The sequence below is a fragment of the Rhopalosiphum padi genome, chromosome 2 (assembly GCF_020882245.1).
Source record: "Rhopalosiphum padi isolate XX-2018 chromosome 2, ASM2088224v1, whole genome shotgun sequence".
In the NCBI taxonomy this organism is placed as follows: domain Eukaryota; kingdom Metazoa; phylum Arthropoda; class Insecta; order Hemiptera; family Aphididae; genus Rhopalosiphum; species Rhopalosiphum padi.
Window position 1 is genome coordinate 11,672,760 of NC_083598.1, and position 126,411 is coordinate 11,799,170.

General features: G+C 27.4%; 7 protein-coding genes across 10 annotated transcripts; 4 read left to right on the top strand and 3 right to left on the bottom strand.

Annotated features, from left to right (window-relative positions):
- The first annotated feature begins 5,756 nt into the window (after nucleotides 1–5,756).
- Nucleotides 5,757–14,282, top strand: LOC132922496 (nose resistant to fluoxetine protein 6-like). Its single transcript, XM_060986056.1, has 12 exons — nucleotides 5,757–6,031; nucleotides 7,165–7,391; nucleotides 8,060–8,280; nucleotides 8,658–8,743; nucleotides 8,857–9,041; nucleotides 9,165–9,325; nucleotides 9,759–9,927; nucleotides 9,986–10,179; nucleotides 11,489–11,820; nucleotides 12,007–12,134; nucleotides 12,306–12,423; nucleotides 13,943–14,282. Exons 1-12 carry the CDS (start codon nucleotides 5,821–5,823, stop codon nucleotides 14,020–14,022), a joined length of 2,112 nt encoding a protein of 703 aa, XP_060842039.1. The 5' UTR covers nucleotides 5,757–5,820; the 3' UTR covers nucleotides 14,023–14,282.
- Nucleotides 14,283–17,820: 3,538 nt separating this feature from the next.
- Nucleotides 17,821–27,448, top strand: LOC132922498 (nose resistant to fluoxetine protein 6-like). Its single transcript, XM_060986057.1, has 12 exons — nucleotides 17,821–18,225; nucleotides 19,913–20,142; nucleotides 20,559–20,776; nucleotides 20,927–21,012; nucleotides 21,099–21,283; nucleotides 21,355–21,515; nucleotides 22,756–22,924; nucleotides 23,012–23,205; nucleotides 23,683–24,014; nucleotides 24,132–24,259; nucleotides 25,601–25,718; nucleotides 26,857–27,448. Exons 1-12 carry the CDS (start codon nucleotides 18,024–18,026, stop codon nucleotides 26,928–26,930), a joined length of 2,097 nt encoding a protein of 698 aa, XP_060842040.1. The 5' UTR covers nucleotides 17,821–18,023; the 3' UTR covers nucleotides 26,931–27,448.
- Nucleotides 27,449–27,490: 42 nt separating this feature from the next.
- Nucleotides 27,491–28,850, bottom strand: LOC132922499 (small integral membrane protein 20). The gene is made up of 3 exons (XM_060986058.1): nucleotides 28,605–28,850; nucleotides 27,759–27,824; nucleotides 27,491–27,693 (listed from the first exon to the last, which is right to left on the bottom strand). The coding sequence occupies exons 1-3, from the start codon at nucleotides 28,717–28,719 to the stop codon at nucleotides 27,647–27,649; spliced, it is 228 nt and encodes a 75-aa protein (XP_060842041.1). The 5' UTR covers nucleotides 28,720–28,850; the 3' UTR covers nucleotides 27,491–27,646.
- Nucleotides 28,851–41,787: 12,937 nt separating this feature from the next.
- Nucleotides 41,788–47,581, top strand: LOC132923120 (tubulin glycylase 3A-like). The gene is made up of 7 exons (XM_060986951.1): nucleotides 41,788–42,015; nucleotides 42,097–42,291; nucleotides 44,710–44,904; nucleotides 44,984–45,197; nucleotides 45,775–45,865; nucleotides 46,571–46,995; nucleotides 47,314–47,581. Exons 1-7 carry the CDS (start codon nucleotides 41,788–41,790, stop codon nucleotides 47,514–47,516), a joined length of 1,551 nt encoding a protein of 516 aa, XP_060842934.1. The 3' UTR covers nucleotides 47,517–47,581.
- A 4,982-nt stretch (nucleotides 47,582–52,563) lies between these two features.
- On the bottom strand, nucleotides 52,564–58,675 carry LOC132919350 (snRNA-activating protein complex subunit 3). 4 transcript variants are annotated; one of them, XM_060980910.1, is made up of 4 exons: nucleotides 55,077–55,211; nucleotides 54,002–54,644; nucleotides 53,270–53,398; nucleotides 52,564–53,179 (listed from the first exon to the last, which is right to left on the bottom strand). In XM_060980910.1, the coding sequence occupies exons 2-4, from the start codon at nucleotides 54,609–54,611 to the stop codon at nucleotides 52,890–52,892; spliced, it is 1,029 nt and encodes a 342-aa protein (XP_060836893.1). In that variant the 5' UTR covers nucleotides 54,612–54,644; nucleotides 55,077–55,211; the 3' UTR covers nucleotides 52,564–52,889. The 4 variants fall into 4 exon arrangements, with proteins under 4 accessions (XP_060836893.1, XP_060836892.1, XP_060836891.1 ...); XM_060980909.1 differs by lacking the exon at nucleotides 55,077–55,211 and adding an exon at nucleotides 58,542–58,675 and having other exon boundaries at nucleotides 52,564–53,398; XM_060980908.1 differs by having other exon boundaries at nucleotides 52,564–53,398; nucleotides 55,088–55,214.
- LOC132919351 (mpv17-like protein) lies at nucleotides 58,603–62,281 on the top strand. Its single transcript, XM_060980912.1, has 3 exons — nucleotides 58,603–58,854; nucleotides 60,739–60,870; nucleotides 61,150–62,281. Exons 1-3 carry the CDS (start codon nucleotides 58,603–58,605, stop codon nucleotides 61,318–61,320), a joined length of 555 nt encoding a protein of 184 aa, XP_060836895.1. The 3' UTR covers nucleotides 61,321–62,281.
- A 543-nt stretch (nucleotides 62,282–62,824) lies between these two features.
- Nucleotides 62,825–119,691, bottom strand: LOC132919348 (uncharacterized). Its single transcript, XM_060980906.1, has 12 exons — nucleotides 118,997–119,691; nucleotides 102,722–102,858; nucleotides 96,879–97,176; nucleotides 84,602–84,879; nucleotides 82,846–83,061; nucleotides 76,741–77,057; nucleotides 76,180–76,383; nucleotides 75,764–75,949; nucleotides 74,462–74,891; nucleotides 74,064–74,279; nucleotides 73,401–73,522; nucleotides 62,825–70,811 (listed from the first exon to the last, which is right to left on the bottom strand). The coding sequence occupies exons 1-12, from the start codon at nucleotides 119,331–119,333 to the stop codon at nucleotides 70,484–70,486; spliced, it is 3,069 nt and encodes a 1,022-aa protein (XP_060836889.1). The 5' UTR covers nucleotides 119,334–119,691; the 3' UTR covers nucleotides 62,825–70,483.
- Between the last annotated feature and the right edge of the window lie 6,720 nt (nucleotides 119,692–126,411).

A 126,411-nucleotide genomic window follows, 5' to 3' on the forward strand; every position in this document is an offset into this window, starting at 1 on the left:
TATACATTCAGCAGTTTCAATTTCGTGTATTTAGCTTAAATATCTGAGTGAAATGATCTATTGTCAATCTTAAAGGTAAGAACATTATCTGTGTTCTCTCGTCGGTTTTTTTTAAATACATAATATTTGACTAATAATAACAGTAATAAATCATTATTTATGATATATCGTATTTTTATGTATGCTCCTATAAGTTTATAATTGCATAGTTTATTTATTATGATATATTATATGATTATTATCATATTTACCTGTACATGGTATGGATACCCTGTCATGCTCACAAAGTCAAAATAAATATATTCTGAATCCTTTTCATGACTATCATAATATAATGTAAATAGTCAGTTAAATTTAATGTATGTACTTACCAAAAATATTTTGTTTAATGACTGCAGCACCATTTGCTATCGGCTATCAGAGATTGATTTTTCGCTTATAGATAATGATATAATTATACATACCTATTTTAAACAAGTTTAAAATGTACCTACTAGAGTAACTAGACTATATTATAATAATAAATACATTGATTTGTTAATGCAAGTTCATTATGCGGTCTTATTATTAAAGATACTGATCGAATTGAAATTACCTTGACCAATGAATGAATTCTCGTCATACCGTCAAATAGTTAATAAATAAATATTTTTTAAGGTCATAACTAATTTTTTTTTAAATTTACATAATTTTTAAAGCTGTTATTGATTAAAATAGACGTTATAAATGAAGATCTAAAATGAAACTAATAAAAATGAATATTCATCGGACTATTTAAAAATAGATTAATCGAGTTATTATTTTTATTTACAATTAATAATCAAGACGTGACGTATGTTTATTAACTCTACGTGTATAATGCTTGATTAAAAAATGTTGAATATACAACTAACATTATTTTTTTTTACATTAAAACAACACAAAACCTATATCGTATTTACGTTTTTATTTTCTTAAATTCTACCTAATAATATTGCTGTGTGTTATTCTATTCCATTTAAAACATTCGTGTAAAACAAAATCAATAAGTTTTAGTGCTCATTTTTATAAATTGATTATTACATACAGCTGGTATGATGTATAAATACATAATACAGATGGTATTAATGTATTATGTATAAATACATTTTTTGAACTTTTCTTTATTTTTCGAAATAATATTGTGTAAATGAGCATAAATGGAGTAAATTTTTTAATTTAAAATTAATTGTTGATGAGCTTGGATTCGTTTTTCTAATTTGTTTCCAAAAATGAATACACCGGTCCTATGTATGATTTCAACCACATACGTGTCCGTGAATCACTATATCTCATCTATGAAATCTTCAGGATTTTTAAATAGTATCTATTTATCTATAAATATTTATTTTGAAATTCACTTAAATATTTTCTAAAAGTTAAATTATTTTGTAAAGAGATTAAAAAAAAAACTTATTGATTTTTTTGTTAGTTTATTACCTATCTTTTATTATTAATATGAACTATAATTTAAATCATGCGTTGTCCTTTTATGTACCTTCTATTATGTTTGGTAAAAGTACATTCGAATTATAAAATAAACCATTGTCATAATCGAAAAAAACATATATTTATTTTTTTATTATTATTTAACTTTTAAACTATTTGTCGTTAACGTGTGCAACTGGATCACGATTCCACTCTTCAGCGTCATTATTAATTGCGAACGTGCCACAACATTTTGTTCACAATAGTTAACGACCAGAATAAGCTTGTCTGAATAAAAAAACGTTTTTGTAATAAATTGTTGTTGATATTTTTAGTTTAATTAAGAGTTTTTTAAATACAAGTAATATTTTATTGTAATGCACACGCGACAATAAAGGTATAGTTTGTCTGGTTTGTCATATTTCTCCTTCCAACTGATGAAATGTTCCACATTAAAATATTATGTAAGTAACAAACTGTAAAGTAGGAAATGATAATATTAGGAAATATTTTTATCTTAGTTATAGTGTTATGTTATTATATATTTATATCTTTACATACATCATGGCTTGTATATCTATATTACTGGTTTGCATTTTAATATTTTATGACTGTGGGTATGACTTCAAGTAAAACTGGTGCGATTGACGTTGATTTAATATTATTTGATTACCTGATATTATGTACAATATCTTTCGGTTCATGGCACAAAGGTAATAATATGCATATTATTATTATGAATACATAATATGTATAACTTTAATATCAATAGTGCAACGTAGTCTTTCAATAGTTATGACCTTTCAGAAGTAAACGTATGAAGGATAGCGTAAACAATAAAAATATCTTTAACTATAACCATGTCAAGTACACGATAGGGATACTTGATACAGTTTGCCTGGTTGGGGCTCCCAAGGAGACTATAATATTATATGGTACGCGCCCGTTCATCATCTCGATCGGAATGTTTATGCATTTAATTTTTACAAGGCGCTCTGAATATCTTATTTGCATCGGTTTAAATTACCATTTAACTTGGGCAGCATTAATTATTGGTTACCTCAGTACCTATATACCTATATAATCTTAAAATACATTAGCTATATGATTAATTACTCAACTATTAGTCCACGACGTAGTATACTGTCGAAATAAATTTGCGGTATCGTAATGATGTACGTCATGTTCTCCGTCTTAGGTTGTATACAGAGTGATTAACTAAGTATGCTCACCCCCCTTATAATGTATTTTTTTTTAATTCCTAGTTTTGGATTATAAAAAAATACTAAGTTTATGTTTTTAAATAATACGATTTTTTACCGTTTAAGAAAGGTTATGAGATGGTTCAAATTTTTTTTTAATCGATAAACGCCCCTTTTATGTTGTAAATTATACATGGATAAATATAAAAACCAATACATAAAAATATCAATATTTTAAATTTTTATTAAATGTAAAAATGGAGGGGGTAAGGGAGTAGGTATACTTGGTGAATTCGTTCTGCATATAGAGATAAAAACAGAATTTGACAAATGCATAGATTACCTATTAAGATTTTCACCATTTGTCCTCAAAATTTTGGAATGAGCTGAGTCATTGGAACAATTTAATTTAACTAATATATCACTATTAACATTAAAAAGCTTGTCAATAATTATAGTAATAAACTTAATCTATTAAGTATTAGTTAAATTTATAAAAACTAATTTTTTACGTCGTTCTGGTATTGTATTATTACGTGATGTACAAAAGCATTTGGATTCCAGTTATTTTAGGTAAATAATTTTAAGACGAATTCAAATAATTCAATACAAAAATGTCAGTTATGTGATGAGGTTTTTAATTTTCAAGTAAATATTATTAAAAAACAATAATTATCACTAGTTAGTATAAATTATCGCTTACTATTTATCCTTCATTGCACATGGTCAGTTTTTATTAAGTACTGAATAGGTACCTACATAACATGAGTAAATGTACATGTATAAATTCATTCAAATATATTTTGCAATGACTCGTTTTTTGAATGCAATCGTCTTCCTACGACTTATGAGCAAATGAAATATTAAATATTACACATCTGTCTTCAGTAAACTATAATTAAATAATAAAATAATTTTAAATGAATAATAATATAAATTTTGGTTTAATTTATTCGTTGTTAGTTATAACTTATGTAGCTAAAACGTTACAATTACAGTATAGTCCTTCACTCAATTTTACTATTTTAGAGTACTTATATGTGTCTGTTATTATGTTTATTTTATAATTTAATACTTATTATGAAGTTTGATGAGTGAATATTATTTTATTTGTAATAAAATATTAAATCATTTATATTATAACATATATTTTACAATTTAAATAACATTCTAATATTATAAGAAAAATGTGTATTTAAAATATTTGATTAGTATAATTTTCTTATAATTAGAAATTACATAATATATAATATTATGATACGTCATACCTATATGTTATGATACAAAATGTACTATGTATATTATATCCTTTTGATTTGTTTAATATTCGTGAAAAATAAATCGCACATACTTTAATAAAGTTTATACGAAGATAGGTAGGTAGGTATTATTCATTAAATGTAATAATGCTAAACAATATTATTTTATTAACCATAAGTTTATGTAAGTTTTAATTTATGAAAAAAAACTCAACCTAAAGTAATGTATTTGAGTTATATTTGGTTGTATCCTTAAGACTATTTGTAAATATTAGAGTACATTTTAGTATGTTAGAGGGCCTATATTATAAACTGGTTTTGTTGCATCCATATTGATTATAATAATGATTAAAACAATCACCGCTGGCTATTTGTTATTTATTAGCCCAATAATTTATATAATTTCGTATTAAGTTCATTGACTTATTGTTAATTACTTATACGTGCCTATAGTTAAATTATTAATTTATATATTTCAGAATTCTTCTATGTTAAAAAAATTATTTGAGTTTAAACTTTTTTATTTCATCATCGTTTACAGATATTTCAGAACCAGTTCTTGAATTAGAAAAAAATTAAAAGGGATGCAAAAGTGTCAAAAAACAAGCATACTTAAATATTTCAATGTCTTGTTGATTAAGATATAACTATTATTATACTAAAATATATTTTTTTAACAGGGATTTTGTGCCTCCGCGTTCCCCTCAATGTAAGCACTGATTAGAGCAACAAGTGAATGTGATGTATAATGAAGAAAATAATAAAAATAAGTGTTTCCCAGAGCAAAAATCTTTCATTGGAGGAACTTTGCTGGGTGTTTACTTTGATGTGATTTATTCTGGTGTAATTTTAATGAATATGTTATGTAGTAGTTTATAATAATAACAATATTTAAAAATATATTTCAATAATACACCAATTTAGTTAATGATAATAATATTGTTCTATTAGTAACCATAATGCAATATTTACTACAGGTCTACATTTGTATTAGTAATTTTATTGTGTATATTATAAATTCATAATCGTCTATGGAGTAACGTGAATTTATTTGTTTACATGATTTAAGAACTAAAAGATTATATTTTTTAATTTTGAATGCTTGCTTTTATCAATTACGTGCACTGAATTTATTCTGTTCATTGCCATATAACCATTATAACCGGAACTTTATCTTGTACTCTCTAGTTATGACTTATGACTGCAAAAAAAACTGGTTAGAATGTGCAACATTATGTCTTATAAGATATTTATTTTTAGATTTATTATAATATTTTTGTTTTGTTTAGTTAAGAAAACTTAAACAAGAATAAAATAAATAATGACGTTGGAATTAGTTACCTGACTTATAAATAAAAATCAAAAGTACAAAAATTAAATGATGTATTTAGTAGTTATATAACCTGAACCATTTACAATAAAAAAATACGTACCTATCATACCCGATATCTTTAAAAATAGTAATGTTATTATCTACAAGTCTGTACGTATTAATCGTATACACTTACTTCGATACAATTATTTTAAATTTAAATTAACAAAGTTATAACTAAGTTATAGAGTACTCGTATAGATAAAAGCTATTTTCTCAATGTGTCTTCCGGAATCCATTTGTCTTTTTAAATATAAATTATAATACAAAGAACAATATTCAACAATGTGTATAAAAATTAAAAGTCGATTGAAACGTTATGTCAAGATACATAATAATAGTAAACCGTTAAGCTTTGACTGTAAAAAACATCATGAAATAGTGAGGGCATTTTTATTGGAAAATTCCGTTAAACTCGATTGTGTGCAATGCCGTTTTCCTTGACTATATTATGCAATTGTATTGTTTTGTACTAAATGCACAGTTATTGATGAGTCCAGTATGAGTACTCACCGTATGGACATCGTGTGTGCGATACAAAATGACGGTCAATAATATTATATTCCTAATGTTTTTTATGGTGTCTATGTTGACCGTTTCCAGTCAATCGAATTTTCAGTCACAGCTATGGGTTACAAAAATTTTGTCCGATACTTTGGATGAATACACGCCTGATGGAGGGATAGTTTGTAAACGTCATGGACTGAAGTATCGAGATGGATTGAGAGACCTTAAACTGTGGGCCACTCAAAGTAAGTTTATACAAATTCGATTATAATTGTATACATTCTGCGCTATACGAATAATATACATTTTATAAATAAAAATTAATTTTAAAATTGTCAAAATACTTGTAATAACACCCAGTGTGTTGAAACATTTTAGGTTATAATAAACGAAAAAAAAGAAATAAATAAATAAAAATAAAATATCAAGAAACTAAAAATAATAATTAAATTATTTTTTTTAAATATATATTTTATAAGCACCTATTCTTTTTTCTACACGACTACATATATTATACGTCGTTTGAAGTATGATTATTAATACTGTTCAATAATGAGTTAGTGCGTTCATTATTCATTACACTATGTAGATAGTTCTGAGTCTAAGCACGCAGAGTCTCACCTATATAAAATATATTATATGTTATATATTAATGCAAAATTAAAATATTATAATTCTAGCAAATTAAGTCTGGCTCAATAATATGTATGTTGTCCTAATCACTAGGTACTTGAATAAAGCGTTTGAATAAATTATATTTTACTTGGGTAATATATTAAATGGAGGGAGAAAAGATAATTTAAATATTGAAATGAAATGTGACATAGTATATTCAATATTATACTATTTTCATTGATCGAGACGGTGAAAATAATATTATAAATTCTATATATTCACTATATTATGATGGCAAAATATCATTTAGTATTCACAGTATTACGAATCAGAAGTTGTTTACAAAGTTGCAAAGGTTATACGATAATTTTTAATTTTTATTGCAACATATTTGTAATCAAGTAATGAGTTATTGTTATTCAAATGAATGTATTGACTTGTATAAAATTATGTTGAGGTATAACTGGTATAAGACATACATTCAACAAAAAATGAAAATATTATGTATCTATGCTAATTGTTTTTTTATATAGTATCTACGTTATAATAAAGACTTTGCGCCTAAAGTATGATTCGGTTGCCTGTTTGACAAAATATTTATTTAAGCAACCCCTTTAGGATTCTGCGATAATTAATAAGAACAAGGTATATATTCTAATTTCACCATTGTGAAATCGTTTTTTATTCATTCAAACTTATTTATAGTTTTGTTTTGTTTTATATATTATTCAAAACTAAATTTAAAAATAAGTATTTTTTTCAGTGTATGACGCATCATCTAAATTTCCTACGGGGATCTTAGCTGGGAGATCTTATGACTTTGGAAATTTTGATGAATGCTTAAAAACCGATACTACTGGTTTGGATTTAAGTCCTCAATATTGTATTATAAGCATTAGTTTTTTACCTACTACGAAATTATATACACATTATTTCAACATAACACCATCTAATCTAAATCCAACAGACTCTGTGTGGGAATCTACAATGGTTAGTTATTTATGTATCGATTCTAATTTTAATATTTTATTCAATCAACAATATTCTTGAAGTCTAAAATGAATGATATTATATAATATCTAATCAAATTCAATATATTATAGTAAAATATAATTTTTGGTATATAATATCTACTGAATAACAAACAATTTTTATATTATTTATAATTTCTTACGTAATTTGTTTATTGGTGGATTGATATTCAATTAATATGTGCTAATTATATTTATTATGAATACCTAGATGGCTATAACAATATTACTGTTATTATTTCTCATTAAAATATCACTGTATCTACTCTAAAAGTTGTATTAAAAATTTAAAAATTTAAAATTGTTTTTGAATATACGTAATTGGTACGATTATAATTATAATAATTATATAACATTGTACACATATATTTTCAATTACTACATATATAACTTTACAATTAAAATATGATGAAAATGATTTTACAAATCGAAATTATTCTACTTAAAACTATAACAATGACTTTTTTATGAATTAATATGCATGATATCTTTAATTTAATCATAAAGTTTGTTATTGACTATTTTTTAATAAGGTAAGATAACTTTTAACAATTAATAGGATTAATTTTTCATTACCCAGTTAAATTATTAGTTATTAGTTTATTACGTTACTAATATTTTATTTAGAATGATTCCGGTTTGATGAAAATACAACGCAACGAAATCAATACAGCATTATGTATACCTTCTTCGTGTTCACATTCAGATATACAGACAACATTATCACCTAAAATAATTTCTGCATTTCATAAGCACCAACTTATGACCACAGTTACTGTGAATTCAATTCATTGTACTACTCAACAAGAACTTCAACCACCAAAGCTTTTGGGATATCGAATATTTTGGTAAAACATAAAAAATTGTAAATTCAAAATTTAATTTATGTTTCAAAATACCGAACTGTAAGAATTTTAATTTAATTTTCTCATTGAATGCTATTTTTATAATTACATATACAAAAATAAAAAATATCAGTACCTATTCAAAATTTACTTAATATCCTTTAACAGTATAAAGTTAATTTAAATAAATTATTTTACGAATATATAAATAATAATAAAATGAATCAAAATATTATATTGATATTGAATTCAGTTTTGAACTCTTCGAAATAATAATACACAATTCAAATAATTCATATATGATGAAGTTATAAAATAACTTATAGTTCATAATAATATTTTTATAGTGAATCTGTTTAATATTTTTATTTATTTGATAGGGGAATTCTATTAATTATTATATTATTGACAATCGTCGGATCATTATGTGATATATACAAAGAGGAAGAAAATCAATATGATTACAGTGAGTAACATAATTTAAAATTAAAAAAAAATAATGATTAATGTGTATAGATCTATACTTATGATGTATGTAATACAATATTTTAGCATAGATGATTTAAATAATATTTTTAGAATCATTTTTCATGGTATTCTCATTTCCGGCTAATATAAAGCGTTTATTTTTGGCCAGCAATAAAACCGAAAATCTATCTTGTATTGACATTTTAAAGACTCATGCGTGCATTTTGATTATAATTGGACAAAGAATGCTGTACAGTACTGGGCAGCCTGTACAAAATCCTAAAACACTTGACGAGGTATGCATTTATAATAGTATATAATATACATAAGTACCAATATATTCATAAAACTGTTAAATACAAATACAATCAACTTACGTTTAACTGTTTGTTGAATTATTGAAACTCAGATTTTTCTAGATAGCCTTACATTTAATGTATGCCATGATTCGCAATGGATCGTTGGTTGTCGATTTCTTTTTCGTTATCAGCGGTTTCCTTACTTTTCATTTTCTTTATGATGAGCTAGTCAACACAAAAATCATAAATGTTCCATTACTCTTGTTATGGAGATGGTTAAGGTAAGACTAAGATGCTTTATATGACTATTACAATAATTTTTATTACTTATTAAACATTTTTATTATTTGAACTTTGATTGGGTATCTGATATTTACGTTCAAATAGTTTTAAAAACTTTTATGAATGAAATTTGTTGGCTTTTCAACGAGACAAAGAATTATTTGGATTAACATTTGTTTAATTATAGTATTATTATAAGAAATATTTTTATTGAATTGGCTTGTACGTGAGTAGATTTCGTAATCCATATAATATTTTAATTTTAAACTATAGTTTTCCTATACATTTTTATGTAGGTACCTACTCGTAAACACGCCGTGTAATCATTTTATTTAAAATAATACTCCCTTAAATTCGTATTATTCACAGTTGATACTTCTTTACAAATTTAGGATATTTGTAAATTATAATTCGATTGCACACATATTTCAGATTAATGCCTGTATATGGTTTAATGATCGCGTTTCATACATTTGTTTTATTACACTTGGCTGATGGTCCATTATGGAAAAAAATAGCTATTCAAGAATCAAATTACTGTCAAAATAATTGGTGGAGCAATCTTCTATTCATAAATAACTATGTAGACGCCGATCGCCCAGTAAGTTTTTTTTTTATTTATCAAACAAGAGTTTATTTGAAGATCTAAAAATTTCTAGTGTATTATTCAATCGTGGTATTTGGCGTGTGACATGCAATTCTTCATCGCCGGTATCATACTTGTTTATTTTGTGTGGAAGTACCAAAGGTATGGAGTCTACTTAATGTGGGCTACGATATTTTTCTCGTGTTTAATCCCAGCTTGTGTCGTATATACTCATCAGTTTTATCCGACATTTTTGAGTTATATTTCGTAAGTAATCTCGTATCGTTGACTATATTATCTATATTAGAAAATAAAATAAATATTTTTAAAATTATTAATTGATTTGTTTGCCATACATGTACCCGTTCCACAACAAATAATCTTACTTTTTTAGACAGCAAAATGAAAATTGTTATCGCGTTTCCTAATTTAAGGTCTCTTAAACGTTTTTAGAACAGCTTAGTTTACATCTTTTATAATTTATAAGTACAATTGTATAATAATGAATTTTTATTTTTACTATTTCTATGCTTTATTTATTATTATTTCCTGTAATTGGATGTATGCAAGGTTAATGTACAGGATCCGGCAAAAAAACCTCCAATATTTCAAGAAGTAGTTGCAAATAAATAAATAATTAGAAAAAATTCTTTTATTTTTAACTTTAATAAATATTATGCCATTTTTAATTATTTAGTTTAAACACTATGTCGATTAAGTGGTGTCTTCTGTTGTTAATACATTCACGAAGCCTTTCCCGATAGTTGTCCATAACTCTTCTTGTCATTTTTGGTGTACCTAATGGCTGCCAATGTCTGGTGATTGGTTCGTTAAATGCTTGCAGGGATGATGTGGAGCGATAATCGTACACTGTGCATTTAAATATCCCCAAAGAACGTAATCATAGGGCGATCACGTTAAAACATTTAAATTAAAATTTTTTTTTAAATCACGTTTTATTTTATTTATTTTTTTGTTGTTTTTTATTTCGTATTTTTTTTGTTTTTTTTTTTTTGTTCCTTACCATTACATTTACATATAAGTACTAAAAATGGAACGTATACCATCACTATCCATCGATACCTTCTCCACTGTTGTACCACCACCACACCTCACACAGCGCTATCTCTAAATACGGGAGGTTTTTTTGCCGGACCCTGTATTTTTTCTAAAATGTAAAATGCCTAGTTTGTTTCATCACCATCAAAATTTGTTTAACTGATTGAAAAAATTGCAAGTACCGTGTTGAATGGTGTTACTATAATTTTACTACTGATTAATGCATTATCGCGATTCAATTTTTATGGTTACACTGTTTATTTATCCAATTGTTGGCTTAAAATCATTGAATTCCTATTAGATAGTAATATACGGGCGCATTATTGAAAAAACAAAAGACTATCATTATTTTAATACCTATTATTCTGTACAAAAATTCATATATTTTTTTTTTTAATTAGTTATGAAAATATTAACATTATACTGAAACGCTGACTTATAACTTAGATAATGCATTTTCATTTTTTATTTAAATAATTTGTATTTTACATTATCTTGTATTTTTGTTATTTTACAGGATCTTAAACTATCTACCCGCACATAAAAGTTATACTATGTTGTATGTGCCTAGTCACACCAGATCGACGCCGTATTTCGTGGGTATATTTGCAGCGTATGTTTATCGGTATTTGAAGCTCGATAAGCCGAAATTTCGTTTTCCGTATTCGAAAACTTTGATAACCATACTCATTATAATTTATCCGTTATTTATAATGACCATCCAAGTGTTTTATTTCCAAGAATACAATTTATGGCTAAGCGTTATATATACGTTCATGTACCGAATGGTGTTTGCTATTATTGTTTCCATATTTATAATAATATGTGCTATAAATGGATTTTTTAAAGGTAAATCTTTTAAAATTAATTTAAAAAGTCCTATTTCCCAGTGTCTTTACTTAAATACTTTTTTAAATATGCTTTTTACATTTTTATTAACTAAACAACAAAATATATATTGCTCATAGTTATAGGAATAAATATAATACATATTGGAAACGTTAAAAAATATATGTTTAATTTTAAATATTATAGGTTTGTGGTTACGAATATTTATACCATTAAGTAAATTAACATATGGAGCGTATTTGGGAGGGCTATCAATGCAATTACTTCAAGTAGCATCAATGAAATCACCGACATATTTCAATGATAGCCTTTTGGTAAGCAATGTAATAAGTAATAACTAAATACAATGTTCTGTTTTTAAATATTTAATATTATTTGTGCTTAATATCTTAATTACAATTTACAAGTACAATTTTAGTAACAACTGTATGCATAGAAAATGAATGATTCTTAAACTCACCAATTTATAATTGTATTTTCTATAGTTATGGTTAGCAATTGGAGATACCGTATTTGGATTCATATTTGCGTTTTTGTTGTATACTTTAATTGAATCACCATTCGATATATTATTAAAAAAATTGATCATCATCATTAGTCCAAGTAAAATAATACATTTTAAAACTATTATTTAAGTTATTTAATTAATTAACACATATTATAGTACACACATTATTTTTTATTTCATTTCTTATAGTATAACATAATACAAAGTATAGATACTTACCTACTTATATGAACCAAATCTTTACATATAAAAATGACAATACTCTGAATCACTCTAAAAAAAAACGTTGTTGGGTCAGCTGGTATAAATGTATATATCCGTTGTAATCATTATTTATTATTATTTATCCATTATGCATCGTATTTAATTTTTTAAGACTAGAATCGTCTTTCTGTAGTAATTTTTCGTTAATATACTGATGTATTACATGAACAAGTACAATTGGCTACATACGACATTCATTTCGACTCATACAATTTTGACGCCACTATATTTAGACATAAGACGTGAGTTAATTTCGACGCAAAACAAAAAAATAAAAGTCAGTGTCATCGTTTTCAATACAAAATAAAAAAAAAACCCAATATCTAAATATTACAGTTATATGTTATAACTTATAAGTAATTTCACAATCGATGAAGTGCTTCAATATACTGTTCACAATTTAAAATTTTATTAATAATATATATGGTATACCTAGCTGCCGTAGCTATATATAAATATGTCAAATGTTGTTTTATATTATACATTTTGTGCCTATTTTTTTAAATTTTTTTATATTAATAATTATACGTCCATTAGTTGAAGATCGCAACAGTTTTTTTATACAATTATACAAATAAAATACGTTATAAACTTATAACGCATATAATATGCTTATCTTAATATTAAATAGGAGCCGCTTACAATATTTAATCAGTGATTTTAAATTGGTTAAGTTACCTAAAATTAACGGTCTATTGATCGATATGAATAGACAGTAATTTTAATGATTAGTTGGTGTGTAAAACGTTTGTGATACACGTGTAGTAGTTAGAGCCTTAGAGGGACTTTTAAGGGTATAAGGCTAAATAATTTAGGACATTTAATTAAAGATTTTATATTAATTATTGTTTTTTTGTTTTGCCTTGAAATTAACTCGCACCTAAATGTAGTGGCGTCAAAAATGCAAGAGTTGAATTGTCAAACGTGCCAAATTGTCGTTTGTCTAAATGACCACATTGATTTGACGCGTGTCGAAATAACGGGATACCAGCATAAAATTAACGTTATTAAAGACTAAAGTAGTGTTGTTATGTTTAATATTATTTCTTACTTTTACATTGGAAACAAATTGATAGTGTAGGTTACCTAGTTAATAGATAGGTAACTGTCATGTTGTTTTTCCTATTTAGGTAAAATGGTTACACTAATCTAAATATTATATTATACACAATGAATAATTAACTATCTGCCGATATACTAATAACTAATTATAAATATTTCAATTTATACCTAACTTTACTTTTAATTATTAGATTAATACGCATATAACATTTTTGGTAAATAGTTTTACTATAGCTACATAATACCCATGATTCAATTATAATGAAGTTTTTTGTGTTTTTTTTTCAGAAATAATTTTTAATAGTAAAAAAATAACGGATTCAACAGTTCCCAGGAAGATAACTCTTAGAACACTTCGTTCTAGATAATATGATAAACTTTAAATGATATTATTAAAGTTTAAAATGAAGACTCTTCCTATATTTATGTTTTGATTATTATTTTATCAAAACAAATATTATATTTATTAATGTATATTAAGTAACCTACTTAAAATCATAAGAAATACTTTTAAAATAACTATAATTTTAAGTTTTTAACATTTATAATAATATATTGTAGTCAAATATAAATATTTATTATTATTATAATACAATTTGTAATTTTATAATAAATAATCTTGTTTAAGCATTGCCACCTATTTTCCAAGAATATATTGACACTAATTATAACTTATAAGCATAAGGTTATTCAAATTAAAATCGAATTCCTTTAGAACTAATAATTTATATAAAATACATAATTGATTGTTCAATTTATATAACAACTTAAAATATAAATTATGTATATATACATTATGAATGTAGGTTAAACAAATTTTTAATTTGTTCAACATTTTTTAAATTATAAAATTCCTGAAATGCAGGTAAGTTTAAACACACATTATTTTAATGATAATTAATAGTAATTATTTTGTCAAAATAGAAAATAATGTACATTTTAAAAGATCAGCAAACTTCAACCTCTCGAATAAGTTCTCATCATTTCAAAATTTAAAATAAATAGGATGTAATACTATTTTGTATCGAGGTGGACGAAGCGAGATGATTAGACAAGTTATGCAACTCTCGATATATTTATCTCTAAAGTCCTAAGTCATAATGGTTATTGGCTTTTTATTCGTGACAGTAAAATATTGAATTTATGTTCCAAGTTTTAAATTACAATATAATATGATTATTCATTATAAAAATAAAACATAATAGGTAAAACATGTTTAAAGAGCTTTTAGAACTTCAAATGTTTATAAAAAAAAAATAGTTATACCTATATATTTTTGGTAACAGTATGAAATATTTACAAGAAACCTTATACTACATTTTCAATTCTTAGTTATAAAAAATAAACAATTTATAAATGTTTAACTACAAAATTGTATGCAAACTTCCATAATTTTGATTAATTTTTCAACATTTAAGCTTTAAATACTTTTAAAAAAATAATAATAATTATGTATCTTTAATATTTTTAAATAGCAATAAAATGATAACACTAATTTTGCATTTTAATTTGCATTAAATTTTTATGCTTTTTGATCCGCCAAAAAAAAATTATATTGACAACTGAAAAAAAATGAAAAATAAAATTTAATAATATACTAATACTAATAATACTAATTATCCTCATCTTCCAATTAAAATCGATTAAGGAATTCGCGCGTACTTCACACTTGGCAGAATTTTTAATAGACATATTTCACAGAAACTTTCACTGCAAAATCAATTTTCATACTTTTCGAGTTTTGTCAGTACTTGTTGTGTTTAGGAGAACTTCCACTACTGTTTAGTGTGGTGAACTTTGAAAAATAATTCTCATAGACCTATAGGGCAACAGTACTCTTATTTTCTGGACATGCCGTGTACTTCGATGATTAAAAATACAAATAAAAATACACTACAAAGAACTGATTCTACAAAATATCTATAAATCAGTGCATCACATGTATTCATTATTTTATTTTATTAAAATTGTAAATCTATTAGTAAGTATCACAGTTATTTGGGCGTGTTTTATTCATTAACTCGTAAGGAATAATATTGGTTATATAATGTAATAATTAATGAGGCTATTGAAAACAGGTTACAATTTGAAATTATATGGAGATTTGATTTAAACAAGTTTTATAATATATTACTATTATGTTATCAATGAAAGTAAATTTTAAATTTTTAAATTTTATTTTATACGTTGATCAAAATGTATGAAAATTTAATTATTAATTGATGAACTAATTTTACACTCATGCGTTTAATAATAGCTTATAAATCAACTCAATCACGTATCGTTACTATAATATATATTCTATGACACAACAATCAAGTGTTAAATAGGTAATAATAGTAGAATAACTTACGGTAAAAAAACAATAAAGACAATATCATTTATTAAGATTGAGTGACCGACATTTTATTACTAAATTTTAATCATAATATATCGCAAATATACATTTATATTACAAAAATATAACAGATGTTTATATACCTGATATCTAATTTAAAATCAATAATTACAACACATTTATGAATCGTGCCTGATTGGGTAAACTTATATAATATAAGTTAATCGCTAATTATTGCACTTACACAGTTACACGTGTATTCTATATTTATTTACAAACATTTAAAAACCTTATTTTATTTTATTCTTAATATAAATTCATATTTACGTTGTAAATTTATCTATAGAGCATACAGTGAAGATAGGACAAGAATGTAAAATATTTATTTTTCGTGATAACATTAATTTAAATTGTAATATTACTATAAGACACTCTTGCCGAAGTTCCGCCAGAGGGAGGATTCTTTATTTTATGAAATGTATCTATCTTTCTTCTAGGGATTTACCCCGAATCATTTATTCGGATTTGGAGCTTAAAATTATTATTTAAAGTTTAAACACCCGAATAATAAATCTAAACAAACGTTTGGGTCTTGGATGTTATTAACCGTTATTATTCGAGTTAATATTGGTTAATACGGGTGTTTAGTAGTCTAGACTCTAGAAAAACCACAAATTCTTATTGAAGGCTGACCCCTCCCCCCTCACAAAAAATATATATATATTGAGCTGAATATAAAATGTTTAAAAATTATGTTATTTATAATAAAATATAACACGAATGTAAAACATTTGTTCTAAACCAAACTCGGTTCATTGAATTTACCTATAATTGATTGTAAAATTTTTCTTAGTAATAGTATTTTTATTAAGAGGATGTCAACACACTGTTTGTTTTCTCTCTCTAGCCCACGCGCAACATAGACAAAACGCATTTACGCAGCCTGAGTAGAACTCGCTCAATTTTGGTTCTAGAGTAAATATACCTATTATAAAATTTAATTTTGATAATATTCATGAGTACAAGACGATGAGTTTTTTCCATTAATTCAATACAACGTTAATTATATCGTTTAGAAAAAGCTATAAATTACAACATTTTTAAATAACCTTTAACTTTTCAAAATTTTAATGTTTTAAAAAAAATATATTGTCTTATACTCAAAAATATTATCAACATTTAATTTTATAATAGGTATATTTACTTTAGAAAATTAGAACCAAAATTGAGCGAATTCTACTCCGACTGCGTAAATGCGTTTTGTCTATGTTGCGCGTGGACTAGAGAGAGAAAACAAACGCACTGTTTGTTAGCGCACTGCTAACATCGACTTAATGTTAAACTCAAACTAACCATAAGAAATTATGTATCATATGAATATGGTAAAAATCAAAATTATTTGGGTTTCGGATTAACCAAAATGTTTTATTCAGGTTTTGGTTAATTCAGGTGTTTTGAAAAAAAATCATTAGAGTTATATAGGTTTCGGGTGTTTTTAAGGGTTCTTAGGAGTGTTACGGTTTCGGATTAATTCGGGTGCAAAACCTTGCCGTTTCTTCATTATATTATGTATAGGTATCACATTAATTTTTTATTCTTACTATACATTATTATTGTTAATAAAAAAATGATAAAAAAAAAAAAACCAAAAAAATGATATTTTAATAAAGATTATTATTATTTGATTCAATGTTTAGGGAACTGGAAATGATTAGATTAGGTTGGATTAGGTTAATCGTACAAATGGTAGAAGTATGGACATTTACGATTTCAACAGCTCCACTTGTCTTGCAAACTTCCAATACAATACCTATCTATAACAGACAATAGTTTCGATATACGCTTATGTTGTAATTCGAACGGAAAACTTCCGATAATTAACTCGCGCCTGCACAACGGACGTTTACTTTGTGTTCATTCGTATATTAGTTTATCGTCAACAGCCAACACGATCAATGTCAAGTACGCAGACTTTTGTTCGGGATTGATATTTATCACAGTGCGTTTCGTACGAATCGCGAGTGTTTAAACATGCAGTCGATGACAATTCTAGTGTCTGTTATTATAGCAATCGTGTCCGGCGAAACAGAATTATACCAGTCACAACGATGGGTTACAAAAATATTATACGATACGCTTGAAAGTTATGTCCCGGACGGTGGACCGGCGTGTAAGCGGGATGGACAGGCATATCGCGAAGGATTGAAGGATCTCAGGCTATGGGCAACCCAAAGTGAGTTTTCACCATTGTACCAATACAATATTATAATCATATCATGAATCATGATATATGCATGCATATATTTACGATACATACATATGGATATATAAAATAATGTTTAAGAAGGCGTCATCGTACCTTTTTAATCTTCGATTGAAATCACCCATTACAAAAATGTGAAGAATAATATTTTTAAAGGTACTACGTCATATAAATTTGTCTAATTGTTATTGTCTCTAACAATTAAAATTAATTTAAATTTACACAAAAAAAAAAATATATTACTCAAGTCCAATACAAAGTCAAAAATGTTTTAAATTATTTTTCTTTTTTTCTTAAACGACCCAAATTTGATTTTCTTTTCATTCTGGACCACAAATGACTCATAAAGTTTAAATAGTGTGAACAAAACAAAAAAGTATTAGATTGTTAAGCTACATCCAATATTCATTAAAATACTAATTTCTAATAATAACTTATAATTGGCAAAAAAATATCTTTATGTGCGAATTTTCCGATTATTTAAGAAAGCTAGATTTTTCATTAACTTATAGAATCAGAAATAGGCCTTAAACCTGAAATTAGTTTCAGAGAATATGAGTGACAAAAAGGATTCCATTTGTACATTTATATATAAATAGATAATTACCTCTTTTTTAGAACTAGTTTCTAGGTTCTATTTTACTTAAGTATATTCTCATGATTACAATTTACACTCACTAATTATTTTTGTATAATATAAGTCATCAAATAGAATAATATTTATAATAATATCAGTTAAAATATAATTTAATCCTAAAAATATTTAAATACAAATATAAATGAATAATAATTACAAATTTTTGAAATGTATTATTATAATTATTTAGACTGTGTATTAACTTAATAAAATAACTAAAATAAAATTTATTCAAATTTGACTCTGCTGAAATTTTTTCTGTTGATCTAACTAATTGTTTACAAGACTTTAAATAAATACACTATGCACAGGTATAATATTATATTAAAACAAAATAAATTATTTTAATAATCATTATAGTATTATTAACCAAAATCCTATAAGTAATATTTCTGGAAAATTTAATTTTCAGACTACTATTAGTAGAAATTAATTACTTATATTTTCTTTCTATAACAGAAAATTATACGAATACCTAATCAAAAAATAATACGATTAGTATTATACTCGTTTTCTATACACGGTATAAAATAATATCTAGGTACCTATGCATTAATATTTGTTTAATATTTTGATGAATAATTTCATAATATGCATAATATTAACAGTTAAATGTTAATGTTTTATACGAATGATTTTTAAGTTCCTCAGGGTGAATTATGTTTTATTATTAATATAGATCAATAAAAATCCTGTACAATATTTTCAATAATTTATCTATTTGATTATGGCTACTGTAGTAATTATTGATATTAGTATGATCCAGTTTTATGTATCTCATCTCATAGTTCAATTATAGTAAAACACTGGCACACTGCCAAATAAAATTATACATAACCCAGAAAACGGAATATCAATGATTAAATAAATGTACGAGTATAAATTATAATATAAATTTACCATAAAAGGGTATTTATATGTTGTAAAAAATAAATTAGTGAAAATAAAATAACGTAATTGACATTCAAGGAACATTTACATTTAAAGAGTAATATTTTTCTTTTTTTTAATTTATTTTAGTGTATGATGCTTCAGCAAAGTTTCCAACAGGTATATTATCTGGGAAATCAGTGGATTTTGGTGATTATGATGAATGTTTGGAAACCAACACAACTAATTTAGACTTTAAACCGCAGTATTGTATTGTTAATATACGTTTTTCACCATCTGTTAAGCTATATCCAAATTACTACAAAACCACATCACTTAATATTAAAAATTCGTCAATTTCTGCGTGGGAAGCAGTAAAGGTAATATTACGTACCTACTTATATTAATAATATTGGTACCTATAGTCTATAAGTTCTGATATTCTGTAGCTAAATGGTCTCCTCTTCGTATGTTTCATGTCAATGTTAATAGGTATTCTGTTGTCAGTGTTTCTTATTGTTTATAAATAACAATTTGTAATATATACCTATTTAATAAATATCTAAAAGTAGGTAGGTATCTAATAATTCTAATATGGGTATTATAAATATTATGGTTATATCGCGATAATCATAATCGATAGGTACAATTCGTCATAATATTACATTTATATTTTCTTTTTAAAAAATAATCAATTTTATTTTGATGAAATTATTATTAATATAAGATATCTAAAAAATATAGAATTGTTTGAATGATAATTATAATATTAATGTATTTATACATACATACACAGCTAAATCCTAATCCGGCAAAGGTTCAGCGTAATGAAATCAGTACTGCGATTTGTATTCCATCCTCGTGCACTCATTCAGATCTACAGTCTACATTGTCTCCAAAAATTGTGTTTGCGTTTAACAGGCAGGAAATAAACACCACTGTTACTGTGGACTCGCTATACTGCACCTCACAACACGATAAGCCGACCAAAACATTAGGATTTGCAATTTTCTGGTAATCAAAATAAATACATATAATAGTGTACAAAAAATAATTTATTAATTAGTATGTACTTATCTATATTGTATTTTATTATTTTAATACAAATCATATGTACTTAGATTTTGTTTAAAAATAACTAATTTTGATAATTAATTTGTTCAGGTGTTTCATATTAATTATTTTCATATTAACAATTGTTGGATCACTACACGATTTATATCCGAAGGAAGATAGTGAATCTAAATACAGTAAGAATTTGGACGATATAAATTATTAATACAAATTGTACAATTATTTTTTATTTAGGTATTATTATTTTAAATATGATTTTCAGAACCTATCATTGCTGCGTTTTCAATTCAATCAAACCTAAAAAAGTTGTTTTACAATAATACTAAAGCTGTAGAATTTGCTAGCTGTAACTTTCTTAAAATAATAGCTTGTTTAATCGTTTTATTAGGACACCGGTTGATGTACATTAGTGCACAGCCAGTTTATAATACTAACAAAATCGAAGAGGTAAATTGTATAGATGCCCCTTCATTTAAATTAAATTAATTTTTTTAATTTTTTTTTTTTGATTTTTTTAGACTTTTGAAATTATGATTTATGGAATAGTACATAACGGACCATTGGTAGTAGATATTTTTTTTACCATCTGTGGATTTCTAACTTTTATTAATATGTACACTGAACTAGTGAAAACCAAACGATTTAACATGCCATTTATATTATTTTGGAGATGGTGCAGGTAACAATATATTTGCATACTAATTTTTTTTTACTTTATCTTGTATAGTTAGGTACATATATTTCTATAAAATATTTATTTTATTGTGTACTTGTTCATTTTGACTAAAAGGTTAAGAACCAAACATTTATTACAACATCAAGTCACTGATGAATACACAGTAAATATGACTTAATCGATCTTTTAATTAATTCCTGTCAGTTAATTATATCTAGATGATATCATGATTTGACGATTCTCGTATTATTTCTTTTATAATATAACTCAATATAAGTAATATTTTTGGGCAGTAATAAAAATAAATTGTTTTATTCGAAAGTGATGGGATTCTAATCCGAAATCCAAATAACAATAATAATAAATTGTCCTTTTAGATGGTGAGAAGATCGATGAATGTATGGTTTTACAATTCTGTGTGTTATTGCTGTTATTACATTATATATATATATATATTTCTTTACTTATATTTGTATATGTATACAGTATACACGATAACTATTGTTGAATAATGCTTTTCGAATTTGAGGGTCGTTTCTGGTGGAAAATTGAACTTAAATTATACTTTAAAAAAGTTAAAATAAATTGTCAAAATAACTACAAAAAAAAATTTTTAAAAAAAGGGGAAAAGAAAAACGGACATTTTTACGAAAAAACTGTATTTGACTTAAGAGCACGTCGCACCCGCATGTGTTGTCTCCATATCTTACACATGTACGATATACACAAAATTCGTTTACGCGATCTAAGTAGAACTCGTTCAATTTTGGTTCTAGAACAAATATAATTATTATAAAATTAAAGGATGACAATATTTTGGAGGGCAATCAGTTTTTAAAAAAAAATTAAAATTTTGAAAAATTAAAGGTTATTTAAAAATGTTGTAATTTATAGCTTTTTCTAAACGATATAATAAACATTATATTGGGAGTAATTGAAAAAACTCATCGTATTTCACTTATTACAATTTTTTGTGTAGCATTGAATTCAAATTTAACACATCTATTGAAGTGACCCACTCAACGTCCACTGTACAACAGCGCCAGAGCGGTGTCTAACTACTTGCTAATATTTTTTTACATTTCTATTGATTTTGTAATATTTAATTTTAAATTATGTATAACTCAATTTAATAACTTTATGCCTACTATAATTATATTTTATATCCGATTATTTTCTTAAATAAATCGAAACATACATTTTAAAATACAATTTAATAAAATACCTAATTTTACCGTTACAGACTGATCCCTCTATATGGTGTAATGATCGCATTTTATTCATTCGTGTTGGTACACCTCTCGGATGGTCCTTTATGGAAGCATATGGCTGTTAAAGAGTCGGAAAACTGTCAAAAAAATTGGTGGACCAACTTACTGTTTGTAAATAATTACGTGAATTCCGATCAACCAGTAAGTGTATAAATATTATATTATTTCATAGTATTACTTTCGACACCACACAATTATTTTATGATTAAAACGATTTTATGTCAACAGTGTATGATTCAATCCTGGTACATGGCGTGCGACTTGCATCTGTGCGCACTAGGCATACTAATTGTCTACTTTGTTTGGAAATATCCAAAGTGCGAAAGAATTGTATTGACGAGTGTTATAATCATATCATGTTTCATTTCAGCGTATGTTGTGTATGATCATAAATTTTACCCGACATTTTTTGGTTTCATTTCGTAAGTGCATATAAGTATTATTACTACATACAGTATAAGAGTAGGATACATAATAATGATATACGAAATCACACACTTATACACGATACCTATGATATATTCTCTGTAGTCGTACGAATCATAAAATAAACATAGTATAGTTTAATAGTTTATATTGGCTGATTTGAAGTGCATATTTTAGAAAATCAAATTTTATATGAGAGATACAAAACATTTTTATATACCTATAATAGAGACTAGAGATATATAAAATAAAATTCATTAAATACGTTTTAATATTAAAAATTAACTTTTATAAAAGTTAAGGGCATAGGGGATGCAAAAATTCTAAGTACTAGGCATTTCAATTTTTGTACTCAGATTTTTCTAGCGCAAAGACAATAATAATTTATAATGCGTTAACTTTTGAACCATGATTATGAGTATTCTATTTTTTTCTTCCCAAAACCCTGTAACAAGTTCATTGTTGATTTGCAGGAATTTGAAATACCCGCCGAGCAATGAAGTCTTCACGCTGCTGTACATACCCACGCACACGAGAGCAACGCCTTACTTCGTAGGAATGTTCGCCGGTCATGTTTACCGGATCACAAAAATCCGGAAGCCCGACTTTCGGTTCCCGTATCCGGCTCTGTGTCTGTGGACGATCATCTGCGGCGGCTTATTATGGATGATGTCCATATTCTACTTTTTCGTACACGAGTACAGCGTATGGGCAAGCGTCTTGTACGCTCTTGTGTTTCGTCTGATTTACTCGGCAGTGATTTCGGCATTTATTGTCGTTTCCGCTGTAAACACTTGTTTCACGGGTAAGTACTGGATATTGATATCGATGGTTTAAAAATTAAAATTCACCAAACTATCTAAAATCAATTTATACGTATCGCTATTATCATTCGATAATAAATTTTCATAAATACCTATAGGATCTTGGTCATTGATACTCGCGCCATTGGGTAGACTCACATACGGAGTGTATTTGGGAGGGTTGTCAATGCAATTGTATCATGTGGCTTCCGCGCGCACTCAGATATATTTCAATCAATTAATACTTGTAAGTAATATTACTCTACTATAATATATAATAATTAATAAAAATATAATTAGAGTAATTCACCAAACATATTCACCTAGAAGTTAGCAGTTAGTACTACTACTACTGTAGATTTGCTATATATACCTACCAGAAAACATTACATCAAAATTGAAATAGTTAGGTACAGTAATTTTTAATTGGAAAAAGTGAACATTAAATGAATCTGAAGTAACCGTTTTGAATTTTACTGTATTGGAAGCGTCGACTCCGATTAGTATTTCCAATGATTTTTTTATCTTACGATATTAGTTTGGTTATTATCGTAGTTCACTAGTTCAAGGTATTTGTATTGTATTTGCTCGAAAAATCGATCTCATTTACTTCTCATACGGTAACAGCCCAAATTCCAAATGCACCTACATGTCATTTGAAATGCCTAAATATTACTCCTTTTAACATGCTGTGCTCCAAATTAGGTACCTATAAGTATACTTTATTATATATGTATTATAATACATTAAAAAAAATTCTGATATTGGAAATTTTTAAGTATACTTAAGGACCGTGCTTTGGAATTTGTATACCTTGTATTAAGAAGTTGAATGGTTCACTGTAATTGACGTGTTAAATTTGAATAATTTGATGACATTGTATTGTTTATATACGAAAAACGATTCTGAGTGAAGACTATCTGTCAATCTATATCACCAAGTATATTTCATACATTTCCGATATTGCTATTCAAGTAATTTATTTTACTATTAGTATTACGGACATTGTGGTAGGTTTAATGTTTATATAAATTTAATTTTTGTATTCATTATATTATTCATATTTAATAATTATAATAGCATATATTTTCTTGTTATTAACTTTTGAGTCAATACCACTTTATATAGTTAAAACAGTGAAAATTCAGAATAGGTTCATGATATAAATAGGTAATAATTTAAAATTAATAGAAGAATTCATAATATAAGTACCTATGTAAAAGTTTTAAATCCTCATAAATTATACTTTTAAATTAAATTAAATAACTAACATAGTTATTCATCATTTAAATGTAATTTCATCTAAATTTGAACTTATGTATATCCTATATTATATTATTTTAGATTTCTTAATTTTTGTATAAACTACTTATAAGCAACATTGTATTAAATTTTCAAATCTTATCTATAAAAATGGAATATTTTATAATTATTTAATTACAAAATTCACGGATGAGCATGCTTGTTGAATGAGACCCTGTACTTATATAGTTAAATCTCAAAAATCCAGTTTCAAGATATAGCCTTGAATCCTTGATTTTTTTAAACTGCTTGAATACTAATGGAAGATATACATTTATATTAATAGTCATGGATTGTAATTGGTGATTCAATATATGGATTTGTCATTGCGTTCATCTTGTACTTGTTGATTGAAAGTCCATTTGAAAATCTACTGAAACTATTGGTCAACAAAATAAAAGGAGGTAAAAATAAAAAGTTTATCTATCAATTATTATTATTAGTTGTTTAGAATTATTGTAGAAATTATTAAAAGTTTTTGAAAATTGATTAGTCAATTACCTACCTTTATATTATATTGTTCTGCGATATTATGTAGGTCATATTGTACCTTTGTATCTGATACCATTTTAAATTCAAGGTTAGACAAAGATATTTTTTAATTGCTTTAAAAGAACATTATATTTATTGTTTGCGATATTCTGTTAGCAGAATACATCAAAATTATAATTTTAATTAATATTTATTATTTGCTTACAAGTTACAAAGTATTAAACGTTTTTGTATAGGTATGTAAGTACGTTACTTATTAGATAGTATTATTTTCCCCGTATATGATACTTATGTGCCTGATATACTAAAATATGTGCATATTTTTGTACAAATTGATACTAAACCACTAAGGTACACCTAAAAACCTGTAAATATAGTATATACATAGGCTATAATTAACACATTTTCTACATTAAAAGGATTCTAAACCCGCATTCTCGTCTTACAAACATACAAGATAACAAATTTACAATCAATAGAACTGACTTTATATTATTAGCTTTATACTAGAGAGAATCAACTTATTATAAAACTTAAAAATTATTATTTATTTCTAGTTGATTTTTAATGATAAATTCGATTTCAAACAAATTATGTGTATATAAAATACTAAATTATAAAAATGCTCATAACTCGCATAAAAATGAATATATCGTAAAAATAAACAATAATTTGAATAATTAACAGATTATGTTCTCACTTTTAAGTTTGATAATAGGTCAATTCACTATGATACTAAAACTAAAATCGGTTATTACCATTGATTATACAATAATCTGTATAATCAATGGTTATATTATATGAAAATTTGCTATCTTGTATGTTAGAGAGGCGAAAACAATGCATGTAGTATCTAGAATGGCTGTATTGTTAATTGTTATATACATGATAAATTTATTATTAGTTATTATCATTTCTAATTATCAAACTATTCAAATATCTGTTTGACTATGTATATAAATATTTGAACTGAATAATATGTATGATGAATGATTACAATTGAAAAAATGAATACAATTTTAATGAAATTAAACTAAATTTTTAATCTAGGAAAACCTAAGACTGAAGAAAGAATATCGAAGGCTGTTGAAATGTTACCACATACAATGGAAAGACATAGTTAATATCAACTTTTAATAGATATACTAGGTTACCAGAATATAAAGTAAAAAATACTTAAAATTAAGAAACAAAATGTTCCTTTATAGATTGTAATACATATTGTATTTTTATTTTAATTTCTAAAATTTTCTACTTTTAGAGTGTATAATATATATTATAGTATATTATAATAAATAACTTAAGAACCTGAATGTAAAAATAAAATTTTATAATAAAAATAGGTTGTTTATTAATTTGTAATGTGCATTGTTTATTATTTGACAGCATTGTACAATCTAAAATACATATCTACATCAAAAATTGAGTAAGTTGTGATATAGAAGCACCAAACTTTGTAATTTAATAATGTACTCTTGGTTTACAATATAATTAAGATGATGATCAGTTAATATATGACAAAACCAAATTATTATGTTAATATGGTCATCATTTTAATTTGGTTGCACTACAGAGAGTATAGACGGTATAATAAAACTTTATTATAAAATGTTGTTAAACATTTTATTTTTATAGAAACATCAGCAAGTATGCTATTTAGGTACAATATACAATTAATACAATGTACAAATTTATTATATTAATATATTATTTATATTATCTACAGTTAAACATAAAACATCTATTCACCAACATATGACCATTTTTTTTTTATCAGTCTCAGATAAAAATACATCCACATGATTGTAAAAAAAAATTGTTGTTCTGGTCTACAATAATGTCAGTCATTATTCTTTCGTTCAAATGGATCAGTCCATTTATTCATATCTAAAATAAAACATATTATGATAAAAAGGTAACCATTTTATAAATTAATAGACAAAATAGCATACTCCCAGGAACTTGAGGCTGTATTCTAGATTGATCTAATTGTGCACGATTCAGCTCTTGTGACTTTTCTAAAAAAATTTTAAAATAAGACAAGTTATATGGGAAAAAACCAAATAAGATTCTTAGCTATTCTTTTTCTATAGGACATTCTCCTTAATATTGTACACTTTACCATATAATAATTTGTTTAAATTTAAATGCAATAATAATTAAAAAAATTTAAAAAAAAAATAATAGGGAAAATTTATTTATTATAAAAATTAAATATTATGAAAATTTAAAGCAATGAATATCTAGAGATGCAATCACAAAAATTATATTCACTTGAAATTTATTAGCGTTTAGAAAATATTTAGAAATTGCAAAATATTGTGTAATTTTTTAACTCATTTTATATTAAGTTTAATGTTTAGAAATAGCAATAATCAATATGTTGACACTGTGATTTTATAATAATTTTAAATCTAAGACTATACATTTATTCTACTTATACATTATATTATTATTTAAATATTCAGTATGCTAGTACTTACTAACATCAGAGGATTTATTAACATTGATATGTGTATAATAATATTATTTTTTAGTTTTTAATTTTAATTTTGTTTTTATAATTTTTTTGTATATAATTGTGTATCATACATTCATACGTTAAGTTGAAAAATATATGGTTGACAAATAAATCACTAAACTTAGTATATTATATTAATTTACTAATAATACTGGTAAAATAAAATTACATAATAAAAAATAATAATAATAACAATATAAAATATATATATATGTATATATAATTATAATATATTAAATTATTAATTTAATAATATATTATTACAAATTCAACTTACTATAATCTTCAATGTGCGTCATTGGATAAATAATGATTGGGTAAGTTGCTAATCCTATGCCACCAACAAAAGCTGATAGGAATGCAACATACTTCCATCCTTTTAGACGAGACATTAAAATTTAAAGTAGGTGAATTAAGTTAAATTATGGAACTTTTTGGTAAAGAAGAAACTAAAAGAATTAATAAAATAATAACATACCTGTTATTTTAACAGCATATTTAATACTATCACTTAATCTAATTTGTAATACTATCACCACAGAATATTCTGTGCTATCACATACTTGCAATATTATCATTTTAGTTTTAATTCTAGATAAAGAATAGTAAATATTCTTGATACCGAGGTGGATAAATATATAAATATCACAATCATAGAGATCACAATCCACTAACTTAATAAAAATAAAAATTATATATTTTAATTGAAATTTTCACTATATTACATTACATAGACAATAGACATAATACATTATGTTTATGCTGTATTATATCCACCTTGCTTAATACATTTATTATCAAATTTTACATTATTAACTATTAACATAATTTCAATTAGTTGCTATTTTATAAATATTGAAGTATTAAAGTTTTCTGTTTTTATCATTTTATTAAATTTATATAAAGTATGCAAAATTAATTTTTATTTGGTTATAATATAATTTATTTTAAATTTATATAGTAAAAGTATTATTCAACAGTAGAAATATAAAATTATATTAAAACAAAAAAAAAATTCTTAGCTTTCAGTTCTCTAAATTTCTCAATCCATTTCATTTTTAATTCTTGCCTATTTCTTAGTCCCCTTAAGAGGCCGTCCCAGTAGAAAAAAATCGACCGAAAAACATGCTTTCGTACTTCCAATAGTACTCAGGCCTCGTTGATCGTAGAAACATGATTTTGGTATCAAAATAATCACGAGAAGTTGTACTAAATATTCTTGGAACAGATTTTCGATATCTAAATTTGCCGATTTTATATGATTTTTTAAAAAAAAGAAAAATTTTACAAATTTCAAACACATATAAAATTGAAACGAAAAAAAATTTTAAAATTCTGTTCCAAGAATATTTATTACAACTTCTCGTGATTATTTTGATACCAAAATCATGTTTCTACGATCAACGAGGCCTGAGTACTATTAGAAGTACGAAAGCATGTTTTTGGCAAAAAAATTACGAATTTGCCGTCGTCATGTGCTGCTAAAGCGATTACAGCGGCAGCGTTCTGAAATAGTACTTCTTCCACCACCCCGCTTGCATATGCAGCCGTACCGCACCATAGGTCAAAACTGGTTATTTATCGCAGCCGCGCACTGGTTATAAATAGCCAAGTACGTCAATACGAAAATAATAATTTTGTCAATAAATAATATTATTTTATTTTTCGATGTTATAATTCGTAATTTTATTTACTATCGTATTTTACGCAAAATGGAACTACGACATAATACTATATCGTAAAATTTCCAAAATATTTTGACTTGTTTCTAGTTGATTACGAACATTTTAAATTTTTAGATTCTGAGCGAAGCAAGAATTAATGTATTGGTTTTACAATGATGTGTTTTTTTTATATACCTATATTTTTTTTTTTGGGGAGGTCAAAATTTTAATTTCCCAATAGTTTTTAAAAGCGCCCAAAAAAACAAAATAAAAATTAAGAAAAACGAGAATTTCTACGCAAAATCGGTTTTTGACAAAATCGATTTTGGTTTTTGGTGTAACTCTAAAACAAATGATCGTAAACATATGAAATTTTCACTAAATGTTTATGTTTATACTAGCCTTTTCTATACATGAAAAAATTTTCAAAATATTTTGATTTGTTATAGTATAAAAATCCCGTCACTTTTTTTTTTATAAGCATTTAAAGTTAAAAATTAAAATATTAACAAAATACGTAAAAATGAAAACAATTTACAAATTATTTTGAGTTATAAATTCATAAAAATATTTCTTTTTAAATCGGAGATTTAAAAATGTAATACAAGATTCCTTATCAGTTTGTCTACCTTTATCAAAAAAAAAAAAAATGTTTACAAAAAAGTCACATTAAGTTTTTATTCGGCCTCTCATGTAGCGATTTTCTTATTTTGTTGCAATTCAAAAACGAATAACTGTAAATACAAGACATTTTCACTGAATGTTTATATTAGAATTTTCTATACATGAAAAAAATTTCAAAAAATTTTGATTTGTTTTGAGTTGTGTACGGATATACTCAGTTACAAACTTTTTATGTTATTTTCTATAAATGTCAATAAAATTTTTGAAATTAATTTTTTTAAGATTTTTAAAACAATAAATTCACAGCCCTGATTATAACATTTTTTATACTTATTTTATGTAGGTATTATATGTTTAAAATTAAAATAAGTAAATACACCAATATTTATTAATCAAAACTATTTAAAATTTTGTTAATATTTATTTAGGAGATTAAATTATCGTACAAAAATTGCTTCATGTCACTTATAAGTTACAACGTAAAATACGCAATACTTTTACCAAAAAATCTATTTAATCGTAATGAAATTATTATTTTACATGTATTTTAAAAAGTAATTGGGTTAGAAATATAAATCGAGTTCTGGTGTATAATAATTTGTATGCTTAATTTATTGGTTAATGTTTTTAAGCAAACAGGAGCTTTAATTAAAAAATAGGTTTGCGAATTGCGAGCTAGTAGCGAGCCAGCGCACTGTATAGAATTCACGGGCGACAATTTACGTAACGGCCTGTAATGACGTTTGATGCGAAACGTTCAGCACGACCGTCCGTGAAATAATAATGTACCTCTCCCGCGATTACAACACGCGGACCCCGTCGCGTACACGATGGGCGTGGTTACGGCCTACCGCGACGGCGGCGAGATGGAATTCAACGCCATCTCTTGAGCGTTGTATACGTAACACTTTTACCACGACGGCCTCTTAAGCCGAAAAGTTCACGCATCAGTATAAATAGCATAATATATATATTATTCATAATTCGTATGAATATACGTATAGTATCGTACCGATGGCGTGGGGTTGAAGAGTTAATCGTTTTTGTTTATCACCATGATATATTATATTTGTTTACTCTCGGCAATTATGAATGATTATGAATTATTGAAGAATATTGAGGGATGATGACATACAAACATATGACGCACGCGTTGTAGATTCATTTGGATACCACGAAAAAGCGTGCTTTTATATAATGTTTTTCACTACGTCTAAACAATGTGTAAAGTTTTGGAAGTCAAAATGTATTCCTTCAACCAGATAATGCGTGAAACAAAGTTATTTTTTAAACGGGTTTTCGATGAATTTCGTAGCAAAATCTTAGATTATTGAAACTTGTATTGTTTTAAAAAAGATTAAGAAATAGAAAAAACCAAAATTCTGTAAGTTAAATTAGTTAATCATGTTAACAATAAATAAACATATTATTGGCAATATTACTTGTAGCTTAATTTAAATATTGCGAGTGTTATAAACAATTAGTACCTATATTGATATAACTTTTTAAAGACTAGCACTTATATTTTATAATGTTATTTACACAGAAGCAACTATCTTTAACTAATTAATTCATATGAATACTTGAACATAATATTTAAAAATTGGTTATTATCACATTTAATAGTGTAATAAATAAAGCAAACTAGTAAATTTAGTTTACCATACATAATAGTATGATGCATATCTCAATGGGTCGCAGGGTCGCTTATTTTATACTAAATTGTACCTACCTACCTACTAAATGACGAGAATAATTTTTCTTGATAACAAAATTATACACATTTCAAAAATGTTCACATACATTGCTTTTAAATTTAGTTTACCATACATATCTTAGTCTTAGTGGCTAGATTATTTTAATATACTAAAATCAACTAAATGACAACAATAATTCTCCACTCAGAATATATTATGAACATTTTTTTACTGATGCAATAAGACATACTTAAAATACTTATTTTGTTTGAAGTCATGATTTGGACTTGGATGTTGTTATAATTAAATTAAAAACTCATATTATTATATTTATAATTATATAAAACTATACATAAAAAATTTATATGTATAAATATGGTATGCAACTATGTATTTTGTATATTAAACAGTTTACTTATTAGAGAAAAAAAATGTCATGTCAATTTAGTTTAAAAATTAAAGTTCTTATTGGTCTTATTATGAAATGTATTTTACCAATGTAATGTAAATATTGTAAATATTGTTTGAATTTTATGTCATTGGCTTTGCTCTCCATGCCACAGATGAATATACTTCATATTAACCTATCAGTTATTTTATTCAAAAATATTGATATTGGATCAATAGGTAGGTACAATTATTCAAAAAAAGGAAAAATTGATAATACAAATAATAGACACATTTTCAAATAAATTCAGTCAAAATTACCTTGTTCTAGTGTATGCTTGTATTTTCTCATATTTTTATGTGCATTTGTCTGATTTTAAAACTTTTAAATTCCCAAGTCTAGCTATTACCTTAAGTCTTTAATAACTTTTAATCATTGTAACAACATCCAAGCCCTAATTATTATTATTTAATATTGGATAAATCATATCTTTATGTTGTGAAAAGGTAATGTTCTTTCAAAAACTGTTTGATTTTTATGCATCATTTAGCTATATGTTGAACGTGAAATTTAATCATACAAGTTTTCGAAATCAATGTTGTCATTTTGCAGCGTTTAGAAATGGTATATCTAATATTAAGTTTATTCAAACAAAATATGAAAGTAGGTATGATAATAGTATTAATAGGGCCTGATTGCCTGAAAGTTCATGCATTAAAAACTATCAAAATATAATACGCTTAAAATCACTAAAATATGAGCTAAATGTGTATTTTGTTTTTTTTTACATTACGTTTTTTTTCGTTTTTTGGTAAAAATAATAATTAAAAGATGGGAAAAAAATATCCACAATTTTAATATGATTTAATGTGTTATATTTACTTCAAGAATTAAAATTTACAACTATGGATTTTGAATATTTTGTTAGGGTTTCGAATACAAATGAATGACAATTATCAGCCCGATCAAGCAATGACGCTAGTTTTGATCAGGTTTTTATTTTATATTGGCAACGTTAAAAGGACATATTTTTCAACAAATACATTTGGAAATATACTCAAAGTCCCAAATTATCATGAAATATTAATAAAAAAAAAATAATTAATAATAACACTAAAGTGCAGTAAAATGCAATTTTATTTTAAAGTATGCACATTAAAATTTCATTTTTGAACTCGTTAGATTGTGATTCAAATTTTTATCTCAACAAGCAACGTTTTGATGCACTCAGTAAAAACATGCAAATGCATGAACTTCCGGGCCCCAGTTATTACCTATTATTAAATTAAAAAATATATTTAGGTAATTAGTCAAAAATACAGGTACCTATTTGTATAGATTTTAAATAATTGTATGCTGTATAATATAATTTATACAACAATTTTATATAAATAGCTATTGCCTATTTATTTACTGTATGATCTTTGTTTATAATTTTATATTATAAATAATAAATATTATGTTATGATTATAAATAGAACAATATACAATATATTACGTATTGTAATATTATGTAGGTATATTATATTGTTATCTAATGTGTTGTTTTTTTTTTATTTTCAATACAATGATACGATTTTACCTATGTAATATATTAAGCTTAAATTATGATATCAAACATACGTTTTATGACTATAATAAATTGATAGTAAGATAACAAAAAGATTATTAAGGTTGTATAAGAATGCATCGGCGTATAACAGAAGCACAAATGTCTATTGTTATTATTCATTGATGGCATTTTATAAATTAAAATACAAAATTCAAATGTTAATAACTTCTTTAATTATTTATGCATAATTATGAATAATACGTCAAAATTCATTAAAAAAAAAATCATATATGAAAAATAAAAATAAATAAAATAAAACATATGTTCCCATTTGAACTTTAAAAGTTACCCCTAGTTTCCCCTTTTTAATTAATAAAAAAAATAATTAATATCAAATTACTTTAGATTATATATTTATATGATTCAAAAAGGTTTTCACATAGGTCATTTTTCTCTGTTCTCTGGAATGTTGATAATTACACAAGATTGTTGCGTGTCAACTTCAAAATAGAATGCCAAGCAAATATACTACAGGACAGTTTTCCGAATGATACTGTAATACGCTGGCCTACAACATTTGAGGCGCCAGTACTTGGTGAGGATGTGCTCGCGGCGTTGACAAAACGGGCGACGGACGCGATAAAGGTATCTACCTAATAATCGATATAATATTATATGTCTACGTCGTTATATACGAATAATATACAGCTGGCTCAGTCCAGTGATGTAAAAATACCGTATTTTATTTTTCATTTGAATCATGATGCATCCTAGCTACGGCACTGGCGGCGGGTTCAAGAGCAAAAGAACCGTGTCCGTTGCGGGGATCGCCAGCGTGTCGACGGACAAGAAGAACAAAAATGATATAAGAAAATTATCGCCACCCAAAGAATCCAAATTAATGTGGAATTTGGATAACTACACAAGGTTGTTGCGTGTCAGCTTCAAAAAGAATGCCAAGCAAATATACTACACCACAGTTTTCCGAATGATACTGTAATACGCTGGTCTACGACATTTGAGGCGCCAGTACTTGGTGAGGATGTGCTCGCGGCGTTGACAAAACGGGCGACGGACGCGATAAAGGTATCTACCTAATAATCGATATAATATTATATGTCTACGTCGTTATATACGAATAATATACAGCTGGCTCAGTCCAGTGATGTAAAAATACCGTATTTTATTCTTCATTTGAATCATGATGCATCCTAGCTACGGCACTGGCGGCGGGTCCAAGAGCAAAAGAACCGTGTCCGTTGCTGGGATCGCCGGCAACAAAATTACAAAGAAGGTAAAAGTTGCGGCCTTAGAAAAACCCGTAGGAAAATCATCGTCACTTTAAAAAAAGAATGCCAAGCACATATTCTGAACGACAGTTTTTGTAATGATGCTGTAGTACGCCGGTTTACGACATTTGCGGCGCCAGTACTTGGCAAGGATGTACTCGCGGCGTTGACAAAACGGGCGACGGACGCGATACAGGTATCTAATATATATAATAATCGATATAATATTATATGTCTACGTCGTTATATACGAATAATATACAGCTGGCTCAGTCCAGTGATGTAAAAATACCGTATTTTATTTTTCATTTGTATAATACAGTATTTTTTTAAATTATTATGGTGCTTATATAATTAATAAATATAGTTACCCGAGTGTGGTAAGATCAATACTATTGCAGTTTATCGATGAACAATGATGCGATTTTTAATTTTTCCGTTGAAAATGTTGCATCAGTTTTTTTACATACTAATAAATGCTTTGCCAAACGAAATGCATTATAGGCATAAGACTCTTTACAAAATAAACATTTTCGTTTTTCAATATTTCCAACATAATACTTGGTAAAAAAATTGTCAACATAAACTTTTTGCTTTGAAGGTCGATCCATATTAAAAAGAAACCGTAACTAACGTTTCAAAACTAAAATTAATAGTAACTTGTAGGTAGTTTTATAAAAAAGAACTATAAGAATATTAATACACACTACGCCACTGCCGTCTACGAGTTTATGATTTATAAACATTAACGATTAGAAACAGTTGCCTATACATTGTTTACCAATAACAACAAATGCAATAACCAATAGTTACTCGTGCGGCCATGCCATAGAGTAATATTAATATTATATTTATAATTATAATTTATAATTCTATGGGTCATGCTACGCCGTTATCTCACTGTTAACAATTGAAACATTATGCATTCGTAGATATTACTTGTATTAGAATCTTATAAAATATCTATGTATGCATTGCGTATATTTTATCTTTATTATTAGCCTATAATTTATCAAAAAAAAATTTTTTTTTATACAGTTCGTATATTATCATGATGCATCCTAGCTACGGCACTGGCGGCGGGTCCAAGAGCAAAAGAACCGTGTCCGTTGCGGGGATCGCCAGCGACAAGACGGACAAGAAGAAAAAAGTTGCTATAAGAAAATTATCGCCACCCAAAGAATACAAATTAATGTGGAATGTGGATAACTACACTAGGTTGATGCGCATCAGTTTACAAAAAGAATGCCAAGCAAATATATACTACACCACAGTTTTCAAAATGATACTGTAATACGCTGGCCTACAACATTTGAGGCGCCGGTACTTGGCAAGGATGTACTCGCGGCGTTGACCAAACGGACGACGGACGCGATAAAGGTATCTACCAAATAATCGATATAATATTATATGTCTACGTCGTTATATACGAATAATATACAGCTGGCTCAGTGGCTGGCTGTAAACGGAGTGCATCTGGAATACGTATTATGCGAAGTGTTTAAATGCGATTCCAGCGAAACCTGTCGAATTCTCTAAAAATATATCATCACGACATTATTATACTCGACTTATGTCGTGGCGGTGACGGAATATTCCGATTGGCAAAAGTGGCCCTCAGCCAAGGGCGAATCCAGGAGGGGGGCACTGGAGGCAAGTGGCAAGTGCTACCCCAGTTGGAAAAAATAATACATATTAACAAACATAAATTTGTATCATATTGTTTTTTTTGTGGGGGGCTATATCTATATTATATAATTTTTCTAGTTTTAATTTTCTATTGAAAAATAATTTTTGCATTAATGATGAATTTATTAAAGTTAAGGTTATTAATTTAATAATAAATTTAAAATATGATATAGGCCAAAAGAATATTTTCAATACACGGATATTAATTATCCAATAATATCAGAGGAGCTCAAGAAGAGTGGTTGGGTAGTAAAAAGAAATCCAGACATCATCAAACCACTGAACTATGAGTATTTGCTTACTACATTGGCTTTAGCAAGTAAAATATACTTTAATTGAAAGAAAAAGCATGTCCCAAATAGGCTGCAAATAAAGACTACAAATATTGTGTTTTAAATTAACTATTATCTTTTCAGTATTTAAATGTAATAGGTAGTGTGCAAATTTAAATTGAAACTTTTTAGCCAGTGTTGATGTTATATTCTTCCTTGAAGATGTTGATCGAGCATACATTTTTAGTTCCTTATGTTTACCTTCAAATCTAATGCACCAGTAATGCCTAGGTGAACCAGAATGTTCAATTACAGTAGGATAATGAATCAAATTATGATGCTTGGGCTTCAGTGTATCATTAAAAAGAGTAACATATAAATAATTATGTTGTGTTATTAATATTAATTGTTTGAGATTTATAATTGAATTATTAGTAAATTCATATGATAATAAGCAATCAACAATTTTGAGAAGCATTAAATAAAAATTCCATACTTCATCACCTTCAGGAACCAAGTCTCCAATCATAAGAGAAAAAAAATGAATGAATGTCATCATTTCTCTAGCAGACATTTTTAAATGTAATTTACTTAAATTCAAATCTGTTATTTCAGGTGAAATGTTACCAACTTCAATTGGACCATAGTTGAAATTTTATTGCGATTATTTAAAGTTGTCAAGGAAAATATTTTAATAGTGTTCACATAATATTTTATAATGTAGCACATGTCATAATGACATACACCTTCAAAAATATTGTGCATGACATCTACACAAAAGTTTTTAGTCACATGAAAACTATATATAGAGTTCAAACTGATTCTTTATATATTCCTGTTTCACTAAAATTCATTTTTCCTACATCTTCCAAATAATTTTCAATCGTACGTAAACAAGAATTATCTTCTTCGTAAAGACTATGTGAGATTTACAAAATTGACAAAAATAATTTGCTGAAAAAGACTTACTGAATTCTAATATACTGTTCAGACCCAAATTATCACCTAAAACTAAACCAAGTAAAAAATAGACATGAACATTTCCTTGATCTGTTGAAATAGTTAATCCTTCTCTTTCAAGTGTATTTAATTCATTTATTAATATTTTTAAACTAGAATTGTTTCCAAATTCTTTAAGGTCAACTGGTTTTATTAAAGCTGCTAAAAAAATATTTGAAAGTTCGGCATTGTTTTTCATAAGAGGAAAATTATAATAAATAGCTACTATTGACTAAAAATTTGCATGGGATCCCAATGGATTGTTAATTTCAAAGTCATTGATGTATAAAAAATAGGGAAACACTATTTTTCCTTCATACTGAGTTACTTTCTCTTTCCACAACTTTCCTTGGACAAAAGTTGTAATTGAACCAAGATTTAGCTTATATTTCATAATTTGATCATAAAATGTTTTGAAATTATTTTTGTGTTCAAAGAATTGTTTAAATAGGGTGCCTTTTGTTACTTTTTCATCATATGATACCTACACTACCACTATGATCTACAGCAACAATTTAATTATTTATAGTGAATTGACTAATGTTTGATAATAAATTATTTTTTACCAGCCAATTAACCAAACGATATTCCGAACCACAGTAATAAAAAGGATCTAAGACAATAGATTTAAATTTTTTAAATGTTGAAAGAATTGAGAGTTCTTTGATATCTTTTTGAACTATATTGTTCAAAATGGATGCCATTGGCTTTAAAATATAGTCTTTAATTCCAGATTGAATATTAATAACATCACTATTATTGAAATTATTATTATTGTAGACTTAAAATAAATTTTACACTTGACTCATACAATAAAGGAGTAGGCAGTAGCATCATCAAAATTGAACGAAATTGTAGTAGTATCATATAAATTATCATCTTTTTGTTGATGTTGAGTTTGATCTCTTATTGATAAGCTTTCATTGTTTAAAATTAATGTGTTAACAAAATCTTGTGAAGTATGTGATGAAGAAGGTTTAGTAAGAACATGTTTTTTTGTCACATGTCTTTTAAAAGAAGACAAACACTTAAAAGATTGAAAACAAGAGCCTTCATGACAGGTGTAAGTGCTATTTGGTTTTAGAAGGTGAATAATTTTGTAGTGCGCCACCAAAGCTTGTAAATTGCCAATACATATTTTACAAATATAATAAATCATTATAATATCTTACTTTAACAATTGTAGTAAATATAAGGTAATATTTTCCAACGTCGTATACTGCAATGTATTGCTTATAAAAAAACTTGATATCATATAAAATAGTCACACGGTTGGCTACAACACAGCACAGTAAACAGTACGCGTTTAACGGTCGCTTTAACGTTATGGCGCGCGGCAACATACTCAACACACAAAGAAATGTTTTTTGTTAAAAAAAGTATATTTTTAAGTTGATTAAATATATTATTAAATGCACATATTTATATTATCAAGGGAACATTATTATTGTAAAATTGATAAAATAATTGTAGAATTTACAATAGCCACAATTATGTGGTGTAGGGTAAACCATAGACCTTGGGGGTAAACTATAAATTTAATATTGTCGAATTAATAATATTTTTATCAAACCAGATAAAATTAACAATGCAATATTATCAATATTGTTGTTTATTACTAATTATTAATTTAAAAAAATATATTGTAATGACAACAAAATATTATCCAAATGAAAAATTGTAGTTTGTAGAACGTTGACAATTGTGGATTATTATTAATTTTACCAGTGATTTTTCTTATGTATAAGTATTACATTTTGTTTTACTACCTATGACCTATATGCTAAATAACGTTTTGAAAAAAATTAATGCAACCATTTCAAAATCAATTACCTGGTCCAGCTTTTATTATGTAATATGAATTAAACGTATTAGCCAAGCGTTAAACATATCTATTACATGGCTCGTATATTTTATAATATTTAATACTCATTCAACAGAAACGAATCGCCATAGTAACATAATAAATATATAGTTTTTTAATTCCAAACAATATCATATTATAAGCTGACGAATAAAAAAATATTTCACATAATCATCGAATAGATATACACGCAAAATCATATAAAGTATAAACCGCTATAATATTATCATGACCAAAACAGCCGTGTCCGTTGCGGGGATTGATAAAAGAAAATTATCGCCACCTAAAGATGTATTAATGACATGGAATGTGGATAACTATATTAGGTTGATGCGCATCAATTTACGAAAAGAATGCCAAGCAAATGTGCTACACAATAATTTTCAAAACGATACTCCCACAATATTTGAGGCGCCAGTACTTGGCAAAGATGTACTCGCGGCGTTGACCAAACGGACGACGGACGCGATAAAGGTATCTACCAAATAATCGATATAATATTATATGTCTACGTCGTTATATACGAATAATATACAGCTGGCTCAGTGGCTGGCTGTAAACGGAGTGCATCTGGAATACGTATTATGCGACGTGTTTAAATGCGATTCCACCAAAACCTGTCGAATTCTCTAAAAATATATCATCACGACATTATTATACTCGACTTATGTCGTGGCGGTGACGGAATATTCCGATTGGCAAAAGTGGCCCTCAGCCAAGGGCGAATCCAGGAGGGGGGGGGCACTGGAGGCAAGTGCTACCCCAGTTGGAAAAAATAATACATATTAACAAACATAAATTTGTATCATATTGTTTTTTTTGTGGGGCGCTATATCAATATTATATAATTTTTCTAGTTTTAATTTTCTATTGAAAAATAATTTTTGCATTAATAATGGATTTATTACAGTTAAGGTCATTAATTTAATAATAAATTTAAAATATGATAGGCCAAAAGAATATTTTCAATACACGGATATTATCCAATAATATCACAGGAGCTCAAGAAGAGAGGGTGGGTAGAAAAAAGAAATCCAGACATCAAACCACTGAATTATGATCATTTGCTTACTACATTGGGTTCAGCAAGTAAAATATATTTTAATTAATAAAATTATCTTTATTACTAAAATATGTATAGAGACAATAATATATTTGTTTTTTTTTTTAATGAGTTAAAATATATTTATCAAATATTATTTATCATATTATATAAATTATTCAAATTCAAATATTATTCCATTTTAATTTTCAACTAATTAAATTCAATATGTTATTTCAATATGATAAATAGTACGACTATTACGTTGAATTTAATTATAATTTATAATACATAACACCGTATTAGTCTAGTAGTATGTCTAATCGATAAATTTCCGTTGTTTTCTAACGGTAAAAATGATTTAATTAATAATTGTGTGTATGCGCTTAGACAATCGTGCAATATGTAACATCAGGTCACCGCCTTCGTTAGCTTCAACAAGGGAATCCTTAATTATTGAAAATAAAGAAAACTCATATTTGTGGCCGATAGTCAAAGACGTTAGCGCCAATTACATTTTTACTACAAACCGATTTGATGTTGATTGGAATAAAAAAAATGACAAGACAATATTTAGTCTATTGAATAGTTTGAGTTTTTGCACTAAAGTACTTTTGCAAATTATTAATAATACAACGATAAAATATAGCTGTATATAGCTAATTAATTTGTATTGATATACATAACAGATTGGATTGGCTGAGATAGTCAATACGATATCAAAAAAAGCTAATGTAAAATTTCCAAGGACCTACAACATTTCAGACACAAAGACTATGGATTTTTTTATAAAAGATTTTAAATTAACAGCTTTGTTTGGTTCTTTGAAGATCATCCTTAGTTCAAAATATTCACAAAACTCCATATTTAGTCGAAACGGAACTGTAAGTTAGAATAAATTATGTAACATAATTTTTATTAGATTTAGAACTAATATTTATTTCCTGAGTGCCTGTACGAGTTATTTACGTGTTTCAATACTCAACTGATTTTTAATGATTACCAATACCGATAATTTGTCCATGTGTCCACCTTAATATCCATATTTTATATACAGAGTGATTAATCAAGCGTGCTAACCTACACATTTTCATTTAATAATAAATTTTGATTTTTTGAATTTTTTTAATATAGTTAGGACTATATTTTCAAATAATTTGAAATTTTTCGTAATAATTGGGTGTTATACATAAGTTTCTATTTTTTAAATGAGACCATAGCCATCCATTTTTTACCGTAAATTATTTATTGGATAATTTTCTTTATTTAACTTTATAAAACTTTTATGTCAGTACCTAATTCAAAATTTGAACGAGTAGTTTTTCATTTAATAAAATGTTTATAATATTAAGTATAATATACCTTAAAAATGGTTTAACATAACTATATTGAATAGTTATTTAATAGTTAATTGAATATTTAATAATAAATAAATATATCGAATCTTGTATTTATTATGTTCATCATTTTTATAAATTATAAATAGATATTGATAGATTAATATAAATAACTAAAATTTGTAAATTGCCATAGCTTTTACATATTCCAAGTCAATGATTATGAACTTAAGGAGGTTTTAAATTTAAAAAACAGAAAATTTTAAATCCACAGGACACTTTAAATAGTATAATTATTAAGTATATTTATATATACCTAGTATTCGCTACAAAAAATTAACAAGAATAAAAACTACAACACGAATAAATAAAAACAAAATCAATAATAATTATGTTACTATATTATAATTATAACTAATCAAAAAGTAATTTATTACTCAGTTGTTAATGTAATCGGTAGTTAACTGGAAATCGGCTAAAAGTAAACTTAGAGATGATAAAAATTAAAGAGGATATAGTTCTCTTATAGTATACACAATCGATACATTATTCATATGGCTATATAATTTACTACTTTACTAGAGTATTCAGCGCATCTGAAATATAAAATTTAAGTGAAATAAATCAATAATTTTCATAGAATTATAACATCATTGTGATAATATATATATAATTTATTAAAAACAAAAATATTGTTTTTATCTATTACGTTTTAACAATATATTATTAATGCAATAATTTAAATCTAAACAATTTATAAAGTGTCAGCATTGGGTTTGGGTGTATACTTTTTTATATCGTGTATCAAGACATCAAGTCATATCACATTACTGCGCATAATATGCTATTATATCGTAAATATTAAATTTAAATGTCGCATATTATATTTAAAAATAAATTAAATTCTATAATCAACACACTTAAGTTATCTACTTAATTAGATTTTTCATTTTTAAATTTATTCATAAATGTATAATCGTAATTCGTAAGTTTTGTTTACAATATAATATTTGTACAGGACCTAGATATTTTAATATTTCACGAAATATATATTTAAAAAAGACAACTTATCGGTACCTAATACTTTTATTATTTGAATTGATTTTTTTTTTTTTTTTTTAGTAGGTTGAAAGGGTTCGATGGTTTTAATTATAATATTATATTTATAAATTAAACTCGAATAATTGTTATATTGGTAAGTATACCTATCCCATTTTATAAAAATACATTTAAATGATTTTTATTATTATTTGAATTGAAAAAAAATATATTCTACATTCCATTTATTTATTTATTAAAAATGTTTCCACAATGACGCGAATTTCTCTAGCACATTGTTATTTTAAATGAGGGTTTTTTTAATCCTTTTTTTATTATTTTTAAATTATAATATTTTTCAGAAAATTGTTTTAAAAGTCCTTTAAATGACCCTTTATAATATATATATAGATATAGATATTTACTAATAAGTAATAACTATAATATAACTTTATTAACAATCGATTGTGTTATAACACAAATTGTCCAATGGACAAAATATTTCTTTAAGTTAAAATATTATTAAATAACTAAAACTGAAAACTTATGTTATACACAAAACTACATTTAAGTACAAATATGTACTACTTCCTCGGTTTGATGTTGCAACATGTTTGCTTTTATGTTTCATTTGATTACATCGTATAAAATAAACAAAAACTTGTAAAACAAATTAAAATGTACACAAAAATTAGGCAATTTAATCCATAAAAAAATAGACTATATAAACAGACACACACAAAATAGTTAAGAAAAACAACTCAAAAATATAGTACGAAAAATTCATTACCAAAGGAAAAAATGAGGGTGGTTATGCTTACATCTTGGTGAATGTGTCTATATAAATCGGGGAAAATAATAATAATAATATTATATTTCACCGAAAACAGAGGAAATAAATAATAAAATTAACAAACATTCTACTAGATTCCATACGAGATGATCGACTTCATTGAACAGCGTTGCTGGGAATTCGTGCACGCTTATCAAACTCAAGAAGAAAGCGATATGCTGTGGTTTACAATATCATTTGAAGATGGCTGGACAAAATTTATGGTTTGGTATCAGAAAATTGTAGAAGGAATCGCTACTATTTGTGTTGGTAACCCGTTTCAAATAAATGTAAGTGTTATAGGTACAGTCGAACAATTATCCTCGAGTTGTTTTTAATCGATAACTGAATATTATTATCGCGTTTAAGGATATTTATGAGCGACTTGATGCTTTGGAACGTAAAATTAAGACATTTTGTCCACAATTTTTCATCGACGGCGATACAAATCTGTGGATTATAAAACCATCTAATTGTTGTTCCGGTATAGGAATAATATTGGAGAGACGTTTAAAAAATATTTTGAAAACTATTAAAGATACTAACAGTTTCAATAAATCATACATTATACAGAAATATATAGGTAAAGAGTTTAAAAGAAAAAAATAAACTACACTTATTAACGATATTTTTAAAAATTATTCTGAGTGGAACTCATAGGCTTTTTACTAAAAAATGGGTTTAATTGTACTAATTGTAGGCAGGAAGTATAGGCTAAATATTTTTACAGTTTATTATTGATTATTATTTATCTTTATTTTATCGAAAGGTACTTGAGTATTCAATAATGAATGGTTTTAAAACAATTGAAGTTTAATTATAAATCTATAAATGTACACCGTTTGTATTTTCTTACTATCACTTTAAATTGGTATGCGTTTAAAGTTCGTAAAATAAAAATAACACACAATTATAAAACTAACTGTATGCATTGCGCCACTCAGAATTTTTTTTTTCAAAAATATATAATACACATATTGTATATTATATAAATTTAGTATAATAAACAATAATTATATAACATGATTAAGATTTAAAACTCTTGATGTATAAACAGGTGGAGGACCCATCCATTGATGGCACTCCTGAAACTAGAAATTTGTTAATGTAGTAATTGTAAATTATTATTCTACTAATTAAATTTATTAAATTTGTTTTAGAAAGGCCATTGCTTATATCTAAAGTCAAAGTGGATTTGAGACAATACTTTTTAGTTACAAACACGAATCCCATACAAATATGGATGTACAAGTAAATTATATTTTTAATTGATTAATATTCTTCTATGGTCGTACCTATAGAATTATTAAATAGTTAAATGCTTTTTGATGTAAATTTTATTTATTTCGTATTCGTAATTCGTATAGATACAAGTAAAAAATTCAGCTGAAAACCGAAAATTAAAAACATTTTTTTTTTTTTTTTTAATACAAACTCCGGAGATCGTTGCCATCACATTTTGCTAATATTATTTTGATATCAAATTACTAAAATTAATAACAAAATGCATAAACCGTTTTTATAATAATAATAGCTCCAACATAAATAATTTTATCATAATATTGTCAAATTTATTCTAGCTGATAAAATGTAAATTATGAATATTATTTTCAACATTGGGGTATACACTTACATCTGTGTAGTGAGAGGTTTATCCTCAAAGTACCACCCTATTAGCCCTTATTGTCAGCTAAAAGCCTGCAAGAAACTATAGTATACGTTATATTGATTTAAATAAAATGCATAATAGGATGGTCGCTTGTTTATATATGCAATGTGATATAACAAATAATCTAAAATTGCATATTTTAACCAATGAAAAATTATATAGTTATTGGTTCTTGGTTTTGGTACCTATATAAATTGTATCATTGTAGAGCAATCGTATAGTGCTATAATTACAAAATAGTCTATAACGCATTACAATTAATTTATATGAATGACAATTTTGTGCAGGGAAGGATATGTACGATTTTGTTCCAAGAAGTTTACAATTCAAGATTTAGGAGAAGAGATTCATCTCAGCAATGTCAGAGTTCAATCAATGAATAGAAAATATAGAATAGCCGGTGTACCGGAGGAATGTATGTGGGACTATAAGCAATTTAAAGAATATCTGAAATCAATTAAGAAAGGCGACAAGTGGGATACATCAATATATCCTACAATCTGTGAAACATTATCGACAGTCGTCATAGAGTCTTTTAGGACAGCACAGGACAGCAGGAAAGCGTTTGGTTTTCAATTGTTTGGGGCAGATTTCATGTTAACAGAAAATTTAGAACCATGGTTAATAGAAATTAATAGCAGTCCTGGCTTGAATCCAACTACGAGTATCATTGCAAGAATTGCATCGGCGTTATTAACAGATATCATCAAAGGTTTGTTAATTATTACAAATTATATTATATTTTAGTAACCGAATTATTTTGGTTTAAGTATAGTACATATCATACACAACATTAGAATTCGTGGTAAACATGTTTTATACATTTATAATTACTATCAATATACAATACATATAACGTATAATATATATCATATCAATTTGTACAATTTATTTGCATACTATACGTTTTTACTCGGCTTATTTGAATGTGTAAATTTTAAATAATATAGTTCAAAAAAAATAAAACACTTGTTTATTTAACTCTTTTATAATGCTCATTTTAAGATTTTTGTTTTAATTGTATTTTTAGTTACGGTGGATTTCCCACTTAATTCAAATGCAGATACTGGACTTTTCGAGAACATTTACACTGACAAACTTGTGAAACATTGTAACACGGAGAAAAACATTACAAAAGAATATTATTACCACCAGTCGCCCCAAAAAACAAAACAATTAAATAAACAAAGCCACAAAGACACTGAACAGAAGAAAAAGAAAATTGCGAGATAAATACTTTAATATGTAGGTAAGAGATTATCAATTTATTTAAATTTTAAAATGTTTTAAAATGTCATTTTCGGAATATAGCATTTTGTAAATACTCAAAAAAAATTTCTCCTGTGAAGCGGTCAATTATGGTCATGTATTTTAACTCATCACGGAAATTAATATTTAAAAACCCCAGTGAAATAATAAAAAGTAATTGAATTTGACGTTCTTAAAGTCTTACTTTAGACGTATAGCACTATGTCTATATATTTAACATAATATATTAATACATAAAGCGACTAGCAAGCTGACTCCTCCGTAGTATAGTGGTAACTGGTAAATATCCCCGCCTGTCACGCGGGAGACCGGTGTTCGACTCCCCGCCGGGGAGCCATTTGACGCATCAAATTTACGCGTCATTTTTACGGTCATAGGAGAGATATCGAGAATTAAGTTGAAAAAATTACGCACGGTACGGCATTTGAACCCGCGACCCACGAGACTGGGGTGACAATCTCGTAACAATGAGCCACCGCGGTCTTATCAGCTTAACCTCGATATTCTCCTATATCTGGGCCTGAGTGGCAGTGTGTACGGCTGAGGAGAAGCGCAGACGCTAGGGCCATGTCAACGCCGCGAGGTACTTAAATAGTTAAATATAAGGTTATTGTGTTGAATTTTATTTATTATCCTAGTTTTATGCATTTGATTTTGTAAAACCAAAAAAGAAAAGCTAAAAGCATACACGGGATGATTCTTTTACCAAGAACCATTCATTATTTCAAAAAGTATTCATGTTTTTGAAAACATTTTTTTACATAGTTTAAAGTTGTTAAAAATTCAACGTTTTTATTAAAAAATTATATTTTTAAATATTTTTTATCCTTATATTTTTTAAGTTTTTTACTTTTTTGGATGACAAAATAGAGTTTTAATTTCATATTCTAAAGTAAAATAATTTTTTGATTAGTATTTTGATACATAAAAATTGAATTTAAAGTTTAGACAAACTGAGTAGTGGACTCCACTCCGCACATCTAAACGTTGAATACTTATAACTAACTCATAAACTACTTGCCCCAAATTCGATTTTTATGTATTAAAATACTCAAAACATTATTCTGCTTTGGAATATGAAATTAAAACTACGAAGTCATTCAAAAAAGTATGAAAACTTAAAAAAAATAAGGATAAAAAATATTTAAAAACATATTTTTTTAAATAAAACGTTGATTTTTTTAACAACTTGAAACAATGTAAAAAAATATTTTCAAAAACATGAGTACTTTTGAAATAATGAGCGGTTCATGATAAAAAAAATCGCCCTGTATATGCTTTTAGTTTGTCTTTTTTGGTTTTACAAAATCAGATGCATAAAACTAAGATATAGTAAATAAAATTCAACACAATAACCTTAAATTTATGTACCTCGCGGCTTGCTAGTCGCTTTATGTATTAATATATTATATTATATAGTTACATAGTGCTATACGTATAGGTGAGATCTTAAGAACGTTTATTCAATTACTTTTTATTATTTCGCTGAGGTTTTAAAATATTAACTTACCGTGATGAGTTAAAATACATGACCATAATTGACCGCTTTACAGGAGAAAATTTTTTGAGTATTTACAAAATTCTATATTTCAAAAATGACCTTTGAATAACATTCTAAATTTGAATAAATCAATAATCTCTTACACAAAATAATACTGCACATATGTATATAAATCTAGTATAATATAATTATTAGGACTAAGATTAAAATATAATGAAAAATTGTACCTGAGACATTAATTATATTCATCAAAATATACAAAACAAATATTTTTTAATTACAAAGTATTTTTATTTTACTTATACATAACAATAACTAATTTTTACACAAAAATCATAAATTAATTATCAATTTATTATTATTTGTTATAATCATTATTTATTATTATATTGAATAATACATACTGTAATGATATGTTCTTTCAAATTTTAAAATACGAACAACTGGTGATTAAAACGCAGAATGGATTTATATTGACTAAAATTCTGTGTTTGAAACCGAATAAAGTATTAAATATAAATGTAAGTACGTACCTTCACAGCAACTTATATATCGTACTAGTGAAAACAAATGTTTAAGTAATCTTATTATCTTACCGATAAGAATCGGTCGTCCAACCAAGATAAGATTAGATAGTATATTTACGAAAATTCGACAAAGAACCCAATAATTATAGACATTTAAAATTAATACCATTTAAAATTCACGAGATTTAAAAAAATTTAAATATGCAATTATGTGCAAAAAAATAATTATTCTATTTAAACGAGAATAAGCCAAATTGTGGACACGTCGTCTGACAGTATTAATCAATTTTGAATTAAGAAAAAAGAATACAAATGCATAGAAATCCTATCTCTCATGATTACTATACATTATTTGTTTGACATTATTTATAAAAATAACTTTTAAAATAATAAAATTGTAATAAAAGTTATTTAACTACTTATTAAAACATCTTCATAAAATTGTATTAAAATGTTTAAACACTCTAATACTAAAACACTGAGTGTAGTTATTAATAAAATATACATAATCAAGTTTCACGAGCTTTATAATTTAAATAACTTTGTATTTTATGTATTTTAAGTATTTATTTTATAACAATTTATAAATGGGTACAATTTATTTTTATTTTAATACAACAATGATACACACAATTTTAAATTAATTAATAGTAATAAAAATATTAGAACAATATATTATTATATAATAATAGTAAAAACAGTTTATAATGAGGATTTAATGTGTTTATAATTAAAGATTATGCCTTTGGCTAAAAGTGTATTTAGAACTGCCAATATAGGAGGTACCTTATCGGGCTAATAATAGAATTCAAGTATGAAACGAATCAGTCCAAAATAATGGAAATAGATGGAAACAAATTCTTAGTGTTGACTTTGGTTGTTTACATTTTTTCTCGGATTGAACGTTTATGTTTCAGAGTATACACTATACAATATACATCCACTATTTAAAGAGTTTAATAGTGAAAATGTAAATGTCATTTTCTAGAAAAATTAAAATATTTAAATACATAAATGAGTATATACACAATAGATTTGCTATGCACAAAGCTGAATTAAGGGAGAAGGACTATAGTCCAGGGCCCCCTTTAAAAAGGTCTCCAGTATATCAATAAACAAATACATATAAACATTTTTTTTTTTTGAAAATTAGGGCCCCCAAAAATGGAATAGCTCAGGGCCACTATTGCATTAGCCTAGGTCTGGGCTATGTATCATTGTTAAATTCAGTGCCGCAACTTGGTAATATTGGTGGGTGTGCAAACAAATATTATAGGGCCCATTTAGCCAAGGACATAAATACCCAATATAGATCCTTAAAAATATAACTTTCTGTTTTTAGCTATATACATTATTGTACATAGATGGATGAGGAGTAAAATGACCAGTAGTTCCTAAAACAGTCTATTGGTTTTACAATTTCATTAGGATAAAATTGGTAAATTGGTAAATATCAATAATGTTTTGAATAAAATTATTAATATGAAAATATGTTTCTTGTACCATTATTTTTTGTGCTTATTGTATTGTTGTTATAAATGTCACTACACAAAGTGATTTTTCAAATATGCTCACTCCATTTTTATGCTTAAATCATGCGTATATTCAAATTTTGATTTTTTTTTAAATTTTTAAATGTAATTATAGACGATATTTTCGAGTTCTTATATTTTTCACAATATTTAAGGAGTATCCTGTATTCCTGTGGCGGTACTAACTTTATTTTTTTAAATGAGAACATATATGTTTCATGTTTTAAAGCAAAATGTGAATCAAGTAATTTTTTTGAAAATGTTGACGTATTGTAATCGAAATTTGAACATAATCTTTCGGAGTTATTTATTATACTTTAAATACTAAGGAATGAGGATAATATTCCATGTTTTGAAAACTATTAGGTGGTGGAATATTAATCTATAAGCATTTAGTAATAAGTAGTAATTATTAACGAATAGTTTATATTGCATACCGAATTATAATTATCGAGCTCGTATCCATTTACAAATTATTTTTGTATAATAGATTATTATCCTTAATTCTTAGTATTTAAAGTAAAATAACTCCGGAAGTTTTCATTCAAATTTCGATTATAATACGTCAACATTTTCAGAAAAATTACTTGATTTACATTTTGCTTTAAAACATAATATATGTTCTCATTTGAAAAACCATTGTGGTTATCACCACAGAATACTTCTAAAATGTTGTGAAAAATCTAAGTACTCGAAACTATCGTCTTTAATTACATTTCAAAATTCCAAAATTCAGAATTTGAATGTGTACATAATTTAAGCATAAAAATGGGGTGAGCATGCTTAAAAAATTACCTTATAATATATAGTATACTTATATGAAAAGTGTTGTGGCGGGTGGCGCGGTGCTATAAACTATTTGACATACATTAATTTTATACAAAATCCTTCTATTTTTAGATAATAAAAAATTAATTTAATTTCTAAATACACATAATTGTTATTATTAGCATTATTGAATAATAATGCTCTTATAGTCTAAAAATTTTTCATTCTGATCAGACGTATAATAAATTGTAACCATAAAAATATTTAGAAAAAAAGTTCCATATAGTTTAGCCATAGGCCTATTGTTATGAATTAATTTTAAAAAAACTCATCTACTAATGTGTCTTTCTAATATTTACATAATTTTCCCTTTGTCTGTTATTTTTTTTTTTTTTTGGCGGCTTGTTAGTTAGGAGTATCCATTTTACCAAACTACTCTCTGCATTCATGCCTGGCTCATACCATTTTTATCTGAGAAAATCTTGCCAGTTGAGTGTATTGTATAGTTTAAGTGTACTTTCTTTCTCGACTTGAATATACCATTGTTATGGGTTTTTTGTACAGGTACATACACTTTTCTAAGGATTTTCTTTTCGAAGGTCACCAGCTTATTCTGTTTAACATCCTTACATGATAATGTTGTGTAAATAGGCAATGTATTAATATAAATATTTTAGACTTGATTAATTGCAAGGAGTTATAGAAAGTATATTTATATTTTATATTACAACCAAAATTTAAGATACTATGGATCAAGTCCGACATCTCCGTTGTCCTGATATAATTTGCAATGCAGAAAGGCAGAATTATTATTAGTAGTAGTATAAAATGTATTTACAGTTATTTATTTGCTAACAGTTATAATAATGCAAATAAAAGTCATGGATTTATAATGCTAAGACAAATATTTTAACTTAGTACTTAATAACAAATAAAAATTTAAAAAACATAATTTTTCATAATAACATTGTCATTTGGATTATTATTTATAAGTTAATATGTTATTAAGTTATTTTTTCCATTTTATACATCTATAAGCTTTAAAATTTGATACTTTATCATCTAAATGATCATAGTTATATGATTTAAAACAAGGTTCACACATATGATTTACACTTACTGGGGTTCTTTCATCATCATTCAGCATAACAACACTAGCTACATTTTTAGAGCAAAATATACAATTTTTTAATTTCTCTTTTGCTACACTGATGACTCTTGGATAATTGGTTTGGCCAAGACAATCATTAGATTTAGCAATGCTGATTTCATTAAAGATAAATAGATGTTCACAGCGACCTAAATGTTGGTAAACATAAGGTTGGCCAATACATATCTCCAAATCCAAAAGTTGTGTATCCAATGATAATATATTTTCAATAGGTTTACCATTATCACAAGCCCATTTTTTCATTGTTTCGGCATAAATCTTTGTACTTTTATCAGGTAATGTGTCGACGTATAAATTATTATTTATGTAAAACAATCCGTGCTTCAAATCTGAGTTCACAATATATTCTAAAAACAAAAACATTTAAATAAATAAACCAATTTATCAATTTTTAAATGTATATGTTATTAATTCTATATAAAAATGTTTCAAATTGATAGATAAATATTAAATATAATTTTTTTTAATTATACTGACGATTGATATAAAATTGTTTCATCATCTTTTACTAGTGCCCAAAAAGTTGCATGTGCTTACCCCTTAAAACATCAGAATATTATTTTAAATAGTAGGTACTTTGTTGAGGTTATATACCATCTAAACATTATTAAACCATTTAATATATTATATATATCAATATAAAAATCCAGTGGCGTAAATATTATCTAAAATACCTATGACAAATTTCTATATAAGTAGTAGTATAAGTATACCTATCACTTATCATAACTCACCTAAAGTTTATAAACTCCATTTTTATAACTTATTATGAGCAAATTTTCAAGTTTCTCTTAAGACATCCTAGTTTGAAGCATAGTTTTATAAATTTCAAGCCCAAGGTGTCTACACCCAATTAAATTATCTATTTCATTTGTCACAGTTAAACCATAGGATTGGCACATTGTAGAAACTGGAGGGATCTTTATATAGAAATAAAAATTTTGATTTACCTAATGGTTTATGAGGGGTTTTGCTTATATCACCACTTATTTCAGTTTCTTCATTTTCACATTTAAATCCTTGTTTCAAATCTTGAAGAGTTTGTGCATCATAAAATTGAAGGGTTTTTTTACAACGTGGAAAAACAGCTTCATCAGGAATTTGATTTCTCGTCCAATGAAATGGATAATAAATTGAAATTGTAATTAATAAAGTTTGACCAGGCGTAATATTACCTCTTGGAGTAAAACTGGGAAGTGGAGTATATAATTTTGTTTTTTTAGTCTGATAGAAATCACTTTTCATAACTTTAAGTGTTTGAAGATTACTTCTAATAGTGCCGTAGATAGGAAAAATGTAACGAGCACTTAATGTATCTGGTGAATCAAAAACTTCTTGATAATTATAGTTCTGTAATTCTGTTTCCCACATTTTTATATCATCTGGTAAATGAGATAAATCAGCACTTGGATTAATTGATCTTAATTTTTCAAATATTATACGATCAGTGATCTTTGACATTTTAATTTGATCAACTGTATAAGCATTTTCAGTCTTAAATTGTTTTAAGTTAATAGGTTTAGAAATGTAACAACCAAGAATTGAATGACTGAACTCCATTAAAACTAAATGATGATGTCCTATTCTTTTACTCTGTAAAAATAAAGTACAAAAGTCTTCAACATTTTGAATAAATAAAATAGCAATACTTCAAACATTTACAATAACTTAAGAGTTATAACTAATTCTAAAGTATATTAAATAATATGGTTTATAATTAAAAATAATTTGTTGGTCTACATACTCATTATTTATAAACACTATCTAAACTTGAATCCAATAGACTTAAATTAAGCTACTTATGGATTTATATTTTACATTAATTCAAGAATATAATTATGTGGGTACTAAACTAGTAAATATTAATATATACAATGTAAGTAGATGATTTCTTTTTCAAATGAAAGAAAAAAATGTAAATACATAATTTTTAAAAAAACTACATTATTGTTTACAATACAGCAAACTTACTAACTCTTTTAAATCATTTTAACTTAGTCAAACTAGAAAGTAGTGACTACTTACTCAGTACTTACTGCTTAGAAGTTAGATTGGGTAATTAGGTGAATAATTATAAATTACTAATTACTAATTATAATATAAACAAGAGTACAAGACCACGGTCATGGACCGCAATCACGAACTAAGATATATCAATTTACTTGGTTTATCAAAATCTTAAAGATTGCCGGTTTTTGATAATGTTATCATTTAAGGTTTATTCCTTCGTTGGTCTTAGAGTTAACCACTAGAGTGAGTTATACTATTCAATTCTATGAAAAATATTGTCAATTGTTAATATTTTATCGTTCTAAATATTCTTTATAATAATAGTAAATTAGTAAATTAGTAAACTAATAATACATTAATTATGTAAATACTAGGTAGATTGTTAATTTTTAAATCTTAGCGTTTATTACCTACCTACCTACCTTTGTGGAAAATAAGTGAAGAAATAAACTTTGTATTATAACTTATGAGCAATAAAGATGTATATATTAAATAATTGCAAAACAATATTAAATAAGAAAACATTTACGATCAAAATCTCGATGATTTGATAATTATTTTAAGGTACCTAGTTAAAAATGTATAATATTTATTTATTCATAAGGTTTGAAAATCTAGTACAAAGTTCTTTACATCAAGTTGTCTAGAATTAAAAATAAAAACTGAGTTTAATTCTACAAAATTTTAATATTTTTTATGACCATTTGAAGTTTAAATTTTGACGAAATCGAATATTCACATGTGGAATAACGATTTGTCTTCAAACGGTTTTTAGTTTTTTGTTGTTTTAAGTTTCTCATAGAAACTTGAACATTCTGCTGTTATTTAAGGTATATCATTTTTGAAACAATGAAATTTTCAAACTTCAAAGTATTTACTCAATTTAAGCTATTTAGGCATTTTGAAGTGTTGATAAAAATGTTTAGACTTATTCAAAAAGTTGTTTAATTAAATACAAGATCTCATATTCTCATCACATAACTACATAAGTTGTTCTTTTAGATATTAAAAAAATATTTAAAATGCATAAGTAAGATTTGTTTAAAAGTGTTTGAAGTTCAAATGTTGAACAATTTATCAGTTACAAACAATACAAAACTATTTTTTCAAATTATTTTGTAATTAAAAATTTAGAGTAAATTAAGTAAAATCTTGATTTTGTATAATTGTATTGGTTTTTAAAATACATTTGTCTGTAGTGACTAGTGACTCCTGTTTTTCTTTACGTTTTAAATACCGGTTACTTGGCGGTTAGGTTAAAGTAAGTTTAATACCTGTTTTTAATAACGGTAAAATCGAAATTTATATTGTTATCGGAAAAAATAAATAGGTAGGTACTTGTATTCAAAATGAAATTGAAAAAAATGTTTATGGTTTTAATTCCTGATTATATAATGGCCAACTTGATGATTACATCATATATTTTTATATAATTTACAAATCAAAAAATATTGAATAATTTTTTAATTATTAAATTTAATTTTTAAACTAATTTTTATACATTTTAAATTTTGTCGAATATATTAAGTGATTTTTAATGTTTATGTCGTAAAATCATAATTAGTAAAATAGTAACTATTGTTTAAAAAATGTTTTTACAGGTGATTTATATTCCTTTTCTTATTTTTAATTTTTCCGTTAACCGCATTATTTTATAAATTTATTATATTATTTTAAGTGTAAGTTCATTAAATTATTATGATTTATAATAAAAATCAAACCGACGGCAATCAGACAATTATTATTCTAATCACTAAACGTCTGAACTGAATCACGCTTAGATAACGTGTCGTGTGTCTGTATGACTGTATATGCGATTTTGTATCATGGGCATTGACCTTGTTCTTGGTAATGAATGTATAATATTTAATGATTAAAATTAAAATTAAATGTAGATAGGCCATTTTTTTTAAAAATTTTTTTTAGGCAGTAAATTAAGTAAGAAAGTACAACTCATTAAAAACCTCGTAATACATATTCAAGCATATTTGTCCAACGATAATTTTTTTTATCGACATTTATACTTTATAGTAAAATACTAAAATAACTAAAACAAATTTCGAAAATTTTAAATGTCTATAAATAGCTCAAAAAAAGTCAAATATTATGAAGACTATACTATGTAAAGAAGACGCTAAGATTAACACTTGGTAAAAATTTAAAGTATTCAAAGTTATTCTATAAATTAAAAAAATGAAGTCAATCATTGAGAAAACTACGAAATAATTCTCGATTTTTATGCATTTTGGCAACATTTTAAATTCAACCCAAACCGGCCAAACCAAAACCAAATGTGGTATAAAGAAAAACATTTTTCTCACTCGAGTTTTCCAGACTAATGACATGTATTATTTTTAATTATTTTATAGACAAATATGTACTAATTATAAAGATTAACAACCGTCGACCAAACTAAAAAACCTTTTTTAATTTTTAAAAACTCGTATTATAGACATATTATATAGATTATACAGACTATAACAGTAGTCCTATAGTCCTCGTGGGGCTATAATGCATAAGGATTACTATTTTATACGCCGGCGGAAATTTTGTTTTCGTGCGAAGAGAGGGTTCAGATCGTTATTTTGTTCGTGTACACAAGTAATCTATATAGTTTACTACAATCTACATAGTAGTATGAATAATATTATTATCACGGTTTGACGGACGGAGTAAATTGGAATTTTATGATTTATGAATGGTTCTAATCAACAATCAACGGTTGTACGGTTGTTCGATAACGGCTCATCACTCGATTCACTCGCCACCAGGCGCCTGATGTCTATTGCCGAATGCCGCCGATCACCCGCTGGTCCGGTGGCGGCGGTGACCTTGTTCGCGGGTCCCGCGGACCGGTGCTCAACGCTCAACGGCCAATCCTCACTCGGAGCAGTCTGTCTGCTCTACTCGTTCCCCCGTCGCTTTCGGCTCAATAACCGTCGACCGCGGCCAGTACACTACTATACACTACGATATCATACTCGTACAACAGTAGTGTCGGCTCCTCGTCGTCGGCGGTTACGTGTTTGGGCCGTTTTGGGTTCCGGAACAATATAATATATAGGTTATCGATTTGGCGTTCGCCCACGCGCATTCCGCCGCCGTCAGATCCGTTCTCTTAACTATACATTAACTCTGTATTGCTCTCTTCACCCACATTTGTTTTTTTTTTCCAAATATTTTCGCGAATCCGTGATCGCAATTCCCTATCTGTTGCGCGTGATTTCGCACAAGTGCCTATTGTTGTTACGTTTTTACACGTTATCTGCTGTTTATTGTTAATTATTTACGATCGTGTCAGTACTATACCTAAACAACTGTCAACCTTCGCGCGGACGAGTGCCTTGAACGCCGTTATTTTATCGCCAAGTGTTCATTCATTACACACGAATTATACCTGTCCACCTGTATTGTTGGTTTTCCGTAAGTACCTACCTACGCAAAATGTTAACCGAGTCAAATCTAGTATTTGATGCTTACCGATCTCTGAGCGAATTATGATTAATTTTTTGTTTAGTGACGACCACAGTCTTCCGTTATTATGTGGTCGAAAATATTTAAAGCCAGTAATCACGGACTCGTCCGCGGTGTGGCCATATATTCGGTTACCTGGCCGGTGAGCAGTTTGATACAACAGACGCTTCAGCCGTCTGGAAACAAAACCATTGATTTACAACGAGCGGCAAAGTTCAGTATGTATGGTGGACTTTTTGTAGCACCCACTTTGTACGCGTGGATGAGATTTGCCAGTTATGTTTGGCCTTCAATGACAATTACTAGTCATATAACTAAGGTCAGTATATCTGTGTTTAATAGTCATTAATTATAATAATTAATAAGCATAATTGCTAAGGTTTAGCTTGCAGTAACATGATTGTTTTAACTGTAACCTAATTTAAATATTACCTATGTTAAATTTAAACATACCTAATATTTCAATAAGAAATAATAACATGAACATCTCAGCTATCAAGTTTAAACAATGTAATTATAAAATTTATTTAATTTATTTAATTTAAATTAGAAAGTAAATTAACCAGTAATTTTATTTAAAAGTGGCTTACTAAAATGTATTTAGTGCCTAGGATAAGAAAAATATAGTTGGACGCATATTGTAGATTTGATTATACATTCCTTGTTCCTACGCAGATACTAATTAAATTATTACTGAACAATAACAATTAGTAAAATTGTATCATGAAATAAAAACATGAAATATAACTGTTAATTATATACATAACTATTATACTACTAGGTACAATAATTTATGTTTTAAATTATGGTTAAAATATTAAACTATCATTTACAATTTAAGCTTATTAATCAAAAAATAAATAAATGTTATCATTACCTGCTAAAATATTTATGTGTACAGGCAGTGATAATATAATGTTTCTACTATTGCAGCACAATGTATTTTAAAATTTCTGATTATATATTTTACAAATAGTATACAATATTATACCTACTCTAATTATGAAAATAAAAAAATGTTAAGAACATTCTTTATCATAGGTGCCTACTTCTACAATGCAAGGTGTTTATCTTTTATCTATATTATACTTTATCCATTGAAAATATTTTAATTGTAATATGAAATTTATTATGATACAACTTATATAAAAATGGTTATGGTGAATATTAAGGAATGGTTATTGTGATTAGGTTTATTGGGTTTTTTTTTATTGGATTTGAAATAACAACTTTTAAGCAATATTGTATTATATTATTATATAGGTACCTATAATTTTATTATATTTTAATAATTTAATAATTTTTAATGCTATCAATAATTGGACGAAAAAAATTATTGAATTAGTTTGATTGTATTCATATTGGTAGGTAATAAGTACTTAATTATTATAAACGTGAAACATTGAAATCCATTAATTAGAAAGAATTTATCTAAAATCCATTGTCAAAATGTGTTTCAATATTAACTACAATATTTAAAACATACACTTATGTAAGTGTCAGTCATTTTTTTATAAACTAATTAATTACATCATATAATATGATATCGTGGTAATTAATACTACAAATAAACCTAGTATGTATAAGAGAAGCCTTAAACAACTTTTTTTCTTTATGAGCTGTCAATATAGGATTACTTAAATATAACAGGTAAAAGCATTAAAAAGTATGATTTTTTTATTATTTTAAGAAAAATACGATTAGATAATAAACAATTATATATTTAATTCCATAAAAATGTTATCTTGATATAATAATAATGTTCATAGAAATTTTAATTTTGGTATTTTTGAAGTATAAAAATTTAATTTCTATCAGAAAAATAAAAAAAAAAATAGCCATATAATATTATACAGCTAATCAGCATAAAAATTGTGATTGTGGTTGCAGACTATAGGCATTTTATTTATTAGGTACCAAAAACTAGTTTATAGATGAGTTACTAAATTGAATAAAAAACACTTAATTAATACTACGGATGATAAATCTTAACCTTATTTATGCTACTACTTTGTTTAGTTCTTAAAATTATAACAATGATATAAATATTTGGGCCTAAATTATTTATATATTATTTAAGTTCGGAAATAATTATTATTTGAAAAAGGTTACAATAAATATAACTTTTAATAATGGTATAATAATATAATATAATATGTTAGTCTTATTATAATAAAATTAAATGTTATTTTTAATTTTGCAGGCAGTTGTTGAACAATTTTCATATGGTCCATTTGCAATGGCTAGTTTTTTTTTCTTCATGACACTTTTGGATGGAGGTACAATAGAAGATGCTAAAATGGAAGTTAAAGAAAAATTTGTCTCTACATGGAAGGTACCTATATAATTTTTTTTATACATTGTAATCAAATAAATTTTAAAAGGACACCATATTTTATAATTGCTATTTTCACATTTCTTCCTTTATGTAATAGGTATGATTTTAAATTGTATAATAATAAATATTTTGAACGTATTATATATATATAACTATATAATAGTTAAAATTTTAAATACTTAATAATTTTTAATGCTAAAGACTGTTAAATTGCTAAAAGTGAATAATATTATTTAGTCACTTATATTGATCAACAAATATTTTTCTTTTGTTTAGATTGCTGTAATGGTTTGGCCGATATTACAAACAATAAATTATTGTGTAATTCCTCCGAGAAATCGTTTGATATTTGTCAGTTTCGCTGGATTGGTATGGACCACATTTTTAGCTTATATAAAATATCAAAAGAATAAATCTATACCAATAGCTGACAAAACAACGGATTGATAATTAGTGTTATGTATTTATTTGACTGTTATGTAACTAGGTTTTTGACATTTTTTGTTATTATTGATTATTATTGTTATTAGCTCTTTAAACTATTGTTGCCAAATATTATACCTACATAAATATAATTTATGTCTGAACCTTTATCAATGGTGTATTTACAGGATAGAGAAATATCCAATCCAGAAATTCAATAATACCTTATACATAAGTATTTTTTATTTGATAACTATTCCAGTCAACATGATCCATTTCATTATAATTAATTCCTTCACCTCAACTCTGCCTTCCAGAAACATTGTAAATACACCATATAAATAATATAATATTTTAAACTACTTATGCAATTTGTATTTTGAAAACTTGCAATACATTTAAAATATTGGAACATTCCTACTTTTGTTATTTGATGACACTAGTCAAAAAAATCGTTATTTAGTTAAATAATTTATACAAATGCAATTATCTATTTAATGTTATATTATTAAGTCCAAATGTCCAATTGAGGGTTTTCAGTTTAGTATAAATGGTGTGACATTTTAAATTTTGAAATGTTCATAATCCATCTTATATTAAACATGTTCTTAACTGATTGAATTTAAATTGTTTTTATATTACCATTATTGTAATGTAGATAAAAGGGGGAATTTTTGTTAATTTTAATTTTACATATTGTATTTATTTATATGTATTATGTATTATATATAGTTTTTTATGTTTTTCAATTATATGGTCAGTATATTTGATTTACCTAAATTATTTTACCATTCCATTATATTTAAATTGTTCGTCTCAATAATAGATTAATAAATAAAAATGTATACCAATGTTAATATTATATATTTTATTTTGATGATAATATAATTGCCATTTTAATGGAAGAAGGGATGTTTATGATTGGCTGATCGGTTTGTGTAAAAATAAAGAAGTTTAAATAAAAATATATAATTTCTGGTTAAAATTTTTTTTTTTAATTTTTAGTTTTGTATACCTACTGAAGTCTGAAGTTATAGGTATAATATTTTTACATTACTGCAATGTGAATAGATTGTTAATTTTATTAATATTATTTTAATAATGTAAATAAAGTTACACTATTTTTCAACTTTTATAAAGATGACAAAAATTTTGGCTATTCAACATTTTAAATGAAGGGAAATGACACTCATGGCTTCATGGGAAGTCCGGCACCGGTATTTTGGTGACTCGTCCGGTGAGAACACCTGGTTTTTCTATGTCTTGAACCGGCTCTGAGTCTGTACACTCAAGTCGCGTCCAGACCAAAGAAATATTTGTCGGAAACACATGTCTTCGACATTGTTGTCGACAATGTTTCCGATTTCCGCTCATAAGCGGTAGGTAACATAAATATTTGTTGACGACAATGTCGGAAATAAATGTTGCCGACAAGTTTTTCTTGGTGTGGACGTGGCTTTATGTTATAATAATTTAATGGATTATTTAGTATACCTACTGTAGGTAAGCGATATACATTATACATTCATGACATGATTTCTATATGTATTTTATTTAATTTTCCAGTGTAACAACTTTTTTTTTTGATCTTTACATATACTATGGTCTATGGATAATACCAATGTATATTTACAGTTAAATTATGTACCATAATAAAATTGGTTAAGTTTTAACAAATTGAAGATATATAAATACAAAATTAACAATAAATTTCAATTTCGATTTCGTCTATATAATAATTAATAATAAAATTTTAATATTTTATTATACGCAAAATAACGATTATTTAAGTGAATATTTAACAAGTGAATGTACAAAATAATATATACATGTATATTATAAATATATAATGCATGTTCTTAATTTCAGCGACCATTATTATAAAATGACAAAGCGTCGACATTTATCTCATACAAATTATTATACAAGATTTTAAAAGTAAACGTTATTATTAATAATATGGTACAGGTATATATTATATAATATAAATAATATAATGTTATATTGTACGTTATATTTACTATATAGGTACTTTTAAATATTTTATTTATTAACTCTCAATTTCTAATGAGTTATTATTTTCATGAACAAAGTATCTATAATAATTTAATAGGTATTTAATTGAATTATTATATTTTGAATGTAAATCCATTCAATGCAATGTGTCTATATGACTTTGTCTAATGATGTTGAGATGGGGAAATATATTTAAAATAAAAAAAGAATAATTTAAATATTAACCAATTATACGATAACTTTGTTAAATTAAAAAAAAAAAATACACAACCAAACCAAAATCATTCATCAATATACATATCATAATATACAGGTTGTCAGGTCCTATACAATCTACAGAATATAAGATTATTGTAAAATGATTGACACTATAATATATTATTTTGTATAATATAATAATAATAATAACTATATTATTATACAGTTATTGGTTGGATTCAACAATTCAACATAAAAATTTACTACGAAAATAGAACTCGTTGATGTGTAATAAGTGATGCGTACAACGATATTATATAACAATTTGATTTACCTAACTAGGTACCTACCTATACAGTAGGTACTTATACGTAATATTTATTGAAAACATTACAACGAAAAATTAACGATATGTTCAATATCGATAAACATTTTATGTACACACTACATAATCTTTAGTCGGTTAATAAGTCGAAAATATTATATCCTACCATCAATATTGTTACAATATTCTGTGTAGGTATTGAAATTCTATATTTATTATTCATATAATATATAATATATCAATTAAAAAAATATATACCTATTTATTTAACATAGTTTTTGTCCACGAGTAAGGTACACAGTATCACTAACACCTGGAAGCACTCTGGATTAAACATTTTAATCGGAACAATGTAAAAATCAAAACAACTATATGTTTATCAAAAAATGCACTCCGGTGTATATATAATGTGTATGTAACGCAATACCTATTAAAAACATTATAATTATATTTAAATACATAATACATATTATTACGTTTTACGTGTTATTGCATATAAGTATGTAAATGTGAGTATATATACAACTTTAAATTTTATATTTTATAATATTAATTATTATTAGGGAACGGATTTAAATGCTTTAAAAAACAAGAAAAATGCCTTAAAAATACGATTAAATGCACTCACAACAGAATTTTTTTTTTGAATTCACTAAAAAAATGTTCTTAAAATTATTTTTAACATTGAAAAAATGTATTTAATTATATAAATTTATTCTTTGGTACCTATTAATTATTTGCATTATTTTCATCGTCTTCTAGTTCTCCTATCTTTTTTCTCTGAAAAATTAATATTCAGTTTAGATAGATTCCTGATACATTCATTATATTTTTACCTTGTGTTTCATAAATCATAATAGCACTGTATAATCAGGTGCTGCTTAATTTTTGATGAATTTTATCAATTTCTGTATACAATTATTTAAAAAAATAAAAAATGTCAAAAAATGCAAAATAAAAGTTACATTTTTTAATTTCCTGATCTATGAAATGAACTTCGTGATTGGAAAGTAATATTTTCAGACATTAAAAAAAAATGCAATTTATATTTAAATCCGTTTCCTAATTATTATATAATCACACATTTCCCTCCGATTTTTTGAAGTGTGTTATGATCATATAAATAAACTGAGAACAGTAGGTACTAGGTACGATATATAAAGATTAAAGAAATATTCGATTCGGCTCCCATCGAATAAAACATCGCTAATTAAGCATAATATAATATTAATATATTATTACTCGTCATCAAATGTTATGGTGTTAAACTTATAAATAGTTTTGACGATCTAGCCCGCAATAATATATAGGTTGGTATGTAAAATTATTTTAAATATAACATCAAATCATTATCTTTTACCCTGATTTTTAATTACCTATACTTTATTTTAAAATTAATATTATGTTGTTAGTCTGACATATGTACATAATAATATGTATTATGTATTTATTATCAAGAAGATGTGAACGCACTATTTGTTTTCTTCCTATGTCTGACCCATATGGACCATATACAACCATACAGAAATATTTTAAGTTCATTCGAACCAATCTTGTGTTCTACCATCGTAAGCTTTAAGATTAGAGTGAACGATTTAGCTTAAAGTTAATAACATTATCTGTGTGTGCTTAATGGATTTTTATGATATTTCAATTCCAATGCAGTAGTATTATGAGTAGGTACTATGTAAAATATTAAAATTTTAAAATGCCCATATACGAAATGCCTCAGAAAATAATTGAAAAATCATAAAAATGAAAACACAAATAATCCTTACAAAAGGTCAATTCACTTCAATAGTATACAGGGTTAACAAACACATCGTCGGTTATGTTGAACGCTAATTTGCAGTGTTTCGCGTGGGCGTCGGAGAGAGAAAACAAATAGTGTGCGCTGACATTTTCTTAAACAGGTATAATGTGCGTGTATAATAATCGGTTGTTATTGCTAAACATCGTAATTATGTAGTATGTGTTCTAGTCTATAATTTAAAATGTACCTATATGAGTACATTCTATTAACATGATAGTAAAATTTGTAACGAAAAAAAAAATAAACAAGAACGAACTCATCTTAACAACTATAGTTTTATATTTCCTAATTGTTTATCATTTATCAAAATACATTGCTTTTATATAATATAACATTATGTAGATTAAAACATAACTATTTCATATGTACCTACCTATATAATAGTATTCGTATTAAGTATATAAACTGAAAGCCGAATTTATTATTTATCACCAGTTTTGAATCGTTTGAATCTTTTTGATATTTCGTAAACTATCAAACCTTTTAACTTGTAAGTCATACCTATCGAACACTAATATAATTTCAATATTGGTCGTTTGGTCAATCACCAATACTTCGGAATGATGCAAAACAGAAAAAACATAACTATTATATAATATGCTTACTGACTACTGTAGTCAGATTATTTATTTCAGATCGATTTTCCTTTATACATTCATTGCCCTCTTTATTATACATTTATACTAAACGTTTTATTCGTCTTTCCTAATCCGCTTGTCGAAGTTGGCACAAACAAATGTGCATTATACATATTCAGTATGCACAACATACTGATCACTGAAGTGTATACCTAAAATATCTTTCTATTTATCGTAATCGCCTTTAAAGTATAATGCGCTAACGATAGATTTTAGAAATCCATTAGTGTAAATTACAAAAACAAAACAAATCTTAATAAACCCGGCAACACACTCGACTTATGTTCGTTAGAGCGTTAGACAAATTTTAAGTAGATACCTTTAAATAGATAAACTGAGACTAAGATGAATTGGGTTGGATTTATAATTATACTTACGAAAAAAACTTTAAAAAATATATACATCATTACATATATAATACTACCATTGTGTAATGACTATACCGTGAACACATTTTAAAGGCAATTTTTTATATAAAAAAAAACTTTGTAATAATAAAGTGTACCATTAAACGAATAATAAATATTATTAATAAATTCTGCTTTTGCCTGTAACAATAATACGACTTTTTCTTTGATATCCTTAAAACTATTTAACAACAAAGTTATTTAAATACTTTTATACCTCGTAAAAGTATACAACATCCTCAACGATACGAACGTATTTGCATGCTGACTTTGCAGGGTTTAACAAAACATTAAATTATATCCAAAAGAACATAGAAATGGCAAATGAATTCCAATGACAAAGAATTCGTAGTAATCTTGTGTAAATATTATACATACTCGTATAATAATGTTATATTATACGCTGTTTGGAAGTCATAAATACAGATAAATATGATTCTAAAAGTTGTTAGCGCATAAAAACTGAAAAACCTATACCTACAGATTGAGTCGCCAAGCATGTGTATCTCCTTTGATCATCCTTATGCCCCCCCTCAATAATAGATTTGATTTAGTTTTTATGTTTATAATTTTTAAGTATATCTAATGATCATATTAAAAAAAGTTATATTTTATGCAAGTCAAGGATTGTTTTGTTGAGGTATAAATTAATTTTTTTCATTTGAGGATGACCCTTTTTATTTAAAATTTATCATATTTATTATGAATATGAAAATGTTGTTGTACTTATATAAAATTCGAATTCTAATAATTTATAAGTAGTTTTTGAGTAATTAATGATACTAATCCATAATAATAAGTTAATAAAAGTTATAAATCATTTGATGATTTAAAAATAATAGTAAGTAATTAATTATTAATTTATTGAAATTATGTAATTTGAAAAAATTATCGAATCATCTGAATATTATAATAAGTACTATTTATTTTATATAAAACCATTAAAAAGAACTATCCTCTTATTTCCTATCCCTACTACATTAAATTTAAATAACTCAGAAACTAACGATTTGAGTTTCGATTTAAATTAATTAGGTATAATTTAAAAAGAAATCATCAGATTGACAATTTACAGTACAGTAAAAAATGGTGGCCTTTATATGAAAAAAATTATTTATATGGGATATACGTTCTGATCATTAATTATAATCGAAATCTAAGTATTTGAAAATATGATCTTTATAAGTGTAAATGTATCTATTTGTAAGAGTGACCAAAATCAAGTAAATGTATTATTGAAGGATAAAAAAGACGTATCTTTTGAACAACTTTGTACATCGTGATTGCACCTAATGGCTACCTAATATACGCGTCCCATGTGCAGGTTACACATATACTATATAAACTACTTACAACAAAAAATAATAGCCATACACAATTTACTAATTAATTAAAAATGTGAGGGGGGAGATCCAATGGTTAGATTCAATTACACCTCCATTTTATAAATTAGTAAATCTTTGCGATATACTTTATAGCTGGTAATAATATATAGGTAGATGCTCTTACACACACGCTCTTTACAGGTTTCCAAATATGATCTCTTTGCGGTTCGGTCCAAATGGAACACGAAATATATGTACGTTATATAAGTTTTATAAGAGGTATACATACGTATATTTAATGAAAAATGCGCAAAAGCCTGTAAATTTGACGTATACTTGTATATATATATATATATATATATATATAATATCATTAATATACACAATATTTATATGCTGGTGATTATTTTTTTAATCAAAAAACTGTCAGTTTTGAAAATGTTATTTTAAATTAATAATTTCAATTCATTGCAACTAAGTTTTTTTTTAAATTTCTTAAATCATTTTTATTTTAATTTCATACGTACAAATCTAACTTTGAATCACGAACAAAACTTATAATATTTATAAGTACCTATTAAAGTTTAGATAAGCGGAACAGTGCTGAGTGCGCCGACAGCTTACTGGGTATCTAACCTTGTATCATTCTATATTGAGTTCATAAATTAATATAATGCTAATCGACTTTGGTTCGAAAACGTGCGATTTTCATACATTGAAATAATCGGACAATATTATTTTCCAATTGGGAATAATACCATATTCAAAATGTATATTGTCGGTTCAAGTATTAAAAGATTTAAAAAACTAAACAAACTTTTAATAAAAAGTAAAAATAAAATAAAATTTTTGCCTAGAAAATGACAGTTTAGTGATGAAAAAAATCACTGCGTGTTATAATGTACACAAGTAGAAAGTTTCGTTGGGATTTAGACTGCGGAAGTTGAACAACTAGGGGAAGTTTTACCGACATATATTATTATTATGTAACCGGTATGTAATGTGCGCATCGCGTTATATTAGTTTAATCTCGTACGTCCGAGGGTTCGTGTTTGTGAGATAATATTGGACTTTCGCGTGAAAGTGCAAAAAAAAACCTACCGCCAGATAGAGATATACACCCTCACTTCTATCCCTCTCACCCACCGGCCACCGTCCAAAGAGAGTGTGCAGTGTACGTATATAATATAATAACGATATTGTACGGTTCGAATATTTTGTTTTTACGAGTCAGAAAATTACGACCGAAATTTGGCGACCGTTGAACGGCGGCGGTGGCGGTGGCGGTGTCTATGGCGTAAAAAGAATTAACTAGGTCGGGTCAGATAATATATGTTTGGACCGAGCAATAACGTCGATTTCACGCCCCGCTGGTCAGGGTTGATATTGGCTATGGGTGGGGTGGGACGGGTACACGAGGAGGCGTTGGCACTCCGTTGCCCGAATTCTGCGAACCATGTGATTTGAACTAGAAAGAGAGAGAGAGAGAGAGAGAGAGAGATAGAGAATATAATAATAACAAAGTATATATACGCGAACAACATCAGTCGCACGCCTTTAAACCAAGTAATTTCCACACGGTGCGTGACATAATGTTTTTTTTTTCCCGAAAATATTCAATACTCCGACGACGAGTGTCGGTCTTGGATTACGGTATTCGTGTAAATCACCAACTTTCGCAGCGAAAACGCTGTACCACTATAATTGCACACCGCACCTCCATAATTTACATTGGTACCTACTAAATGGGCCATACCCGCAGAGGACGTTTTCAGATCAGATTTTTTTCCCCCGAAAACGTACAAAAAATAATAATAAATGTCTCTCCTCAAATGCCCGGTCTACACGAAGCTAGTATTTCGACCTAGGATACCGCATGAATGCGTGATAGTACACTTTTGGTGATTATCCCGGCTTACCATTATCCCGGTTTGGCACAAGCTAGAGCGGGTCTTACGCGAAAAAACACCAAGCCAGTTCGGCGAAAGATTGGTGGGTGGGTGGGTGTGGGGCAATATAATGCTCGAAAAATGAAATTCCATCGCATTAAACTATCCTGTGGTTCGAGACGCTCTATGTCTATATACCTTAATAGATCCTTCAATAATAATAAGTCGCTATACTTAGGTATTATACATTTACGGGTAATAATATAATGATAGACGGCAGTATCTTGCTATATACCCTATAATAGTATGGAGTACTAGCCACGTGTTGACCAGGCACAACGCTACGGAAATTATGTCATAAATTAGTGGAGGTATATTATTATTATTATTATTATTATTATGTATGATAAGAGGCACGTGCGTTACGACGATGATGATGATGATGATGATGACGACGATGACGATGACGGTTACGACGACGGCGAAGATTTCTCGTTCGAGTCGCTTGCCCGCTGCCGATCAGACGGTGGTGACGCGATCGTATTCGACGTAGTGCACTACGTCGTTGACCTTATGTCAGTAAACCACGTCGCGCCCGGACATGACCGCCTCCGTCTCGGCGGACTTGGCGGACGCGTTCCGGCAGCCGGCCGCGGGCGACGACGACGTACGGAACCGCCGGAACCACAGGACGGTGAGCCCCGACGACACGGCCACGATGACGATGGCCACGGTCAGTGCGATGCTGTACACCAGGTGCGTATACAGCAGGTGCATGCAGTACCCGAAAGACTCGTCGTAACCGGACGGACAGTGTTCCACGCCGTCACACCACAGCGACTCGTTGATGCACGCGTCCAGTTCCGGGCACTGGCTGTGGCAGTACGGGCCGTCGGCTCGGATCCTATTTTCGATTCCGGAAACAAGAAGTGGAAAAAAAACAAAAACAAAACGGTTATTGTAACGATATACGATCACAAAGTTTAACTTGCGGAAATGGTTCTTGACGACAAGTCCAAGAGGGGGAGGGGAGATGATATAGGAAGCGAAGCTATTTGGAATATTTTCCCGTTCATTATTTGTTGGTACACAAAAAGTAACTTAATATTGTGCAATACACTTTATACATATATAATATATCATTAAATGAAAAATTTGTATTTGTTATAAGCTCTGCTCCCTGTAATCTTCCAACCCTAGGGTCTCGCCCTCTTTTGCAACTTGAAATTTAATATCAATGTTTTAAAATATTTATAAACAAAATACGCGGAAGAAAAATATAAAAAACTTTTTTTAAATAACTGAGTTTATATTTAGTAAGTATATAATTAATAATAATAATAATTATTATTTATTTTTTTAGTTGCCATTGCAATTATATTATATGAAAGATAAAATATACAAAACTTTACTGTATATTTAATAAAAAAATGTTTATATGCGATAACTATTAAAGTTATTATGTATTTACACATTTTCATGGGTTGGTGGTAAGGGCGGGGAAGGCAATTTACCGTAAAATCATTTCTGCCAATAATTATTCACCAATGCCGAGGCGCATAATAAAATCATGCTCAGGGCCAGGGGTTTTTTACACGCTTTACAAAATTGTAAAAACTAATAAAATTTATATACAACAATTCAGAGCCACTCTCAACGTAATACAAACGCGGCCTCTTTGCTCTGGTCTCGGCGCTTTTTGACATATCATACATAATAAGTGTAAGTAATATAATATACGAACTTGTTTTCAACGAATATATTTTATTAAGCATTTTTTTCAGGTATATTTTAAACTAATCATGATTATTCAACATTTGCAAAATTATAAACATTGACTAATTTAAATTATTTTATGTTCAAATAATAATTTGGTTATCGCGTGGAAAAAATAGAAAATCGACGTGTGTTATAATGTTTTATAATACGTATGTGTTTTGTTATTATGTTGTTACTTGTTAATTATTATTTGTTGTGTTATGTATTATTGTGAACATGAATTTGTGTTAGTGTTTTTACCTCATTAGTTATACTAATATTAAGTTATTACCTAGCATTTAAAAATGTACATAACATTTACAATATTAAAATGCTCATAATTTAATTTAAAACATTTAATAAAGCCGACCTTGTTAATATTTATAAATTTACATGCGCGTTTCTATTGTTGTTTGCAACAGGGACCGTAGTGCCGTTATTTAAACATATTGTTTTGGATCTCGTTCTCGTATTGTATAGGTATACGATAAAAATAAAACTACATTTTTTAAGAAAAAAAAATTGTCACTTGGTGCCTTTTTGTACACAGGAAATAGTAAAAACGATACGTTTGGTATCATATAAGGGTACAATGCAGACTTTGTTATATCCATAATGTACGAGTCAATCGCACTACACAAGTAGTAGATTTCTTTTTTTTACGTTTTTGAGGTCGACTAAGTCTCTCTAAACCCCTTACGGTATATTATTGTAGATATATAATATAATATATTTTTTGCACTCTCGTCGAAATCGATACAGTGTGCGGAGCGTAAAATTGCAGATAAAGAAAATATACGAGACATATTGTATAGGTACTTACGTTAAAATGGTAACCATATTCAGGTAAATTAACTTGACCGTGTAATTAACTATTATATTACGAACTTAAGGTAAATTCGTAATATTTTATGTTACATTTTTATAAAATATAATACATATTAACATTTTTATTTAGTGACATGATTATAGAAAGAAAAAACGAAATATTATCGATCGTTTAGCCGAGATTTATTTGTTATTATTTTTTATAGACCTCTTTTATGCTATGATGCGAAAACATTTTATTATATATTATGTACATCTGAAAGATATATAGTGCTTGCAGGAATAATTTTTTAACGACCTAGTCAAACGAGTCCCTAGGTCCCAATTAGAGTTAGTTAGTAATTCATGAGATATTTTGAAACACTACGCAACCAGTGTTGCATATTTTACCACATCTATTACGTAGTTTGGGTATTGTTTTGTGTAAACGGTTTTTTAATTTTGAAATATTATATACACATAAATATTTAAAATGTATCGAAAAATTAAACGATAAACAATTTAAGGATAGCTGTTATTTTTCCGAAACGGTATTTATGGACGGTTAACTCGTATTTATAGTTTATACACACGTATTGAAATTATTTTTTCGTCAAATTAATTTTGTTTTAACAAAAATGCATAAAATATATACTTTTAAAAATAACTTATGTTTCACTAGGTATTATCTTGTGCCAAATCCCGGGTTTAAAGCGTAATACATAATGTAATATCAATAAGTCGTTAGTTGTAATTTATTAATATTAATTAATCTATAGTTTAATGAGTGGGTCTTAAGTCAGAAATCCGTACTTTGTGGCAAACACTAATTCGTATTAAGGTCTTAACCACTGCTTAACGACAACGATGATTAGGTATATTTAACTAATGTACGCAATTGGTTACGAGAATACAAGATTAAAATTACCTGGACGAGAGTTGTATCCAAGAAACCGTGTACGAACCCGGATCCATTGGAATGAACTCGATGACGATGTCTCGTGAAGAATTCGACATTATGTCTCTGGTGTGCCATCCATCTGAAAACACCTGAATACACGGTGATCATAAACTTTTGATTCTCTGGGGCTTTGATGATAACATTACGATATTATACAATGCGTCACAACGGGTTTTGACGAATTAAAGAGTTCTGTGGTCACACACTGAAATAGATCTAATCGAACAATTTTTTGCTCGATTAAAGACCTTAATTATTATACCTATATGGTCATATAGTTTTATATTATTATTAGTCGTGAAAATGTTGCCTATATACTATGAGTATTTGTCGTTACCCCCGTTCAAATCTATATAATAATAGATGAACAATGCACTTTTCGATACAAGTTTCAATACTGCTGTCGGGAGTAATAAAAATGATGCAATTGGTTATTTAAGGGATGTTTTTTCGTTTGTAATAATTAAATATTATTTTTTTTTTAATAAAATATATTTTGTCTGAATTTACTTAAGAATTGGTCATAACTCACTGCCACACTTTTTGTTATTTTCTATTATAATATAATATGACGAGTATCGTAGATTATTATGTTATAAGTTATACATTTATAATTTATTTGTGCCAAACCTCGACTGTGTAGTACGGGTCCGGACAAACGACTGTGTGAACCGTGTCGCCGGCATGCACTATGAACCGATTGTTGGTCGGGCAGTGTACGTGCTGTGTGTTGTTGGGCACCGCGTGCGACGAATCCGGCATCGCCAGTCCGGGCAATTTAGCGTACAGATAACTGTTGGTGTACTTCTGTTGCGTGAGTATGACAAAGTGAGATTCGCACGTGGTCTGTAATGAAACGATATTAATATAATTGTTGTTGTTTTGCCACGACAACTGGCGAGCAACGCCGAACGAAATTAACTACAATATTCGACAATAATATACTCGTAGTATATAAACACAGGCTAAAAGGCATATCATAAAGGTTATAGAATGAATTACAGTTATGCATCGTTATCGGTGCTTACGTTGTGATGCGAGTGAAACGTGAAATGGCCGCCAGGCCCAGTCAGCAGGTTGCTCTTCACCTCGCAACGTTTCGGCACCACCTCTCTTCTGACGAACTGCACGGTGGCTTCGAAGAAGTGAAGCCGGAAGTCTTCGGTAGAGTTCATGTTGGATACATCCCACACCATCGAAGCCTTTGAGCCCAGTGTGACGAACGTGTACGGCAACAGGGACGTGTTGGTCGAACACAAACAGTGTCTGGGCACCAGCATGGTCTTTGGGCCGTTTACCTCGTCCAAAACTCTCAAAGACGATCCTATGTCACCCACGCACTGTAAAGTACCTCGGTCTTTGTTCAAACGGCTATAACAACTCCTGTCACCCGAACCGATCTTCAGTATTGTCACCTTAGCCACATCACCGGGCTGTCCTTCCAGCCTGAATACGCAACTTTATAACAACATTAAAAAAAAAAGTTTAAAAAATATGTCCCACATCGTTACAATATAGATGTCTTTGTATAGATGTTTGGAGTTTAATCAGTTTTTAATCGTTTAATAATCAATCAGAATATCTATTTTTCATTTGAAAAATAAATTTTATACCTACGTTAAATATAATCTATTTTACATGTTATATAAAATGTAGACAAAAATAAAAGTGAAGAATATCAAAGGTTATTTTGTTGATTAAGCTCGTTTAAAGACTACTTAGCAGACATTTTTAAACGATAATGGAATGCAAAATAAATATTTGCGAGTTTAAGTTAAAATACATTAGCACATCAGCATTAGCATGAATGCAAACAATATAAATATACGATTACAGTTGTTCAAACAAGAACAGAGAAAACGTACATTTAATTAAGAAATGCATTTAGTAGCATTTAAAATAAAATATATTATATAAATGATTATTGTTACCGTTTAGACAATTGTTGTATGGCCATGAAAACAGTCTAAATATAATATATAATACATCCGATAAATACTCCAAATGTCTGGGTGTGTGGAAATGTAACGGTGATGAAAATATCTAAAGTTGTTAACTCGAACAATAAAACCTCTTGTCAGATGAACCAATAAATTTTCGAGTTTTAGATAATGGAAACCAGGGATAGATACTATTCGTATTGTTTGGACTCGAAAGATATAAGACTAACAATGATATATTTTAGGCATTGTTCATATGTACAGTGGATGGGTGGTGTTATTGGATATAATTTTACGTACCTAAGTATATTATACGTCTACGCATATAGTATAGGTAACATTAATTCATAATTTATAGTACCTGAATGTAATATTAAGCATTAAGTTTACCTTAAATTTTTATTGCCTCCTCTTCCGTAAAAAAATATATTTTTTGGTGAACGGATAGCTATTGTACTAGAAGGCGAGTGCGTGGGTCTTCGGAATATTCTGGAGCACATACTCCCAGTTTCAGGCCACGAACTTCCGTCCTGGTGCAGGTCGACGAATTCGTAGAGAGCTTTAAACGATACCGGTCTGCGGAAAATAATGCTCGCGTCAAAAACGGTCGTTAGCTCCCGCTATCGCCTATACTGTACAAACACTAACACCACCACCACTACAATCACCACCGCTGCGTACCGATCACGTAAACTTTTACCACAAAAGCAAAAGGTCTAAACCACTCATCAATCTAACGATAAAAACTTAGTGTGTACACTATATACATTTTGATTATGTGTTTATTGTTACGACAAACGTCCTACCTGAGTGCCGTGGCGTGCTGTATGTTCAACTGAACTGTAAGCGACCGGGACGTGGACAGAAAACTTTCGGATAGCGTGCACGGACGCTGTTGCCGGGTCAATAGGAAATGATCGCAAGACCTTGGCGTTTGGCCGGGGCAGTAGTTGGCCAACAGCGTGCTGTTGTTGTGTTGGTACGCGGACGACGAGGCGTTTCTCGAATCGCTAAACGTTAATACATAATATTTATTTATTTATTAATTTATTTGTAGGTATTAACGGGAATCTATACCCTTTATAAGATTTATTATAAAAACGAAACGTGTACAGACTTATGACAAAAGTCATAACTTCAATCTAAAAATAAATATTATATTATATATTGTTGTGCAGAATAGACAGGTAAAATCACACAAAAACACTTGTTGATAATATAATATTATGATAAGGATGAAGGTGTCAAGCGTCATATATGGTTATATTATTATGTATACATGACTGCATGCAAGTCGTAAACAGATACTTATAAATATGAAAAAATAAATAATAATATCAACATTTATATCAAACTGTTCAACTCACCAGAATGGATGACAAGAAGAGTTTCCGTCCCACACCATCAAGTTGGTCGAACAGTCTCGAGTCTGAGGGCCTGTCACGTAGAACTTGAGTACGGATACCCATACCTTGTACCTGGGACCGGAGCCGGAATCACGATCCACCGGATATCCGGCAGCCGCGATACCGGCTGGAGTGGCTTGCAAATGATACCAGCAAGTCGTGTTCTCCGGTAAAGAGTGGTAAGGCGCGTGCAACCAACCACGGCCCGTGTTCCGTATCCAAAATTCACACCGCTTATTTTTGGTGTACTTGATCGATTCGATCTCTACAAAGTGCACCTTAATAATCAAAGTATTGCATAAATTAAACACCAAGGATCATACAACAAATAAAATTATATTTTTTTCTCCCGATTTAAGTGTATTTTTATATTTTTAACTAATATTTGTATACTAAGTAAAAATTATAATATGCTAATCATTTATCTGATGTATTTATAAATATAAAATATTTTAAATGCTTTTTTAAATAATTTATAGCATCCTTTAATTATTATTTTCCATGGTGTTTATAATTTTTTTTGTTTTATGGACTCGTGTTTAATTACTGTTATTCTATATATTTATTTTTACTTATTTATGTTTTTAAAATATGTAATTATTTTGGATTGAATACTGTTTGATATAAATTAATTAATGTTTTTATACCTATTCTGGATTTTGCACTATATTTTATATTAAAAATATATTTACATGTGTAATGCAATTGTAATACGGTTGTATTGCATTGTTCCGTTGATTAACATTGCGTTGTTTACTAGATGAATAATATATTATATATTATAATGATTAATAATGATCATATTTTTTGTTATATTGAAATATTCCAAAAGTACTTATTATAAAATTAATTAAGCTTTATTGTTTGAAATAGATTGTTATATATGATTTTTATAAATGAGAATTACTCATCAAACATTTATTTTTAAATGATTTTGAATTTTTAACTATACACACAGATTTATGTCATGTTTTTTTAATATTTAGTTTTGATAATCACAATAAATTCTTGGTTAGTTTACTATTCATTCACAATAGAAAAACGCTTGCCAAGTCAGAAATCGGTATGTAAACTTTCTTGATTTTAAATTTTTAGAAATTTATTAATTGTATGTAATATATATGTACAATGTATTTTATTTTCATTTCCATTTAGTGAGATAGATCTCTGAAATCGGAGAGCGGATATTTTTTGTTTGGAGTCTTGTTAGATTCACATTGGCTAGGAAAAATGCAGTGAAGTTTTCAGAACTTTATCTTTTATAATGAATTCACTACAGAACTTCAAAAAAAATTAAAACACATTTTATTTGGTGTTTTTTTATGTTTTTCAACTTTATAACTTTGTAGTGAGTTAACGATTGAAGATAAAATTCTGAAAATCTTCACAGCACTTCTCCTAGCCAATGTGAATCTATCAAGACCCCAAATAACAAAATCCGTTCTCCAGTTTCGGTAATCTACCACGCTAAATGAAAATATAGCAAAAAATAACAATTTTTTTTTTAAATGTGAAAAATTAAATAATTTTTTTTGATAATGTTTAATCTCACATTTTGTATCTACTTGATAATTCCTTTTTAATGAGCTATCAACCAACTTATAACTATAAGAGTTTTGGAGAAAAGTTAAAAAATAGACATTTTGGGACTGTTCATGCTGACGTTTTTGTGGATTTAAATTGTTATACCGCTTGGGTGTGATATTGGATTTCTTTCATTAATATTTTATGTTATAGCTAGCTTAATTATCCACCTACTCATTACAACTGAGTTACATTTTTATTATTTCGCTATTTAATTAAAATGCTTGAAGTTTTAAAAATTCAGACTTCTTTCATTTCAATTACCATAAAAAAATAACAACTTTTATTTTTAATTAGCATTCTAACACAATAATATTATCATAATTAATTAAATATATCCGTATTGTTATTGATTTTGTAATCATGTGTATTATAGAGGCATATGCTTTTTTTGTTAATTTTGTTATTGACTATTTTTTTAGGATAGAAAAATAAGGAGTACCTAGATGCGAAATGTATAGATTGAAAAATTAATATACTAATACATATACAAATTTTAGAAAATCAAGTGAACAATAACTAGAATTTCACGAAATAAAAATCATGGTATTTATGATTAAAATTACATTTGATTAATTTATAAAATATAATTTGGTGTTATTTTATTTTATTTTAATAGATAACTATAATTATTGGAATGCCCTTAACCTTTTGGGGAACTTAAACAATACGCAATGCTTATAAACTTTGTCATACTTTTGTGTATTACAACATTGCGTGTATTTAATTTACTTATCGATAAAAATATTTTATATTTTTAAATGATTTTAATTAAATAGTTAATTTAAAAAATCATTATTTAATTGTTATATTTTAAATAATATGCTTATATCTTTTCACAATCAACGTGGCTAATTTAAGTTATAGTAAGTTGTATAAATTACGTAATAGTGAATTAATTATCTTGTCTAAAATAGCCACGACTCTTTGTTACTAAAAACTCGAACATTTACTTTGAATAGATACAATTACGATTTTTTTTTTAAATTTTAAGATAAATCACGCTGCACAAGCGATTTTTAAGAAAAGTATATTGTTTCAATTTTGTAATAGTTTTTTATTCGTCGAGATAAAATTCACAATCTAATTTTAAAACTTTACATTCACCTTTTTGATACGTGCATTTTGGAAGACGACAACCGTATTTATATAATGTAGAATCCTGTCTTGGTTTACTTGGATCCACATCATTTACTATTCAAGCGTGAACTACGCTTGAAAGGTTTGTTTGTATTCCTATTTTTTTTTTTTTTTTTAAAGTATTTTCATAATATGCCTACGGGATTGAACCCTATCTCGAAGAGCAAGATAAAACATTTCGTGTTGTAAATGTTATCGCTTGGTCAAACATCTATTGAAATATCCTTAATTTGAATACACACTACAATATGTAAATAGGTATACTGCATACACTAACAGCGTACAGGATGTCTACCGATGAGTGGATATTGATTTTTATAATAAGTTAGCTTTTCCGTTTGTACAAATATCCTAATGGAAAAGTTATCATGTGTTTTCATACAGTTCTTTGTGTTTATGTTTATACTTTTAATAAAAACTATACTTATAGTAAACGCGATTTTTCGATGATTAAGTTCAATACAATTCTTAATTTAATTACAATATTTATTCATTAAATGAAAAATATTGGCATATTGCTCATTACTTCAATTTTATAGTTAGGTAACAAAAATTGTATTTAGCCATCATGGACATTATGTATACCAAACAGCAGTGATACAATCAGGTTGGTAGGGAGGTCGAGTGTCGTAAGTTTGTCTAATACTCCCCGGAGAAAAAATTATACGATATTTTTACTTCTCTTTATTATTTACTACTATGGCATAGCTCCCTGAAAATGTACGATACCCCCCACCACCGGAATAGAAGGTCTGAAATAAATAATGGTTGTTACTATGCCCGCCGACTAGAAAATTATTTTTTATTCAAATTTTATTTTTTTTAGGTATAAACTACAATTTAATGATTGTACTGTTGAGTTTTAATATATAACCATCTATTATATTTGTTTTGATGTGATTTCGACATATTATCGTATTATCGTAGCTGTGATACTACTGTGTTATATAATATAGTAAGTTACTTAGTAACATAAGTTATATAGTAGCTACTAATCATGGTTTAAAATATATCGTGCTACTGTGATAGTAATCATAAACCCATAGAATGGCATAGACTCACATACTAAAACTACAAATACAGCAAGATATTTAGTTTACTATAGTAGATAGTAGATACTAAGTACTGATGATAATATTGATAATGAATTGAAAAGTGTGATGTAGTGCCTATTGTTGTTATTATTTATGAATGACTTTTTATAAATGTATAAAATAATTAATAAATTTGTAAAATTCCTATTGTTTTCTTATTAAAATTATTTCATCATTAATTATTATTTGTTCTAAGTGAAATTTAATTGTTTGAAATTGACAGAATGCGGTGGTGCTGATTTTAAACTATTTTACCAAGGGTAATATTTGGAATTATCACCCATTTATACCTAATTACCTTTTTATTTTGTTTGTGATAAAATATTTTAGTTGATTTAAAATAAAACACTACCATTTGCCCCTCTCATCATTTATCAATGTTTCCGAAATATTTGAGAACACTGCTCTATATTATTTGCCCCTACCCCTCCGTGGTATATTAACTCATTCATGTCGTATTTCGACGTATTTTAACATAATCACATTTATAAAATACCGGTAAACGAATGCGACAGTAACTGTGTATAGTGTACCTGAATAGTCTATTTAAAGCGCCGTGTGACAATAATGCAAATACATAATAAATACATAACATAACATATGTGTATTAGTGCATTATTGAAATATCTCGAAGAATAAGTAATAATTAATTATAATTATATAAGCTTATTATTTCTCTTTAAAGTAACCTATATAAAATGCCGAGTTAATAAATCAAACAAAATAATATGTTTTTAGAAAAATGAATTATATACTATTATTTATATTAAGTTCAAAAAAGATCACAATATAACCATCGAATTATATATATTTATTATTACTATTGTACTTGAAATACATAGTTAATATAATAGTATAAGAAATAAGTACCTAAAAATTAGTCCCTATGATGAAACAAAAAAAGTAAAATCCTGGTCAAAAGTGTGCACTACAATTATATAAAAAACTTAATATTAATAACTATGATATTTTAGAAAAATTGTGTTTAAAAAATAATTTTCAATGCACAGTAGACGGAAATACAATTTCAAAATGAAAAACAAACGATAATAACTTTTAATATTAACTTCCTATATGATAATGTAAGTATACGTAATATCCATCAGAATAAAAGTCATTTAAACGTTTTATTCATGCGAGAGAATAATATAATAATCGTGCATTCAAGCCCATTTAATTATTATTAAATTGTTTGCAAGTTTGTGCTATACCACTAGTCGGGTATCTCATTTATGTACCGATACCTTGATAAAAACTAATTATAAGTTTAGTTTTCTTTATAAACTTTAAGACTTAAAGTGATTTTATAATTACATTATTGTTTACAAATCTTAATACACAGCATACGTGTAACTTCTTGAGTAGAAAATAGTGTATTGTTGTTTATATAATTATACAACCAATAGTTTATCCATATACTGTTTACATTTTATCAATTTTATTATTATTAATACTTTTTGTTTTTAAAAATTCTGTATTTTAATTACAACATTATTCAAAAGTATTTAAAATTTTTACTCAATTAATATTTTTAAAATATATTTAATTTAAACTATAATTACTGACAATTAAAATATTTTTTGTTAGACATTCAGTGTACTTACATGGTACGAAAATTATAAATTCACTTGATAAGTAGTAAAATATATACGGTTTATACAAATATGGTATTTATATTTGTGTTCTATTTTTTAAAAAGTTTAGATAAAATTCATAAGAATTCAATCAGATATGAACAAGACTTATCAACTTATTAACTATACCGCATTCATAACGTCATTTATTGCGTACTATATTAAACCCATTATGACAAAATTCATTGTTGTAAATTTAAATGAAATGTTGGCACGAATAGGGTAAAATCAGATCAAATAAATTAAATAAATACATTTTAAACTTTCAAATGACAATCAGAATTCATAGACACTTTTTGGTTTATTTTTGAAATTAGGTAATCAACTACATTTGTAATTAATATTGAAGGTATTTAAATAGTATTTAAATATATAACTATATATAATATATATGTATATATACCTATATAGGTGCGGATTTATTATTGAATAACGTGTACCTCAAACGTCTCAGTAACAATGTAAAATATAGAGTATAGACAAAACCATATACTTTATAATATTATATAATACATTATATTACTATTACATTCAAAGCAGACTACAAAGTTCACCAGAAGTCAGCGTTAGTATAAAGTCTTAAAATATGTCTGTCGTTTAAAATGTGCACTTACTTGTACTTGAAGTTGAAATCCGTGTAATGGGCCGAACGGATACATCAGAGTGCCGTACGGTGACGTAGAAAACTGAACTAACAGCTCAGGCCCACTAGACGTAGTCACGGGCACAGTTTCACCGGATCCGCAAAACCTCAACAAAATTGGATCTCTAGTTGTGTATCCATCATAAACGGTCACAAAATCTGGTACATTGTCGCACTTACTCCAGTCCTGTATAGATTTTTTTTAATTAAAAAAACATTAGTAAAATCGAAATACTTATTATTTTACGTAATAATACATTTTAGGATTTAGGTATTTTAGATGAATTTTAAATTTAAAGTATTACATCATCAATAATTATAGTTCATTAGTTCATCACTCATCAGATAAAAAGTTCTGAAATGTACTGCAATAAGGTTCACTATTAATTTCCCGTTCTGTAATTTTGTTTTAATATTCCTTTTTTATGGATACACTATATCATGTGAAATGCTCAAAGTTTAATTTTTCAACAGTTCAGTATAAAATTATGTATATAGTCATTTATTATTAAAAGGGTTCTATTGGGGAAATAACCTTATATAGGTTCATTAATTGTTATAACAATATTTTGCTGGAAACTGTTTTGTACCTCGAGTTAATTAAATGAAAATGGATTTAGCGGGAAAATAATAAGGTCAGAAAATATAGAATATAGTAAATTAAATTGAACACTTTTGTTAGAATTTAAATATAAATCATAAACTTAAAATCGAATTTTATTTTAAAATGTTCTTTTATAGATGAAAAACACATATATAAGCAGTAGGTACGTGATATTATATCCCACAAAAAGTTGAAAATATATTGTCCTTTATTGAATTACGTAGATTGAAAATTATTTGAAATGCATAGCTGCTGATATAAGTTATAATAGCGAATACGCTATCTACGTAGCGATTTAGAATAATATTTTGAGTTATGACGTAAGTTCTTTCAATTTCCGATAGAATATCGTACTATAGCCTAAAGGGATATGAAATTTAATATTTGTTGTTACTGATTTTTATACAATGAAAAATTTACATTACAAAGACATAATTTTCCAAATTTTATAATAATCTATTTGAATATAACAAAATAGAATACGAAACTGATTGATTAATATAGGACGATATTAATAGATAATACGCCACTGTTGTAATCTCTACAATAAAATAGACCCATCATATTATAACTATTGATTTTGTTTCAATACATAATTGTTATTAAAAAATTACATTGAACAATTTTCATACTAAAATTCTTATCTCTTACTCTTAGGGTTGTTTTTTTTAGTGATCCATACGCTAATATGACAATATAATACTTGAGACCATAGATATAGATAATAAACTAGATCGTCTAGATCTGATATGCTTACTCTTGAAATTAATGAAGTCATTGTTTTCCGCCGAATTTATATGAATTAAAGTATAGTAAATTACTGCAGATAGGTATATAAATATTTATTAATATATCTTTATTTTATTTTTTCTGATTATAGGAAATACCACAGAAAAGCGTAATTTTTCTATGATAAAAACTGTAATTCTCACAAAAATGACGGATTTTGACTTCAACTATTATGATAAATTGAAAATAGAGTTTATTGTTTTTATCTGTATTTGAGATATATACAAGTATACAACCGACGACATACCAATGAGTTTATAATTTCTCATGGATGGGGGGGGAGGGGTTTGAAAATAGCTCGACACACGGCTTTGCGATTGTCGGTTATCCATACCTTTCGTTCAACGGGCTTTGGGTCGGCTTCTTCGGGATTCGTCCGGTCCGTCTTGATCGACACCAGTCGACTGTACGGCTGTGTGATAGATATTAGCGCCTGGTGGCCGTACGGTATCGCGTGTTGTCGGATTGCGTAGTAGCAAGTCAAGTTTCGGGGGTAGAGCCCAGGGTAATTAGGCGACTGCAGCACGCACCTCTTCTTGTCGCAGTTGCTAAATATCCGTGAGCAGTACGTGCCCTCCATTAGGTCACCCATGTGAAACGATTCGTTTACTCCTGCGGCACACGAACGGGTGATATCAGGGAAAAGTTTAATCGTAAAGTGCGAGAAATAATGTAATTAATTTGCATGCCAAACGGAAAACGGTAATACAATATATATTTAAGCCGATGCTGAGGCAACAAAAGTTGCATAAATTCTAAAAAAAGGCCAGTCGTCAGTTAACAAAGGTGAATTTTTTTTCCACATAATTCAATTAAAACCTGTAATATTTGGTTTCTGATTAGCTAATAAAAACCATAGTCGGCCATTACTTATGCACCTAAATTCTACACTGTACGCAGTTTAATTGTCATCTAATACTTCGTTAGTCTGAATCAATTTATCGATTTTAAGAAAAATAAAATAAGTGGTATAAGATAGGTTAGGTATATTATAATACTAATGTATAGTTTTTATTTACCGCTAAATATAATTTTCAGTGTATCACGAGTTGTTCTTATATTATTATTTAGCTAGAGCTCACTGAAGTATACGTAATGTATATTTGAGCGTCTCCAAATTCGACCGAGAAGATGACGACGGTCATTTGAGCGAACTCCTGTCGTACATAAAATCTTTGTCGTGTTGTTTTATGGCCGTTTCAAGTCGTTTGTCATTCCGTCGTGAAAATCGCAAAGCGAACAGATAGTTCAGCAGATTTACGTGCCAAACACAATATAACAGACAATTTTAGTCGTCTTAATTTAATATAAATGTGCTTACAATGGGTAATGCGAATGATTACTATTTTCTGAAAAACATTATTGTAAGCGATGTACACTTCATAAATTTTTAAAAATAATAAATCATATATTCGCATTATTAGGATGGTAGGTTATAAAATATATTTGAATTAATAAATTGCTAAAAATAAAAATAAAAATCATGTTAATTTATTGGTGTTGAAATAATAATGATAAATAATATGATTTTTTTTTATAAAATTAAAGTATAGGTCTCATCGAAAGTTTTATTTTTCCGACACATAGACGTATAAATGTTCAGGTTTTCCCACTCAAACTCAAACTTGTACTTATTTTGTTTATATCACGTTTCTGTGTATAGTTAGGTACATCAGATAAAACTAAATTTAAAAAAGTAAAAACTTATACCGAACAGTATCAATACAAAAGGGATTTCCGGAATTCGGCTACTTTATGGGAAAAAGGTGTCATGGTGATATTCGAGGAAGTACCTGGGGTAACTGAGAAAAAAATCAATTTTCATACTGGAAAACAGAACATAAAACTTGTTCTTTGTATAGGTAAATATATATATATATATATATGTGTGTATATAAGGAACATACATTTTGAAAAAGTGCTTGTTTGTGATCTATTTAAAAAAAAGTTTATAAAGTAAATACTTAATGTAAACAATGTAGAAAACAATAACCTATATACATAGTAATCGAGTCTAACAATTAAACAACTATCATTGATTTTAATTTTAATTCTTTTGATTTCATATGAATAAATGAAAAATTACAATGAGTGCATTTTTACTAAAGACTAAAGTAGATCATCTAATTGATCTACCGATATTTAATTAAAAGTTACAAACTAATATTTATAACTATGTATTGTTTATTGCTATACAAAATACCTACAAAACGAAGAAAAAAAATACGAATCGCTTATTCAAATTTCGAACAATAACAAATATTAATTAGGCTCAGACTAATATTAAATAGAAATCAACATATTTTAACAAATGCTTATGCGAAAAACACCTTTGGGACCGCACCATATCAAGCGTTAAACTATTATCGCAGACTACCGATGAAAAAGTAAACAACGAACACTATCTGCGGTACCTACACGGCGAGGGTCGTGGTGGGATTTAAAAGTATATATAATATATGCCACGAATAAAACCCCATAGCTTTATATTATACACTTCAGGTAGACATATATTCATATTTCTGTTCGGTCTAATGCAGATAAGCATGTGTACAAAAATCTACACCAACTTTAATTTAAATACAACCTTTGTATACGAAAAAAAGAGGTTAATTTTAATCGACTTATCCGTAACATAATGTAACCAATAACCGTATTATGACGTACATTAAAATATAGTTTGAAACGAATTTAAATACGAAAAATGAACTAACTGCAATTCGAGCATGATTTTAATTTCAATTTAAATAATAAAATTCGTATTCATTTGAAGTAAAAAAAAAATATCTTCAAGTTTACTTGATGATCAAATTATATTTGAATGTATAAATATTAATCACTTTTTAAAATTATGCGAAAATATTCGGATTGTAAAATGAATACATATTATGCATTTATGCATAACATTTGAATATTTTTGTTAAAAAATTAAAACATATTATATTGTTAAATTGATAAAACAAACATAAATAGCGTAAAATGTAAATACGTATAAATGGTTCACTACATATTATATTTTTCTGTTGTAAAATAAATATGAAAATATAACAAAATGTAAACGAACATATTATTGCGTGTTAAATTATTGAACGTTTGTTAAACATTACACATTTGTTGTCATTGGGTAATTTTCCAAGTGAATTTAATGGAATTTATCATCATATTTCCATTAAACAGTTAAAGGAAACATTTTGAATTCACTGACATGTATTTCTTATAAATTATTTGATCTAGTTAATGTATATGCACTAATGGCAAGTTATTCAAATAGTTCGAAATCTACTTTGACAATTGAACGTGCAGTATTGTATTATATTATAGTAATACTGCCAACATTATTTTTAATTAATCGAACTTTTTACTGTGAATTTTATTCAAAAACCTGAGAAAATCGCTTTGCTGTATAGTATAAACGTCAAGTTGGGGCCACCATAATGGATGTATTAAATTTGAATTAAATTATAAATCATCACACAAGAAAAATAACTCCTAGTAGAATTGGTGGACATCCGTTTATATGAATATTCTATCTTTTAATTATATTAGTTATATTACTATTATAGTATATACTAATACGGTAGGTATGCCAAAAAATATCGTACATTTCATAATATGATATATTATTAAAATAAATATTTTTATTAACTTATATAAACCAATAGCAACGTACAAAAGAACGGTAAAAATAGTTTAAAATTAGTTTTAATATTTTGAAAACATTATTGTATTTAGATACTAATAATACACATAATGGAGGAAAAGTTTTGAGTCTCTATGATTAATATATTTTTAATTATAAATAGAACATAAAAATTAATATGATACATTTCCCTGCTTAATTTTTAGTATACTTTTAAAATACTTTTAAAAAAATATTAAAAGACTCCCTTGTAATAGTTTAAAATTGTAACAGTTTAGTTGCAGTGATTCAACAAATGAAGATTGAAAAAAAATTCACACAAATATACATATAATTGGAAAATCAAAGCATTTATCGCTATACTTAAAATCTAAAAAAATAAAAAATTGAAATTGAAGTAGGTACTTAAAAAGTACAAAAATAAAAAAAACCCGTAAAATGTTTAGACTATAGGGAGTAGGAAATATTACGTTTAAAGAATACGCGAAAATTTTAAAGGGTGATTTGCTTTTGGGCTTTGGCCTCTTCAACATTCAAAGCAAATCTAATGGTGGGTGGTTAATGCTATAGAAGTCCGATCACTATGATTGATGAGAAGTAGCGTTTAGTATTGTACTATGGTTACTATAACCATAATAAATTTATGAACAATAAAGTTGAAAGACGAGATAATTCATCGTTACCGTTAGCGTTAGCGTTAATAGAATCAAATTAGAATATTCTGAATAAGCGTACCTATATGTTCAGCAGAAACAATAGAAAAATATTGTTCGTGATGAAAAATATAATTAATTATATAAACATTTTATGATAAAAATAATAATAAAATATTCTATCAATACATACGTTACAGTTAAACTCCGAAATCCGTATAAATATAAATAACTATTGTGTACTTTATTATAAATATTATCGTTTATTACCTTCAATGTTAATCACATTTTAAAATGACCTAACTTTAAACAAAAAAATGTCTAACTTTATTTTTATACATATATATGATGAAAATTATCCAATTATTAATAAAAATAAATATTTGTTAATAATATTATATTATAATAATAATTTTAATATATTTTCATAATTTTTTATTAATTTAATCAACATATACTTATCATGGTTTAAGTATTTTTATTTGTTTCATAGTTTACACATAGTACTTTTAAATGTGACACTTCTATTAATTAAAATAATTAAACTGTAAATACTTTTTTATTTTTTTAAACTTGTGTACATTATTTGTCAAAATGTAATCTTTTCCGGCACGTTTTACATGAATACGTACTTGTATAATAATTACAAACAATCAAGTTTATTAAGTAGAAAATAAAGTTAACCTTTAAAAAAATTGAAGTATAATACCCTTTATAAGTCTCTTATGTGCATTCACATTGTACACTCTTTTAATTTTCACGGCCAAAATGGATTGTGAATCCACTGTTAACCGTTTAAAACACATATTATAGAGTAAAATTGTATATTTAATTATTTTAAAAATGCTCATAGATCGCGTGTCACGTTTGATCTCACTTTTCATTACTTATAAATCTCTTTAATAATTACTGTATGTTAATTAATTCGTCTTAATAATAATGTCCATACTCCATATATTATTTCTCAAATGTCTTTATTAATAACATATCAAGCTTAAATTTATGTTTAAAGGGTAACGATTGCACCCTTATTTTTATTTAAGTTACGTACGTGCACGTTAATCATTCATAATCACTTCTGACAGTTCCTAAGACCCATTAAGTTGACGTCAAATATTGGTTACCTATGTTATACTTATTTATACCAATATAGTATATTATGGTTTGACGTGTCTAAATATTGCGCTGTACACCAGCAATAAATATCCATATATTCATTATAAAATGTCCCAAAAAATGGCTCGTCGTTTATTTATTTTTTTTTTTACTTGACAGACATGAGTTAATTATGCTTATAAAGTTATAGTTAAAAGCTTATACAGTACAAAACTGAACAATCCAATAATTCATTATAATTTTGAAAATTATGTAAGTACTTATAATTACATTTCGTCGACGACTTTATTAAAAATTCATCGACTTCCATTTATTTGACTGAGCATTTAAAACGATTTTAACAGATTTGACTAAACTACATAGCACTATGCCACTATACATCACGCGTTTTACTAAATTACACTTATTTACTTTTGTCGGTATATACTGTATAGTATATACATAGATAAGGTACATTACATACATATATAATAATGTATGTATATTACTATGTACTGTTTTAATTTTACAATAGTCTATATATACATATATATCATAGTTGTTGTATATAATTACATTTGACAAATGAAACGTGAATGTCAGTAATAATTGATCAAATATATTAATTCCTCCATTTTATTTTTTGTACATACCTACCTATATTGCCCTGACGACTGGAATACAAATACAGTAAAACGTGACGTCGACTTATTTGACACTGTAAAACATGTACAATGCGTATATTTTATTTGGTAAAAAAAATGTTTTAAATAATTTATGTTAGTACAGCGGTGAAACGTACTTAAATAATTTTTAAACCGATGTTTGCTGTATACTTTAACGCAAAAAAACTACAAACTAATTTGACCGATTGTAACTATTTAATTGCAATATTATGCAGTTCACTGTTTACATATTTTCATCATGCTTATACTTTATAGCAAACTATTATAATATACATAAATACATTGTTCTGTCTAGAAAAACAATTATAAGATACGATTCTATTTAGAATTTAGAGCCGAGAGAACCAAATAAATAAAAATATCAATTTAATAAAAATTGTATCCGTTGTTTTATAATGAATGCTAGTAGAAAAAGTATATAAATTTAACACGAACAAAATAAACAAAACACTAGATATTTTGTTCTCAAAAAGTAAAATTTTCTAAATCAACAACAGATTGACATGTTAAAAAAATTACGCTAAGTATAAAATAGTAATTTCTGCTGAATAAGATTGATTAAAATATGTAGGTATGTCCATTACATAGGTAAACCTATAAATGACTTCCATGTCATGATCAATGTTCACGAAATGGATATTTATTCCTTGAAAAGTTCGATTACGCTATCATAGTTTGTCAGTTACACCATGTACATTGTACAATGTACATTATTATGTCGTTCAATCGATGTTAATATTTAGAAAATTGTATATTATACTGCAGTGTAGTCACGATCTTTCGAAAACTATAATAACTCCGATTTCCTAGTTTTTTTTATTCCCGCGGACGTGTTTATAAATTATATTTGAAGTATTTTAGTAGGTATTTTACTAGAAAAACACATAAGTTGAATACATATTTATTCCTCTTTAGATTTGTGTTATCGAGACTCCTCGGTTATACTTAAATATATTTTATGTAAAATCTTATAAAATGTGTATTGAACTCAACGTAAATATTTAACTGTAATGTTATATACATAATTTAAACGTCAACATACGTAGTTGATGTCTTGAATAATTATCGTAGCAGCATATTATTGTTATTTTAAATATTAAAAATAAACATATCAATATAGGTGCAGTTATTGTCGGCGATTGAAGTAGCATTAAATTAGTCATGCGAAAGAGAAAAACAATCTACCTATAGGTAAGATTGAAAAAATCACTATACGAGAATGCAGACCAACATAATAATAACATGACGCACGTTAAGTTGCTTTCAGACGCACCGCTTGAATATGAATATAAATAATTGGGCGTGCGCTCGAACGACGTAAATTTTTTTTAAAACCGTCTATACACCCTTTCCCCATACGTGTAGCCGTACTTTTACTTACGCAGCAATCAATAACGTTGTTATGCGCGGGCATAATATGATATATAGTATAATAGTACATAACATGTTCTGTGGGTTGAGGGACATGTACCGTAAGGTATTTGTGAAATATTTTGCGGGATGGTTTTAATATAACCTTAAAGTTTATTATTGTCATAGTTAATTGAATTTAAATTATGATAAACTGAATGATGATGGCTGATAGGTTGAAGTGGAAGTGGCGATTAGCATGACGACGCCCAACCGCGTAGTATTTTGTTATACGTTTAGCCATGTACGTTTTTCCGGTCTGCCCCTTCAACAAATTTTTTTCGCAAACAATAAGTGCGCAATTCTTGTTAGTTTTTTCGATCAGCCTAGAGAGATTCGATTAGAGTTTGTAAAAGCTTGTTACTTTACCAGACCTAAACTCGGAAAATATTCGAATAATTTATTGAAAAAAAATAACAAAATTTTAATTTGTTCTGTCACGGGGAGGTGAGCGAAATAAAATAAAATAAATTGACTAGTTTTTTTCCTTTCTGAACTATGAATTTATTTTTAAAAACACAGATTTCACACAAATTCTGAAATGTATCGCACAAATTTAAGTTCATGGATTGCACTGTAATTTCCACTAATTATTCAAGGAAATATAACATACAAATGTTAGTTTTGGTGGATAGAAGGGATATATGAATTATGAATAGAGAGTTGATAACATTTATCTTTCCAATATTTAAGCAGTAACAGTGTGTACCTTGTGTCACAATGCAATAATAAATCTATTTACGTTTAATCCATTTAATTTGACTTGAAGTACACAATCTATATTATTTTATGTTATAGTAATTTATAAATACATTTTTCGTACCGGGTCATGTACTCATGTGTAAACATTTTATAATAAATATATTGAATTCCGATAAAAAAAAAAACACCGTAAAAATTTATTGAACTGCTGTAGGCAAGTTATAATTATATTTCGCTGAAACAAAAAATAAGAAATTTCTACCTCGGTTCCGTAATTTTAAGTATACATGAAAATATATATAGAAAAAAGTAGTTAGGTGGGTACCGCTCTGCTGTACATCAAGTGTCAAATGGATGTGTTCAATTTTAATTCGATGATATATTATTGCATACGAAAAGAGATTCTAAACGGAAACGGTATATCAGCAAATTAGATCACCATGTGATAATGTTTTATTTTTTTTTTTAATAAAGCTATTAAATTCATTTATTTTACTTTTTAATATCATAGTAGGTTAATATAATTTTTCCCGAAAATATTGAATTTATTATTTTATATTAATATTTACTGTCGAGTGCCACTGCTGGGTAGCTACTCGCCTCGAGCATTCAAGCCCACATTTACCTGTCGCGCTCATATTATGCTTATTGTTAACTATTTTTACAGATTGTATACTGTATACTCTATTCCAAATAAGAACAGGCTTCGGCGGAGACCAGTTTACGTCGGGCAGTGGTCAGCCAACACTCGTTTATCATAAATGCATAACCTACCTCCTACCTACCTGTATGCCTGCTGTGTTGTAAAGCCACGCCCATGCCCACAAGTTGGCTGCCGAAACCTGTTCTTATTTGGAATAGACTATATATTATATCCTATTAAATGTTAAATGTTAAATATTAATATTTTATATTTACGTATTATAATTATATATATTTAAACCACAACCACTGACACTATATTAACTTATAAACCACAGTGTAATAACATCTTTCTATATCTGTAAATACCCTAAAACAATAAAAATAGATTCATATAGTACCTATAAATAGATAATATTTTAAAACAAATCAAAAATGTTATTGTGTATAGTTAAACTCATAACAATTTAAAATACATAACATTTTAAGTTTCCACGAATAATGTTTTTAAATTAAAACAAAATAATTAACATATCGTTATATTTATCGTTTAAATAAGTAATGTCTAAATTGGAACTTAAAATGCCTATAAAAATGTATTATCTATACATTTTATAGTTTCAGTATGAATAACTTAATTAATATAAAGAATCTTATAATTAATTTTTAAAACTTTTAGATACAAAAATGTTTTTATGAATTTTCAATTATAAAATAGTTTGCGACAATTTTTGCGATTTTGAGGAATTTCGTCAAAATTCTAACTCATATAAAAAAAATTGCCTGTATATTTTTAATATTTTTATACAAATACAAGAATAAATTTTTTGTGATCTTGATTGAATTTTCAAAAATTTTGACTTAAGAAATAATTTTTATCAAATTTATAGAAAAAAACTAATATAATTAAAAATATATCATACCTAAAAATAAAAAAGAGTAACATTTTTGAAAAATTTATTGTAAATTAAAATGATAATATAAAAATGTAATGAAAATGTCAAGTGCCTATCTATTTTATATATTTTTTTAAATACAATAAAATATCAAAAATTGTTCGAGGATAAATAATTATTTTACAGGCGAATGTCAAAAACATTTGAAATTGAAATGCTCATAAAAATAATTTGGCTGTCCAGTAGTCATTTTTTTTCATGTGTAGGATGAAAACTTATAAAGCATTTTGTATTCAACTTTTAAATCTTAGGTATAAAAAAAAATTTATGAGCCTAACTAAAAAATAAATTAACTAATTTTAACAACTTTTATGAATTTTTTTAAAATTCTAATTTTAAATATTGTGACTATAGATTTTCTATATTTTTTAATTGAAAAATTAACAACTTAAAAGGAGTTTTTTAAATAGAAAATTAATAAGAGTTTAAACATTTGGTGAAACTTTCGAGTTTCTAAGGTTATTCGTTTTCGAGTTACATAATAAAAAAACAAAATCAATTTTGTTGAAAATTGGATTTACGTAAAAGTTCCTGTTTTCCTTAATTTTTTATAGATTATAAAAATAATAAGTACTGGGAATTATTCAGTTTTATCTCTTTAAAATACAAATTAGATCCAATTTTATACCCAAAACCACCACCTCCATTTTTGAAAATTGAAGCATTTTATAGAGAAACCGTATGATATACTCATATAGAAAAAAAACATCTTGATAAAATCAATACATTCATTGCTCCGCTCAGAATCTTTTTGTCTTTCGGGATATTATTTGTATAATAATATACTGATTTACCAACCTAATATAATATTATAGTATTACACATAAGTTCTACTCGTTTATCTAATATATAGTACAATAATTGTGGTTTATATTATATTTACGGCAAATTTAACGATGAAAAATGTCAACCGTCCTAACACTGACACATATTTCATTACAACCAGCCATAAAAATAATGAAACTTTTGTTGGTGATTCCGTTGAATGTTTCTTGTTACAAAATACTACTGATAGGTTTTCATCACAACTTTTCAATATCATTTGTCAGCGTTTGTACCGTACAATGTACATTAATATTTATAAATTCTTGTATACACACTACACCTACGCGTGAATTCACACAAAAGCACGCTTGTTTATTATAACTTATATAAATATTTACGTGTACTACTATACAATGTTTACGTACGAAATTATGCCGTAACTCGTAAGTATACAAGTTTCGCTTCGACCATACCTAATAAGTAATAATAGTTGCAATAAGTTAAATTATGTAGCAATGTAACGATTTTCCGTTGGTCATTATTTAACAGTTTATCTGCCAATATCGGATTTTGCAAGATAAGTTCAGAATTACCATAACAGTTTATAACAATTAATGCGCTGATACATATAGAGAGTATAGATGATAAATTTAAGTTGATTAATAAGTTAACCTGTAGGGAAAGTTTTAATGGACAGCAATACAAATGTATATTATTATATAGCTAGGTAATCAACGTTTTTACGGTACCTACCTATATATGCATAATTCGAATACTAATAAATGAAATATGTGTTTTTTATAGCAGCAATTAACAATGAATATTGACTGCCGTTTCAATTTCGACGGTAATAAAAGTCTATTTTTTCGAAGTTTATATTTATTTCGATTTTTCGTCGAATATATAATATCACTACGCGTGTCGCGTTTCTGCAGCCTTAGTTGAACCACGCCGTGTTAAGACCACCACGCATTTGCTTATACGATATTATTATTATTAGCTGTTTCAATAATCGACGGCGTGGGACGTAATGCAATGGATTCGCGCAAGTTACGATAGTGCTATCTCTTCCGATTAATAATATGCAAACTAACGCCACATACATAATCCACACCCCCACACGTACGCGTGTTCGGGGGTGGAATATTATACCGTCAATATTGTAGAATTCTCAGAGTGAGCGATTTAAAGCACGTTCACTCGAACATAATAATAGCTATGTACAGACACGAATTTTCGCATTTATTTTTCTATATATGCTACAAAATGCTAATCTGCAGACTAAAAAAAATGTACTACGCTGTAATACTGATTCAGAATAATATATAATTTTTATTTCGTATTTTAATATAAATTATTGTTTACATATATTTAAGGTCTTCTTTCCATTTAATATAGATTTATTAAATAGGTAAGTATGGATATTTTGTACTTGAATGATAAAAAAAATATATTCATAGATTCTTGCTTGTAAGTATATCCATTTATTAATTTATCTTTAGATTTATTCTTATCTAACTGGATATATACAAATCAATTAGTAATTAACAATTACTACCAACTCCGTTTGATAGTGGAAAAGTATAACAGTTCATCATTGTGTTTTCAAAATATCAAAAGAACCTTGTATTATTACAATAATTTTCTAAGTTAATTCGACTTTTTTTTTATTTTTCAAGGTTATTTTAATTTAGAGTTTTGGGGGCATTTTTCAAGAATATTTTTGACCTAAACGTTTAGATAAAATGGGCGTTTGATGATGTTTCAAACGTGAGGTGATATTGAAAAAATCAGTAGCACGTATCGTAATAGCTTTCGGACTAGAGCGATTTGAAGTCATACAGATACATTTATTATGTATGTTATATGTATACGTTACGAAACTTTGAGATTTTTCACGGCTTTTTTCTAATCTCTAATTCTCAGTTACGGTCGGTCCAGACCTTTTGACTCGGAATCAATTCTCGTTTTCTTCGCATTACAGTGTGGACGCGATACACAATATTTAATAGTACCTATTCTGATCATTAATGATATTCGTTGAGTTCACGTGGCGACTTACTTGCAAACATTTTTTGCTCGCCGTACCGGACGACCGCGCGGTTCCGGTTGAGCATTTTGTAGCCCAGACGGAAGTCGAAGTTGTAACCTGTGTTGTCCAGACTGGACAGCGTGTACAACCGGACCAGCAATGTGATGGAATTCGTTTCGCTGTAGTAGTGGGCCGGCGCCCAAGATGTGCCGCACCAGCCACCCGACACAGCCGGCCTGTCCGATTCGGTGATGTGTAGGTCGCCGTCTGGACATCCGGCGTTCGTGTACGAAGCAAACCGACCGATTGTGAAACTGTCCAAAGTCACCTGCGCGATAAAAAAAAAATCTATAATAATGTAGTACTGCGTATAAGTGCTCTAGAAGTGTGCAAGATAAATTGTAAAATTAAATACTTAGTCAACAAATTGTTTATAAATTATTAATTTATTTACGAATTTTACTATGGTGGTCACTTATATGTATTTATTTAAGTATACTTACATATCTTGCCAAATAGGTAAGCAATATGTTGACTAAGTGTTTAACTTTACAATTGATCTTATTTCTCATCATAGGTATTTGTAATATTACAAAATCGCATTTTACTTAATTTTCATATTATATCACGTCTTTTAAAGGTTTAATCATTGAATTTTTTTTACACGGAATTATAACGAAGTGTCTTTAATGTGATATCAGCTATTTTTTTTATAAAAAATAACGCGATTTTATTTGACTTTGTTAAACCTAAAGATGAATTTTTATCATTTTTATAAATTAGTAAATATAGTAATAATAATTATGACAAGGCGAAATTGCAAACGCCGTGGTCTCGACGTCGTCGTCACTCATCGTACGTCTTCGTCGCCGCAGCCGCAACAATGAAAGTAGCGAGATTTATAACCGTTGGATCGAGGTACATATTATATTTTACGATATTTTAGTCACGTACGAAAAATCAATCTTAAAAGTACTTAAACATTTTTGGTTATAACATTTAAGTCATCTAACCAATCTGCACAACATTTCTGATCGATTGATACCTTATACGATTTTATATATTCAGTCATACGCCTTAGAGAGCTGGCTGATAGATTAACACAAATTATCATGGTGTTTTAATGGTACAACTCCGTTTCCTGTTACTATACGTTTATAGCTACTACGCTATATATAAATTTTTACTACCGTTGCGCTGGATTATCATCAGACGGCGTCATGGATAGGCATTTTAAGTACACCACTGACATCCGCTTACACAATGTCAAATAACAATATTACTATATTATTATATTGTCAATATATTGTATAAATAGGATTTTCGGGTAGTACCTGTAATACTGTTGTAGATAAGTATAATTATAAATAATAAGAACGGCTTATCAAAATACATCAAAGTATAGTATAGACGAAAAAGTATAATATTATGTAAGATGTAATTAGTACTAGTTGGTATATTTACAACAGCTGAATACAATTTTAAGTAGGTAACTTAAAATTAAATAACTAGCAATAATTTTTTTAAAGGCAAATTTATACAATAGTTATTATTTAAATAGTTTTATTGAAACACTCCTATGCGTTACAACATAAACAATTACTAAACAGTTAATTTCACGTCTTTTTCGGCAGCGTTACTTATCTTAAAAACAATAAAAATAAATCTTTTAGATTAAAAATAAAATTATAACTTATAGGGTATAGTGACGGAATATTTTTTTAGATTAATTCTGAGATTAGCAATGACATATCACTCACCAGTTTTATAAAATATCAACTAAAACATTTACCATTTATTTCTAAATTTATCCAATTATTTCAATTATTTGATTATTGTTACAATAGAAGATTTTATTTGATTATAAAGAAAAAATAATATTTTTATTATTATTATTATTTATTTATATTTGTGTGTTTATTCGTGGACGAAATTCGGCCACCATTGTGCTAACAGAAAAAAATAAATATTTCAAAAATTGTAATTGATCCAGACATCTGAGAACGAACTGTAGCCCAGATTCCCTCACTGTATTATATTATATATAACTATATAAGTAATGTATAGTCTAGACTCTAGAGTGGATCCTAGGCGTTAGATAAAGGATGACACAGCCATTTTTTTTTCGTTCTCTTAAGTTGAACCGTTAGAGCACTGTGCTGCGTTTTTTCTCAATAAAAAAAACTTTAATACACTTTGTCACTAGGTATAATACCTACTAAAATTTAGAAGTTAGATTATATGTATAGGCAATGTTGAGAAACTTTTCCTTCATTACCAGACTTTTGAAAAACTTTGAGAGATTTACGATGGGTTAATAATATTTAAACGGTTAATGGTAGTTAAAATTTGTAGGTATATCTACATAAAAAAATGTATATTGATATAGAGAAAATAAACCGTTTAATAGATTAATGGTGATATTTATTAGCCTATAAAAACATTAAAAATCATTGTAACATATTAACAACAAGAAAAAAAAATGTAAAACTTAAATTCAAAATATCGAATTAATTATATTACTTTTAACTCTTACATTTTTAAATTCATAAATCTCCGACGTTGTACAGCGTATACCCATTGCAAGTGAATAACGTTGCGTAATAATTCAAAGTTAAATGTACAGAGTTTACGAGCAATTCGGTTTTAACTGTAACGTCTTAACGATAATTATTTACATTACTTGGTACTTATAATTTATATTTCATTAATAAAGTGAAGTGACGTTTAGTAACGTAGAATATACAAAACCAATTTTACCATTTATACGAAAGTATAACTTTGTATAAAATACACGCCATTCATACTTACGATTTGGTACTCTCTTAAATTTAAAATGTATTTTTATCGAAACTTAATCGTTTGAATAAAAAAAAAAGAAAAAATTCTAAAATAATTTTTACTTTAGTTTCATTTGTGTAATAATGTTGGCCAACTGAAAACAAATACCCATCCGTACTGTTATCAACATTCAATGTTCGCAAAATGCAAGTTCGCTCTTCCGAATAAATTATAATACAAGTAATACAACATACATATGTATTTCACGTCCTCTTTCACAAAAGTAAAATTGGCACGGACCATTTTATTTTCTGGGGCGTTAACATTGATCGATATCACTATCGCATATAATTTATATTACTTATTCCATTTTGTTCTTTTCACAAAGTGTTTATAAATGTAATTTTAAAATATTATATCATTATTATTATATACTGACTAACTGCTTATGCCTTCCATTAATAATTAATTAAAAAACTTAAAATGATTTAATACTGAACAATTTTTATATTGACGTTTGTCTTAAATTTTTACAAATAGTAATCAAAAGTTTAAATTAAAAATAAATGTAACATCTTCAATAAGCTGATTAAAAAGCAACTGACAACTTTCTAATCTATTTTTACTTATTTACTTGTTTTTTTGTGGAAAATATATTGGCGTATTAAATTTGAAAGCAATTTAATAATAAATCATTTTATGAGAAAAATGATTTTGGACTGAATTCAGTTAAACCGACTGCCGACATTTATTCAATATCTTTCAACAGATGTCGACAATTTATTCTTATATTTGAGTAACTATTGAGAAAATCAAAGCTAACCTAAGCATCTATACTGGTTTTGCAATTATTTATATTAAATTAAAATTAATATTATTATAAAATCAATCTCAGTAAAATAAATTATTGATACTGTATTTTATTAAGTATTAACAATGTATTATATAGGTTTCGTATTCAGTATTTTTATACATTTTGAAAGTACGTAATTTATACAAATTTATTGTTCAATTAAAGGCTAATGAAATAAAACTGATTCATTAAAAATATTATTTGGAGTCCAGATGTGATCTGTGAACAAAAACAGTTGTATTTTATTATGCACAATTGAAACGGTGATTTTTCTAAATATAACTATCCATTAAAATAATAAATTGTTTTTATTCAAATACAACAGAACTTTATCAAAAATATTATACTGTATAATACTGTAGCCTTGCACAAAAAAAAGTTATATATACATATATGTATTTTTTCTAAATTGATTTATTTTTCGAATAGGTACAGATTTAATAGAATTGTTATAAAACATGCATACTTGTCTTAAATATAAAATAAACTAAAGCTGATATTATATACCTGTAAGACCATGATAATATAAAATTTCAAAATATTATAAAACTAATATTAATACAACAATTGTATTTAATAGTTTTGTATGATTATTGTTTGAGATATATCACAATTAATAAACAATATAAACTTTAATGCGATAAAAAATTTTAGTAGATTAATAGATTATTATCTTATAATACAATATGTCCTTTGATGACAATATAATATTTCAGCGTCATATAAGTAGATAAGTTAGTCTTCATTTTTGATGATGCTCAAACATCTTTTTACCATTTAACGTTAAAATCTTTCCTATTCCTTTGATAAGTAAGTAAACTTGTTAAAACGATAAATGTTTACAGCCTATTAATTATCAAATTATGTGCTGCATAATATAGTATATGCTGCATTTAAATAATCTAATTTATGTCACTGCGTCAGAATAATTAAACATATTATGTGCTTCGGTAATTGGATAACCGAGTTTTGTATTTAATATTGATATCACTTTGGTTTCTACTTTCTAGCATAGTGAATACAATTCATATAATACATTAATACGATTATTCAATTCACATTTATTGAATTTTCCGTTATAAAAGTAAAATTTATCCACTTTATCTCTTCAAGTGGATTTATAGTTGAATTGAATAACTTATAGTACTGCCATTGACATTATGCTAAAATATTATTTATTCTAAGGGTAATACTTGAATAATTTTAAATTTACATAATCTACATGATTTAATATTTGTTAATACTTATTTACATTTGGATGATAATAGTTTTTCTTCAAATTATTGCGATACATACCTACCTCTGGAATTACATTTATTAATAATATTATATACTCATTCAATTTATATATTATAATATAAAACAGTGTATGATAATATTATTATAATTTAAAAAGATAAAAGCGTTGTAACTTATAAATAGAATTTAAGTAGTTATTTAAATTTTAAATTGTAGACCATGCCCAAAGTGTACTTCAGATAATTTAGTATAAAAATAATTCAAAAAATGTAACCAACTCTATTAACATACTACTTCTTTGAGATTTTTAATAACCAGTGTATTATTTGCATTTCAACATTTTTACGCCGGATAATTCTTTTGAAAGTCAACATTTGGAATCTCAAAACATTTTTGAAAATTTTTTTTTTTTAGATAATTTTAAATCACTATACAACAAAATGTTAAAATAAAATAAAATTTTTAGTTGTTTTAGTTTTAATTTTCTCAATTACAACATTATAATGACAGCGTTTAAAAATTAGATAAAATTAATAGTGGATTTAAACTAACCAAACCTATTATATGCCGGACATATTATGTCCTCTAATTCGCTCATCTAAAATTTGAATATTATATTTTAATCAACAACTACTCGTACTTGTTAAAAAATTAATAACCATACCTACATTGAAATTCGCAGAACTCTGTTCTGTTAATGTGAAACTTTATGTATGCTATTGTATAAAATAGTAAAACATAAAAAATGATGACAATAAAAAATAGTAAAAAATATTTTTTTTTTAAATGTTGTTTTGTAATGCCTTCAAATAATCTAAAAAAACTTAAAAATGTTGATAATTTTCGAGAAAATGAGTGTTCATTAAAAAAATTATCCTGTATATTATCATACATTTTTAACGGAGAATCCGGATCTTCTTATTTTAATTATACACAAAATTTAAGTAAGTATATCTGACTGTGCAATATTAAGTTAAAAATACTTATTAAATATTCTCACTTGTATTAGATCTCCCAAATGATGACCTGGTGCAACGAGCTTTATAAAACAGATGAATGGCAACTTGTCGGGTTTTGGACGATGTAATTCAAATTCGTACGTTTTTCCGACGTCTCCGTAATAAGTTCGATTGCACGCTGTAAAAAAAAATTATTTTAGTATACCAACAAAAATTAACTTTAGTTAGGTAATATTCTGTATATAACAAATGAAATCGTCCTCTGGGTAAATAGTATGGATACTATAGATAGCGAAAAATATAATATGCAAAGAAGCATATAGATGAGCCTTTACCCGTAAAATATTATAATCATAGACATACACGTCGTTATAATTGCCGAAAATGAAAACCTTCGTCGCTGTATAAAATAATAAATCAAAACTTTGTCAGTATCGCTTTTTAAGGAAACTATCTACCGTATTACAGAAAACTACATGCACGGTAATATGTATCGTTCGTCGTAGCTCATACTGCAGCTGACGCGTAACAGAGTAATAAAGTTTACAAGCTAAAGCAGTTATAATTTTTGCAAAGGAATTGCAGAGAACGCAATTTATATCTCGGACAATACACGAAAGACTCGATGTTATTTCCGGAACAATGTTTCGGTTTCGTGCATGTCATGCAACAGCAGCTTAATCTCGTTTAACAAAAAGAAGAGAGCCGGGTAAAATAAAACCGTCATCGCTTATTATATACGGCTGACAGTCCAATGAAATATGTTTCAACAAATTTGCTCAAACAAATCATCATTTGAACTGAAAACTTTATAGTATCCTTCAATGGTTTGAAAAAAAAAATATGTTTATTACCCAAATTTGCCAACAAACAGCAGAATTTTATCGTACGTAATACCTAGGTACGCATGTAGCCGGTGCAGGGCGGCGTATACCAACACTACAAACACGCAATCACGTTCGATTATCTATTGAAATGTATTAGAGGAGAATAAAAGCAACTTCAACGATAATAATCGTTTCGATACAGGTATAGGCGGTTGTCAGCTCGAAACTGTTTTCCCTTCGAATGCACAATTATTATTAATAAAAACTCGTAGGTAGGTATGTTGTAGGTAGGTATACGCACGATTTAAAAAGCGAAAAGTTTGCAAGTGGTTTTACAACCGAGAGCAGCGGCAGTATAGTGCACGCAGCGTGTTATACACATTTGTATATTTAAATTGATGTATTTGTATAACAGTAAAGTTACGGTGATGTATTATTTAATAGCGACGGCTGACAAGTTCATATTACAGTAGTTACTTTACGTTTCGCCAAATCGCTATGCATTGTAGAATAAATTAATTGGTTGTTTGTACTTTGATATACATAATGCATATTGTATAAACATAACGTGTCTGTGTAAAACGCATAGTGGCACACGATATTATACATTTCATCGAAAAATAAAACCATTTCCGGATAGGTCGCGGACGCTTTATATTTTCACATAGTATAGAGTATATTATGCGGTGGTGATATTTACTCGCAAAGGAACACTTTAATCTTCTCGTGGTAAATTTATTGACGCGTTATATTATTCGCTTTTAGAATATAGATATATATATATAATTAAAAGAACTCGCGCAAATACAGCGTAATACTTTCTTCGATTTATATGCACAAAATCTAATGAACGTGCCCACAGACTATGTGTGTAGAGCTTCGTTACGAACCAAAATCGTATTAACATATTGTCATTCATACAGGCGCAGCAGTACCTACAGTAATATACGGCGGCGGTACTTTTCACCGGACCGTGGTTTTGACAATTTACAAGCCATCCCGTCAAAAGGATTACGGCCGTTTGACCCGATGTAATTTATTCATCTCAACCGTGGACGAATTATAATTTATAATTGCTTTATGTCACGACTGCCCGCCCGAAAAATTACCAAATTATATAATACGAGAGCGTGCGTTTTGTTGGCTCGCGAGTCACGGGTCGTCGCCACCACCGAAACTTAACCCACATAATATTATTGTATACACAACAATAAACATCGTCGTTTAAATTGTTTAAAAGTACAACGAGACCAGGTACGGTGTTATTGTGTATAGGAATGTGTTCGAAGTGGAATAATTTTATTATTACCGCCCCGCGCAACGCGATCTTCGGTCGAGTGAAGTATAGCGGCATCGTATATACGTACTATATTCATACGTTATTAAAATGTTATTTACGCGCAAGCCACGTCGAACGCGTCCGCATTGCGGCTCGCACAGTGCCAAAGCCAAACCGACGCGGGACACCTCGCGGGATACGGCTTAAACCAAATACGGTTTGTAAGTGATATTTAGATCAAAGCCCAATAATACGATGCGCAATTTACTAATGAATAATAATATATTTATATACATCACAATATTCAAAATGAGCGTTGGACGTGGTTGATTAGCATACGCGCGCGACGCAGACTGACGTTTGCAATGGCACATGTCACGCGTGTGGGTGCCTGATGGCACTTAAAGCACCCCCCCTCGCGTATACAACACACTCCTCCCGTATTTATTTTCCACTAAACTGTTCTAAATATATATAAGATGTATATTAAAATATATATTGTTGTACGACAAATTATTTTTTAATATTTCTGTGTTATATCGTATAATAGGCAATAAATAACTAACTGCTGTAACGGAACCGAACGAAATAATAATACACACACACATAAGCAATTAAATACGTTTCGTCATGTGTCCTTGTTAATACGCTTTGTTACTTTGATGGCATCAGTAGACAGCACTACAACAGTAACATAATATTTACTTATATTATTGTATTTGAATAAATAAGTTCAATGTATTTCAATAAAACGTTTAAAGAACGAAAACTTTTTTTCCTAACTAAACTAGATATTCAGATATAAATTTTGCTTAGAAAGTTGTTTAGGAGGGAGGGCACGCCTCCACTGGCCATTTAGGAGTAAAAAATTGTAGCACTCCCACGAGTCTCGTTGTTTTGATTGAATGTGCGCCTATATGGACGTCTGGCGTGTAGTTTATAGTGAAGAGACGTTGTGACGACCTTAGCCGGAAAGACACAGTTTTTATGAAAACTGTACCCACGATCGTTTGGTGTCGTATTTTTGTCTGAACATCGTGAAAAAAAAGCTCAACGTCGATGAATTCATCGCAACTATAAAATCGAGGTGTTTATTATTATTATTATATTTTTTTATCACTCGTACTCCTCACTAGAAGATTATATGTACCGCTGAAATACACGTAAAATAAAGTAGGTATATATTTATTATGATCCTACACAAATATGGCAACAGGTGCACTGTACTGCAGTTACATCACATCAGTATCAGTAAAGGTAAACTGCGCCGGCGTCGGGTTATACAAGACTACACGTAAACGTATTATTTCGAGGCGAAGGGGGATGTATTGTGGATCGCGTACAAGTTGCCCTTATAACCGACACGGTACACATCTACATATTATATTATATACGAGGTGGAATTGTACACGGAAAGCTAGTGCGGTATACAGGTATAATAATATATGTATACGATTTGGATGGGTTATGTGGGTGTATATACACGATTTAACCAGCGGCGATGTAAACCGATTATAACAAGGGGAAAGCGCCTTTTATGTTTCCGGATAATAATAATATGGAAAACAAAATGTACGTATATATTTTATACGGGTGTAGATATCACACACGCCGATATTATATATAAAACATTACGCGGTAAAACATCGCCGCACACACGCGTCTCGTGCGGATTTAACGTATATATAGTGATTCAAAATCGTATGTACGCGAACGGTCGCGTTCGTACAATAATAATAATATAAAATATAAAATGGTTTATAAACAAGGCGTATCTAACGGTGGGTATATGGCGATTTCCGTCCACATATATATATATATATAATACTGACCACACGATAATATGACGCGTGATTGATGATGACGTGATCGACCGAACGTATGAGGTACGCGAGATAATATTATGAGCGCGTACACCAGAACGGCAATTTTATATTATTATTATTATTATTATTATTATTGAAGCGTCGAGTGCCCCAGAGTAGAGTTACCTCCTATAATCGACCGACTGAACGCGTGGCGTTAATTGAATTATTATTGCCGCCGCCAGTGTGCGGGTGGTCGGTTACAGTGTGTGTGTTGTAAGTATATATACTAATGAACACTACGCGAAACGTTTCACGCCGTCGAGGTATATATATTATTATGTGCTGTATATAGCTGTATTGTCAGGCTCGTAAATTAAACTCATGTACCTATACATGTACCCATACGGGGACGTGCGCGCTAAATAATTATACACGATTGCAATGATGCGTATTACATAATATAATTTATGATATATATATAGAGTATAGATGACGAAGAGATTTCAATAACGACAAGAGTATATTATATTGTGATATGCAATTATTGTTTGTATCGCTACTATAAGAGTACGAAGGGTTGCTAGGTACCTACTCCAGAATCCAGAGCACGCGTTGCTTTTCGATAATATTCGTTCACATCATTATTAGTTTACAAATTAAAGAACATACTTGACTTAAAAATTCTCCATAATTTAAAAAAAAAAACTTTTTCGCTGTTTATGTCATTCTTAGGCATAATTTGTTTTGCAATTTTTATAGGCATCGAAATATTCTAACTTACAATATTCAAGAAATAACTACTCCGCGGGCACAAAATATCTGTTGAAGTATATGATACAATATTTAGCTTTTATTTTCTACACTCTTGCCGCGTCTAACAATTCCTAAACATATTTTAATAAATCAGATCAAAAATCATAGTAAACATATATTTACAAAAGTTCAGAATACCTGACTTGAGTGAGGAAACCAACTTCAAGCACATGATAAAAAGTCACCCGAAAAACGACACCGGATGTATTTAAATATAGATTAAATATTATACAAAACACATATAAATTATATTATTTTTCGTCCTGAAAAAACAAAGTGTAAACCTAAATAAATAAACAATAAAATATGACAAAAAACTCAGCGCAGTTTGTTTTGGTTTTTTTGTATACAAAAAAAAAAACATGAGAGAACTTTTAGTCCACTCCGTGGCAATATTATTTTTATAATAAATATATGCAAATAATACTTTATGTGTTTATCTATTCTAGTCATAACTATGGATTTTTTTAGGATTCTCAAAGCCTCTCCCCCTGTCCAGTCACCCATTACGTGTGCAGTACATATTATTATAGGTGTGGTCTTCGCGACTATATTCACATTTTTCGGTTATACATAATTACAAACGTCATTATTATATAGTAATGAAACAATAACTGCTAACAATTATAGGTAATAATATAAAGTTCGCATATATACGTCAAGAATTTGCTGTTTTAGATCATAAACACACTAGCAAGTGATAGCCACATAACGTACATGACGTCTAAATCGTGAATAATATGATACGAGACGAAAAACGGCACTGCATAATATTTAATAAACTAAAACGCCGATTGACAAACGGTTTGTTGCTATAGTACCCTGTACAAATAGTTTTGAACTACGAGTATATAGATTATTATTTTAATTTTATGTTAAACCATAGTTTTATCATATCGCCTATAGATACTCTCAATGTAAGTACGTGGAAATCGTTTCCGTCAATAATAATTGGATATTTGGATAATATGATAACATATAGCTATAGCTTTAACTTAAATACAGAAAGAGATTAAACTTTCAAATGTATAATTATTTATCTATTCGTAAATAACATAAACTCCTGTCAATGGTAAATCGTAGATATAGGTACACTCGTATGTACGGTTGATGGTTGTACCTTTTATTTTATTCCATGTCATTGTAAAATAATCAGTGCACAGAAAATCAATATATTTTAATTTACATGTGCATTAGTACTATTAGTAACAAGTTATATTTGTGCACTGTATTATTGTTTCATAGAATTTTTTTTATTTTTAGAAATGAAGTAAAAATTTACAACCGGCATGTATATTAAATATAACACAATAAGTAATTGTAACTAGGCTGGACGGTATGAGAGAGGGAACGCCCATTCGCACTACTTTTCTAATATTATAAACTCAATTTAGTTTGTATTAATGATATAATTACAATCACGTGGCCATTTTCGTTTGAGACAACAGGAAGGTTGTCAGGTAGTGTACTAGTGTGGTATATTAGAATAATTTATGACGTTTTTATTGATTTTATTTTAATCATAGGATGCCGTTATTACATGATATCGTTGGAATATCGAGATCATGAAACAATGAACATAGCATGAAATTTCAGTAAGGAACTAAATTTTATTTGTTAGAATGATTGAAAGATTTTTAGGTTAACGTTTTTTTTTGTAGTACCCCTGCAGAGTTGTATGCCATACCCCATTGCAGGGCGTATCAACTCTTTGTAAATTTGCATTTTGTTTTTTAGTGATATTTTCGATCGGAGTAGTTACCTTAGTTTGTGAAGTCTGAGGTTTAAAGATTTTCATTTTATTTTTATATGGGTTGCCCAAGTCAGCCTTTTATTAAGATGGAGAATCTAGGTTCTAGACAGAAGTATCTATGGGGATATATTATATATTCATTGAATTATAAATTATTATATACCTACCGTTATTTTCATTATTTAGCGACTTAGTATAATCTAAGACGGACTTAACAATTAATATTGTAATATAAAAGCTCTATATATATATAATAGCCCATAGCTGTAGTACACACAGGTATCCATTATTATATTTTTTTCGTGTTTTTCAATTTCACGCTCGAATTGACTGTTTGTTTTTTCAACTGTTAAACATTCGCAAATCGGTATATCTTTGAGTCTAGAAGTCAACGCATGCACGTGTAATGAAAATATACAGTCTGATTTACCAAGCATACTCATTCCCATTATTTCGTTTTATAATAATTTTTAAAATTCTGACTAAGAATTTCTAAGCATATTTAAGGTTTTAATAATTTTAAAATATCTACTTAGATTTTTTTTTATACCATTTAAGGGATATTTTAGCTTATTTTATTTTATGAGAAACGCTTTTTTATCTGTACATTTACAAATTACTTTTTTTTTTAACAATTTGATGTTTAAATAAAAATTCGAAGGATTAATTTTTAAGTAATTAAACATTGTATATTATAAAAAGCTTAATAAGTCCATGATTATGGATTTGAAAGATGTGGAAACTATGATTATTTGAAAATAATAGTAATATTATAGTCTAATATCATTGATTTAATATGCGTATATATTATATATGAATATTTAATCAATGCGAATACTATCATGAAATTTGTAAAAATCGTGTAATTATATTAATATTATTATAAGAACATTCAATTTGCAATAACTCATAAACCTTCAAAATTCAAAGTTTTTGTCTTTAATCTCTGGTGTTTTATAAGCTCTATTTGAGGTGTTTAATTCAAAAAACACACAAGTTGAATACATTTTTATCCTCCCTAAAATTCGAGTTATCGAGACTCGACTGTATCAACTAGATTAAATATCGCATTTATTTTATATTTTTGTAAAACTATTTTTTAAGAATTATAATTTTTAGTAAATAAATTAAGTAACTCAAAAACTATTCATTTGTCTTTTGAATTAGGTTTATTTATATTTAAAAAAAATAACATCTACATAATAATTTATATTCTTATTAGTTAATACTCGTTTATAAAAATGAAGTTTGGATCCCCAATAGAACAATCCTTAAATTATATAAAAATCTAAAAATCTATTTATTTAAAAGTATGGTCTTTAAGCATACGAACTAAAAAAATTCTTAAATCATAAATTCATTATTAGCTAAAGAAAAATATTTAGTGAGCATGCTTGATGAATCACTTTGTACAATAATTTTAGAAAAACCCAAAATATTTAGTGCCAAAAATAGATTTATTTAAAAAAAATAAAATGTATACACAAAAAGTTGTTTGATGAGTTGTTATTTATATATTTTTAACTAGAAAAATGTTGAATATTTAATGCTTTAATATATTTTCCATTATATAACTGCTATATAAGTATCTACGTCAATAAATACATTTCCATAGTGTGTTATTTTTATTTTGTATGAATTAAATATGCATAAGACATGTTATACTTTAAAGCATAAAGTAGAACACGTCAAAAACGTTTAAATACTTAATCTTATTTTTTTTTTTTTATGTACCTATGATAAATTTGCATTCATATAGCATATGATGAACAGTTTATTCTTATCTATATATATACATCTATACATTTATTTAGAAACAGTGAGCTATGCCACTATGGAATATTTATTGTTCATTTTAACTTCCGAGTTTTCAATCAATAAACATTAGATACTGTCTGTAGTCTGTTTATTTTAATGAAGAGAGAATAGTAATCGTCATGGTTGTATGACGTGTACTATTGTACTATGTAGTTGTGAAGCACGTACGTATAAATTGCATAATATTATAATATTTTGTTACAAAATTATACCCATATGTTGTCAGTACCGGATATTATTGTCTGGAGGAGTTATTTAGGTGCGAAATTATTGTGAATACTAAATACCTTGTGTAACTATGAACACAAAACGTAATGAATACAAAATAAATCATGCTTAGCTAATGTTATATAAAATAAAATAAAAATACATTTTTAATTTTTGAAACGAATATATTGGTTTTTGTTGATTTGGCATTTCTAATAACCGTTAAAGAAATAAGACAATGTCTCAAAAAATAAGAATATGAACATTGTAGGTACATTTAAATAAATGTAAGTCAAAAGGAATGAATTTGGCATACATTATGTATAATGTATTGAAAAAGAAAAAAATAGTATTGGCAATTTGCCTCTCTTTTTTAACCTGACACGATAGAAGGATAAAGAAATCACATTCAACAGGATAGTAACTAACAACACTGAACAATTTTGGTGCTATTCCAAAATGCATTCGATAGTGTTACAGATTATAGTTAGGTATAGCTATTACCGTTAAGTATACACTCTAGTAGAATTTTGCTCAGTGCTATTAAATTGACAAATAATAGTATTTTATTCATTTATAGTTGGAATGAACTACAATTGCTGACCGGCTTAACGTTTTTACGTTTTTAAAATGTCTAAATAAATAACTAGAATGAACTCTTAAGCTGAAAATTGCACATAAATATTACAATTTCGACATAAATATTATATTTTTTTGAAGGTAGCCAGGTAAGTATGTAATTAATGTTAAGTTGTATACTATCGAGTATTGGTTACATTATTTTATGGACTATGAACGTTATTCCTTAATGTTTTAGATATTAATAAATCTGTTATCCAAATCTGCAGTAAAACTTCAATATATACTTCTACAATCTATACACAATATCGTAAGCGTATACTTAGTGAATTTAAAAAAACTATTAATATTTTTTAAAGTTATTTATAAACTAAATTATTACAATAAAATAGATAATAAATATTGATAATACATTAACCAGCGTAGTCCTGAAGATATTCGCATTATTATGACGTTGAAGACTAACAATGGCCATATTTTATGAGTACTTACTTAATAATTTAGTCACTTATTGGTTATTGAACAGAAAATAATAACTTAGAAGATAAATTAGATTTATATATTATAATGTTATATTAAAGTACATATAATTTGTTATATTAAAAAAACTAAATGTCAAATAATAAATATGTATCATTAAATCGAATTTATGTGTATCATTACAGTATGATGAAGATCGAATGAAGATATAGGACAATGATATAATGCAATTAATGCATTCTATCGAATTAACTAGATAGCAATTTGTGATACATAATAGTAATATGTTGAGTAGGTACCTATTATGACATTCACAGACATTTTTAAACTGTTTTATTATGTTAAAAATGCAATAACTTATTTTATTTTAAATGTTTCTAATATATTTTTTTGCTTTTAATACATACTTTTTTTTTATTAGAGGAAAAAAATAATCTGTTAATGCAGAATTTCTAACACAAATTTGTGTTATGTTTAAGTTATTTATACGTTCGCGATAGAAATTACTCGATAGAGGAAGTTACCCATCGGTAATACCTCGCGAAATATATTATTTCGTCGCAGAGGAGAGAATATAATTTTGTATTTATTTTGTCTAAGAAATAAGTCACAATTTCGATTTGAACACATGGACTTTGAATTTTGAGATTAATGTAATTTAATGTAATAATGTATGCTAAGAAAATCTTATTGAACTCTATTATGCATGTATATTGTAGAATCAATAAATAACAAGAATGAAGATTAAAAAACGTTTTAAAGATAAAACGTTCATTACTAAGATAAATTATAAATTTAACCGAGTATTATAAAATAAGCACTTGTCTAGCTATAGTCGTCATATTCACAAGATAATTCTGATAATGTAAACCGATACCTAAATCTTTAAATTAAATCCTCCAATTAACACAATATGTAATATAATACAATATACTGGAAATAAACTCATATAATATTTTTCAAATGAATATACATCTACTCATAGGTTTGTATATAAAAGCATTATGTATATTATTTTATATGAGATTTCTACTATGTTTACATTGAAAAAACATTTTTCACAAATCATACAACTCTTGATATTTACTTTCCAGTACTTATAGTATTTATTTTAAAGTCTGATCATGAACGTTGATTTGATGTATTTATTCTTCAAATATATTTAGTAATTTAGATAATTACTGAATAATAACAAGTATGAATATTTCGTACAACACTTACATTTTAAATGACTTAAATCGCATTATATTTAGTTATTACTTATTAATTTATTAGTTATTCTTATTATATATTACGATAAAACTATACCTAGAGTTATTACCAAGTTATTAAGTCATAAAAATATTTTTTCTTTTTAAATTTATTTGAAATATTAATCATACTATACGTAATAGGTACTAGATAATTTCAGGATAATTTTATTTATTTATGTAGATGAAAACGTAATTTTTATTTCATATAAAAATATGGTATGATAATTCAGTTTACGATTAACTTATGATAATATTTTCTTTGCGAATGAACAAATCAACATTTATTATAAATATTTATCTACTATTTAATAAAATATTTTATATAGCGTAAATTTTTCAAGTATGAAGGTAAATAATTACATTTTAAATATTATATTATCTAATTATAATTTATTATTATTTTTACAGACCACCTAATAGGTTATCAATTATCACTAATTCGTAAAGTTTTGGGCGTAGTGCACATTTAAAGGGTATTTAAAATTGTAAACTGTTAAGAACCAAAATATTTTATTAGGTGTTAATATTAACAGAAATATCTTACATAATACATCTTTCAACTATTGTGTTAAGATATATAAATGTCATAACCATAATTTAAAGATAATAAAATTAGTAAAAATGTTACGACTAAATTTAACAAATAGTTATACAAATTAAGTGTATTAATTATTATATTTGTACCTATACATAGTAAATACTATATGTATTGAATATTGACGGAAATAAATAAACGAAACTTTACAGACGTAAAGTATATTATAAGTTCAATTCTAAATAAAAAGGTCAGGTATAAGCCATTAAAAACATAGCTTAAGCGTTTTAAGCGTTTTGATACACATAATCAACCACGAAAACCCATAAAAATGATAATCGATTTCAAGTGCATTGTAAGTGTAAGAAACGCGATTGAAGTCATTTATCGTTCTCAAAACTGATAAGCAGTTAACATATACGTACAACCAATTTTATTTATAGGTAAAGATTTTACAATTATATAAACTATACCTAATAATTCATTGGATCGTTAGTATAAGGTGATGGTGAAATTCATCAAATCAAGCTAAATGTTTCACTATAGTTAATCATTTTTCCTACAAATATATATAATGTAATAATTACACTAATAAAGTGTAGGTGTTGGTAATTCTATAAAATACGAGATAATTCCATTAACTTCCCGGCCATTTATTAGAAAATATACTGAATGAAGAGAGGAACATAAATTGGATTTTTATACCTGCAATTATGTTTTAATAGAAATGGATAAAAATTAAGATCATAATGATGTACTTTATAATTAAAACGTGGATTAATTTACTCCAAAATAAACAAATTTAACAAAATAAATAAAAGTTATAAAATAAAAACTTTTTTTTTTCATTAACATAATATTATTTTTATTAATAAATAAATAATATCAATAGATATTATCCAAGATTTTAATTGATAATTTCTTATATTACAGTACCTACCTATCTATGTAGTTATGTGTCGAAAACTATAAATTCAATACATTTAAATATTGTTTTACATAACAGTCAGTAATACACAAAAAAAACTTCTGTGTATATACTATATTTATGTAATATTATATATATATATATATACCTATATCAACGTATTTCAATATATACTTGAATAAAATTTAAACAATTATTTTTCTTTAAAGTTCTTTGAACATTTCTAGAAAACACTAAACCAACCTAATCTAAATTTGTTCTAAAATTTGAATTATAAAATGTAAAATAATTCGTTCAAACATGGAAAGGTCAAAATATTCAAAATTATGCATTGAAAGAGTATTACATATTCAATTTCTATGTCATAAAACGACTTTTGTGCTAATTTAGCAACAAACAACAAGAATAAATATGCAAATGCACACAAATCTGAAATCCGCTCTCTATAATTATAACATAATAGAATTACATGCATAATATTAGGTTAATATCTTTATTACAAACTAGTTTTTATCAATCTCGTTTACGTTTAGTGCATTTTTATTAGTCATCCGCCGTCAATGTAGTTATATTATTATTGTACATCATAAAAAATGTTCAAAACATAACAAAAAAGTCGATAAAATGAAAATATTCTAGATTATCTAAATTTATTTGCGAATATAATATGTAAGCACATAAAATCACTGTATACAGAAAAAACTCGTATCTATCTACACAGTTACACATAGACGTGGCGCATATATTATATTTGTATATTTTATTACACGGAATGATTCAAAACGATTTACACTCGAAAGAAGAAAATATTATTGGATGTGCCAAGGCCAACTAACGGTAAAGTTTGCATGGATTCTATCTATTTTATACGTCTATATAATGTACGTGTTCTTGCTTTTAGATTTCCCTAGAAAATAAAACTTCAGAAAATTATTGCTCTCCGAGGCATATACTGTATTTGACGCTTTGGCTATTTACTTTGTCGATATTTCGATAGTTTCAAACAATTTGTACGTAGTTCCGTCTAATCTTCGTACTTTTATTTCACCTACGCATCATTTTGGATATTAAATAAAACACGTTTTATTTTAATTTTAATAAAGGGTACAGTCGTACAGATGACATTTTCATAACACATATTTTCTATCACCACAATGTATAGCTGCAGGTAAAACAGTCCCATTTCGACGTTGTATAATTATTTTTACACGTGCCCGTGTACGCAAGTTTGTATAACACCACAGTATAATGTTCAATAAACGCTAAAACATTTCGAGTGGTCACTGAAAATCTATACATTTCCACCGCAAACTCCCTGAACCGTTGCTTCTCGTGTAAACTATACATGACCTCATTACACGCGTGAAATCAGTAGTACAATAATAATATGTAAAACTGTACTCATAATACAGACAACCAACCGCCAGATAATATTTGGCTATTAATAATACAAATCAATTTCAAATCCGATGTAGGTACGTAGGTAATGTAATAGTAACGAAGCGTTTTGTTAGACCTGTATTGTGAATGATTAATTTATAATCGTTATTATACGTATATATACATAAATATATATGCGAATGATGAACGTTAGAATACTTTTAATATTATATACCTTTGTGAAATGTACACGTATCTATTTACTTTCAGACATCACAGAAAAATAAACAAAACATTTTGAAACGTATTTTTTATTTTAAAATCAAAAAGGGATTTTTTAATAATTTAAATGTTTAAATAACAACATTCATTCATACATTACAAAAGTATTGTATTCATTTTAACTTGAAATTTCTACGAGTAAAATTTCTGAGCACTCACTAAAGTGTCAAAAATAACTATAATAATTGTATAATAGTTAAATTTTGCGTTATGCTTATGATCTCTTCAAAAATACAATACGTGTTTGGTAGAAGATAACATTTTAGAATAGTCAATAGATATTGTCCTATTCCCAGGAGCTGACACATTTTACAAGGTTTCCTATACAAATATAACGTTTAATAACATTAGCTGTATTTTATTTTGAAACGGGACAAAACAGATTGATGCGATGAAGATTCCTGTGAAAATGTTTTATGAAATTAATAAAGGCGGCATAATCGCTTCGAATTAAGCGTCGACTACAGAGTACTACTGAATATTCTGGAGTGTAATATTGTGGCGATTGTGTTATCGCAGTGATTGAATTTGACGCCTGTCGAGTTCCATATAAATACAAAGGCGCTTAAAACTAGCAAGCCGTCCATAACGCGAATATAGATATTGGCTATACGTAATTATAAGTTATAGTAGTACTTATAACTAATCAAGACAAGTGGAGAAGTAATTAAATGACGGTGATGACGGTATAGTGGTAGTGTATAGGGAATAAAAAGTATAATATCCAAATCAATGAACAAACGATCGACTTAATAAACAGTTTTGAACCATCTAACTTTTACTATATACTACGTGGAAGTTAAATTATAATATTACATCGCATTAAATACTAAAAGACTTCCGACGAAATCACAGCATGATATTTCGAGAACATTTCATACATAAATATTAAATATTTTAATAAATAATAATACATAGGTACAACCTATACGTTATTATACGCGATGTACAGTGTTTATTAAATCGACGATTGTCGACGGAAAGTTTTCAACCATACGCGGTCTGCGGCGTTCGTTATATATTATTCATTTGGCTATAAATATTGCAATCACCATTTTCCCGGTAAACGAGGTGGCTATATAATACACGATTTCCGAGTCATGGCCACCAGGCCACGTACATCATAATCAAAGGCTTCATTTCACGCATTGTTTTGTGGGATGAAAATATTAAATATAAAATAAATGCTTATCAGATGGTCAGATTTTGATTGGTCGCTTTCCTTGCAAAATTACTATACTTATAAAATCCATTTTATAATACACGTACATCAAGAACAAAATTGAAAAATAATATAACCCTGCGTGAAAAATGCCCATCAATTCTTGTACCTCAAAAATTAAGACACATGAAAATATATAATATAGTATCAAAGGGAGAATCGCAATAGCATCGTGTGTGATGAATGTAAATCGGCAATTTCTGCAATAATTTAGAGATGAGAAACAGACAAATACGAATTAAAAATTAATCAACAAAATATTAAACATCAACCGGTTCCGAATAAGCGATCATCGTGTCTGTGCGGAACCTATATACTGTGGGTACGGGACGACTGTAGGGAAATGTTGTCAAGTAAGCTTTTCCGCGGCAGTGGGTCAATTCCATTAAATGGTATTTCGAGGGGAGGTAGGTGAGCAGCCCCGTACTATACATTATCGGACTGACCATCTTAAGTGGCGGGAAAAAAAAAATCGTTTTCGACGTCTGAACTGGTGAAAGAAAAAACTCCACGGCAAAATATAACAAGACATAATAATCTTACCTACTCCCATTTTCAAAGACATTCCGTTTACGTATGTGTAAATTTAATAATACTTTTTAGCATAGATGATATTATATTATATCGATAGGAGGCTGAGACGCGCGTATTCTATTGATATGAAATGTAATAATAAAATACTGTCGTGTACTAATGAACGATGTGAAAACACCTACAATGTGACTTTCGTATAGATTTCGCCCGATGGTAAACCGCATTACAATGGATTGTCGCACTTTTGAAAACTTGCGAACAAACCGTGAAGTTCCGGACCGAATATCGTTATCTAATGCTTCGAACTCGACCAAAGTATTATAATCGATTCCATCATCGTTCCCCTCAAAACTCTTAAAACAGATTATACGATACACATTGTATAGTTATATGCAATATGCACGTGTACAATAAAAGTATCGTTTATTATGGTTTTATCATTATGTTCGCGTCGTTCTTTATTTCTACATCCGTCACTATATCCATTGTCTTACAAACTCCACTTTTCACTGCTCAAATTCGTATTAAATCTCGGGACCCCGAGTCTGCAGTATAAAATGACGCGGACGACGTTAATAAATAGACAGTTGTAAATGATTTGTTGTCGGTTGAACTCACGCGTGCAGTAGTGCGGTTCGTCGGACCCGTCCGGACAGTCGCGCCGGCCGTCGCAGTACCTGATGGACGGCACGCACCGCACAGCGGCGGCTCCGGTGGCGTCGTCATCGTCTTCGTCGGCGGCGGACGACGACGAGGAGGTGCACGCGAATTCGGAAAGCGTGCAGGTCGCCGGTCTGGTGGACATGAGCTTCGCGTACGCGCCACCGCCACCGGCCGCGGCCACCACCACCGCGGCCAGCACCACCACCGCGGCCGTCGCGGGACGCTGCACTCCGACGACGACCGTTCGTCGCGGCCGCGGATTCGAAGTCGTCGCCGCCGCGGTAGTAGTCATCGCGTAGTGACGAGGTATTACTCCACAACACTGGTAACGGTGGTCGGGGGTACCTATACCGCGAGAAAATAGCACGTGCCGGTGCGGTGGCTAACGGAATACGCACTTTTGGGGCAAATAAAAAAGGGCAGATCTACCCTTAGACGCGCATCGGGGGCGGTGATGACGGCGGTCGGATGCGTTTCGATATCCTCTGGTCGCCGCGATTGACGGCGGGACGACGACGCACGTGCGCTGGCGATGACGACGGCGACCGCAAAAACCTCGGACTTGGTATCGTCACGCCGCGCGAGGGTGCCGCGTACCTACTCTCGCCAGAGTCACCGTCACTCGTCGTCGTCGTCGTCGTCGTCGTCAGTCGGCGTTGTCGTCGTCGTCCGCGATCGGCCGCCGCGGGATCGCGCGTCGGCGGGCTGCAAGACCCGAGCGCTCCGCGGACAAACCCGCGCCCTGACCCGTTTTCCCGACGTTGGCACGAACGCGCTCGCACACTGCGGCACAATCAATACTGCCTAAAGTGAAAACGCCTACCAGATGTGTGTGTACACGCGCGCCGTCCGTATCTCCTCTGCGGTGTTCGAAAGCTCCGAGCACGATGGCCACGACCACGGCAATAACTACGCGATGCGATATAAACATACGGTGCGTACGTCGCACATCACGAGCGTTGGCCGCCGCGCGATTACGTCGCCCGACGGGTCCGCGGTTTTTCCAATGCTCGTTTTCGCGTTCGCTCTCATCCCGCGCTGTACACATCATTATATCCCATTCACGCACTGCACGCGCGACGACGATCGCGTCCTACTCGCGAACTGCGGTATTCGTCGTCACTTCCAGTACACGCATTTACCTATTTGTATATAGACATGTATAATATACAACGACAATCTCGACACGTTTATAAACACCGATATAATATAGAGGTGACTTAAAAAAAATCCCTAATAATATAAGGAACAACTCGGGGGGGGGGGGAAAGATGAAAAGAAGCTTTTAATTTTATGATCCATAATACGCGGAAAAAAAATAAAACAATATAAGTATTAAATTAAAAACACATCTTAATCGAGTGATGGTAAGCTCATCCTAGAATAGGGAACTTCACAGAGAAAAAATATTTAAGAATTAAGAACCATGTTCCTATTCAAAATAACCTATTAACTAATAATAATTATTATTATTATATTATTTATTTCGGCCATGATAATACATATTATAAAAGTTGTTTATTCATTTTATATATAATATATACATCATAATACTTTTAAAATACTAAAAAATGCCCTTTAAATTTCAAAAAAATGTAAAATAAAATTTACAATTTTAAAAACCTCGGTCTGAATTAGATTTGGTACTTTTAATGCGATATATCCAAGATATCAAAAACAATCAAGATCCTAAATAATCTTAGTCCTGATCATCTAAGTTATTATTTTTAAACAGACTTAAGTTTATACGATTTTAATTAGAAGATTTATTATTATTTACTCGTATATTGATTACGTATTTCACTAATATTTTATTATTTATAATTTATAAGTCATAAATCTAGTTTTTTAAATCTTGGTGAATATTAATCAATGAATAATATTCCAAGTTTAATTGCAGAACGCGATAATAATATACATTATGGCAGAACTACAGTAGGAATCTAATGTTTCATATAATATGTCAACTACTGTATTCTACCTTAGGTATTATATTCTTTTTTTCTATCCACGCCAACGACTTGTGACAGACAGCAGCAACCACCTGAGTACGGACATACAGTCTCTGTCTCAAAATTTTCGTTTTCATTTAATCTTCCTGAAGAGACATTTCGAGATCTTTCTATTTTTCCATTTAGACATTTTTTTTACGCAATGTATTATTACCAGTTTCGTAGTTATAACCGAGATTAGAAGCTGCAATAGTATCTGAAAAACCATTATATAGTAGCTCCAACATTAAAATTTTTGTTTTTATACAGAAGATAAATTTCAATAATCTTTTAGGACATACCATGTTTTTGACTATAATTAACCATAACCAACTACCTCTAATTATTTTAAGTTTGATATTTGATATTTTGTTATTTTAGTGAACGTTGGCAAAAAAAGTTGCACCCTTTTATTATCATTATTTAACTAAGTGCATAAGAAAAATTCTAAAAGAAATTATTTACTTTCCTCTGTTTCAGCCACTTAACACGACCCCAAAAGAGCCTTTTGTAAAGTCGCTTCCGGGCCAAAATGTTGAAGCTAGATTACTAATTATTATTACATAAATGAACGTCAGCTGATCAGATAGTTTTGGATCTTATTCAAAATTTCTAATTTATTCAGAAATAGTATGATGACGACGAGACTAATGTGTCAGGTTGTTGATACATTATTGAGTTTATTGTTACGAGTTGGCATTTGAATTTTAGTATACGTTTCCTTGTTATGCATTCCTCGAGATCAAACACACACAACATTTAATATTGTTCATCGTCAAAGTTTTGTGCGTGTATGAATGTATGATATGAGTGTGCGTAAACTTAAAGTATTTTGTTTTGTTTGTTCAAACGCGTTAAATTTATAATTCTAACGAGTACCGCTAAGACTTGCGCGTGTGTGTGTGTAATGTACAAAATGTACAAAGCAGTATGCACCTATTTATTGTATGTATGGTATGCGTATACTTACTTGATTTCCTACCGTCGTTATTTAGTTCTTTATCATTGTCTCTAAATTCATAATAATTGTTACAATATTTTTATCGAACAAATTAAAACCATCGCATTTTGGTTTTTATTTACCAACAACTATAGAATAATATTTTGCAGGTATTTTATTCTATTTTGTATTTTGCTATGTTAGACATTGTATAATTCTATTTTCTTTGAAAGTATAAAACATGATTTCATATTTATTTTATTAATAAAGTATACATGTTTTAGTTAGTCTGTAAATACTTAAAACCACCTTCGTAATAGAAAATACAAAAACTTGTAGAAATCATCTATAATTATATTTGTATATTAATAAATAATAAGTATAAATAATAGGAAATATATAAAAAGCAAATACTTTGATAGAATATTCTTTTATGATCGGATTGTATACAATTTGTAATAATTAATAATTTTAAATAATATTGTTTGGTATTTTTTACTGTAGTATACAATGAAAGAACTTACATTTTCTGAGTTCTTATATACTTTTTTCAAGAATATAGCTTTATATAACTTTATGTTACTTATTTTGTAGCTAATGTTTATTTATATTGTCCATTGCAATAATTTTAAGCTACACAATTCAAAACAGTTTTAGTGCTATTATTAAGTTTACCTACTTATTACGTTAATATAAATTTCAATTAAAATCGTATTATATTCAACAAAAATGTATTTGGATATAATATATAACAACTAACTCACATTTCGTATTAACTTGTATTACCTAATGTAAAAGTAAATAAGACAACGTTGCACAATTCAAATACATTATTATCCGTATGTAATCGTGTTATAAAAAGGTATGTCCAGTAAGTATATTATGCAAACGTGTGTTCAATCCTTTTAAATAAAATAAATACTTACGCGTTCGGATTTGGTATAAGTAATACCGATAATAGGATACGTGTAGTATTTACAGCTAAAACATTATACCATTCATATATATATTATGTTCCAATTATATTTATTTATACAATTTATATATAATATATGTACAGATTCTTCAACCTATGTAATTATTTTAACAATACTTTTTTACATAACTATGGTTATATATTTATGTAGTAGGTATATTGTAAGTTTTATTTGTGTGTGTGTGTGTGTGTGTGTGTGTGTAAATGAAACAGAACGAAATATTGTTATACAAACTTAAATTGAACCAACGTACTACTCACTAGGTAGTTGTATATTAGGCGTAAAGAATGTTTACTTTCCTGTTTTCATATATTAATAGAATGTTTCAAATAGAAAATAAATTATCAATAATTTGTAAATACATAATACATAATATATAAAATACGAAATTTAATAATTGAAATAATAAAAATCTCCACAACGATGTAAAATACCTTTTAATTCATAGAAACTTTACAGTTGCTCTGTAAATAGTACATTTATAAAAAAAACATTTAAAACACAAAAATATATAGGTATATGTATAGTTAAATTTTTGCTTTGTATAAAAAAATGTATTAAGTTTAGAAATTCAATTTAGGATATCTATGTGACTATGTATTAAATCAAAAATAATAACAAAATCATAATAGTTCTGTATTTTCTTTGATAAAAATTTTAATTGGAGGAATACCCGTAAAATAATCGTATTTAACCGATAATAATAAATTTAAAGGTAGAATAGTTATATTTATTCATACAATTTAAAAACCTGATCACCATCATTATTATTATCGTCGTATTCTAATTAAAAAAAGTTGAATAATTATTCATAATGTTTGTATTAAATAGTGAACAGTGATAAATAATAAATACGGATGCTATTAAGCCGTAAATTAATCTCAAGGGAGAAGGAACATTATTTTAAACAAATTACCGATTTTTATTACTGTTTATGATTAATTATTATATAGTGCGTGGGCTATCGTTTTTTCCCATTTTCTCAAAAAGTTCCAAGAGGAATATGGGCGTGACTATTCCTTTATATTGATACGTATCAACACTAATTAGGATTAATGATAGTTACATACATACAAATATATTTAAATTAAAACCCGTCTATTACATTTTAATCGAAAAATCGTTCACAGGTAACATTAAAAATCTATGCAAAGTTCAATTAATAATAAAAGTGAAAAACCGCTTTAAACAGAATTTTTTTTATTACTATCGTAAATTGTTATTTAGATATAATGAATAATAAATGTAACTTAATATCTACACGGTGTTACAGTTATAAAAAAATGTTTCCCTTTATAATCAATATATACCTATATATGCTATGAATGGATGGTTGATTTATACTCACAACATATAAACAAATCCAATTTATCGTGTAAAAGTGGGTGAATGTATATCGAATGGGTTAGTAATAACATTTACATAGACGTATTATATCATATAAAATTGTTCACTTGCCTCGAGTATATACTTTAGAAAATTATAATAAAGAAACATATATATAAATATGAGTGTGAGTGTGTGTGTGTAAATATATACATAACCTATAAAAATAATATATTAATTCACCCATTTAAAAAATGTATTAAACCATAAATTATGAGAAGATTAACATTTTTAGTTAGAAGAGTGTCAGGTGCAAGATGTAGTATAAATATAATAGAGAGTAATTTATTAATAAATTGTAGGTATATCGTTAATAGTATACATAATAATAATAATAATACAAATTCCTTTTATCGGAATAAAATAAATTTATACACTATAATACGACTTAAAAATGTAGATATTATTTTATTTATTTCATGTATGTATAATATATAAATAAATTTTAAAAAATAGTCTACAAGACTCATTTCAAATAAAATAATGAAAATACATTTAAAACAACAATTTAAATTAAATAAATCTGAAATCACTCATTATAGTGATAATTAGATCTACAATTCAGTTCAACGAATTCTAATAAATTAGATTATAAATATTTACTATTTTAGATTGTAAGTTAATTTTTTTCCAAATAAATATTATATAAATTTGTAAAATAACATTATTGTTTTATTAACCTCGTAAACACGCGTCGATTATATATAACGACGAAAAGCATCATTTCTTGAGGGTAGTGATTTCGTTCTTTGATAATAAAACGTGTTTATTTTTCCTATCTAACTATAAAATGTATATAAAATGAAATGAATTTATAACGTCTAAAACTGACATAAATATATGGTTAAGTAGGAGAAAATAAGCAATACTGCGCTAAAAATTATAAATTTCATCTCTAAAGTATAATCTCTATAGTCTCTGTGTGTACTGAAATATATTTAAATGTAAAACAAAATAAATTATGAAAGGTAAATTATTATAGAAGCTATTTCATAATAGTGATTTACTTCCAATAAATAACTAGTAAACTAACGTAATTAAAAAACGTATACATGACCGAGTACTCCGAGTACAACGCTTCTAGAATTTAGCTATGTAAAAAGTTTAAATAAAAAAAGAAAACGATGCATTTGTCACGATGATTAATCAATGTTTTTTTTAGGTAATTTCGATTGGGTTAAAATCGTTCTATGGGTGACATTTTTCATCACAATTGAACTCGGAAAGGGTAAATACCAACCGTATTCTAGTTCGCCAATCAGTAAACGTCGAAAAACTGAAGAATGCAATTAGAGCAAAATCAACTCCATACCAAATACATGTCAGTTACCAGTGGCCTAACCGACATAAATATCTACCACACGTTCGAATCCCATACTGTGAACTAGACCAATTACAGTTGTTGTGATCCATAGGAATGTGGACACGTTTAATATTATCCTAAACTATACAGAGTGATTCATTAAGATTGTTCGCCCCTTTTTTTCGATAATGCATTTATTTAATATCTAATTTTTAGACTTTTTAAATCTACTTTAAAACCATGTTTTTAAATACTTGAAAAATTTCAAGATTTTGAATTATATGTATATACAAAAAATTTCAAAAAAAAGGACCCACCAAATAATTTATTACTAAAAATAAGTTTAAACTTTAATCACCACAGAACTATCTTTAAATAGTAAAAAAAAAATCTTAAAGAATTGAAAATGAAGTCTAAGTATATTTAAATATTCTGAAAATCAGATTTTGAATAAATTCAATGTTAAATGAACACATTAGGATTAGGGTATGAATGTTTGGTAAATAACTTTGTATATATTATTAATCAACAAATAATAACCATTTTTATCAATGTATTTGATATTGATATTCATTTGATTAATGACTATTGAGTAAACAGACTGGACACGAAACCGACAAAGTGTGTTTTTATAATTACTTATAAATACCTACTGTATAATCTATTTAAATTTTAAAACTACCAAATAGCAAAGGATAAATTTTATTTTCACAGAATATAATATATTATATTATACTAAGATAGACACTAGGAAATTTAATAATTAAAATGGC

Coding starts and splice junctions, on each gene's coding strand:
- LOC132922496 (XM_060986056.1), top strand. CDS start 5,821: ATGACGGTCAATAATATTATATTCCTAATGTTTTTTATGGTGTCTATG. Junction 10,180..11,488: donor ACATTTTTGAGTTATATTTC/GTAAGTAATCTC, acceptor GTTATTTTACAG/GATCTTAAACTATCTACCCG. Junction 12,135..12,305: donor ATTTCAATGATAGCCTTTTG/GTAAGCAATGTA, acceptor TATTTTCTATAG/TTATGGTTAGCAATTGGAGA.
- LOC132922498 (XM_060986057.1), top strand. CDS start 18,024: ATGCAGTCGATGACAATTCTAGTGTCTGTTATTATAGCAATCGTGTCC. Junction 18,226..19,912: donor CAGGCTATGGGCAACCCAAA/GTGAGTTTTCAC, acceptor AATTTATTTTAG/TGTATGATGCTTCAGCAAAG. Junction 24,015..24,131: donor TGTAAACACTTGTTTCACGG/GTAAGTACTGGA, acceptor AAATACCTATAG/GATCTTGGTCATTGATACTC.
- LOC132922499 (XM_060986058.1), bottom strand. CDS start 28,719: ATGTCTCGTCTAAAAGGATGGAAGTATGTTGCATTCCTATCAGCTTTT. Junction 27,825..28,604: donor GACGCACATTGAAGATTATA/GTAAGTTGAATT, acceptor AAATTTTTTTAG/AAAAGTCACAAGAGCTGAAT. Junction 27,694..27,758: donor ACAGCCTCAAGTTCCTGGGA/GTATGCTATTTT, acceptor GTTTTATTTTAG/ATATGAATAAATGGACTGAT.
- LOC132923120 (XM_060986951.1), top strand. CDS start 41,788: ATGCGCTTAGACAATCGTGCAATATGTAACATCAGGTCACCGCCTTCG. Junction 42,016..42,096: donor GTTTGAGTTTTTGCACTAAA/GTACTTTTGCAA, acceptor TATACATAACAG/ATTGGATTGGCTGAGATAGT. Junction 42,292..44,709: donor TATTTAGTCGAAACGGAACT/GTAAGTTAGAAT, acceptor ACATTCTACTAG/ATTCCATACGAGATGATCGA.
- LOC132919350 (XM_060980909.1), bottom strand. CDS start 54,611: ATGGAGTTCAGTCATTCAATTCTTGGTTGTTACATTTCTAAACCTATT. Junction 53,399..54,001: donor AACCCCTCATAAACCATTAG/GTAAATCAAAAT, acceptor TTTTGTTTTTAG/AATATATTGTGAACTCAGAT.
- LOC132919351 (XM_060980912.1), top strand. CDS start 58,603: ATGTGGTCGAAAATATTTAAAGCCAGTAATCACGGACTCGTCCGCGGT. Junction 58,855..60,738: donor TTACTAGTCATATAACTAAG/GTCAGTATATCT, acceptor TTAATTTTGCAG/GCAGTTGTTGAACAATTTTC. Junction 60,871..61,149: donor AATTTGTCTCTACATGGAAG/GTACCTATATAA, acceptor TCTTTTGTTTAG/ATTGCTGTAATGGTTTGGCC.
- LOC132919348 (XM_060980906.1), bottom strand. CDS start 119,333: ATGACTACTACCGCGGCGGCGACGACTTCGAATCCGCGGCCGCGACGA. Junction 76,384..76,740: donor TCTTCTTGTCATCCATTCTG/GTGAGTTGAACA, acceptor ATTAACGTTTAG/CGATTCGAGAAACGCCTCGT. Junction 75,950..76,179: donor CAGCACGCCACGGCACTCAG/GTAGGACGTTTG, acceptor TATTTTCCGCAG/ACCGGTATCGTTTAAAGCTC.